The 144,179-nt window shown below is 44.0% G+C and overlaps 3 protein-coding genes and 1 long non-coding RNA gene across 5 annotated transcripts; 1 reads left to right on the top strand and 3 right to left on the bottom strand.

Annotated features, from left to right (window-relative positions):
* Nucleotides 1–7,761: 7,761 nt before the first annotated feature.
* Nucleotides 7,762–29,175, bottom strand: FECH (ferrochelatase). Its single transcript, XM_035100981.3, has 11 exons — nt 28,851–29,175; nt 25,250–25,367; nt 23,438–23,557; nt 21,915–22,063; nt 18,867–19,001; nt 17,655–17,761; nt 16,620–16,718; nt 15,351–15,458; nt 14,614–14,778; nt 12,842–12,901; nt 7,762–11,824 (listed from the first exon to the last, which is right to left on the bottom strand). Exons 1-11 carry the CDS (start codon nt 28,912–28,914, stop codon nt 11,690–11,692), a joined length of 1,260 nt encoding a protein of 419 aa, XP_034956872.2. The 5' UTR covers nt 28,915–29,175; the 3' UTR covers nt 7,762–11,689.
* Nucleotides 29,176–36,079: 6,904 nt separating this feature from the next.
* NARS1 (asparaginyl-tRNA synthetase 1) lies at nt 36,080–59,021 on the bottom strand. Its single transcript, XM_035100980.3, has 15 exons — nt 58,899–59,021; nt 56,172–56,254; nt 55,778–55,843; nt 55,130–55,222; nt 54,816–54,905; nt 54,128–54,206; nt 51,457–51,527; nt 50,314–50,400; nt 47,269–47,490; nt 46,395–46,594; nt 43,598–43,733; nt 42,671–42,784; nt 41,624–41,755; nt 39,247–39,378; nt 36,080–38,066 (listed from the first exon to the last, which is right to left on the bottom strand). The coding sequence occupies exons 1-15, from the start codon at nt 58,939–58,941 to the stop codon at nt 37,935–37,937; spliced, it is 1,680 nt and encodes a 559-aa protein (XP_034956871.2). The 5' UTR covers nt 58,942–59,021; the 3' UTR covers nt 36,080–37,934.
* A 4,716-nt stretch (nt 59,022–63,737) lies between these two features.
* Nucleotides 63,738–139,404, bottom strand: ATP8B1 (ATPase phospholipid transporting 8B1). 2 transcript variants are annotated; one of them, XM_035100983.3, is made up of 28 exons: nt 138,809–139,404; nt 105,874–106,065; nt 102,060–102,157; nt 100,731–100,844; nt 99,701–99,799; nt 98,499–98,560; nt 98,216–98,288; nt 97,984–98,054; nt 96,085–96,167; nt 93,253–93,411; nt 91,897–91,985; nt 88,405–88,595; nt 83,250–83,458; nt 82,359–82,402; nt 81,966–82,122; nt 81,103–81,291; nt 80,423–80,535; nt 79,209–79,373; nt 78,396–78,507; nt 78,134–78,209; nt 76,224–76,356; nt 74,143–74,431; nt 72,658–72,881; nt 71,907–71,990; nt 70,008–70,253; nt 68,088–68,226; nt 66,232–66,362; nt 63,738–66,022 (listed from the first exon to the last, which is right to left on the bottom strand). In XM_035100983.3, exons 2-28 carry the CDS (start codon nt 106,049–106,051, stop codon nt 65,792–65,794), a joined length of 3,759 nt encoding a protein of 1,252 aa, XP_034956874.2. In that variant the 5' UTR covers nt 106,052–106,065; nt 138,809–139,404; the 3' UTR covers nt 63,738–65,791. The 2 variants fall into 2 exon arrangements, with proteins under 2 accessions (XP_034956874.2, XP_034956877.2); XM_035100986.3 differs by lacking the exon at nt 138,809–139,404 and adding an exon at nt 120,643–120,666.
* LOC148684469 (uncharacterized) lies at nt 139,156–142,389 on the top strand. The gene is made up of 3 exons (XR_015946067.1): nt 139,156–139,294; nt 141,620–141,680; nt 142,274–142,389. It is a non-coding gene; the product is annotated as an uncharacterized LOC148684469 (long non-coding RNA).
* Nucleotides 142,390–144,179: the final 1,790 nt, after the last annotated feature.

Raw genomic sequence — 144,179 nt, 5'->3', positions numbered from 1 at the left:
GCGCCCTTGTTAAAATGGGGTGCTTATAAGAATATATGTGGGGTACGAGAGTGACCCCCAAGGCTCAACGCCAGTTCTTAATCACAAGGCAGTTGCGGGTGCCATTTCCCCTGTTATTCCACCCAGTGTGAGCCATGTGGTACAGCCTTAAACTCTTCTCCTTCGAGAACAATGGGGATGACACTCTCGGTGCCTTTGCCTTCTTCACTGGCCTCATGACCTCCTGGCCTTTGTGGTTCATAGGTCACCTCAGGCAGCAGGCAGGCAGTTTTTGATGTAACCTCTGAACTCCAGAGGATAAAAGACTGTGAAGCCCTGAGAGACGATCCATCTCTGCGCGGTCACAATAAAGAATGCCATTCAATCAGGGCACAGCGTACAAATTAAATGACGCTCTCTCTCTCTGGCGTTCGCTCCTGAATCTAAATTCGCCTTGTGTATTGGGGACCGGGAGAGGGAAGTGTGGGGCGAGGTGTTGCGAGGGGAGAGGGAGCTGCAACAGAGCAGGGGAGGACGACTCTCCGAGCCAACTCGGTGAGGTGCAAAAGCAAATTGGTGGCGTGGGACAACGGGGGAAGGCTTTCCAAGCCGTGACTGACAAGCACGATTAATTTGCAAGCCATTCCTCGCTGTGGTTTGATGAGGAAAGATGCTCATCGGTGGAAGGAAACGTTCTCTCCATTGCCTGGGATAAGGAGTAGGTCTTCACCTGGCCCTGGAAGGATGTTAATGTTGGCCTTCCACGAATGAGATTACCCAGGCGTCATTCCTTGTTGTTTTAAGTCATCCCTTTCACCATCCTGTTCCAATAAATAGTACAGAAATACAGTGGTAGCTCGGTTCAAGAACAGTCCTGTTTACGAATGATTCCGTTTATGGACTCTGCAAAACTGGAAGTAGTGTCCTGTTTGAGAACTTTACCTCAGTCTAAGAACAGAAGCCAAACGGTGGAAGGGCACTGGCGGCGGGAGGCCTCATTAGGGAAAGCGTGTCTTAGTTTAAGAACGGTTTTGGCTTAAGAACGGACTTCTGGAACGGATTAAGTTCGTGAACAGAGGTACCACTGTACTTTGCCAGCGGAGAAAGGAGTATTCCAGACGCCGAGCCTCTACCATTAGGCAGGGTGAGGAAGGTGCCATCTCCCCAATGTCTCAACAAATGAAACTGATTTGTAAAAATGTTATGAGAGACATTGCACATAGAATCATAGAAAATCATAGAATCATAGAATCATAGAGTTGGAAGAGACCACAAGGGCCATCCAGTCCAACCCCCTGCCAAGCAGGAAACACCATCAAAGCATTCTTGACATATGCCTGTCAAGCCTCTGGCTAAAGACCTCCAAAGAAGGAGACTCCACCACACTCCTTGGTAGCAAATTCCACTGCCGAACAGCTCTTACTGTCAGGAAGTTCTTCCTAATGTTTAGGTGGAATCTTCTTTCTTGAAGTTTGAATCCATTGCTCCGTGTCCGCTTCTCTGGAGCAGCAGAAAACAATATTTCTCCCTCCTCCATATGACATCCTTTCATATATTTGAACATGGCTATCATATCACCCCTTAACCTTCTCTTCTCCAGGCGAAACATACCCAGTTCCCTAAGCCGTTCCTCATAAGGCATCGTTTCCAGGCCTTTGACCAGGCCTTTATCTTTGTAAACCCCCCAAAAAACTTTAATAAAAAACAAATTGCCCATTTCATATTGTACCACAGTGGAGGGGCACCTTTCAGGTTGGGTTTTTGCAACACAGGTATTGCAGCACCTTGAGATTTCCCTGGATGCAATAAGCCTACGTGCGGTGTTTTCTTAGCAGCGGTCAAGCATTTTCCAATCTGCCTGTGGTGTGATGAGTGGGAAAAACTGACATGATTAGGCCTGTGACAGCCAGAGGGGTCCACTATTCACTCTTCCCTGCAATAAAGGGGGAAGCTGCCAGATTCAGAGCTGTGACAAGCCGAAGCATCTCAGAGCGTTCTCCTTTAAAATATCTCTTGCCTGCTTCCTTCCAGATGAGTCTAGTGGCTTTTGTGAGGCTGGATGGCTAGCTGAAAAACAACACAATGAATGCAAGCCCCACTAAATTCAATAGGGCCAGTGTTCATAGGGTTTGAGGCCTAGATCATTTAAGATTCTTGGAATTTAGTTTCAAGACCAACAGACAACACATATCCTGTTGGCTGTACCTTTAACTAATTAGCCTTGTCCATAATTTACGGCAAGAGTAAAGGAAGCAATTTATGATGAGTGTCAAGAAAATGACTGACCGCTATTATCAACTGTACTTCTCATTTCCATATTGAGTGCCTCAAATCCTATTTTCTACAGACTTCTCACTTGTCACCCTTCTCTGATTCTAATAGAGTTTGAGAACTACTTTATTTCCATATTTTTCCCCCCATATGGGCATGGATGGTGGAAGACGCCCCACTCCATTAGCCGCCACACTGATCTGAATGGATTTAAAAGATTCATAATAAACCCCCATTTTAGGGTCAACAGAAAGCTCAAACCCTGTTTATCTTTAATTAATGCAATTAGCCTTGCCCAGTGATTCTCTGAGCTGCATCACAAACCAAATGTGAATTGTACCTTCCACTTTCCTCTATACGTTGGTTCGGCCCATGGATAGAATGGAAGGATTTACATATCCCGAATTGTCACGTGAGGCTCAGCTGGCCTAGTTGACCAGTAGTACCTATTTCTCCCTTCAGCTGATTTATCTGCTATGCGTTGGTTGGCAAGGGGAAAAAATAGGTAGAAAAGGATCCACCATAGAGTGGTAAACATGCTCTAATCATAGTATTTAGAGTTTCAAAATGTTACGATTTTTCTTCCCTGAACTCTCGCAGGGGGTGGAATATAAATTAAATATACTACCATTCTAGATTTCCTTCCAGAGGGTTGGGAAAGGCATAATTTTCAGCAAACATTTGAGGCTCAGTATTGAATTTTTGTCACTTAATTGGGAGAGTGGCCCAGAAGTGTTAGATTCAAGCAGACACTGGATGTGAAGACAATTTGTTGCAAGGGTGTGTGTGTGCGCGCGCGCGCACGCACGCATGTGTACTTAGTTTTAAAACTGTTTCCTCTTCTAATGCAAAGGGATGTCTTTCTTTGGCATGCCCAGCTCTCTAGTACATAGGCCCACAGAGCCTTTTATAACAGAAGAATTAAATTAGTCAGTAATCTAAATACTCCTCAGGAAGTATTTACATAACCCTTTTTTAAAAAAACAAAACAACACAGAGCCCCAAATGGCACCCCAAAACCTTGTTAAGAACAGATAAACCAAAATTAACTAGTACAGTGTTACCTCGGTTTACAAACGGATTTGGTTTAAGAATGGACTTCAGGAACGGATTAAGTTCGTAAACCGAGGTACTACTGTAAACCTGAAGAAAGGTTTAAGAAGGCTACTATATAAAGAGGTTGACAACCCCAGTGATGACAACCCCAGGGGAGGTGTGGTTCCCTGGGTGATCCTGGTATTTGAGGGGTGGTGGGGGAGGGTTGAGGAAAGGTGAGGGTCCTTGGGTGGTGTTGGTATGGTCTCCGGGGCGTGAGGGATTGTGGGAGTATGTTTATCCATTGTTCATTGAATGTCCACTGGAGGGCGCTATTTTTTTGACCACAAATCCAGGTTTATACCTGTCTTAGGTGTGGCTCTGTGGGTTAAACCACTGAGCCTAGGGCTTGCTGATCAGAAGGTCAGCAGTTCGAATCCCTGTGGCGGGGTGAGCTCCCGTTGCTCGGTCCCAGCTCCTGCCAACCTAGCAGTTCGAAAGCACGTCAAAATGCAAGTAGATAAATAGGAACCGCTACAGCGGGAAGGTAAACAGTGTTTCCGTGTGCTGCTCTGGTTCGCCAGAAGCGGCTTTGTCATGCTGGCCACATGACCTGGAAGCTATACGCCGGCTCCCTCGGCCAATAATGCGAGATGAGCGCGCAACCCCAGAGTCGGTCACGACTGGACCCAATGGTCAGGGGTCCCTTTACCTTTAGGTGTGTCAGCTGGTCAGTGTAGGTGCATGATTACCTGCTCACATGTGACTCTGAGGTTGTGGCCAAATTTCAGGACGATCGGGTAAGTGCTTGTGGGAGAAAAGTGCACATGCACATGCACCTTCACCATTTATATATACCTAGATTTGCTGTGATTGGATGCAGCCATGAATGAGGATCACAGGGTCATGTGCGTGGGCTTCCACACACACACACACACACACACACACACACACACACACACACACACACACGTATACAGCAATACATTCATGTTGGACCTGCATTTAATGGCTAATCAGAGCATCCATACAGCATCTTGAATCTGAGCTCACCCTGGTCTTCCCTTCACCCTCAATGCCTTTTCTCCATAAATAAACACACACACACACATGCCAGAGATCAGTAATGAGAGCTCACTAATGGATTGGCTTAAGTATAGAACAACATCCCATCACTGTTCCAGAAAATAATCAATCAAGCACTTAATTTTAAACGTAAAAACTAAGCTGCCTAGAGACTGTTAATAGATAACCAAATAAATTAACAGTTGTGGGTGGGTTTTTCATTTGAGACAAGGTCAAAATGCCTGCTCTCCCTTCCCCCTCCTCCTCTTGCCACCTCCCCCCCCCCCCTCTTAAAGCTCTTTGTTAACGCTGTCCTTGGGTTTCAGCTGATTTTTGATAAGGGAATGGGAAATTGTGCGAGGCAGTCGTTTCCAAAGGGTGCTCTGCAGGAGCATGTTAGGAGTTTCTCACAGAGTAATGAAGGAGGGCAAGCTTCTGCAAATTATAGCTTGTCCACCTTTTGCTAATCTCCTCCACATAATATTCAGCTTCAGATGGGTGAAGGTAGGTTTTTGAGGCTCACTGTTGTCGTTATTTATTATTATTTATTGACTTTATAAACTGGCCCTATACCCGGAAGTCTCAGGGCAGTTTGCAGAACCCAGGGTGCCTTACAATTTTAAAACACTAAGACAGGCATCCCCAAACTGCGTCCCTCCAGATGTTTTGGCCTACAACTCCCATGATCCCTAGCTAACAGGACCAGTGGTCAGGGATGATGGGAATTGTAGTCCAAAACATCTGGAGGGCCGCAGTTTGGGGATGCCTGCACTAAGATATAAAATGCAGAGTAATCAGAGCCCTCTCAGGCCAACTGGGAGCCAATGGCATGTGTGGCCCTTGGTCTGGGCCAACTTTAATAAAATATGGGTGGGGGAGGCCCTGCATAATCGATCACATGACATGGTGCACACGCACCATTTGAATGACAATGCCCATCAACTGGGGGGTGGCCCCCCCAATATTTTATTGGGGTGGCCAAGGGACCTCAGCCCCTAGGAGCTGACTCCAATGGGTCTTTAGCAGTAGCAGGGAAGGTGGGGGAGCAGCTGCCCCAATTGGGGTCTCGCAGGCCGTTGATGGTTCTGCCAGGAGCCAATGGTTTTATGTCCTTGCATCCTTCAAGGATCTTTCAGCGCATTGCAAAAACACACACCTGTTTTGCCTCTGACGTTTGGAAAACGACATAGTGCCAGGGGTTCAGCATGCTTTTCCTAAGCAGAGACAAGCACTGAAGGCAGCCGACGCGGCTTCGCTATTTGTGCTTTAAGGGTGAAGACACCGCTTGCGTTGAAGCTGCATGTCACGCTGCACATTTTCTATGCGAGCGCGACTGGTTTTTACACCACGTCTATTTCGATGATATTGATGACGATGCACCAGTTTCTAGAAGCCTACATCCAGGGCACAAGTGCCAATAATATTTTCCTGCTTGGGTACCCTAACAGCTGGCAGTCAGTTACTGTCTTTGATACTGGGGGTAAAGAGCCATTGTGATTAATGACCATTGCCAGCTTTATGCTCCACAAATTTGTCCAGTACCCCTTTAAAGGCATCCAAGACAATGACCACTCCTATCTGTACTTTCTGTTCCACTCTACAGCTAGTAGAGCGTCGCTTTCCCACGCAGCCTCAAAACTAATGCGCCTTCAGCCAACTATCAAATAAAAGCTGTGTGTGACATCCTGATATTGCCTTACAATGGAGTAAGTTTAAGAGATTTAGTGATTGGGCTAGGCAATTCGTACAGTGCACTCAAGGATTTGCTTTGCCATCCTTTTCAGATGCAAATGTAAACAATTATAAACTAATGCTACCGAAAAGATGTCAGCCAAATAGATGTGGCAAAAGAAAGCATCTGCGCTAATTATACACTCCCTGCTAATCAAAAGCCACCCGTGTTTCTCTCCCCATCATCATCATCTGCCTGCCAGAAGCTGGGAAATTAACTGTTATCTACATTATGGGCTAACAGCGAAAAGCAAACCAAACAGGTTGGGGGTAATTATCCCACTTGAGGTTAAGGATACATAAAAATTGAATTTTAAATACCTCCTGCTACCGTGGGATAAAACACGATGCCTCATCGTTAATGCCAGCTAATTCTTCCTCCCTTCTTTGGTACGAAGATAAAAAACCCCAATCAATTTTTATAGCCATTATAACATTCCCACGAAACTTAAGACTTCAGTTTTCATGTCTGGGCAGATTCTCAGCCGACAGCCAAGCAATCTGCATGATCGTCCAAGTGCTGTCTGTTGGGGTTTGAGGAAGAGGTAGAAAGAAAGAGTGTGGTCCTTTGGTTTTGTGCATTCTGCATTGCCATCCTCTGTTCTGCACCACACTGGCTTATTAGCAAGCCAAGGTTAAGGTGTAACTATTGTTATACAGTTACAGGTAGGTAGCCGTGTTGGTCTGACAGAGTCAAAAAAATAAAATAAAAAATCCTTCCAGTAGCACCTTAGAGACCAACTAATTACTGGTAGGTAGCTGTGTTGGTCTGAGTCGAAGCAAAATAAAAAAATTCCTTCAGTAGCACCTTAAAGACCAACTAAGTTTGTCATACCTCGGTTTGAGTATTTTCAGTTTAAGTACTCCGCGGACCTATCTGGAATGGATTAATCCACTTTCCATTACTTTCAATGGGAAAGTTCGTTTCAGGTTAAGTATGGACTTCCGGAACCAATTACACTCATACCTCGGGTTAAGTACGCTTCAGGTTGAGTACTCTGCGGAAGCGTCTGGAACAGATGAATCCACTTTCCATTACTTTCAATGGGAAAGTTCGCTTCAGGTTAAGTACAGACTTCCAGAACCAATTGCGTTTGCAAACCGAGGTACCACTGTATATAAAGCCCTTAGTGCCTAGGGACCGGTTTACTTGTGGGATCAACTTATCCCACATGCGTCCATTCAATTATTTACAAATTGTACATAATGCTCATTCTGCAGGTGTAAGAAATCAAGTCTTTTTGGTGTGGCAGTACACTTTGAAACTCCCCACCTATTGACATTAAAGGTAAAGGGACCCCTGACAATTAGGTCCAGTCGTGACCGACTCTGGGGTTGCGCGCTCATCTCGCATTATTGGCCAAGGGAGCCGGCGTATAGCTTCCAGGTCATGTGGCCAGCATGACAAAGCCGCTTCTGGCAAACCAGAGCAGCACACGGAAACGCCGTTTACCTTCCCGCTGGAGCAGTACCTATTTATCTACTTGCACTTTGACGTGCTTTCGAACTGCTAGGTTGGCAGAAGCTGGGACCAAGCAACGGAAGCTCACCCTATCGCAGGGATTCGAACCGCCGACCTTCTGATCGGCAAGCCCTAGGCTCTGTGGTTTAACCCACAGTGCCACCTGCGTTCCTATCCATACTTACCCTTAAAAAAAACACAGAGAGAGATAGAAAAAAGAGAGTCCAACATTTTATTTGACGCAAGGAAATTTATAATCTTCTGCCTGCCAAGAGCCAGCAGTACAAGCTTGCCACCAGCAGTCTCGCGTGTTCACCACCATTTGAAAAAGAAAAAAAACGCTCTAATAGATCATTTGGAGTTTAATTGACAACATGAATTAAATCCAGATCAATTTGCATCCATAGAAATACCACAAAAACCACAGTGGCTTGACAGCTAGAAAGCGATAAGCAGATCTATAATGCAGCTCTGAAGAACGGCCTCATATTCCCGCTTGTTCAAAGAGAAGGAAGCCCTCCGTGAAGACAAGAACGCTGGTTTAAAAGACACAAGGCTTCTCACACAGGAGCAATGGAGGAAAATGGGAAGGGCACTCACTTCTCACAATAGTCTACATTCAACGGGGCAGCTTTCTGGAGTAGAGCAGTTACCACTGGAGTACAAACGGCACCTGCTGTCGGTAAGTGTCAACAGTCTGGTGAATGTTTTACATTTACTGGCAATTCTTAAGAGATCCTGAAGGCATTTCAGACAAAGTTGACATTTCCCAGGAAGCACCAAAACTTTGCTATTAAGCAAGTGCCCAGGTGTCATTCTTCATTCCATAATTTTACCATGCACCTGAAGTAACATATGTCAAGAACAAACAAGTCCTTATGACGCACATCTCTAAAATTCCCCACTGGAAATCCTCCTCACATCTTAAGACCTACCAATAAATGACAACATTCACCAGATCCGACATGTCGATTGTTAACAATCTCCAAGAACTGGAATGATCTAAAGTAAGAGGCTGTTGGAAATAGAGCCTGAATTTATAGGCGGTTCCAGTTCAGAAGCATCAGCCAGGCAATTCGCAAGGGTAAAACATCCATTCCAATCAGAGGCGCACACACACTGCGGTTAACGCAAGTTCAGAAATGTAGGTTTGCAAATGCCAATGGCTGTGCACATATTCAGAGGTGTGCAGAATATGCACAGGTCATCAAAAGTGGATTTTTATTTTACCATCTCCAGATCACATTGGTACCAAGCATAGCAGTCGTGGAGAATACAGTGGTGCCTTGCAAGACGAATTTAATTCGTTCCGCGAGTCAATTCATTTTGCGAAAAATTCGTCTTGCGAATCGCGGTTTACCATGGGAATGCATTGAAATTTCTTTTTTTGCCCATGGGAACACATTAATTAAATTTAAATGCATTCTTATGGGAAACCGCGATTCGCAATACGAATTTTTCGCAAAACGAATTCGTCTTGCGAGTCACCATCAGATCACAAGATGCATTCGTCTCGCGAAAAATTCGTCTTGCAGGGCATTCGTCTTGCGAGGTACCACTGTATGCAAGACGGACAATGATCACCAGGTGACGTTCACATTCTCCCCCTAGAATAATTCCCCCCCCCAAAGTGGCATACAAAATTTGCACACAAGCTATGTGTATTAACCGAGCAATGTAAAAAAAAGACACCTCTGATTGATTCATTCTCTGACATTAGTTGGCCATTACCCATACTGAACAAGCAAAGCACAGCATCTCCCGTTGATGATATCAATTTTGCACCTATTCTGCACCTTTGTGTGTAGAGCTGCACAATCGTCAGTGTTTATGCACGTAAACATGAAAAAATCACCTGCCCAACTTGATCACTGAAGGTCTCCAACTGAAACTAGCCTCAGCTTATAGGAGCTGGGACGAGGGTGGCTAGCCCCCATTTTGGAGGCCTGATCAGGACCCCCCCCCCAAGTAATGTTTTACGCTCCAACCACCACCTATACATTTGATTTGACAGCAGCAAAAACAAATCATAGTACACCTGATGTGGGGGTGATAATCCTCACATCTCAGCTCACCTGCACAGATCAGGGGGCCTGCGTGCCTTACCTGTGTTCCAGGTAGAGTGGTGGGTGGCTGGCCACACTCATAGCTGCAGGCCCCAAAGGATTGGCCAAGGCTGAATGTGGTTCCTGGGCCAGAAAATAGGAGTCACTCCTCAGGTCCAAGCATGGACGCAGCACTTCCCTGAGTCTCATCCAGAAGTTACAGAGAGACATTTGTACTTGTTGAACCACAATACACACACAATCGATGCTGTCTCAACGTAGCTTCCCCCCGCCCCAAGCCAGAGGCTACGGCGATTTCTTTACAGGTTATGCTTTCCAAGGGGAAAAAATAAAAGCTATCCCTTCATACAAAGGCCAAGTTTGACCGTGATGATAAACCGAGAAGCCTGGCTTAATACGCCATATTGTGGACCAGCAGAATGCCGCTGTATACCAGCTTGGTGCGATGTCAGAACTAGGGATCACGGTTGGTTTGTCCCTAACAATCCAAACTTTGTTGCTGGCTTAACGAATCCTGGCTCCTTAGGGAGAAACAAACCATGAATGACAAGCTAAGGTGGTTTGTTTACCTGGCTGGGCCTCAATGGCAGGCCTGAAAGTACAGGAAGGCTTATGAGGCCAAGGACCTGGGCCGTAGATTCTCTGGCCCTCACAATGTTGTTGGACTGCAATTCCCATCACCCCTGACCACTGGGCCATGCTGTCTGGGGCTGATGGAGTGGGAGTCAAGCAAGTTCTGAAGGGGCACAAGTTCTCGATCTCTGGCTTATTGGGCAGGCGCTGCCACCGAGACCGCCGAAATCTCACAAAATCGAACAGTTTCCAAAAGAACATCAGGGGGAGGGGGAACCACACCCGTTCAATTTGGATAACTCTGCTGTCAAAGGAACTGAAAGCTGCTGGGCAGAAATGGCAAAACTGACAGACTTCGGGGAAAAGACAACAGTGACTTTGAAAGAGAATGGGAACCATTTATAGTATATTTGCAGAAGCAAAGGAAGACTACTGACTTGATGACAGAATTTAAATAAACATTCACATCTTTAGTGACAAAATATGTAGAAGATAAAAGAATGAATATAATGTGTTTCTTTTTAGAAACAGCAGTGTGTAATTAGGGGGAAATAAATCAGAAAGGGGAGTTTGAGGGTGGCCAGGAGGGAGAGAAGAGGGATTGTGATATGAATGTTATGGATATGTGATGCATGTATTAATAGAAAAATAAAAATAAAAAATCTTTTAAAGCTGCTGGGCTAGTACAGAATCAATCCTGCCTTCTTTGGGGGTGGAAGGTAGGGGAAGAATGAACCCCACAAAAATAAAAAAATAATAAGCTTCATTTTAAAAAAACAAAATACAAATACATGCTTTTAAAAAAGGTGTCAGTTGAAATGAAACAAACCAGTATTAGCAGCATGGCGGTCGGTGTTGTTAGTTGCAGAGTTCCAAGCGCGGAAAAAAACAAAACAAAACACCCCACATAGAGGGAAAAAAAGTAGTATACTACATGGAAGGATTTTTAAAAATACTATTTTTATGACAAGTACATATTAAGAGATCTATGTTGTAACTCTCAGGTCAAGATCTTTGGAGTAGTTCCTTTAGAAGTAATCAAGCTAACCTGGACAGCAAACAGCCCCTGGAAGCTGAAATTGAGCCAGTCGCTATTATTCAACATCCCCGCTGAATCACGAACTCTACTCCAGTATATACGCAGCTCAGTTTTTCAGTGCCTAGTGCTGAGCTTGATGCTGCGAGGTGCTAAGAGTCCCCTGAATGCCTTTATAGGAAGACAAGTGTGTTCTCAGCAACCCCTGCAGGATGAAGCCCTTTGAAATGTTACTTCCCTTCCAACGCAAGATCCCTCCATAGAAACAAAACAAACAAACAAAAGATTTCAGATTCATCCCTCCTTCAGCCCAGTGCAAACCCCATTTGGGACCCTTCTTAGCACACACAGGAGGCTAATCGTCCTGTGTGAAGCGGCCCTGAGCGGGGCAAAAGAAAGCAGTGTAAACGGGCACACGGGGCAGGATCCGCAGGGTTATACTCTGTCAAGTCAACCCACTGCAGATGCGCATCACAGCTCCTGGCTGGTGAAGAACGATTTTGTCTTTCGGCAAGTGGGATTCACGCAAAGCGGGCAACTGAGGGTTAACTGCTTGGAGCAGATTTCGTTCGACTGGAGATGGGAAGAGACCAAGTCTGCGAGGGCCTGAAAATAAGTAAAATAAAATGTTTTTTTTAAAAAAAACAAAACAAAGGACACAAACCACAAACATTAGGCTTCCAACTAACAAGGTAAGTGCAAGTTGGTGATCTTACAACTTTTGTACATTGTTGTTGTTGTTGTTGTTGTTGTTGTTGTTATTGCAAACTCTATTTTCTCTATTTCCTGGTATCAAGAAACATAAGAAGGGCCTTTACTCTAGCCAGAAGCTCAGCCTTGCCCTCGTCGGTTTTGGAAGGAGCATTTGGAAAAGTCCCTTATGCTCAGAGACTTTGTGCCTGCCCATTAGGGGAAATAGGGAGGCCTCGAACATTTATTTCTTAGATGCCCCTTTTATGACAAGGTACGCAGAGATACCACTGACCCGCAGCTGGTGAGGCTTGCTGACCTTCCGGATAAGTCTAAACTCAATTTTCTCCTCTTAGGCAAAGACCACAAGACGACCTGGACGGTCGCCAGATTCTGCGCGCAGATTGCAGGCTCAGACCACCCCCCAAAACAAATTAGTTCGCCAGGAAAACAGTTGAAGTCGGCCTCCAGGGTGTCAGGGCCAATTTGTAGTCCAAATTTTTAGGTCTTTATGTGTATATGCGCTTATCTTAGATTTTAATCTTTAAGCTGTTGTGGCACACTGCTTTATATGTATATTTTCTTCTTGTGAAAGCTGTCCCATTTGTGCATTTCGAGCATGTCCAGGTAAGACCCAGAATGGCCCAGACGAAACCCTAGAGCACTGCTGCCAGCCAGTGTAGACATTACTGAGCTGTGAGGGACGAATTCCCATTGTCTACAGATACAATAGTTTGCTTTCTGGCTTCAACCTTGTTCCATCTGTGTGCATGCAAAGCAGAAGTTCTGCCACTGAGCTACATCCCTTCCTCTTACTTAACAGGAGCGGTAGGGGGAAAAACCTGAACCCCTGTAAAATCGACAAGGATGGGAAACATGTCCATTCCGCCATCCCTCACTAGGAAACTGGAGACTCAAAAGGGGTGGAATTACCTTGGCAAACAATGGGTTTCCATTAAGGGATTCTGCTCTTCGGATGTTTTCGACTCCGCACTGGAGAAGAGGAGAGAGGGCAAATGCTTTAACACGTGATATCATCTCACTAAGTCCATAGCCCTCAGACGAAGAAGCCCTTGTTTCAAGGATGATGCAGAGAGCAACAGGAATTAATGAGCCAGAATTAAGCCCAGTTCATACGTTATTAGAGCAGCAGTACGGGAGCTTTCCTGCAGTCCAGTTATGGTGAGCTTGTGACAGCCTCCAGGTGATCTGCAACTCCTGGTTCCCATCAAACCCAGCCAGGCTGGCCAACAGTCGGGGATGATGAGAGTTGTAGTTCAGCAACATCTGGATTCCCCACTGCCATATGCCACTCTAGTACCGGTACCTTGGAAAAATCTGCAAACACACTGTCGGATTGCCAAGGGACTGGTGAAGTGGGCCCCCCCCCACACACAAAAAACCCAAACCAACCCACTTACATCAACTCTTTTCTGCTACCCAAACCCCCAGAATTTTATCCAAATATGGTTTTTTACTTGCAAACTGCACTGATATTTAGTGCTTGCGCCCAACCAACAGCACATCAGTGAAAAGGGCTGCTTCTATTGGTGGTCGTTTTAACCATCGCAGCCTACCTGCTATTTCACATCCTGGACCTGCTAAATCCTGGACTGTGTCATTCGCTAACAGAGTGCAGAAGAAAACACCCAACACACACATCCTTTTGTCTTTAATGTCTAGTTCCTTGGTGTTGAGTTTTAATTGTTGTTAAGACATACACTACCAGGCTGTGTTCAAGGTTCTTGTTTATATACACAGAGCACTGAACACTTGGGTGTCCACTTGGTAGTGTTTTAGGCATTAATTGTGTATACCAGCCTGACATTTTATCAGACAGAAATACTTCCATGAATAAGGGCAAAATCTCAGGGGTTAGTCTGGGCTGAAAAGTTGGGCTGTAAGCAGACAATACGTAAAATATAACCAAGTACGGTGGCACCTTAAAGTCTAATAAATGTCTAACAACATGAACTTTCATGGACTACATCAAAAATACTATCTTTAATTACAGGTACATACACTCAAACATGGTTGGGGACGAGGGACTATTATACGCCAACCTTTGCCATCCTGGTGCCTTCAAGTGTTTTGTACTACAAAAGCCAACAGGCCCTGGCAGGGGCACCTGGTTGGCGAAGGGTGCCAACACAGACTCGCGGAACCTACCTACCTGTTTTTAAATCACAATAATACTTCATGCAGGCGGCTGATGAAAGTGGGAGTGTAATCCACAAAAGCTCATGCCATAATGAAATCTGTTAAGTTTTTAAAGGTGCCACAAAGATTCTCTGCTGTTTTTGCTGCCAGCAGATAAACGCAGCTGCCCCCTGGAAACAAAACCTACAGCCCTATTTTAAACATGGTTACACAGAAATAAGCATCATGCTACAAGAAAGGAGATTCGAACTAAACATTGGGGGGGGGACTTTTGACAGTAAGAGCTGTTGGGACAGTTGAACGGTCTCTCTCCAGAGGTTGTGGAACTCTCCTTCCTTGTAGGTTTTTAAGCAGAGGCTGGATGACCATCTGTCATGGATGCTTTAGCTGAGATTTCTGCACTGCAGAGGGCTGGACCTTGGGGTCCCTTCAAACTCTACAATTCTGTAACTCCATGTTTATAATGGGATCTGCTTTCTATTAAGCAGGCTTAAAGCCTTCAGCCTGCAACTGTGCAGAATGACAATGAAAGCAGAACAGTTTACCTCACTGGCTAAGACTTGCGCGTATTCGATGTCCAGTTCGTAGAGCGTTTCTATGTGGTCACTAGTAAATGCTATTGGAACCAGCAAAATATTCTTCTTTCCCCTCTGGCAAAGCCCTTTGATCGTCTCGTCTGTCTGAGGACCCAGCCAAGGCATAGGACCAACCTAGGGTAAAGGGGACACACACACACACACAGGGGGGGGGGACATTACATTATTAAGTTGGGATTCAATATATACACCACACTTTAAAGCAGGCGTGGGGATACTTTTAAGCTTTGTGGGTCAGATCCTTATCAGGATCTTCTCTCACGGGCAAATTCTGACCACTGAACAAGCTTATTGCTAACTGTCCTGCGGGCTTTAACTGGACAGTATGCGAATGGTGTCAATAATGGTCTCCACCCCATCATTCTGCCCGGACACTGAGGTCGAGCTCTGAGGGCCTTCTGGCGGTTCCCTCGTTGCGAGAAGCCAAGTTGTAGGGAACCAGGCAGAGGGCCTTCTTGGTGGTGGCGCCTGTCCTGTGGAACGCCCTCCCATCAGATGTCAAAGAGAAAAACAGCTACCAGATTTTTAGAAGACATCTGAAGGCAGCCCTGTTTAGGGAGGCTTTTAATGTTTAATTGTTTTATTTCATTTTTCTGTTGTAAGCCGCCCAGAGTGGCTGGGGAAACCCAGCCAGATGGGCGGGGTATAAATTATTATTATTATTATTATTTGAAATAAAAATATACCTTGGACTGCCACACAAGCCTATACGGGTTGGAATGGTTGAGTTTCTCCATAACCCTCTGAACGGTTGCTCCCACCTCTTGTGGGTACGGATCGCCACGATTAACTACCTAAGGCACAAAAAGCGCAAGTTAGCTAAAACAGCTCAATCAGGGTTAAAACAAACACTACAAATGTTCCCCCTACGCTATCAAACCACTGCGATTAGTCCACACTTTGCGGCAACACATGCCAGTTAAAGGGTTCCCCTTACACATAAGGAGTCCCATCAGATGCAGCCCCAGCCTAAGCTTAGAACCAATTGTTTCTTATACCCAATAAATTATGGCCCCCGTCTGCACCGTCTGCACTATATACGTTTAAAGCAGTATCACGCCACTTTAAACAGCTATGGCTTCCTGCAAAGAATCCTGAGAAATGGAGTTTTGCCAAGGGTGCTAAGAGTTGCTAGGAGACCCTAGTTACAGGTAGGTAGCCATGTTGGTCTGAGGAGACCCTAATTCTCCTTACAGAGCTACACTTGACAGAGTGGTTCTGCCATCCATCCCACTTTCTATGGAGATAGTTTAATAGATAGTTTAATACAAGGAACAAGGCATTTCAAGCAGATGCAATACGTTATCATATTATTTAAAAAATAATTTTAATTGGGTTGCTCTTCCACTGAAGCGACATTTGTGCCTTCAAACCCCAGACAGCTTAATTCAGAAGTGCAGTACAGTATTGCAAATTATTTTTTGGTGCTAAAGAGAACCACTAGATGGCACCAAATTTCCACAGATCACAAAAATCCCTGGAAAATGATATGAGGAAGAACCCAGTATTTCTGGCGCTCTACACTCAGACATACATAATTTTATTTGTGTGCCGCCTTTTCGGCAGTTCAAACCATGCTCAAGGCGGCTTACAACATGAGAAAAAAACACAACATAACAAAAGTAGTCATGAACAATAAATAAAACATTTTGAAATGCACAACCAAGCTGTACACTTTCCATATAAATCACAAGATCTAAAATAAAGATACAACAACAGCAGCCCTGGCCAGAAGTTGGTTCAGCAGCCTCAGCTTTTGTAGCTGGAGTCAGTCCAGGCTCCACCCTCCCAGGCCAAGTGGAAGAAGGCCTGCAAGGCAGGGAACAGGTCTTGTGCATGGACAGGCAAACTGGTGTATGGATCATTAGATCATACAAACAAGGATTTTTTAATATAAAAAATCACCCCTCTAAGAAAATATTTTGCAGCTTTGGAAATGGATTGCTGTTACTCACAGACATTGGCAGAGAGTGAGCAGAGAACAGGATGACTACATCTTTCCTTTTGTCAGGTGGAAATAAGCCCAGTTCCTTCTGGATATGGTCTGCAAAGCACTGAAAAGTTGGGAGAAAAAAAACAAGTCCGAATACCAGCCTCCCCAATCATGACAGTGATCCTCGAGCACAGTTGAGAATTTGAATGCTAATAATAATAATAATAATAATAATAATAATAATAATAATAATAATAATAATATCATCCTATGTTATACCAAGATTTTCTTCCAACCTTTCTAGGCATGCACCAACTAACAACCATGCATTTTTACATAAGAATAATAAAAAAAACAATTATAAAATATGGTAAAAGGCTCCAAGTAAAAACCCTTACCTATTCAGCTATCTACAGGTGAAAAATCGGAAAATTAGAATATCGTCGAAAAGTGCATTTATTTCAGTAATGCAACTTAAAAGGCGAAACCAATATATGAGATAGATGCATGACATGCAAAGCAAGATATGTCAAGCCTTTATTTGCTGTAACTGTAATTATTTGTCGTTAGACGGGTCAATTATAAATGGAATGTAATTAATGAAATGTAATAGCGATGTTTATTTTTGTTTTTGTATTATTGCAACTATTTGTTTTATTACTGTGGAATTTCCAAAAGAAAGCATTTGTAAAAATTAAAAGAAAAATAAATAATAATAATGTTTCATTACTGAAATAAATGCACTTTTCGACAATATTCTAATTTTCCAAGTTTCACCTGTATTTGTTTCACAAGTACAGCCTCGAGCTCCTTGAGGAACCTACGTTCTGACTGCAAATCGGAGAGATCCTATCAGTGTTTTTCCAACTTGGGAGTCCCCAGCTGTTGTTGGACTACAACTCCCATCATCCTGCTGGCTAGGGATGATGGGAGTTGTAGTCCAACAACAGCTGGAGACCCAAGTTGCAGAAACACTGTCCTGCATCCTGCCCCCACAGACACTTGGCACCTTGGTTTCCACTGCTCCTCGCTTCGATACCCACCAAGAATTCCGTACCTGAATGAGAAGGGGATGCGTTGGCCACCTGTCAATTGTGCTCCACTTCATCTTTGGCTTATCCCCCCTTTTGTTATAGTAGCGATAAATAGCGTTTAAGCTGCTCCCTGAAGGGGACAAAAGCAAGGAGCCCATCAGAAAGGCAAAAAGAGCAGAAAATGCGACTTGTGGTAAGGAAGGAGGGGATACAGAGGCTCTGCAAAGGAAGAGTCCCCTGCTGGATCAGACCCAAGGTCCATTTAGTCCAGCATTCGACCTCTCACAGGGGTCAGGCTGGTGTCGCCAGGAAGATACGCCACTCAAAAAGGACATATTGTTCTTGTTAATTATTAACCGTTACTGAATTTACATACCGCTTCATTGACCAAGTGGCTTCGAAGCCGTTTACAAGTTTAAAGACAGTTACCAGAAAATATAAACGCACGTTAAAATACACAAGGCAATTCCAACAAAACACTGAAACAGACACACACAATTAAAATGAGCGATAAAACAAGACCTTAACATTAGCAAGTTAAGAGAGGAGGTTCGGGGGAGAGCTCATGTAACGAAACATGTCTTCAAGAGGAATTCCACAACTAAAAAGGTCATGTTACCACCAGCTAATAATTTTCGGGCTGTGGCACAGCTAAGCAGGTTCCACATTTCCCCTGCCTATTGTTCTAAACCATTTTTTTAAAATCACGTTTTGAATACCAGTTTTTGCTGCACGTCCACATTTAAGTAAAATCATACCTGCCTGGCTGCTTGCTGACATAACCGCCAGCTGACTTTCACATAAAGCAAGACCAGAAGAAATTGTACAATGGGCCATAGGAGAACCCTGTACAATATTGCTGCTGCTCCTGCCCAAGTAGAGCTCAAGTGGCAGAGTGCTTGCTTGGCATGCAGAAAGTCCAATTCCTAGCAACTCAAGGCAGCGCTGGGGGGGGGGGGACTCCTGGAGAACTCGTGCTGGGGTTCTAGCAAGCCTAGATGCTAGTACCTGACTTGAGCCTGCTCTGTAGTACTAGATGTGCAGAATGGGCTGCGGTTACTCAAAATCAAGAGGAAAACACTCTAGACATGTTTGTAGACTAACTCTTTTGATATTGCCTTCTGTATTCTTGTTGAGGCATAGAATAAGCAGATTTCCAGAGCTGGTCCCCGGATTAGACCAAGCCCTGCCTTTGGAGGCCAGGCAATGATTCTGTCCTCCAGGTACGACCTCACCTGTGGTGGAGCAGCTGTACTGTGGGTACTGTGTGAAAGCGACAGCCCGTTCAATGCCATCCTCCTCCATCTCTTCAATGGCTTCTTCCGTCAGAGGGTGGACGTAGCGGAAACCGATGTAGTACTTGTGCGGCGCTGGAAACAGAAGACAGCTGGTGACCTTATTTTGTGGAGCAACATGATCTAAACATTATGCGAGGCAGCCTTTTGCTACCCTGGCGCCTTCCAGATGTCTTGGATCACACACGTGATCCAATGGGAGTTGTAGTCCAAAATCATGTGGCGGGCACCAGGTTGGCGAAAAGCTGGTGTAAACATTGCCTGTACCTTCCAGTTGCAAGAGCGTCTGCACTGTGGTCTTTTCTACTCTACCTTATTAATATTTTTAAAAACAATAAAGAGGGGCTAGACTAGATGACCCTCGGGGTCCCTTCCAACTCTACGATTCTGAAAGGCTCCCCAAGTGGTGTATTTACAACAGTGTTAGAAACTGGGTTATGAAAGCTAGGAGCTAAACGGCACCTTAAACCAAGGTTATGGGTGCAACAACAGAATGCCTAGGCACACTATTTTTAATAACAAGAATACAAAGCTGAAAATGAACGAACTGCAGCTAAAATATTATGTTCATTTTTCACATGATCTAGTCCTTCCCCTGCCAGCCCCCCCCCCTAATATTCTTAAGTTTGTCTTTTCTCCAGTCTTCAGAGAGTAGCTGGCAGGAAAAGGTCCTCCTTTCCTTCCACTCTGCAGTTTTAATCTGAAATCTTAGATGCAGTACTGCACCCAGAGCTCAGAAACTGCTCGTGCTAATGAAATTCACTGTCACAAAATGCACCTAGAACAATGGGAGTTTTGGACTTACACTAGAGGGTTTGTGTGTGACCTAAATCCTCAAACTGAAAAAAAACCAGCTGGTTTGCACATCTTTTTAATAGAACAGGAGCACTTTGGGCAAACATCATAGCAACTCCCAATGACCCACTAAATCGGTATTTTGCCAAATAGGTAACCCTGACAGCTGGAAAGGAGAAAACAAGACAAAATAACCATTTTAAACAGAACTCCAAGGAAGCAAAGACTTCCATCATGTTGGAGCCGCAGACTTCAGCATGCTTCCAAGAAGCGTTGTTCCCCTTTCCTACCTGCTTTGTACTTATCTAACAAAAAAAAACACTAGCCTGCAGCCATGGTAGAAGCAGAAGAGGCCTGCCCGACATAATAGGAGTGAAAGTTAAGATGCAGAGGATGTACAAATAGATAAAAGACAGGGTGGCTTTCACTGGGGAAACCAGGCTGTAAAATCAGAGGGAGTGATGAGGTCTGACAGGAGCAGATAAGGCTCCCTAAACCATTAACTTAATGCTCCCAATTCCCCAGCCCCTTTAAACACACTAATTTTACTATAAAGCTCCTGACTTGCCTGACAAGGCAAGGGAGTATTGGAGACTAGCCTTCAGACCTTTCGCAGTTTGCTTACTCGTGTCACGAACATTATCTACGGGCGCTAGTTCAATTACCGCAGTTCGCATGTGCAATTGCTCTGCAACGCACATCATTCTGTGACCCACGCTAGCAGGTTCCTTCATAAAGCACTGTGCTTGCGGATACCAAAGTTCCGCCTGGTGGCTTTGATCCAGAATGGCTGATGGACACATCACCAGGTCAAGAGATGGACAGGCAATGCATGGTAACCAAGCACATCTGGGTCTGGGTCTGCTGATGGGGAGGGTTCAGGTGCAGTTGTTACTTGGTTCAACCTGTTCCACCTACCACAGAACTCTGGTTATTTGGGTGCCTGACAAATGGACCGTTTAGAGAGTGGGGGAGGGTGTCTGATAAGGTTCCCATTTTGCCAGACTCCCCCGGTGCCCTCAAGTTGAGCAACTGTCATCGGCCCCACCCAACACTTGCAAGGTTCCTCCCTTGAGTTGAAGCTGGATGATAAGGAGTAACGGTTTCGGCGGGAACGGCGAGCCACACTCGGATCTGCTTGTGTTCAGTCTCAGTGGCCAGGGAGACTTGTTGGAGCTGCTTCAAACATGAACAGGCAGCGTTATGGCCGGGCTACAATCCACCCTTCTCTTTCTTTGAGAAGCATCGCTCACTGTTCCTCACAACATCCGTTTGAGGTCTGCCATGAAACGGGCCGCTAAACGCAGCAACTATACTGCGGAATTTGTTAGCTCTGCGTATTAGGCAGGTGCCTTCTGTGTTTACCGAGCAAAGCACTGCTCCGTCTAGCTCAGTACTGTCAACACGGACTGGCAGCAGCTCTCTGGGGTTTTATGCAGGTGATAGTCCCAGCCCGACCTGGAGATGCTGGGGATTGAACCTGTGACCTTTGGCCTGCAAAGCAGATGCTCTACCACTGAGCTACAGCTCTTCCCTAGAGGGCTTTGCCTCTGGTTATAACTATTATTATTATTATTATTATTTGTACCCTACCCATCTGAGTGGAGCAGCTCCAACACATATAAAAACATAACAAAACATTAAACAACTTCCCTACGCAGTGCTGCGTTCAGATTTCTTCTAAAGGTTGCATAGTTACTTATTTCCTTGACGTCTGATTGGGGGGCATTCCACAGGGAGGGTGCCATTTCTGAGAAGGCCCTCCCGCCTGGTTCCCTGTAACTGCGCTTCTCGCATTTTAGGACACGACAGTCGTACCTCGGAAGCCGAACGGAATCCGTTCCAGAAGTCCGCCCGACTTCCAAAATGTTCCGAAACCGAGGCGCGGTTTCCAATTGGCTGCAGGAAGCTCCTGCAGCCAATCGGAAGCCATGGAACCCACGTCGGAAGTTCGGGTTCCAAAGAACATTTGCAAACCGGAACACTCACTTCCGGGTTTGTGGCGTACCGGGAGCCAAAATGTTTGAGTCGCAAGGCGTTCGACTTCCAAGGTACATGGTACAAGGTACATGGATTTTTTCACATGCACCACTTGGACGAGAATATTTTTCTTGGCTTTGCGCCATACTGATATGTGCATAGTTTTTTTAAAAAAGTATTTATAGGACATGCCTAAAGGCAGGACACACATACCAGAGTGAGGAGACATTTCATCCAACAGCTTCACCATGCCTTCTCCTTGCATAGCAGTCCATTTCTTAATAGGCGACCCTCCACCAATCCGACTATACTGTTCCTGGATTTTGGGCGTACGTCGCTTGGCAATAAAAGGCGCCAGCTTACTGAAATGTCGAGAGACGACCGTTAGCGATAGCAACCTCACTTTACCTCTGTCCCGCTCAGCATCATAAAAAAGGGTTTTTTTGTTTGTTTTTTAAAGCAGCATCTTTAAATTTATAATTTAAATTTATAATTTATACCCCGCCCATCTGGCTGGGTTTCCCCAGCTACTCTGGGCAGAATATTAAAATACAATGATTCATCAAATATTAAAAGCTTCCCTAAACAGGGCTGCCTTCAGATGTCTTCTAAAAGTTATTTCTTTGACATCTGATGGGAGGGTGTTCCACAGGGCAGGCGCCACCACCGAGAAGGCCCTCTGCCTGGTTCCCTGCAACTTGGCTTCTCGCACCGAGGGAACCGCCAGAAGGCCCTCAGTACTGGACCTCAGTGTCCAGGCTGAACGATGGGGGTGGAGACACTCCTTCAGGTATACTGGACCGAGGCCGTTTAGGACTTTAAAGGTCAGCACCAACACTTTGAATTGTGCCCAGAAACGTACTGGGAACCAATGTAGGTCTCTCAGGACCAGTGTTATGTGGTCTCGGTGGCCGCTCCCAGTCACCAGTCTAGCTGCCGCATTCTGGATTACAGTAGTTGTAGCTTCCAGGTCACCTTCAAAGGTAGCCCCACGTAGAGCGCATTGCAGTAGTCCAAGCGGGAGATAACCAGAGCATGCACCACTCTGGCAAGACAATCCGCGGGCAGGTAGGGTCTCAGCCTGCGTACCAGATGGAGCTGGTAGACAACTGCCCTGGACACAGATTTCAGATTGAGCCATCAGCAGCTATGCACATGTTAGCACATCTGGAAACCACTGGCTGGCATGGCATGGCATGGCACTGCAAGCCAGCCGTTTGCAGGAGCTGAAGGCACCGTTTCAATGTTACCAGACATATGCAACACCACACAAGGTGTCAAATACTTTCCACTTACCTGCATCACATTTAAGTCAGTGCTAATGAAAACACCAACCAAGGCAAGGAAGTCAACTATCACCCTTCCTGACCAAAAGCCTGCTCAGATTGATGTGTGTTTTAATCTGCCTTTAGCTTATTGCTAATTATTTTACAAATGTTCTAAGTAGTTGTTTTTAACTGCTTTTGCCGGTCATTTTATTGCTTTGCTCTCTTCATGAATTGCTTTAAGGGTGGGTGTTTTTAAACAACAACAACAATCAAATGGTGTATACATTTTATGAAACAAGAAGGAAAGAAAGCCAGGTGTTTAAAAAAGGAAGAAAGGAAGGAAGGAAGGAAGGAAGGAAGGAAGGAAGGAAGGAAGGAAGGAAGGAAGGAAGGAGAGGTCCTAAGCCTCCTAAATGAACAGTGAGCAACTGAGCACGACTTCTGGCAGACCATTGCACTAAGCCTTACTTTTGGATCGGAAGAGTCATTAGGTCTCTGTCGAGGAAAAGCCTAAGCAGAAAATCATGGACGTCTCCAAGTGTCTCTGGGCCTCCCATGTTTAACATCAAGATCCCCGTTTTAGGTTTCCTATAGGAAAAAAGAGAACAGGAGGATATGTTTAACACATCAATTTGAAATAAAACAAGGGCTGCCGCCTTCCACTTTCCATTTTTTGTTTGTTTCCTATTTGCCCGACTGTGAGATATTTTAACCTTGGGGGGGGGGTTAACCAGCAGCGTGGCTGCCACATAGTGCGAGGACTACAACTCCCAGCATCCCCCAGCTACTCCTGTGTCCCCAGATATTGGCCATGCTGGCTTGGGCTGATGGGAGGTGGAGTCCAACCCACGTTTGGAAGGCATCATAATGGGTACCCGTTTTAAATTACTGTTATTTTATTAAGTTACAGGTAGGTAGCCTTGTTGGTCTGACATAATCAAAACAAAAAATAAAAAAATTCCTTCCAGTAGCACCTTAGAGACCAACTAAGTTTGTCATTGGTATGAGCTTTCGTGTGCATGCACACTTCTTCAGATATCTGAAGAAATGTGCATGCACACGAAAGCTCATACCTATGACAAATTTAGTTGGTCTCTAAGGTGCTACTGGAAGGAATTTTTTTATTTTATTTTTATTGAAACTCTATATTGAAGTTTTACATTTTATTTTACGTCCAAATTGCTTCGAAAAGGCTTTCTCTCCCCCCACTCCATCCTGAAAGGCGGCCTAGAAGACATCTGGAGGCAGCCCTGTTTGGGAAGATTTTAGCGTGTGATGTTTTATTCTATTTTTAATCTGTTGGCAGCCGCCCAGAGTGGCTGGGGAAATCCAGCCGGATGGGGAGGATATATATATATATATATAAATAAATAAATAAATAAATAAATAAAAATAATCGTTAACACTGCAAAATAAGTAATTCCACCAAGGCTTTTTTTTTAGTCAGAACTCACCGGAACTCAGTTCCAGCACCTCCCAGGTGGGCTCCACGGCCATTATAAGAGAACAAGGGAGGCTGTTGACTCCTCAGCAGCCAACAGGTAACACTAGCTTAAAAGGTAAAGGGGCCCCTGACCATCAGGTCCAGTCGTGTCCGACTCTGGGGTTGCGGCGCTCATCTCACTCTATAGGCCGAGGGAGCCAGCGTTTGTCCGCAGACAGCTTCCGGGTCATGTGGCCAGCATGACAAAGCTGCTTCTGGCGAACCAGAGCAGCGCACGGAAACACCGTTTACCTTCCCGCCGGAGCGGTCCCTATTTATCTACTTGCACTTTGAAGTGCTTTCGAACTGCTAGGTGGGCAGGAGCTGGGACCGAGCAACGGGAGCTCACCCCCTTGCAGGGATTCGAACCACCGACCTTCTGATCAGCAAGCCCTAGGCTCAGTGGTTTAACCCACAGCGCCGACACACACCAAAATCCTCGCCATTTTTATTTCTAAGCAAGCCTCACTGTGTTCCAATTGGGCTTACTCCCTGTTAAGTGTATGCACAGCCTGACATTACTCTTAAATTTTTTTCGCAGGGGTGAGAAGCCTGCTGCCCTCCAAATACTGGTGGGCTCCAACACCCCCCCCCCTCGCCCCTGACTGTCAGCTGTGCTAGCCAGGGCTGATGGGAACTGCAGTCCACCAATATCTGCAGAGCTGCAGGGTCCCCCACCCCTGCTCTGAAAAGCATGTACCCGGTAATTTCTCTGCAGTTCTACAGTTTAAACTACACCCATATGTAGGGCTTTATCAGTTCCTGTGCAGATGAACCACCCGCAAACAACTCCCTACCTCTTTTCAGGTTGGGCCTGGGGCTTGGTTTTTTTGGCCTGCACAGCTGCCGTTGCTGTTGACTGACATCTCCCTTGTAACTGGACTCTTGCCCGACTGCAGCCATTGCTTGCTGTGACTAGACAAGAGCAAGGGGAAAAACAGAACAACCCACAATTAGTTTATTACTTGATTTGTTTCTTTACAATGCGGTATTTCGTTCATTCAAAACCCATGAGAAGCTGCCTTAGACGGAGTCAGATTATTCGTCCCCACTAAGCCCAGAACAGTCCATGCTGACCTCCAAGAACTGACCGAGGGACTTTCTCCATGCGTAAAACGGCCTCTGTCACTGAGCTACAGCGTTTCCTCGAAAATGCACACACGGATGCAAATGCAATTAGAAAATAAACACAACAGAAAATCCCCCGGTAAGCAGGTGTCAGGCCTTTAGGAAGAAATTAAGGACTGGTTTATTTCACTCTACAGTTGTTAAATTTAAGCATATTTCTAGGGCCATTTCTAGGACTCTTATTGTGGGGGTTTTCTGTCTCCGCAACGCCGCCTACCCACTTAATGATGCATGCACAATGGGCATGCTTTAGTAATCTTTCATAATATGGTGCCTTGTGAGAAGTCAAAACTTGACCCCCCAAATGTCTATTATGGATCTTTTCCAATTTGCCTATAAAACAACAAGAAGGGCTGCATTTGTGGGCAGTTGACTTTCTCTAGAGCAGGGGTCGGCAAAGTTTTGTGGCTTGGGCCAGTTCACGGTCCCACAGACGCTGCAGTAGGCTGGAGTGCGCGTATGTGCAAACGATATTTCCGGTGCTCCTTCCGGGGTGTGGAGGAGGCGTGCGCAGCTTGCCATTGGGAAGCCGGCCAGCATCACGGAAGGCGGTTCCCGCTCTGCTCCGCGCCAGTTTAGCATGGCGCACGGGAGCCGACCGAGCAGGCGGCGGGGGTCCATGAGCCGGTTAAACGACCCCCATGGGCCGCTTGGGGTCCCCCATGGGTTGCCGACCCCTGGTCTAGAGCTTGGGGCGGGGGGGGGGAAACCAACTTCACAGCTGATAACAGGAGTGCAAGCTGCTCACCTTCACTTGCAAAGTTGGCAATACCTAACCTTCATAGTCTAGGATCACACTTTCAACATTTTGTGTTTTGGTCAGTGTTAGAAACTGAGATATGAAAGCTAAGAGCTAATGGGCACCTTAAACCTAGGTTATGGACGCAAGAATGGAATGATAAAAAGGTAAAGGGACCCCTGACCATTAGGTCCAGTCGTGACCGACTCTTGGGTTGTGCGCTCATCTCACATTACTGGCCGAGGGAGCCGGCGTACAGCTTCCAGGTCATGTGGCCAGCATGACAAAGCCGCTTCTGGCAAACCAGAGCAGCACATGGAAACGCCGTTTACCTTCCCGCTGTAGCGGTTCCTATTTATCTACTTGCATTTTGACGTGCTTTCGAACTGCTAGGTTGGCAGGAGCTGGGACCAAGCAACGGGAGCTCACCCCGTCACAGGGATTCAAACCGCCGACCTTCTGATCAGCAAGCCCTAGGCTCAGTGGATATTATGTTCATTTTTCACATGGTCTCTAGTCCTTCCCCTGCCCACCCCACTAATACTCTTAAGTTTGTCTTTTCTCCAGTCTTCAGAGAGTAGCTGGAAGTGGGGAGGCAGGAAAAGCTCCTCCTTTTCTTCCACACTGCAGTTTTCATCTGAAATCTTAGTCACAGTACTGAGCCCAGAGCTCAGAAACTGCTCACGCTGATGAAATTCCCTTCTGCAAAGAGTGCCTAGAACAATGGGAGTTTCGAACACTGGTTTTGGTAGAAACATTTCATTCTAGCCTTCCAACGGATGTGACAGGTATAATCATACATGCAAGTTCGGTATGAAAGCCTTGAAATGGGCTTCAAATTCAATTACAGGGGTTAGATTGGCTGCTTTGGTTTCCCCTTCACACCTTTTAAATATTTTTTGTTCTGAAAACTTTGAGGCTTCCCAACATGCTGAAACCTCCCGTTTTTGCTACAATTCTTTTGACATTCACCACCTGAGTTTTCCCTTAAAGGAAAAGATTATACCTAGTGGGGGAGGGAGAAGACACAAGCATGCCATATTTAAAAATGAGCCTTGCAACATCTAACTGAGAGGCAGGTCAGCAAAAACTGCAGATATAATAATAATAATAATAATAATAATAATAATAATAATAATAATTTATTATTTATACCCCGCCCATCTGGCTGGGTTTCCCCAGCCACTCTGGGCTGCTTCCAACAGAAAAATGAAATAAAATAATCTATTAAACATTAAAAGCCTCCCTAAACAGGGCTGCCTTCAGATGTCTTCTAAAAATCTGGTAGCTGTTTTTCTCTTTGACATCTGATGGGAGGGTGTTCCACAGGGCAGGCGCCACCACCGAGAAGCCCCTCTGCCTGGTTCCCTGCAACTTGGCTTCTCGCAACGAGGGAACCGCCAGTGTCCGGGCAGAATGATGGGGGTGGAGACGCTCCTTCAGGTATACTGGACCGAGGCCATTTAGGGCTTTAAAGGTCAGCACCAACACTTTGAACTGTGCTCGGAAACATACTGGGATCTCTTTTGTTTCTTAAATGTTGACAATATTCATTCCACAGTATTTATTCCTTCACCCTAAGGTTCCCAGGATGGGTTACAGCACCACAAAATACAGCTATTTTTTAAAACAAAAAAACCCACCAGATTAAAACAGTTGCAACTATTTAATTTAAACTTAAACACACCCCAAGGCGAAACAGTTCCAAGCAGAACAACAATCAAACTCCCTGCAGTTTGCGCTTTCCAAACTCCCCCTCTCCCCTCCCTGATGATGCACGCCGGATGCACAAGCTCTCCAGCGGTAGCGCTAAGCCCTTTACGCAAACTCTCCTCTCCGGCAGCCACGTTGTGTAACAAGATCTCGGCGTCAGCAACACGGATCCCCTTTCCGTTTCTTTTCGCACCCAAATTAACGATCGCTTGCACAAAACTAACCGCGCGTACCTTACTTAGCCTTACCTGGCTGGGACGGATATAGTCCGCGCGCATTCTGCGGGGCTCAGGTGGGCGTGGATTTTTATTTTTCTGAAACTATCTCCCCCTTTTCGCTCGCTCAAGTACTAAACAGGCTTGCCTTGTTTTGCTGATTTATGCAAGGCGTGCTGGAAACCCCCCCACACACACACACACCTGATTCCGGTTAAAAAGTTGCACCGGGTTGCGCAAAAGCCGTTTCAGTGCCGTCACTTTAACAAAATAAAAAAGCAACGTAGAAGTCCTTATGTAAGAGAGACGCCGGGCAGAGAGCCCTCTGCAACATGCTGTTTGCATAACGCCGTTTCTCTCTCTTTCCCACCCACCCACCCACCCCTCCAATGAAGACCCCGGGAGATCGACCTCCGCAGCAAAGGCGCATCTCTCGCCACCCCGGGGGAAAGGAGGGTGCAAGCGCAGAGCACCCCAGCCTCATTTCTCCAAGCAAAACCCACAGTTAAAAGGGACTCTCCCCATCAGCAAGGAAGAGAGGGGGGAAGGAAATAGGCATTGCAACGACCCTTTGGAGAAAGATGCAGCCGGTTGTTCACTTACATGGGTACAAGGCTCGGTTTGCAGCTCTGAAGGCAGCAGCCATGTTTGTGTTAACTAAATGCATTCCGTTACTGTGCAGCAGCCCGACTAGTACAGTTCCTTCTTCAAGTTAACTGAGCTGCTTTGTTGCATGCATGCCTTCCCTGGGAGTCTCGCCTACACTGGTGGTTTGGTTTTTTTTTAATCTCTCCAGAAGAAGCACTTATTGCTCGCCTTGGCTGTGACAAGCCAGCGAGAGGGGCGGGGCGACGAGAGAGAAAAGGCGAAAAGACCTTTGTGCGCAAAAAGGGGCGGAACGCGGCGCCTCCTTCTCCGCCCTTCCCACGGTCTGCAAGGCGAGTCACGTGCAGGGACGGGGACCCGGGGGGGGGGGGGAGCCAGCAGACGCACGAAGGAGGGAGTCGGCGCTTTTAGGCTAGATGGGACTTTAAAAGCCCCCTAACTCTTTTATAAAAGCTTTTTTGGACCATACGAGGAAAAAAACAACAACCCCCAAACCTGACCTTTATCAGGTCAACTGAAATGTCACAAAAAGGCGAAGTTGCTTCCAGATGCCGTTCTTCTTGAGCATGCACAAAATTTGGCCGATTTATTTAGCGTTTGCCGAGAGGTGGGACAATGTTAGGCTACTCGCGGGGTAGCATCATTCTGGTGTGTGCAAAAAAACAGTTTCCAGAGTGGTTCAGCAATGTTGACTTCATATTATTCATTCTGATTCGATTGTGAGGACCACATAGAATCATAAGAGTTGGGAGGGACCCCCACAGTCATCCAGTCCAACCCCCTGCAATGCAGGAATTCTGCCCACAGCTGTCCCTGGGTGGGTTTGAACCACCAACCTGCTGCTTAACAGCCAGACACTTTGACTCATTGTGCCACAGGAAGAAGACAATGTCGGCTCTTTATTTAGCCCTCATTCTGATGTGTTTGTGCAAAGTTTCTGGAGAGAGTTAAGACTTTATATTCTGGAGAGAGTTAAGACTTTCTGGAGAGAGTTATGACTTTTTGTTGCATATTCATTCTGATTTGTTTGTTGGGAGGTTAGATGGCAGTGCGTCAAACAGATGTTATCCCATACTTTCCAGTAATAATAATATAATAATTTATTACTTATACGCTGACCATCTCCTAGCCACTCCGGGGTGGCTTCCAACAGAATATTAAAAACACGATAAAACAACAAACATTTAAAACTTCCCTAAACAGGGCTGCCTTCAGATGTCTTCTAAAAGTCAGATACTAGTTATTTCCTTGACATCTGATGGGAGGGCTTCCACAGGGCAGGCACCACTACCGAGAAGGCCCTCTGCCTGGTTCCCTGTAACCTCACTTCTCGCAGTGAGGGAACCACCAGAAGGCCTTCGGAGCTGGACCTCAGTCTCCGGGCTGAACGATGGGGGTGTCAACACTCCTTCAGGTATACAGTGCATTTTTCATCACTTTCCGTTTTGCCAAAGGTTTTATTTTGGGAGAAGTAGGTTTGACATCTGAAGGCAGCCCTGTTTAGGGAAGCCTTTAATGTTTAATAGATTACTGTATTTTAATATTCTGTTGGAAGCCGCCCAGAGTGGCTGGGGAAACTCAGCCAGATGGATGGGGTATAAATAAATTGTTGTTGTTGTTGCGCAGGAGCTCCCAACCATTTTAATTGCACAACTTAAATTTGCTGGTACGAGATCGAATTCTACCTGAAAGCAGCAACAATCTGGAAGTAACCCTGATAAACTTTTTGAGTCGTCCAGAACTCTTTTGTCTGGTTTTACTGATTTTTTCTGTAAACCACCCTGAGCTCCTGATTCTCAGCCATGAACCTCACTAGATGACCACGGGCCAGCCACTGTCTCTCAGCCTAACCAACTCCCAGGGTTGCTATAAGGGTAAAAAAGGGGAAGAAGAAAAAATGGGGAGATGGATGTATACAAGATTTCTGCCATCTTGAATTTCTTGAAGGAAAGGTGTGATATAAATGTAGCAAATAAACAAGAAACAAACCTTCGCTATTGGGTGGAATGTAATATTGGAAATAAAATGAATAAAAATAATAGCCAGGTACCCTAATTCAGTGCCGCGAGACTGGAGATAAAGCCAGTTTTAAACCGATTCTTTGTTTTGCTGAGGGGCAGTATTCTAGTTGCTCATTTCACACACACACACACACACACCGCCCAGTTTAACATCCCAGCCAGCTGTGTTTTCCCAGATGCTACACAAGCACACATGGGGTGGACATCAGGCTACAGGGTATTTAATCAATCCTGTCATGTCAATTTTGGGTGGGGCGGGAGCTACTGTAGGAGAAGAACATGCCTATATTCCAGGGTATTAAGCAAGGGTAAATGTGGTGATTGTTCTCAGGTCAGTAAGCACACCATCCCCTACAGTTCCATTGTATCCACCAACCCAGAAAACACTTTTAACTACTAACGCATGAGCTGGCATGTCTCTGAAGGACGATGCAATAACCTTTTGTTTCAGGTAGACACGCAGGTAGCCCCACTGGGAGGCAAGGTGGAAAGTGTTTGCCTCGGGTGGCAGGCTTGGGGTGTCATATTTGCATGTGAGGAAGTTCTGCTACATGGGGACTACAAAGGGAACTTAATTTCCTGACCAACTCAATCAGAGGGTATACTAATAAAAAATTCCATTAAAATTGGGAAAAGTTTGGAGAATATATAAAGGGACAGTGCCCCACAATAAAATATTGGGTTTATTTCTAATACCTCGTATTGAGCCAATTTGAGTTTAAATTTAAATGGATAAAATGGTGACTTTTTTTCTTTCTTTTTTTGAGTTTTGATGTTATTTGAATTTAGATATTATTTGAGGATTATAGGATATATTTATATAATTATATAGAATTGAGGGGTAGCAGTATAAGAGAATAGTAATTAAAGAATCTGAGATAGAGATAAGTGGAAGTCTAATATGGGAGGAGGAGATATAGGGGAAGGATTAAAATAAACAAGGTAAATAAGGAATTAGGAATATAGTTGAAGTGTATGCTGATCTCGTGATTTTGGACATGATTGAATAATTGAATGTGTGTTTATTGATTGTATTGTCTTTATTATGTTTATGATTATTATAATTATTATCATTTACATTATATTATTTGTAGAAGCTATACGGTATTATTTTATATGTTTTATTATGGTTATTATTTATATATGATTTTGTATATTATGATTTCTATATTATTGTTTGGATTTTTGTATGTCATTATTTCTATATGGTTTTTTTTCTTTTTTCTTTTTGTGTGTGAATGTATTTTAATTTAAATTCCAATGAAGTTAAATTAAAATAAAATAATAATAATAATAATAATAATAATATCCTCAGCTTCATTTCCATCAGTTTTTTTTTTGTGTTTTTTGCAGAAACTCCTACTGTTGCTCGTGTTGAATTTTAGACAAGATATAGGGGAAGGGCGGGCGATGATGCTCTGTGGTTTGGAGAGCAGTGGTTGGCTTTTCTGCCTCAGGCACCAAAACTAGCCATATGTAGATGGAGGGAATCATAGAGTTGGAAGACACCACAAGGGCCATCCAGTCCAACCCCCTACCAAGCAGGAAACACCATCAAAGCATTCTTGACATATGCCTGTCAAGCTTCTGCTTAAAGACCTCCAAAGGAAGAGACTTCACCGTAAAGGTAAAGGGACCCCTGACCATTAGGTCCAGTTGTGACCGACTCTGGGGTTGCGACACTCATCTCACTTTACTGGCCGAGGGAGCTGGCGCACAGCTTCCAGGTCATGTGGCCAGCATGACTGAGTCGCTTCTGGCGAATCAGAACAGCGCACGGAAACGCCGTTTACCTTCCCGCTGTAGCGGTACTTGCACTTTGACGTGCTTTCGAACTGCTAGGTTGGCAGGAGCTGAGAACGAGCAACGGGAGATCACCCAGTTGCGGGGATTCGAACCGCCAACCTTCTGATCAGCAAGCCCTAGGTTCTGTGGTTTAACCCACAGCGCCACCCGTGTTCCCTAGATGGAGGGAATACCAAGGCCCCAAGTGACCGCATCACATACTAGTATTTATTTATTTTTTTAACCAAACACAACAGGCCTAACTAGATGGTCAGCCAATCTTTATTCTATTGCTAAATAAAGGAAGGTTGGGGAGTTAAGTCTGTAAGGGACCAGGCCCACTTGAAGCTTTTGCATGAACAAGTTGTGCATCGATTCTATGCCTGGAGAAACTGCTATTGAGTCCAAGATGGGCAACCTTGCAGACAAGAGCAATGGTTAATATAATTGTGTAGACCTATCTTAAAAAGCAGAGACATGTGGTCTGAAGCTCAACATCAAAAAACCCAAGATCACGGCCACTGGTCCCATCACCTCCTGGCAAATAGAAGGGGAAGAAATGGAAGCAGTGAGAGATTTTACTTTCTTGGGCTCCTTGATCACTGTAGATGGTGACAGCAGTCACGAAATAAAGAGACGCCTGCTTCTTGGGAGAAAAGCAATGACGAACCTAGACAGCATCTTAAAAAGCAGAGACATCACCTTGCCGACAAAGGTCCGTGTAGTTAAAAGCTATGGTTTTCCCAGTAGTGATGTATGGAAGTGAGAGCTGGACCATGAAGAAGGCTGATTGCCGAAGAATTGATGCTTTTGAATTATGGTGCTGGAGGAGACTCTTGAGAGTCCCATGGACTGCAAGAAGATCAAACCTATCCATTCTGAAGGAAATCAGCCCTGAATGCTCACTGGAAGGACAGATCGTGAAGCTGAGGCTCCAATACTTTGGCCACCTCATGAGATGAGAAGACTCCCTGGAAAAGACCCTGATGTTGGGAAAGATCGAGGGCACAAGGAGAAGGGGACGACAGAGGACGAGATGGTTGGACAGTGTTCTCGAAGCTACCAACGTGAGTCTGACCAAACTGCAGGAGGCAGTGGAAGATAGGAGTGCCTGGCGTGCTCTGGTCCATGGGGGGAGTCGGACACGACTAAACAACAACAACATTTCACAGAACCTGTCCACTCCTACAAGTGGTGCTCTGCAGATGAAAGTCGGTATACAAATTTAATAATAAGCAACAATAATTTTAATTTGATTTTTTACACACCTTCCACCCTAAGGTCCCAGCATGAGCCACAACAGTTTAAAATGTGTCAAACTGTTTTAAACAAATTGCAATTGCAAGAATAGGATGGGTTCTAAAAATACACACCTTAAGTGTCAACAGTCAGGTTAAAAGTAGAGAGGGGCCCTATAGCCCAGAGTTTAATTTCACATAAAACTGGCAGATTGCTGCTGAATGTTTTTTTTTAAAAAAAAAAAACCTAAAGCAGCCTTTCCTAATCCTGGTACTTTCAAGAAATTTTGGACTACAAGTCCCATCACCCCCAGCCATCATGGTCAATGGATGATGGAAGTTGTAGTCCAGCAACATTTGGAACGTATCAGGTTGAGCTAAATAATTCACTACCCAGGATATCTGACATGTTTGTGAATCTGGGATCAGTTTTGGGTTGGCTTTCAGGACTCAGTTTTGGGTTGGCTTTCAGGACTCACTAGGTCAGCCTTATTTCACACTGGCACCAAACATAGTCGCAAAATTGCTTTGTTTACATCCAGATAGTGATTTTTGGATATCAAAGCCAATAATAACAACAATGTGTGCACAACTTTTATATTTCGCTCAGGCATCTTTCTGGCCCTTTTGCTTAGCTTTCTTGTGTAATTTTAGCAAGAGTTATTGCATTCCGAGCAGCTGGTAGCTTCCGCGGGGTTAGACAAGAGCTTTTGAATGCCCAGGGCAAAACAAAGAGCCACTAAACAATAGTGGGTGTCTTGCTTCCAAGAATCCTTGCAGCATAGATAACTCACTGGTTAACCAATCAGATCAAGTCCCTGATGTTTTATCAAGTCAAACTCCACATTCTGTGCTTGGGTGCACTCAAATGTCACACACAACAGGCCACAAAAGGAAGCAAAACAGGAAACTAAAGAGCCCTGTTCCTTCTAAGGCCAGTAGGATAAATGCAGAGATTTGATAAATAAAAGAACCGCATTGTGAATTGGCTGAAGCAGAGGGGAAAGGCTGTGTTCCGTGAAAGGGGTTTGGAAATAATGCAGTACGTTTAGAGCCCAAATGCACCATCAAGCTTCAACTGTGGCCTGCGGCATTTTTTCCATATCAAGGGCAGCAAAGCAGACGCAGCCAATTTGCACGTGCCGAGATCTTGCACATAAGGAGGACTTGCGCACTGTCTCCACTTTGCAAAAATGGACTGGGGAAGCCAAGACGCTTCTACTGGAGCCATGCCCTTGGGGTTTGACAAATTAATGGAGGTCAAGGCTACCCTCCACAAAGCTGCCTAATCCAGCTACCACAGCTCAGTCAGGAGAATGTGAGACTCTTAAACTCAGGGTCGTGGGTCTGAGCCCCACTTTGGGCAAAAAGATTCCTGCATTGCAGGGGGTTGGACTAGATGACCCTTGGTGTCCCGTCCAAATCTTAGGATTCTGTCTTGAACTGGCCTGATCCACCAGGCTGTTCTTACATTCTTAATAACTTGGAGGTGAAGGGGGAGATTTGCCAATTGTGTTATTGAGCTAAATCTGATCATATAGTTTGCATTGTATAATTCTGATTGTATGGCTCAGCCCCCCCCATATTCCATGGATGCTTTCCTTCTTGAAATGCTTTCCTCTTTGCCTCTCTCTGTGTCAGAGTGTAATGAAAACATTCAACAGTGAGACAGCTTGCTATCAAGGCCGAATAAGCTGCCCTTGTCTGGAACACAGAATGAGGGGCAGAGAGAGGCTTATTATCAGCTGATGCACTTCCAGCCTGACGCTGGAAGTTGCTAGCTTGATGCGTAGACTAGCCTTACTGAAGGCTTTGTTGAGTCAGCATGTGCTTACAAGAAGGACCGGACACAGGAAGATCCATATATGTATTTGTAACCTATGACCCTCTTGCGTGTGCACTCTTACAGAGGAGGGGGGGAAGGGGCCCAAGAAGTGTATAAGAATCTTGGCAAATTTGTCTTTCTTTACTCTTGTCGTGAAGCTGATCACCAAGAGTCTCTTAAATTTAAGAAATAAATTCTTTCTCTGGATTCAACCCTCGGAGTCATTATTGACTGTCTCTGTCCTTGCCTGGGCGCAACTTAAGGACCCTTGTTAGCAAATAAGGCTACAGATGCAAAAAGTGGGAGGATAGGATTCTCTTACCATATGTGAAAATGAGCAAAATTAGAGCACAACAGTTGCAGTAGCAGAACCCTCCAGTGCGATGAATTTATTGATTGCGAGATCCAACCAGCTTTGGAAACAAGGCATGCACAATCATCACAAAAATGTAACAGTGTAGAAGAATAAGAGAAATCTGATCAGGCAAGGTCCTACAGCAACAACCCAGAGCATCCCTAGTGTTGTCCCACCCCCACCCCTTGCTCCAGTTAAATTATTCTGATAACTAAAAACCATTTTCACAGCACTTGCTGGAAAGAGGAGCAACAAAGACGTCAGTCAGCTTCATCACTTGACATCTCCTCCAATTTTCAGTTGGCCCCTCTTTCCTAAGAAACCCAAGACATTCAGTGGGTAGGATGAGCAAGAGACCGAGGAGGATCAGCCACCTTCTCAAAACTACAGTTCCCAGGGTTCTTGGAATGCAAGCTGTATCAGCCCATCTTTCTGAACTACGTAACAAGAGGCAGGTTGAAAAGCAACATAACCGAGTGTGAAACACAGGAAGCTTCTGCCAAGAGAACATTTCCTGAAAACATTTTGATGGAACTGGGAGCCTGGACAGCAGCAATCCTTATTTGGCAAGTGAAGCCATCAATTAGTGCCAAGTTCAAAATGCAGATAGAATGAAAATACAGCGGCAGGAAGGGATGAAGCACCTCCTTAGGGGTACAATTGCTTAGGGTTGATTTTTCACTGTTGTCCAAAGCAGGGAATATCCTACCACACAAGAGGTACACAGGATTTTCACATGAAAGGCTTAAAAAAAAACGGCCATCATATTCTCTACCCTAATCTCACCCATTAGGGAATAGTAGGTTACTACAGCTTAGGGCTGTCGTACACTTTAGGGCAGCATTTTGTTAATGCGCCTCTCTGAATAAATTTTCAAGGCAGAGTTAAAGGCCCCCCCCTTCTGCCCAGCCACTTCTAAGAATTCAGGCTGAAAACTTTTAAGGAAGGAGGTAAAAGGTATCTAGAGTTTGGTTCTCCTCTCAGTTGGGTGGTTCTTTACACTGTAATGCTTTTATCATTCTAGTCACCGAAAAAGGAATCTCTCTGCCAAGCTGAGTGTTGTTTTGGGGAGAATAGTATCATCCCTACACTTCAGCTGTTTACCTGAAGAATGGAGGTGGCATGATTTTCTTACAAACTCTGATGTTAGATAGGGAAAAGGTTTAAACTGGATGCTACTGACCACGGCCAAAATAGTTGGGGGGCTTATTTTGTCCCTCAGGGTGGCAATACACTACCCCAGATTATTGTATTATATTGTGTTACATGGTGCACTTACTAATGAATTTTGTTTTGGGGAGAAAACTCAAATATTCCCTTTTCAAAAGCCCTGCTTCTGGCTCCTTTTTACCAAACGACCCAATTATTTTATGGCAGGCATCCCCAAACTGCGGCCCTCCAGATGTTTTGGCCTACAACTCCAATGATCCCTAGCTAACAGGACCAGTGGTCGGGGAAGAGGGGAATTGTAGTCCAAAACATCTGGAGGGCCGAAGTTTGGGGATGCCTGTTTTATGGGCTCTGCACCGCTGCAGAAGTGCAATTCTTAAGTACTGCACACTGCTTGTTTATCCTAGCAATCGATAAGTTAAAATACATCAATAGGATTGATGAGGGGAGAAAATCTGGGCAAGGGAGAGAGGGGGGGGCTTTTCTGAAATCAGTGGACTGCAATTCAAATTTCCAAATTCTCATTCGGAAAAGGCTGGAGGTAGAAAAAGGAAAAGAAGTTGATCTCTTGGATTTCCAGGGTCAGGATGGCTTTATAAGGATGATGAGATGTGCTCTCCGGAACTTGAGGGGAGGAGGAGGGTTTTGCGTAAAGACTGCTGGACTTTTGCCCCCGAGCAACATCGGTTAAGGTTTGCAGCGCTGGACAAAGCGCGGGTACAGACACACATCCCGGATATGGTGCCTGTTCAGGATCCAGGTGAGGAATCTTTCCAAGCCCAGGCCATAGCCACCGTGAGGGCAAGTGCCGTATTTACGCTGCAGAGCCAAACGAGAAAGGAACAAGTCACAGATGGAAAACCTTGGGAGCAGAACACGCCTGTCTCCAGCCATCTCGCAGCCTGGTCCCAAGAGCAGTGTCCCACTGCTGGCATGCCCAGAATTATTTACATTTATATCCCCCGTCCATCCTCAGAAGTGGCGCAGTGGCACCAAAGCAAGCAGTTAGGAGGGCGCCGGCATCTCAAGCTTTTGCCTAGCCCTGGCAATCGCAAACAAAACCTGCCCCCCCCTGCACTCCACCTAAGACCCCCCTGTCAGTCCTGACGTGCTGCCACCTTGGGTAGCCGGCTGGGGTTAAGATCAGCCCGATCGGCCCACGCTCTCTAGACACACGGCGTTTTCAAAACCGGCGTTCAGTTCAGCAAATTATGAAATGAACATGATTAAGGAAAGACAGCACCTCCCCAAGGTTTTGAACGCTACAGTTGAGGCCACACAGCAGAACTCCGTGTCAGGAATGGCAATGGGAAATTGCACGAATCGGAAGGAATGGCTCTTTCGGCAAGCGGGGTGGGGTGGGGTTAGGGGAGCCACCCCCTGCCGCAGAAACCAGCCAACTGCAACGTACAATGTGTCAAGCATGCCCATTTGGGTCACGCAGCAGCAGCAGCTGGAGAAAAAGGAGGTGGGCCCCTAAGCGAGAGAGTTTCAAATTCCTCCTGCCAGATGAGCTCCCAAGTTGCAATTCAGAAGAATCTGAAGCAGCAGCAGTTTGTAAGAGAGGGCAGCAGCCGGCAGGAGGGAGGAGCGGTTCCCCTTTCGGTCCTCCTTACCCAGCATGCTACGGGTTTGTGAATGCGTTGACATGGTTTCGAATGAAGCGGTATGGCCGTATGGGGTGTCCACAGTCCAAAATAGGCAGGACACCCTTCCAGGGAAAACTCCCAGCTCAAAAGATCAGGGGACAGATTTATATCCTCATCACATTTGCTCCAACATCCAAGACCAGGCATCCCCAAACTCGGCCCTCCAGATGTTTTGGGACTACAATTTCCATCATCCCCGACCACGGGTCCTGTTGGCTAGGGATGATGGGAGCTGTAGTCCCAAAACATTTGGAGGGCCGAGTTTGGGGATGCCTGGTCTACGTGTTGCATTTGAGCATGGTGGCTGTGCTGCAACAGTTGGCGAAAGCAACAGGATAATCAACACACACCTGGTCGGTGTACCAATAATAAGGCGTGGGGTCAATGCCTTCTCTCTTGTAGCCTTCCAGCAGCTCATCGCTGTCCCAAATACGCATTGAGCCTCCAACAATCTCGCCAACATTGGGCATCAAGACATCAACCTAAACAGAGGCAAGACAAAGCATGTTGAACAGTTTAAGCAAAAGCCAAATAATTAGCTGCTGGACAAATATGGGGCCCTCCAGGCGTTTCCTCGAACACAGTTTCTGTGGCTCCCAGGTGGGTTGGAGACTTCCTACCAGGCCTGGCTCTAGGGGTAGTCTCAGTGGCGCAGGGCCGGCAGGAGGGCACTGTGCGGCAAAACTGCGCTGCGCCCGCCAGGGCGGGGGCGCCGGAGCGATCTCTGCGCCACAGCACCCAACCGGCTTGAGACGGCCCTGCTTCCTACAACTGGACTGAAAGCATAGCTCCTCTCCCTGCCTCTGCTCCGAGGCTGGTTCAACGCATGCATTTTCATGCCTTGAGGACTGCGGCACCAGCTGCATTCATTCAAGTTCTATGCCACCTCTTATCAGAGGATCACAGTGTGTTTTACAATATAAAAACACAAACGTCCATACCATAGTAACAAACACACACAGTTGAAAAGGCCTGTGGTGGCTCCCTATTTTTTGGAATGCTCTCCCTGAGGAGGCTCGCCTGGTGCCTTCATTACCTATCTTTAGATGCCAAGCGAAAAACATTCCTCTTCTTGTGTCCTGTCCCACCCCCCCAAGACCTCTCATGGAGGAGGCACTTGAAGAATAGCCTCAGATGATGATCACAGGATCCAGGTCAGTTCATACGGGGAGGCGCGGTCCTCGAGGTATTGCGGCCCTGAGCCATTCATGGCTTTATAGGTCAAAACCAGCACTTTGAATTTGGGCTCAGAAACTAATTGGCAGACCAGGATTGACATTCAATGCTGAAACCATCTTGCCCCAGAGAGCAACCTGACCGCTGAATTGTGCACCAGCTGAAGTTTCTTAACAGTTTTTTGAGGCAGGCCCACATATAATGCGCTGCAGTTATCTTAGAGGTTAAAGGTAAAGGTAAAGGGGCCCCTGACCATCAGGTCCAGTCGTGTCCGACTGGGGTTGCGGCGCTCATCTCACTCTATAGGCCGAGGGAGCCGGTGTTTGTCTGCAGACAGCTTCCGGGTCATGTGGCCAGCATGACAAAGCTGCTTCTGGCGAACCAGAGCAGCGCACGGAAACGCCATTTACCTTCCTGCCGGAGCGGTCCCTATTTATCTACTTGCACTTTGACGTGCTTTCGAACTGCTAGGTGGGCAGGAGCTGGGACCGAGCAACAGGAGCTCACCCCATTGCAGGGATTCGAACCGCCGACCTTCTGATCAGCAAGCCCTAGACTCTGTGGTTTAACCCACAGCGCCACCTGGGTTAGAAGTTACCAGAGCATAAATGATAGAAGTTAGGCTATCCCCACTCCAGATAGAAACGCAGCTGGGCCATCATCTGAAGCTGATGGAAGGCACTCCGCACCAAGAAGGCCAGCAGAGATTATATCATAGGATTATATAGAGGAGCCAGCAGAGATTTAGAACCTATGTGTCACTAGAAACATACAATGTTTTTTCTAGAGTAAGAGCTACTCTACACAGAACTGAGTGGCAGAATTCTAAGCTCCACCACTTCAGACTTCAGGTGGAGGTGGCACTAAAGGCAGCCATTTTTGAATGCCTGACCATATTTTAAGAGAGATTCCCTGCATGTAGAAAACGAGCCTATCAGAAAGAAATTTAACACAGCTCTCTCCAATGTGCTAAATTACTACATGCAGGGAACACTCAAAATACATAGCAAGCCTCCTCCCTGCAATTTGACGTGACACTTCTGCTCTGCAGACTGTTCTGACCAGACCTCATTCAGCGAGTGCCAGAAATCAAGGGATTATCATGCATGTGTGATGTAACCCGTAAAAAGCAGGGTTTCCCACACCTGGGTCCCCAGTTGTCTTGGGACTACAATACCCATCATCCCTGAGCACTGGTCCTGCTAGCTAGGGATGATGGGAGTTGTAGTCCAAAAACAGCTAGAGACCCAAGTATGGAAAACCTTGCCTTAAAGTATAGCTCAATGACATTGTGCATCAGCCTCTTAATGTAGTTAAAACCTGAAAACAACACGGCTTGCCTCGAGAGGAGTGTTCTGCTCGAATGATCACACTGGTTGCGAGAACCCTCTAACCAGCTTGACAACCCTTAGGTTCACACCTCTCTTAAAATATATCTATGGAGCCTTTTAACAAAGGGCAAAAACACCCATTAAGAAGATGTCTTAACAGCTCCGTCCCTCTCCCGGCTCAGCAACCTGCATGGGATATGTGCGGGGAATGCAAACTGACCGATTCAGTAAGGCGGGAATCCTCCGGGCAGCGCTGCATGTAGAAGGACTTTATCTCAGCAGGAAATCGACACAGCAAGATTGGCTCATTAATGGCATCCGTCATCTGTCTCTCGGGGGCCTCTGGAATATCCTACGGACAGCGAACAAGACTTATTATTAGCTCATCTACTGCCTAAGAACACCTTTGCCATGTTTCCGTTCATTAAGCCACTTCCCTGCTCAAGGGGCCAAGCTGTTTCTCGAGCCACCCTGGCATTTCGTGTTACTTGCCGCTGCTTATTTATAGGGAGATTGCAAACTCAGCTTGCGATTTGGAATGCCCGTTGTTTGACTAGGCAACCAATAAATCAGGTGTGTGGGGAACCTTTGGCCGTCCCAAGTGTTGCTGAACTGCAACTCCCATCAGCCACAGGAAGCATGGCCAGGGATGATGGGAGTTGTAGTTGGGTCACAGCTGGAGGTTCTTTTACCTGCAACACATGCTTAGATATACATGCCAGGCTGCCTTTTCGAACCACTTATTCCCCGGCAGCTGGGAAGGAAATCAGGGCTGGGGCTGATGTGAGTTCGAATCCAAAATACCTGCATGGCACCAGGTTCTGCAAGGCTGCTATAGGCTAATAGCAAACTCATTCTCCAAATATGCCTCATAGAGCTAAAACAGCTAAAAGAGAGAGGCATCAGCAGGCTTTTCTTGTGGGGAGGCAGAGGAACAGTATACAGGAATACAATACAATACTTGATGGGGAATCCCTTAAAAAGAGCTGGGAGACTTGAAGTGGAAACACAGAACTGTATTTGCTATCTACTCCATCTGGAAATTGACTGGAAGCCAGTGTAGCTGTTGTTAACTTGGGAGTCTCATATTCCATTTAACTGGCCTTCCTAGTCAACTGCTTGGATGCAGAATTCTACCAAGGAATTCTGCAAACAGCCTTCTTCTGCATGGCAGCCCCACATAGAACACTTAACAAGTAATTCAGTAGATTTTTAAGGAACCGAAGTGGGCAAAAAAGCAGGCTGAACAATGAACCAAGAGGCTCACCTCTCCAAATTCGTAGAATGTGCCGTCTTCCTTCTTCACGTTATTTTCCTTCAGCCATACAAGGGCATCTGTGTAATTCATCCGTCTGAAGGGGCGCTTCGGGGGCTCAAAGTTCTGCAAACACAGAGGAAGGAAAAGGTCTGAAGAAGACCACAGTATCCCAAAAGTAACCATTTGTCCTGCCAATCTCCCAAAGTTGTAAAGGCAAGTTATGGTAGCTTGTGGACCAAAGCATACAACATAATAATAATAATACACATTTATTTCATCATTTTTGTACACCCACCATCCTCACGAGATGGGAGCTCTGATCAGCTTACAGTATAAAGTAGGTCTCTTTCGGTTGTAGGCAGTGCTTTTTTCTGGGGGGACGTAGGGATATGCATACCCCTAAACGTTTTGTGAATCTAACAGGAGAAGAAACTAAAAAAAAATTTAGTTTCTTCTCTAGCACGGTGAATCATCAGTTCCGTTGCTGCCCCCAAAGGCGGCCTCATTTCCTTTTCCCGGTGTTTCCTGAGCCTCAGATGGAAGCGAGCGTTTAATGTGTGAAGCAGTGTGGAATGTGGATGTGTGGTGTTCTACTGACGAAAGTTTGGCCTCATCGAGGGGCAGTGTTTCAATATGAGAAGTTAGTGCACACAACCTCATGCCAATGTGGAAGCTACTGTGAGCTGTCAGCTACATAATAGGAGGTAATGCATGTTCTTTGTACTTTTGTCCATTTACTGTATTTATTTCTCCCGATTTGAACTATAAAATGGTGGTGTTTCCCAGAGTCAAAATGAGTACCACCCCTAAACATTTTTTTAGGGGAAAAAGCTCTGGTTGTGTCACTTTGGGTTGCCTTGGGCTCCTGAAGATTTAGAAGCAAAGACGTTGAAGTAAAAAGAGGAGAACTCTCTTGTTTCCCACGCTGCCACTTACTGGGTTGAGGGCATAAAGCAAGTCAGCCGCAGGGGATTTCAAGACTCTGTCCACTACATCACAGACAAGGTCCTCGAGACGGTTCAGCAGGTCTTCAAAGGTCATGAAAGGGCATTCTGCTTCAATGTGTGTGTATCTGCAGGAGAACGTGGATGCCTTCAATATACAAAAACGTTGGGAACTCGCAGACTTATTGCCTGCAAACTGCTCCCCCTCACCTAGCACCAGCGGAGCACCTTTTCTTTAATCACAGCCTTGCAAACGGTGGCTTATTAGACTGAGATCACAACATGGGAACTGCACTAAACCAGACACAACGTGGATCACAATTCTAAAAGATTGGCAGGTGCCTGTCTCTTCGTGGCGCTGCTGCAGAGGTGGAAGGAGCCACCTGCACTGAAATTCTCCCTTCTACGTAGCTATGAAAAGCCTACAATTACTTACAAAGTGCCGTGAAAACTTGCAAACTCCCTAAAATAAAGTGAACTTGCAATATCAGATTTTACTAGCTTCTTACAAATTCTTGACTCGGTTTTTTTTAAATAGGTTCAAGAAGATTCAAGAAAAAGGTAAGTTCAACGTCGTTCCCGGTAGCTGTGAGGTGGTGATGAACCAGCATATGAAGTTATAAAGACAGGGTGCCAGCGTTTCGCCCTAGCAGTCCATGCAGTTTAGAAGCCCCAGTGGGGCCGATGTGTTGGGGCTGGCGGATAGCACACTCCCTGAGCAGAGTTTTCTGGGCTTCTTCAGTAGTCTTGTCTCAAGCCATTGATGCACCTACTAGTGCTAAATATCGTTGAAGATGCAATTTCTTGGCTTAAGCATAAGCCAGGCATCCCCAAACTTCAGCCCTCCAGATGTTTTGGACTACAATTCCCATCATCCCTGACCACTGGTCATGTTAGATAGGGATCATGGGAGTTGTAGGCCAAAACATCTGGAGGGCCGCAGTTTGGGGATGCCTGGCATAAGCTATTCAGTCTTTTCTAAACAGCAGCCTCTAAGCTGCATGGACTGCTAGGGCAAAACGGGGATAGAACGCTGGCACCCTATCTTCTTTATAACTTCATACAGCACCTCACAGCTACTGGGAACAACATTAAACTTACCTTTCTCTTGAATCTTCTTGAACCTATTTTAAAAAACAAGAAAAAACAAAAAACTGAGTCAAGAATTTGTAAGGACCTAGTAGAATCTGATATTGCAAGTTCACTTTATTTTAGGTAGTTGGCAAGTTTTCATGGCACTTTGTAAGTAATTGTCTCTTTCTCACAAATTTGATAAAAGGTGTAAAAACATTTTTCTGAACAACTGTGTGAATATTTGTCGCCAACGTCCTGTATGAGTTGCACTATCTTTATCAAGAGCACAGGTTATATTTTTCTAGCGTGAAAAGCCTACAAGGCTAGGCCCGAAAGCCTCTGCAACTCAGCCTCATGACCTCAGTCAGTCAAATACTTTTTGAAAAAGTAAACAAAGTGCTCAACGATCAGTTGTTACTATAACAAACTGCAGGCCACTTCCTTCCTTGCTCTGAAATAGCACAAAACCATACTCTGCGCAAAATTCTTAGGCGAGCAACATTTCGAAAGAAAAAAGAAGAAAGCAGCAATAATAATAATAATAATAATAATAATAATAATAATAATAATAATAATGGCACGCCCTCTCCCTCACACAGAAAATCTCCCAATGCTCATGTGGGTGGACTGAGGAGCAGATTTTGGAGAAGAAGTCTGGTTTCTAGGACACCCTCTGCATGGGCTTTAGAAAGATAACCGCTCCCGACCAAGCCCCTGTTCCGCTATGGTAGGTTGCCGAATGATTGCCCCCGTCAGTTGCCGGTGCTGAGGATACATGCCTTGCCCTGGGCACTGGCAACCTATGCTACAGCACTGTTCTGCCCCATACATTAGGTGTGAGGAATCTTTGGCCTTCCTGTGACCCTGTTGAACTACAGCAGGCACCCCCAAACTGCGGCCCTCCAGATGTTTTGGCCTACAACTCCCATGATCCCTAGCTAACAGGACCAGTGGTCAGGGAAGATGGGGATTGTAGTCCAAAACATCTGGAGGGCCGAAGTTTGGGGATGCCTATTTTATGGGCTCTGCACCGCTACAGAAGTGCAATTCTTAAGTACTGCACACTGCTTGTTTATCCTAGCAATCAGTAAGTTAAAATACATCAATAGGATTGATGAAGGGAGAAAATCTGGGCAGGGGGGGGGGGCTTTTCTGAAATCAGTGGACTGCAATTCAAAACCCAAACAGCTGGAACCACTAAAACCAGCCTAACACCCAGCTAAGGGACAACCTGGTACAAAAATGGAAGCACCCGATACTCTTAGAAGTAGACTTGTCCTAGCCAAGTAAATATGGCATGGGTTTCTTTGGATTCTGATTTGTAACTTAACCCTCTAGGGCAGGCATGTTTTGGACTACAATTCCCAAAACATCTGGAGGGCCGAAGTTTGGGGATGCCTGAATTACAGCAAGCCCTCAACATACATGGGGGTTACTTAAGTTTCAGATTATCGTGCCTAAAGCCAAAATTGTACATAGTCAATAGGAGGTGGCAAAATCTTTTTTCCTGGATGCTCACCCCCTTTTTAATTTTCTTTTTTGTTCTGCCAAGCGCATAAATCTTAATATGCACAAGTTAAATGTGTGTGCGTGCAAGTTGCAGGCTTACTGTTCAATTCCCACCATCCCTGGCTGAGGATTATGAGGGCAGTAGTTCAGGAATATTTGAAGGGCTATAAAAGGTTCCCCAGCTCTGCAAAAAAAGGGTCTCTTACTCAGCCAGGTGCCTGCGGGTCCGAGACTGCTCAGCTCGGTAGGACTGGGCAATGCAGAAAGTGTCTCCCAGGGCAGGGATGCAAGTTTCCAGGTAGAGCTGGGACGACTGTGTCAAAAAGGCTTCTTCGCCAAAATAGTCCATCTTGAAGAGAGTGGAGCCACCTTCAACCTGAGTTTGGACCAGCGTTGGAGGGGTAACCTAGAAGGGAAGCGGAAACGAGATTATGCATGATTAGTGAGTAACCCCACTTCCTGTCCCCCATGAAGAGCTAACTTAATCCCAAGAGCTAAATGTTGGATTTTTTTGTGTACAGTTCAGAAAGAACAGGACAGAAGTAGTCTGCTGTATCAAAAACAAGAGGGAAATCTAATAAATAGCAAGAACAATAATAACAATTTTTTTAAAAAAAAGTTTTATTAAAACTTTTTAATATCACAGTTAAAAAACAAACTACAGTCGTACCTTGGAAGTCGAACGGAATCCGTCCTGGAAGTCCATTCGACTTCCAAAACATTCGAAAACCAAATCGCAGCTTCCGATTGGCCGCAGGAAGAAGCTCCTGCAGCCAACCAGAAGCCGTGGAAGCAGCTTCGGACGTTCGGGTTCCAAAAGGACGTTTGCAAACCGGAACAATCACTTTTGGGTTTGCGGCGTTCGGGAACCAAAACGTCTTGAGTACCTAGGCGTTCGGGATCCAAGGTACAACTGTAAATCTAAACAGAAAATAAGGTAGTAAAAGAGAAGAGAAGAGAAAAAAAGAGCTAACAATAACTTTATAGAAGGCTGCAGGTGTACTTCTTTGAGTGGGAAGGACGATCCCAGAGACTGGAGAACTTTCCTTTAAGATCCGCAAAAGCAGCAGATCTACTTACTTCGTAATACCCTTGGTCAAAGAAGTGATCCCTGAAGCACTGGACAACCACGGAGCGCACTTTGAAGATCCTGCTCATGTTCTCTCCTCGAATCATCATGTGCCGGTTGTTCAACTGCACGTCCACATCTGACTCTTCATTGACAAGGTTATCAGCCCCACCAGCGGGAGCCAGGCCAATCAGCTCCCAGTAGTCGCAACAGAGCTCATGGCCTCCTGGAGCCTATTGGTTGGGAGTGTGTGCATGGGTTGAAAGAGAGAGGTGGAAGCACAAATATTATGCTCTGTTAAAATCACCAGTAGAAATTGGAGTTCTTGGGAAAGTCCAGAAATAAACGATAAATTTCAAGAACTCAAGCCAAAAGAAGATGGATTACGAATAAGTCTTCACTAGGTTTTATTGATGTGATACAGAGTTTAAATGGGAATCAATCCCAATGTTGCTTATTTGGTACACTTTGACCTGTGAATCTGTGCTGACGAAGAATAGTCGAAACAGGGCCTTGTCCTGATTTTTACTGGAATTTACCTTTATTTGCCTTCAACATTGGGATTGATTCCTATTTAAACTCCGTATCACATCAATAAAACCTAGTGAAGACTTATTCGCAATCCATCTTCTTTTGGCCCGAGTTCTTGCAATTTATCGTTTATTTCTGTTAAAATCACCTGCAACTCACGACCAACAAGGCTGCCCGAGTCAGCGCGAACAAACAGCACCACATCAGGTGGTCCAAAGTCCACATGCAGAGATTAAAATGGGACAGGGACACATCCTGCAAGCCCCTTCTCCTTCAAGGTCCACACAAGCCCTTTCTCTTCTCCTGAACTTCACGCAAAAGACCACAACGGGGGATTTCTAACTGTGTTCAGCTGGAACCTTCCAGCAATCAGGCTTCCCAATCAGTTGAACGCAGTTATAAGACTCTTCCTGCAGGTCTTTAAGTTAAATGTGCAAATGTCAGGAGAGGATTGGGGGGGGGTTGTGGGGAGACTCCCTCCAGAGAGCTAGTTTCCAGCGTGATTTATCAATCAGTCCCTCTTCCCAAGGAAATCTGGGAATTGTAGCTCTGGGAGGGAAATAGCACTCTTAACAAACTACAGCTCCTGGGATTCCTTCTGGGGGGGGGGGAGCCAGTTAAAGTGATATGATACTGCTTTAAATCAACAGTGCAGATGGAGCTGGAGATTCAGAAAACAAGAATGTGGGTGTGGGAGGCGTCCCCTGACAGTATGATTTTGCATTGTTTTATTCTTTATACCTGAGCCAATAGTACAACATGGCTGGTACTAAACATATCCCAAAGGACAAGGCATTATTTCTCAGGCAAATTAAATTCTTTCTCTAGATAAATCCACAAGCTCCCCCTGCTGATTAATATTACAGATTCCATTTCCTGTGAATTTATAAGGAGCGTCTCCACCCCCATTGTTCAGCCCGGACACTGAGGTTCAGCACTGAGGGCCTTCTGGCGGTTCCCTCACTGAAAGAAGTGAGGTTACAGGGAACCAGGAAGAGGGCCTTCTCGGTAGTGGCGCCTGCCCTGTGGAACACCCTCCCATCAGATATCAAGGAAATAAGCAACTATCTGACTTTTAGAAGACATCTGAAGGCAGCCCTGTTTAGGAAAGTTTTTAATGTTTGATGTTTTATTGTGTTTTTAATATTCTGTTGGAAGCTGCCCAGAGTGGCTGGGGAGGCCTGGCCAGATGGGCGGGGTATAATCAATTATATTTATTAATTATTATTATTATTGAAATATATGTATCACAATAGAAAAACCAGACTTGGAGGATAATACCATCAAAATTATTTCCTTCACTGATAATATCCCATTTAACCAGCCTGGCAGTCCTTTGTTCTTGAGATGGCTGGGTGTTGGGGGGAAACTTTCAAGGAATATATTTAGCAGGTAACACGTGTGATGTTGACACAGGGCTACAGCAGCACTTAACCACCATGCATGCTGTGTTTCTGGCTTTGAAACGGAGATATCCCACAGGTTCGTTTACATTCCCATCTCCACATCAGAGCTATATAGTCAACAGAATTATGCAGTCCAGGACTAAATGACTTCCAGCTGCTAGTGGCAGAAACTGCATGTCTTGAGTACTCTTCTCGCTATCAAAACATCCCTACTACCTGCAGAACAGGGAGGCCCTTTCGACTGGCAGTGACTCTCCAGGGGCTCAGATAAGGGGCATTCCCCAGACCCACCAGGAAATGCCAAACAGGAGACCTTTGGAATGCATTTTGGACTCACAGCTGTCCATCGAGGCGCAGGTCAATTCTGTGTCCAGAGCAGCTGTTTATCAGCTCCATCTGGTACGCAGGCTGAGACCCTACCTGCCTGGGGACTGTCTCGCCAGAGTGGTGCATGCTCTAGTTATCTCCTGCTTGGACTACTGCAATGCAATCTATGTGGGGCTACCTTTGAAGGTGACCTAGAATCTACAACTAATCCAGAATGCGGCAGCTAGACTGGTGACTGGGAGCGGCCGCCGAGACCACATAACACCGGTCTTGAAAGACCTACATTGGCTCCCAGTACGTTTCCGAGTACAATTCAGTGTTGGTGCTGACCTTTAAAGCCCTAAACGGCCTTGGTCCAGTATACCTGAAGGAGCGTCTCCGCCCCCATCATTCTGCCCGGACACTGAGGTCCAGCGCCGAGGGCCTTCTGGCGGTTCCCTCGTTGCAAGAAACCAAGCTACAGGGAACCAGGCAGAGGGCCTTCTTGGTAGTGGCCCCCGCCATGTGGAACGCCCTCCCACCAGATGTCAAAGAGAAAAACAACTACCAGACTTTTCTTAAAAGACATCTGAAGGCAGCCCTGTTTAGGGAAGCTTTTAATGTTTAATAGATTATTGTATTTTAATATTTTGCTGAAAGCTGCCCAGAGTGGCTGGGGAAACCCAGTCAGATGGACGGAGTATAAATTATTATTATTATTATTATTATTATGCAAAGCAAACTCTCTACCTTTGAGCTAGAGCCCTTCCCTTGGCAGGAACAAGGAGAAAGCAAGCAGACTCCCTTACTCACCTGTTTGCCTTCCGGAAGAAGGTTGAGTGTTCCATAGATAGCAATTGTGCTCTCGGTTGAGAGGACAACTCCATTGTAACACTGGCACTAGAAGGGAGAGAAACAGAGGAGGAAATTCAGGCTGTGTGGGCTAGGATTTTACCTCTGTTTTCTTTTATTTATTTTTTGAAGAGCAGATGGGAGCACACCACTCCCAAGGAAACACGTAGAATTCTACATCACGAGAGCCAAGAGTTGTCTCTTGCTTAGGGATGGAGGAAGAATCCACAGATTGTGAATTCCAAAGACAACTCATCTGATTTGATCTGGGCAGATTCATGACGCAGATCAGATCCCGAGTCCAGGCAGGTTTGCAGTCGGCAGATTTCAGCACTGCCTCTCCTCCCCACCCCACCCTTTAAATTGTTCTCCAAAATCCCAGATATCACGGAGGAGCCAGCACACCAGGATTCGTACTGCCATTTTCACCCTGAATCAAGTTCCTCCAGGGAGAAAGGGAACTTGACAATGTTCCATTGCTCTCAGAAGGAACTGTATAGGGGGGGAAAACATGGCGGCACCCATAGAATTCCATTCGAGAACAATGGAATGTCATCAGGTCCCATTGCTCCCTTTTGTTTTCTCTTAGTGGTTCCCAAACTTTCTTCTCACCAGACCGCTTGAAGATTGCTGAGGGTCTAAAGAGACCTTGATGGACCACTTAATTACTATTTTTTGCCTGTTTTAGCGATTGTAATGCACTGTGTTGGATGATCGCTGCCATCTCGTCCCACTCAACTTCTAGTGGGCCGCCAGATTCTGAGGACAGAGCACTCCAGAACTGGGACGGGCTGGATCGTAATGGGTCCTCTTCTAATCTTTCCACATCCGAACATTATTAAATTTCCGTTCCAAAATGTGTGTTGTGGCTGCACGGCATTGCTGGACCACAACTCCCATCATCCTTGGCCTATCAAAGGGACCCAAGGATGCCGCGCACCCAGACCTCCTTCTCAGCCTCTCTTTCTCTGTATTTTCTCTTTGTTAACTTGTGGGGGGTTAGGGTTAGGAAGAAGAGTAAAAGCAAGTTGTGTGTGTTGGAGAGATAAGGGTGGGGGAGAGCGTACACACACACACACACACAAACACTTCAAAGCAGCTTACCAGTTCGTCTGACAAGACACATTGAAGGAATCCTGTGCCATCTCTTAATACAATAAACATCAAGTTCCTCCCTAGCAAAGAAGAAGCAGCGTTGTTAGAATTTAAATTTCCTTTTGTTGAAAGGCATCCTTCATCCCCTTTCCATCCCAAACCCTCAAAACTATCTCTACTATTAAAATACAAAACAAAACAGGGAAGATAAATATATCCAAGGGAGGAAAGAAAGAACGAGAGAGAGAGAGAGTCCCATGACACCTTAAATATATGATTTTATTTTGTGGAGAAGCGCTTAGAACTGCATGTGAAAGAAGCATGGAGAGAAAGAGAGAACAGGCTTGTTCACATATTATCCTGAACACATGTACAAGTGCTTGTGTGAAAATGGGTGTATACTTGTTAATTTGTGCAGCTCGCCTGTGTACACAGATTGTACACTTGTCAAATGTAGTGTGTGAAAATCGAAAGCGAGAGAGAGAAAAACTAAGGATGAATCTAGGTAAAAGGTAAAGGGACCCCAAACCATTAGGTCCAGTCGTGACCAACTTTGGGGTTGCGGCGCTCATCTCGCTCTATAGGCCGAGGGAGCCGGTGTTTGTCCGCAGACAGCTTCCGGATCATGTGGCCAGCATGACTAAGCCGCTTCTGGCGAACCAGAGCAGCACATGGAAACACTGTTTACCTTCCCGCCGAAGAGGTACCTATTTATCTACTTGCACTTTGATGTGCTTTCGAACTGCTAGGTTGGCAGGAGCTGGGATCGAACAACGGGAGCTCACCCCATCGCAGGGATTCGAACCGCTGACCTTCTGATCGGCAAGCCCTAGGCTCTGTGGCTTAACCCACAGCGCCACCTGTGTCTACACACAGGGAAAAACCCACTATAAATAAGTCAGAAATTAAATCGTTATAACAAAAGAAAAAAAGTTATGGAAAACTGCAAATAATTATTTTTGCTCTCCAGCTCCATCTGGTGTTGCATGTTTAAAACGCATTCAAAAAGCTGCTATTATTTTTTAACTATTGTAGCTGAGGCCTAACAAGCCAAGGCTTCCAGGGTGTTCTAAGAAACAAGTCAAAGAGCCTGTTATTATCGCTATGTTATCACCAGAAAGCGACAGCCGGACTGGTGACTGGGAGTGGCCGCCGAGACCATATAACACTGGTCCTGAAATAATAATAATAATGATAATAATAATAATAATAATTTATTATTTATACCCCGCCCACCTGGCTGAGTTTCCCCAGGTACCCTGGGCGGGTTCCAACATAAAAATAAAATAAAATAATCGATTAAACATTAAAAGTCTCCCTAAACAGGGCTGCCTTCAGATGTCCTCTAAAAGTCTGGTAGTTGTTTTTCTTTTTGACATCTGGTGGGAGGGCGTTCCACAGGGCGGGGGCCACTACCGAGAAGGCCCTCTGCCTGGTTCCTGCAACTTGGCTTCTCGCAACGAGGGAACCGCCAGAAGGCCCTCGGTGCTGGATCTCAGTGTCCGGGCAGAACAATGGGGGTGGAGACGCTCCTTCAGGTATACTGGACCGAGACCGTTTAGGGCTTTAAAGGTCAGCACCAACACTTTGAATTGTGCTCGGAAACATACTGGGAGCCAATGCAGGTCTTTCAAGACCAGTGTTATGTGGTCTCTGCAGCTGCTCCCAGTCACCAGTCTAGCTGCCGCATTCTGGATTAACTGTAGTTTCCGGGTCACCTTCAAAGGTAGCCCCACATAGAGCGCATTGCAGTAGTCCAAGCGAGAGATAACTAGAGCATGCAGCACTCTGGCGAGACAGTCCGTGGGCAGGTAGGGTCTCAGCCTGCGTACCAGATGAAAGACCTAAGGTAATGGCATCCGCCCTGTGGAACGCCCTCCCATCAGATGTCAAGGAAATAAGCAGCTATCCTATTTTTAAAAGACATCTGGAGGCAGCCCTGCTTAGGGAAGTTTTTAATGTTTCATGTTTTATTGTGTTTTTAATATTCTGTTGAAAGCTGCCCAGAGTGGCTGGGGAAACCCAGCCAGATGGGCAGGAGTATAAGCAATAAATTTATTATTATTATTATCATCATCATCATTATTAATGACTTAATGCCAAAATAGGCTTCCAAGCAGTTTGCATAGTGCAAAAACACAAAAATATAAACATCCACAATTCAAGATGCAATACAACAACCCCATTAAAGTATTACTTAAAATATGCACGATAAAAATAAGCCTACATGCACAGACTCACAAGGAAGTTTAACTAACTGAGGTGCAAAGCTGCAGCTCTGAACTATTGGTTTCAGTTTGCAAACAGCGGAGCTGAAAGTCCCATGAAATAAAAAAATGAGCATCACATTCTATGCAGAGCCCAAATGCATGCAAGGTAAGAACAGAGTCGTTTTCTGAGGGGAAAATGCTCTGAAACGACAGCCCAAATCTTAACAAAAGATAGGCTGCTTTGACAAGATACATACCACGAACTACGTCAGCCTACAAAATTAAACTGGCTTTTCCCAAGGAAGCTTCAGCTTGAAGTTTTGCAATGATGCTGGGAAATTTCTGACTAACTTCCCTAGTTCTCTCACAAAATTTTTAGGCTTTGATCCTTTTGTGGAGCAGTTTACAGATGGTCCTAGAGTTTGTTGTTCCCCCTTTACAGAGCTGGTTCCTTTTAACACGACACTCACCTTGTCTACGCAGCCTGTGGACCCAGCCAAAGACCTTAACTCTCTCTCCTCTGTGGGCCTCTAGGTGACGAATTTTCACCTGTCAGAAAGCAGCCAAATAATTTGTTTTTCTTTGAAAATATTATCAAGGTATAAACACATATTGCTTGCCTAACACCGAATCAAAAATATGGAAGATATTCTCCTTGCGTGTTAGGGTAGATTTGATTTATATCAAATTGATTTAAATCATGATTTAAATCACTAGTCAGTAAGACTTGATTAAAATCACTAGTCAGTAAGACTTGATTAAAATCAATTTTTTATAGAAAGCCTCATTCTTGATGGTTTAATCTTAATATTTACAACCAGAGGAAGGTTTCATTTTTGGAATAATAAATTTTCAGACTAGTTTTTACAGTTATATCAAAAATTACTGATTTGGTTATACTATTAGAAATACATAGACAGATAAGTATGAAATTCTTGTGAGGTCTAAAAAGTTAACTGTTTATATTTAGACATCTTTTTCTGCTGTACTTTGTTGGAAGGAGAAAAATAATCATTTCCCTAATAACAATTTAAACATATTTATTTAACTAAAACAATAACATGTATAGCATTATGTATCCATGTTTGTTAACTGATGTGGTTAAACTGTTTTTAAACTGGCTAAGGATATCTGCACAAGCATTCAAGCTTTACTCACACATTTGGGCTCCGGGAGACTGGGGTCATTCTTAATGATTATCTTCTTTGCTTCCTCCAAGTTCTTTTCACGGCGCAAGAGATCTTCTTCCTGCAGGTTGTTTTAAAGAGTGGTTTAGTCGAGACCCTACTCTGAATGCAAGCGTGTGGGGAGTGATCTGGGAATACTAGAACCAGTGGGAACATTAGCATCAAGGCCCCATTTGAGCTACAGTTCCCAGAATTCCGGGGGGGGGGAGAGGACTGATTGTTACACCCCCACTGGGAGTCTTGGAAGATGCCACAAGAAAAAGGAGCAACGTTTGCAAACCGTACCTCTTTCTTTTCTCTAGCTTCAGCTTTTTGTTGTTCCCTGTGCCACAGCTTTTTGACATTCTTCAGCTGGGTCTTGGAAATCGTTTCCCATCTCTAGGGCGGACAACAAAAATAGAGTTACGCTTTCACTTTCCGATGAGAATGTAAAACCCCAGGGCCCATCTAGTGGCCAGCCAGATGTCTCAAAAGTTCCTTAGAGCTATCATCCCCTTTCCACAATGTTCAGACAGTAAGTGCTGTTATTTACACTGTCAAAATTGCACCATCCAGGGGCAAGAGGAGTTCTCCAGCAAGACTGAGAGAACCCCAAAGTTTTGCAGAAACACAATATATTAGGAAAAGCTGGAGGAGGAAGAGAACATAATGAAGTCTCAGGGAAAGGGTGTGGCTGGCTGACTGGTATAGTGAACAGAGGACTCCACGCTGCAACATTTTGTTGCAGGTCCCTTTTTGTCACTGTTGATTAATCCTCCATCAATTTGCTTAATCTCCCTTTAAAGCTAAGCAAGCGAGTGCCGTCACTACACCTTGCAAATTCTTATGTTTTGGTGTGCAGACTCTGTATTTTGTCTGTCCTGAACCTACTGCCAATCGAAACCAAATCCTTTCACCGTGGAAAAGGCAGAAAAACACCCATTAATACTCAACCTCGTCTTTTTTTTGCGAGTCCACGTAGATCGTGGGAAACGGCTCCTTTCCAGCAGATAGCAAAGCCTTTAAAAAAAGAGGAAAGGATGAGATAAGTTTTATTTTTTTAAAGACAGCTAGTTCTAAAAGCAGGGGCAGCCAGTGCACGGTCAGATTACAACTCCCAAAATGTGCCTGGCAAATTTCGAACGCTGCTTTGAATGCTCTTTGGAACCCCATTGTGCAGACAAATGTTAAGGATGCACGAAGCAGGCAATCACAGACATTACGCAAACTGCTGCAAGCATCGTTGCAGCAAGCACTTCAGGAACCGCCACAGAATAAGCCCCCTGATTGGCCTTGGATGTGAACTCCTGGAGGGAAATGGAGAACCTAAACCGGGCTAGTCAGGTACCTTCAGAGCAGTTTTGAAAGGCTTCTCCTGTGACCCGTCTCCAGTAGCGTCACTTCCCTCTCGATCGGAGACATAGACCTCTCCTGTAAAAGCAGGCATGGAAATTAGGAGTCTTACACATAGCACACAAGAGATCCGTTTACACAAAACTGTTGCTTTGCACTCGCCAACCTCTAAAAACTGGTGGGGAAGCTCTGTTGCTGCTCTGGGGGCCCTAAGACTCTCAGCTCCCTTCACAGCCGACCACTGGGCAGGCTGGATGGGGCTCAAGGGAGATGGCAGTCCAACATCTAAAGATGGAGACTGTCGATGGATCCGACTCGGCTAGGAGCACATGCTGCAGAGAAGAAGGTGCTAATCTCCTCTCTGGAATGGCTACCAATGAGCTCGTTCTCTGAGCGACAACTCTCAAGTAGCCCAAACAGCTCCACTCATACACAACAGAATGGCGTTAGTAGGTGTGGAGGAAGCATATAATAATAATAATAAGGCATCTTATTATTCAAGGACCCTCACCAAGTGAAGTAGACCAGGCAGCTGTGGCCAAAATCAAGCTTTTCTACTGCGGTACCATCCTTCCCAAACAAGCCCAGTATTAAAGACTTTAATGTCTTCTTGGTTCTAAAAAGAAGACTCTGTACAGTTTCTGTTTCATTATCTATAATGATTTGTTTGTTTCTCCCTCCACCTCTATGTCTTTAGCTGTTCCTGTTTTATCTTCTAGATTCAGGTAGGTAGCCCTGTTGGTCTGACACAGTCAAAATAAATAAAAAAATTGTCCAGTAGCACCTTAAGAGACCAACTAAGTTTGTTCTGGATATAAGCTTTCGTGTACATGCATGTATCTGAAGAAGTGTGCATGTACACGAAAGCTTATACCCAGAACAAACTTAGTAGGTCTCTAAGGTGCTACTGGGCAATTTTTTCCCAATTATTCCTATTTGATCTGTAAGCCACCTTGAGTCCCTGTGGGGGGGGGGAGAGAGAAGCAGGGGAGAGTTAATCCCCGCCCCCAAGTGCGCTGCCAGCCTCAAACCTACAGAGCAGGAGAGGAAAGTTAATTATTGGTATATAACATTTCTTCTCATTACCTGTGTCTCACAAGCTTCCTTCAGTTGGTCTGTGGATTTGTGGTTGAAAATGGGAGTCAGCCACCCCAAAGTGGCTAAAAGGCCAGCCACTTCGCTGTGAAAATGACAAGCGAGGGCCTGCCACAAAATGTGGCAGCACGAAGCTCTGCCTTACGCAATTGCAGGGTGGATAAAAATCATGATTTTTAAAAAAATTATTTAAATTGGATTTTTAAAACAAAGTGCTTTGGGAGGAAAAATTTTTTATAAAGATGGTTTTCTGTTTAAGTTACATGATAGTCCATAAGCTATTCATCAGGAAATAAGGATTTGTTTTAAGTTTTTCATGTGTGCTAAAACTGTCTACGTTTTTGTTTTGTTTTGAAAAAAAGTTTAACCACATCAGTTAGCAAACATGGATACATATGCTATGTTATTGCTTTAGTTAAATAAATTGTTTAAATTGTTATTAGGGAAATGATTATTTTTCTCCTTCCAACAAAGTACAGCAGAAAAAGTTGTCCAAATGTAAACAGTTAACTTTTTAAACCTCACAGGAATTTCATAATTATCTATTTATTTCTAATAGTATAACCAAATCAATACTTTTTGATATACATAACTGTAAAAACTACTCTGAAAATTTATTATTCCAAAAATGAAACCTTCCTCTGGTTGTAAATAGTAAGATTATACCAGCAAGAATGAGTCTTTCTTTAAAAAATAAATAATAATTTAAATCAAGTCTTACTGACTAGTGATTTAAATCGTGATTTAAATCAATTTGATATAAATCAAATCTACCCTGACACGCAAGGAGAATATCTTCCATATTCTTGATTCGGTGTTAGGCAAGCTATCTGTGTTTATACCTTGATAATATTTTCAAAGAAAAACAAACTGAGTAATAAAGAAGGAAGGAAGGAGACCCGTTTCCAAGCACCAGAACATGTCTGGCAGGTTGAACCCCGACTTTCCAACCCCAAGGATAACTCTGGTAAGCTGCATTTCTTTTAACTCATTGCTACAAGCCGCTTTTCCCGACAGGGGCTGGCTGGAAGGAGACAGAAGAGCAGCAGGGAAAAAAGGGGACGTGGCTATAGAGCAGGCAAGGGAAATGGGTGACTACAGCAAAAGGTCCCCTGCCCCGAGGCACCAGCAAACCTATCCAGTGGCGTGCAGCGCCTCTTCCCAAGGAAAGAAGAAGAAGGGCGGGTCTATGAGTTGCCATTTAAATCATTTTAACACCAGCCGCTAACTGATCTTTTTTTAAACAGCTGCCAATGGGGAAGGGAAGGTCTAGAGCGCCCGGAGCGCGCAACCAAATGCCTCGTGGCCTTGAAATCTGGTTCCGACGACCGCGGGGTCGCGCGTGGAGATGGCGGGCCCCTCATTCATCCGAGGCCAGGGCTGCAGTTGCTACCATTGCAAGAGAAGGGGGACGCGGTTCTTTTGTTCCTGGGCCCTTTCTGCAGCTGCCCCATCTCACCCAACGTGAATTATTTCTATTATTATTATTACTGCTTATGAATGAGACAGGATCTCCGCCTGCCCTTGCCAGATCCCAGGGCCTGTTCTGAAGACATCCCTCCCGGGCGATCCTTGCCAAAACACACACACACACACACACACACACACACACAGCCCACCAACTCACCCAGGGCCAGCGCGCCCGTCTGCTTGAGGATCTCCAGAGACATTGCTGCTCCTGCGTAAAGCGCCGGGCGCCCCTCAAACAAGGCAGGTGGCGGCCGCCTCTTTCCCTTTCCTTTTCAAGAAGGGGATTGCGCTTCCCGGCAGGGAGATTGCATCAGGCCAGCCCGCCCACAAGCCCGCCCTTGCCGCAAAGCGAGGCCGGCTGCCGCAGCAGCTGCTGCTAATCCGTTTTGCGCTCCGCCCCGGCGTCTCCACCCATTGCGCGCCGCTTGCGCCTTGTTGGGGAGAGCCGGCGGCGTCAGGAGCAGGATGCGGGGACTATTATTATTGTTATTGTTATTTATTATATTGCTTTAGAATTTCAAGGGCATGTGGAGGGAGTCTCATCAGTTAAATCCGGAGTGAAACGTCGCTGGAGAAAGTCAAAGTACTGTATATAGGTGAAACTCGGAAAATTTGAATATCGTCGAAAAGTGCATTTATTTCAGTAATGCAACTTATTTATTTATTTATTTATTTATTTATTTATTTATTTATTTATTTATTACAAATGCTTTCTTTTGGAAATTCCACAGTAATAAAACAAATAGTTACAATAATCCAAAAATAAACATCCCTATTATACATGATAAGCGATCTTCAGCCATCTCAACCCTTGCTTTTTCATGCAAAACCATTTGCAGTCGTTTTCGGTCATCAACAGCTATCAGTCAGTCAATCACCCACTTCCACCACCCTTCTGAGTGATCCCCCCCTCCCCTCCCCATCCCCACCCCCTCCCCACCCCTTCTCTACATAAGTGCCTGGGGACTCCTATTTCACTGTATCTGAAGAAGTGTGCATGCACACGAAAGCTCATACCAAAATAAAAACTTAGTTGGTCTTTAAGGTGCTACTGAAGGAATTTTTTTATTTTACTTCGACCCAGACCAACACGGCTACCTACCTGTAACCATCCCTAATACATTTCATTATTTACATTCCATTTATAATTGACCCGCCTAACGACAAATAATTACAACAAATAAAGGCTTGACATATCTTGCTTTGCATGTCATTGCATCTATCTCATATATTGGTTCCACCTTTTAAGTTGCATTACTGAAATAAATGCACTTTTCGACGATACTCTAATTTTCTGAGTTTCACCTGTACGTTGAAAGCAAATGTAATGAACAGGAAGCAAAAATGTTATATTAAAACAGCGTTTTCCAGGGCCGGATTTAGGTTTGATGAGGCCCTAGGCTACTGAAGGTAATGGGGCCCTTTAAATGTCCAGCTGTCCTTTGTCAACAACAAACTGTCACTGTTTTTTGTGTTGAATACAGTATATATGCTATATGGTAATTTATGGATGTAATTGGTATCTAAAGCAGGCTTCTTCAACCTCGGCCTTCCAGATGTTTTGAGACTACAATTCCCATCACTCCTGACCACTGGTCCTGCTAGCTAGGGATCATGGGAATTGTAGGCCAAAAACATCTGGAGGGCCGAGGTTGAGGAAGTCTGATCTAAAGCCACTTGCACATGTTGCAATGCAGCCAGTCCATGCAGAATGTTGGCACCCTATATATAGAAATGAGCAAACCAGTGATACTTTAGGGAGCAGGCTAGCAAACGGGGCCCATTACTTACATAATAGGAGCCTACACAACACAAAACACCGTTGCTGTATGTAGGTTTTATTTTTTATTTTTTTATCTTATATTTTGGAAATGTACATACAGGGTTTTTTCCCCTTTAACTTTTTTGGGGGCCCCAAAGAGATTGAGGCCCTAAGCTAGGCATGTCAAACTTGCGGCCCTCCAGATGTTTTGGACTACAATTCCCATCTTCCCCAACCACTGGTCCTGCTAGCTAGGGATCATGGGAGTTGTAGGCCAAAACATCTGGAGGGCCGCAAGTTTGAAGCTATAGCTTGTTTAGCTTATACGTAAATCCAGCAGCTAGGGTTTCCCAACCTTGGTTCTCCAGCTGCTTTTGGACTACAATTCCCATCATCCCTGACCACTGGTCTTGCTACCTAAAGATGATGGGAGTTGTAGTCCCAAAACAGCTGGAGACCCAAGGTTGGGAAACACTGTAAAAAGATTTCAAAGTAAAGCATTGCAAAGGAGGTCAGCTGCAGAATGTACATTTAAAGCAGCAAAGTTAAAAAAAAAAGTATAATCTGCCAAAGGCCTGGGTTTTTGTTTGCTGTTTAAAAGATATATATATAATGAAGGTACCCAGCAAACCTTCCTAGGGAGTGTGTTCCACAAACCAGGAGCCATCACAGAAAAGGCATGTTCTCCTCCTGCATTCAGATCTAATGCTTAATTTTTGCTTTGCGCACTGGTAAGCCCAAGCAAGAGCTCTGTGTTACTCTAAACTAAAGATTAAAGATTTTACGTACACACAGAGAGTGGGGCGGGGAGGAGTGGTAGTTGTTAATAATGGAGCCAAATGGCCATAAAATACCTGAAATTTTCCAGCTAGACAGGATGGGGGGTGGGTGGGAAATGAGTGTGACAAAATTCTCATATTTAGATTCATCTTTCATTTTGTGGCATCCATGCCTCCTGATACTATCCTGTCTCCCTCACTGCTCCTACCCAGAGCATTAATTCGGTTTGATAGCTCAGTGGGAAAGAGACAGCAGCCTTGTGCTTTATAAAGCACTGTGTACATTGAAAATGCTATAGTGTTAATAATTAGAGGAGGAGAAATATTGTTGTTGTTTAGTTGTGACCGACTCTTTGTGACCCCATGGACCAGAGCACGCCAGGCACTCCTGTCTTCCACTGCCTCCCGCAGCTTGGTCAAACTCATCTTAATAATAATAAGAGGAAGAGGAATATTACCAACCTATTTTTCTTTGCTCTGTATAAAAGGATTAACATATTTAGGAGGGTTAAAAACCAAGCAAGCAAGCAAACAAACAAACAAAAACAACCCTGATTGACAATCCTATATACTTAACCAGCCCTGAACGTTATGCTGGTTTTGCAAATTGCAGAACATGAGAGTATGCATGGGTTTATGTGCATGTTTGTTTTAAATTTGCATGCTTGAATCATGAGCGTTCATGTTGTAATAAACTCCTGCAAACTCCTTGTAATTTTTTTTTGCTGCTGGCTTAGCTATTCTTATGTAGTTCTTTTTAAAAAAAGCTATCTTAAGGGGGAAAGCACTGTATGTGTACTGTATTAAACACACATTTTTCACTCCTCTGTATCAAGGAAAGCAAGGTGCTTGTGCATCATCTAGCACAGTCGTTCCTAATTAAATACTGCAGCTCCATGTTTTTCATTTTGATATTTCTATGGTAGTTTTTGTTATGTGAATGGTGCCACAGACCCCCCTGGGTAGGTTATGCAGACCCCCTGGGCTCCACAGACCACCACTTGCCTAGTACTGTACAGTACTGTATAGCTATCTAAAGTCAGGTCTGTGGGGAGACCTCTAGTGGTGAAATGTCAGGCTTCACTTTCAGCAGATTTTTGAGCTGGAGCAAAGACTCAAGTGAGACTCTTCAATTATATGTTGCTTAGTCTTAGTCGTGTCCGACTCTTCGTGACCCCATGGACCAGAGCATGCCAGGCACTCCTGTCTTAGACCTGCCTTATAAACATGCAACACCAGATGGCGCTGTAGAGCAGTGGTCCATCGCCAATGGGATTTTCCTTTAAGAACTTTTATAACGTGACGTTTTTTAAAAAAATCTGTATAGATCCAACCCAAGTTCAAAGAATCATATAATTGTGGAATTGGAAGGACCCTGAGTGTCATCTATAGCTCAACCCCCTACGATGCAGGAATCTCAAACATGCAGTTCCCCATCCAGTTTGAAACCATACCATACTCTGCTTAGCTTTGCAAATGCTGTAGCAGTTTTTACTGCTGCACCCTGCAGAGAGTATACAAATTGGAATTGCAAAAGGTGGTGCACAGAAGCGACTGGAAACTCCTGTGCAGCATCTCCTATCTCTAAGCCCTTTGACAGGAGTGAGCAGCAGTAAATCACCTGAGTGAATCAAAGTTAACTCTTTATTAGCAAGAGAGGATCTGTACAGGAGTGTTAGGCCTAATGAGCACAGCAACTCATCTCCGGCAGGTCTTGCCCCCACGATGCAGTTGCCAAGAATAAACATCCCCAACTCCCCACGGTCACCTATGTCTCTGCCTCTCCTGGGTCCCCCCCCCCAACAATCTGAGACTGCGGCTGCATGTCTGCCTTTGCTCCTCCTGATTCATGCCTATCTTGGTTTTGGGAGAACAGCAGGGAGGAGAGCTTGTCACAGCACAAGGGGGAGACACCTGTGCCTCTTCACAAGCCTGACCCATCTCTGCTTCTTGTCCTCCCTTCTCTCCTGCTTCAGCTTCTGATTCTGGACTTCTCTCTGCCACATACTCTCCCAGCTCACTAAGCCCTGTTACCTCTTCAGCTTCCAACACCTCCCTCCCAGTCTTTTCTCCCTTTGACCCCCATCGTTGTCCCACCACTACTCAGGTTCTGAGCCTGCTTCCCTTGGTGGTTCCTCTCTTCATCCAATCAGTGCATGACACTATCTCTGGGGCTCTCTCTTCTACCCCTGCGCCTTCCTGCAACAACTTTTTCCATCTCTTGACTGCCCAGACTCTTCCTCTTTTTCCCTGCCTCACAGAATCCCCTTCTCTTGGTTTGTCCTCCTACCCTCTGCCTCCTTTGGACTCCTGCCTGTCCCTGACAGATGGGGAGAACTGTGTATGCTACCCTTGAGTTACGTGTTGGAAAGTGATAACATAAACATAGCAAATAAAGTACCGTAACAGTCGCACTCTCACGAAAGTCGCTGGACACTATATGAATATACAAATATATATTTGAAGTATAGTTTAATAAAAATATTTCAGACCAGTGAACACTTCTTTCATGTCAGTCAAAAGCGTTAAAAATTAAGGCCTGTTAAATATGTACATTATCTTTAAGCAAATAAAATATTTACAATTTATGGTTTGGATACAAGTGTATGGCATATCTATCTCAACCAGCACGTTAAAATTAATATTGCACCCAGATTAGGAGCTTGAAACATGTGGCTAGCAACTTCCTCATCTTTGGATCGAGAGAAATCATTCTAGGAAACTAAAGTCAATCTTCTCCCACCTACTGAAAATAAAAAGCTGTAAACCTTTGCACATTAAATAACAATAATGATGAAGAAATGTTTGAATTCCATGCTCCTAAATGACGATTTTTAGACACCGAGCTGCATGGTTTGAAAAAAGAAAGTGGAACTATATAGTGAATATTTAACCAGACACATTGGTGTATGCCGAAATTTTTGAAATGTAAACCATTTATATGTCCCAACACAAAAACCCTCTGAAGACCTGTACATTAAAAATCTCAAACATTTTTTTTTACTATTAAAACATAGTGAAAAGGAGTCATCCTTGATGTGATCAATTCTCTTGTTCCAATTTGTGTTTTGAACCATCACCCAGTGAACAAAAAAAACATTTTATTCAGTTTAGTCTGTTTCACCCGCGACTTGTAACATGGGTCTCACTTAAGCGTGCACATCATCATGTACGAAGAACCCATGCACACCTGGTTTTAGCCACATATACATGTGTAGTAAAATAGTCAACGCATGTGCCTTTTAGGTACAATGGTGCCCACATGTTCTACATCAGGTGTGGGGAAGTACAATTCCCATCACACCCAGCAAAAATCAATGGCTAGGGATGATGGGAGTTGTAGTTCAGCAACATCTGGAGGGCCAAAAGTCCCTCACACCTGTTCTACATGGAAATAATTCCCGTAATGTGAGAATCGTTGACGTCTACCTTGCATAAAGGTTAAGCAGGTAGAAAATCAAGGAAGTATGCCAATAATACACCCTTCACTGGTTTCATATCTCTTCCCGGTGTTTTTTTGCAAACAAGATACAAAGAACACAGATACTTTTAAAAAGAGGAAAGGCAGTGCTATAAAACAATACACCAGAAAAGAGATTTGATTCACCAAGTCCTGCTGGTGAACAATTGGTAGTCATTTCAGTAGAGTATCCCCCAAGAAAGCCCTGATTGAGTGCATGTGGCAAACCAGCTATGCCTCCTGGACCAGACCTTGATGTCCCTAGAACAGAGATAGGGAACTTCTTGCCTCCCAGATGTCGCTGAACTACAACTCCCATCACCCCTCACTCTTGGCCATTGTGGCTGCGGCTGATGGGAGTTGGAGTCTCAACAACATGCACACAGCCACAGGCTCCCTATCCCCAATGCCAGATTAAGAGGCTAACCTGATTAAGATGCTTTGCATATACTGAATTTTCCCCGCCCAAATCCCTGAAAATTATTCAAGCCTTGGGCCACAATACCCCGTAGATCGGTGAATAATGGTTCTGAATGCTTGCAAAGTAAAACTGCACACCTCTCTGTCTTAAACAAAAAGAGGACATCTTTGGTTAGCTAAAAATCTTAAGTATAGCTGAATTACTAGAATGAAGTGGCACACAGAACCGTTTTGCTTCTCAGCTAAGTCCATTTTTGGTGTTGAGGCACGGAACATCAGTTGAAACTGTATTTCATGATTGCATTAAAAAAACACACACATGAAGTATCATTTTAAAGGAACAACAACTGTTGCAATTGTTGGTCTTTAAGCCCATAGATTTATATCCTTCAATTTCACATGAAACAAAATATACAAGGATCAAGATCTGAAAACACTGCTCAGTTCTTCAGTTCAGTTATCTCAAACGAAGTAGCTTGAGGAGGAAATCAAGCTGTCTTCATAACCTTTAATGTCCCACCCCCCAAAAAAAGAATCCTGAGTTTTTCATTAAAAAAATAAAAACTTTGTGCAATTGTTTTTCGGGGGGTGGGGGGAGGAATCCACTTCCTTTAGGACACAGAAAATCATCAGCTGGCTTCTTCAGCTTGCCTGACTTCTGCTAAATTGTTGCCAAGGACTGCTGTTAACGAAGCTCTCCTTTTACGAATGATCCGCCCAGAAGCTATGAGGTCAGCGTAACCCCGCTGGTGGGAGAATGCATAAGCAGAACGGCGGCCAGAGATCCCGCGGCGGAAGACGCTTTGCCTTCGCTTCCACTTTTCCTCTTCGGCCTTGAACTTCTTGCGATTCTTCTGGATCTTTTAAAGGAGAAAGTTGCACGAAAGGTTAATGATGAAGCAGGGAAACAGACTTGCTTGCTACAGACAGAACATTCAGTGAAGTCCTGTGGACTCCTGGAATATGCTGGGAACCTAAGATGCTACTTTACATTGAGGCGGACCAGTGGGCGAGCTCAGCACTGCTCGCCCTGTTTTAAGTTAATGCCCTCCACATTTCTCATACGTACCTTCTCACTTTCCGAAGGCCAAATGGTCATGCTCAAGAAGCGGAGAGCAACCACTGGCAGCAAGCAAAGCGCAATGGATAGGATTATTGTCAACCAGAGATATGGTTGCCGGAGAGCGTTTGGAGCAGTACCTGTAGGAGGAAGAAGAAAAAGTAATGTACACATAGCTATGGTTGTGGTGCTCCCCTTCATGCTAATAGTATCACACAGAAAGCAAACATGCTTGCAATGTTATTACTGTAAGAATTACTGGCTTTTTAAAAACGGCTTTGGTGATGGGTTTATGTTTTGAGAAGTAACTTGCAGAGCATTTGTCTTGAGCATGGCGTCTTGGGGCCAAAATACTATGGCTCTTTGCTTCAGGTTTCACCAACCTAGCACCCTCCAGGTGCATTGGACTACAAATCCCATCAGCTCCAGGCAGCACAGGGCTGATGGGAGTTGTAGTCCAAAGCATCAGGAGGGCACCAGGTTGGTGAAGGCTGAAGTTGTGTGTGTGTGTGTGTGTGTGTGTGTGTGTGTGTGTGTGAGAGAGAGAGAGAGAGAGAGAGAGAGAGAATGTGTATATGTGTATATGTGTATATGTGTATATGTGTGTGTGTGTGTGTGTGTGTGTGTGTGTGTGTGTATATATATATATATATATATATATATATATATATATATATATATATATATATAGTATGAAGCTGCTTTGCATCAAGCAAAACCATTGGTCTACCTCAGGTATCCCCAAACTGCGGCCTTCCAGATGTTTTGGCCTACAACTCCCATGATCCCTAGTTAACATGACCAGTGGTCGGGGAAGATGGGAATTGTAGTCCAAGATTTCCCTCAAGATTTCCCTAACTTGGGTCTACAACTCCCATGATCCCTAGTTAGCAGGACCAATGGTCAGGGATGATGGGAATTGTAGTACAAAAGCAGTTGGAGACCCAATTTGGTCTACCTTGTCCAACATTATCTAGTCTGACTTGCAGCAGCACTTCTAAGTCTCCAGCAGGCGTACCTACCAGCCCTGCTATTTGAGATCCTTTGAAATGTCGGAGATTTAACCTGGGGTCTTCTGTAATGTGTGCCCTTCTACTGAGCTCTCGGGTCCCCAGCCCCCGGCTCCATCTCTAAAGCCACTTTGAGGATGACTGCTTTTGTGGAAAGGTGGCAGCGGAAAAGGCAGGGAGGGAGGGGGTTATTGGCTTGTTTTCGTTCTTGCTTTTATTCTGTATTTTGTGTTTTTTATCTTTTATGTTGTGAACCGCCCTGTGATCTACGAGTTAAGGGCAGTATACAAATTTAAACAATAATAAGATGGTGATGTTTTTTATTATGATTTAAATGAATGCAAACCAGATACAGATATATAGATATATGATGTCCCAATGTGAACTCAAATATGCCTGTGATTGTCAGTTTTCTGAACTTCAACAGCTTCAGCAATACATAAAATTAAATTAAATTGAATAAAATGGAGCCCCCTCCTTACCAGGCCCAAACTTTAAACACTTGCTTCTCTTTTAAGATCGCCTTTGCCAAATGCTGTCGAACTTCATCTCCAATCAGCTCCAGCCAGCATGACTGGGGATGATGGGATTTTTAGTCCCAACCACATCATGGAGGGCACACCATGATAGTGTAGACCAGGCATCCCCAAACTTCGGCCCTCCAGATGTTTTGGACTACAATTCCCATCTTCCCCGACCACTGGTTCTGTTAGCTAGGGATCATGGGAGTTGTAGGCCAAAACATCTGGAGGGCCGCAGTTTGGGGATGCCTGGTGTAGACTCTTTGGGGTGCATCACATGGCATTTGTAGTCACTAATGTGGCTACAGATATGGTGAGATAGTTAAGTACTGACCTGTAAACTGAAAAGCAGAAGGGAAAAGGACATGGATCCCAGCACTGTGTAGATCAAACATAATTCCGAAGTAAAGTGCAATACTCCCAAATATTGAGAAAGCATTCACAAATGTCCAGTAAGATGTGTCCAGCCCCATCTAGAAGCAAACAGACAGACATGCGGAAGTTAGAAAGAGGACAAATCACGGTGCAGGTGGGAGGTGTCAATAGATTCTGCAAAACCTTGAAGAAAGTTCTCCAATGGGCAAGGTGAACACAAGGGAGGGGAGGACAAAGGAGAACAGCACCCCCATTTGCTACTTTCCCCCCAGCTATCTCCAAGCTGTTCTTCAGGTTGACTTTCTGAGGAATCGCATGCTCAAGTGGACAGAGCAGGGAGCCATCCCTCAGCCCTCCTGGTCTACCGCAAGAGCAATTTCTCTCTCTCTCTCTCATTTCCTTTCCCTCATACCATTCCCCACAGCCAACATTTTGCCTCTCCTGCTTTAAATATTTTTGGGTTTGCTTCAAAGAGAAGGAAGAGTTGCTTGTGCTCGGAAGACAGCATGGAAGAGTTATCATGAAACTCCCTCCTTGCAAAAATCCGGCTATCGTCCACGCATTGTTTGCACATAGGAGAATCAGCTAAAAACCTCCTCGTTCCTGTAGGCCTTTGGAACACTGTGGAATCGGCTTTGACCTGCATAAACTTACTTATGTTGTGGGCTGTGATTTTACTTTGGGTTTTTAGTGCTGGGTTTTTATGATTGCTGTAAAAGCTGTGTCCTGGGTCTCTCGCGAGAGGAAGGGCAGGATTGTAAGAAAAATAAAGAACAACTGCAAAAGGCCCAGATCGCTCGACACACTTGCACTCTTGCCAGATGCTGCTTCAGGTGATATGGGCCAGGCAGGTTTGCTGCTCCTCTTGCAGGAGTTGCAGTGGTTAAGATGCACAGATGTGAGGGATAGAGGAAGGGCAAAGTTACTACAAGACAGAGCTGTAGCAACACTTTGGGCTCCATCTGCACTATACATTTAGAGCAGCATCATGCTACCTGAAAGAGTTATGGGCTTCTCTCAAAGAACGCTGGGAACTCTAGTTTATTGAGGCTGTTGAGAGTTGTCAGATTCCTATTCCCCTCATAGAGATACAGTTCTCTGAAGAGAGATTGATTGTTAAGTCGCTCTGGAAATTGTAGCTCTCTGAAGGGAATAGAGTTCTCCTAAGAGCTCTCAACTAGGGACCCAGGTGGCACTCTGGGCTAAACCACTGAGCCTAGGGCTTGCTGATCAGAAGGTCGGCGGTTCGAATCCCTGTGACCGGGGTGAGCTCCCGTTGCTTGGTCCCTGCTCCTGCCAACCTAGCAGTTCGAAAGCACGTCAAAATGCAAGTAGATAAATAGGAACTGCTATAGCGGGAAGGTAAACGGCGTTTCCATGTGCTGCTCTGGTTTGCCAGAAGCGGCTTTGTCATTCTGGCCACATGAGCTGGAAGCTATACGCTGGCTCCCTCGGCCAATAATGTGAGATGAGCGCGCAACCCCAGAGTCGGTCATGACTGGACCTAATGGTCAGGGGTCCCTTTACCTTTAAGAGCTCTCAACAAGCTACAGTTCCCAGGATTCTGGGGGGGGGGGGAGCGGGAGATAAGCCAGGACAGTTTAAAGTGGTATAATACTGCTTTAAATTTATAGTGCAGACAGGGTCTCTCTCTCTCAGCCCTCCTCATACCCGCTCTCATATCGTCACACCAGCATAGAGCCTCTCCAGGACTGAGAAATGGTCGTTCAGTTTCTCAATCTCCCACCCGCACACACAATGTCTGGCCATAAATCTCTGGTTCACAGCATCAGAGAGAGTCTGATTGCCAAGCTGCCCATTTCACTGATGTGCTTTGTGCCCAGCAGACGGAGGAGCTATTTGAGATTCATCTACTTGCCTGAAAGTTGACTGCGATTATGAGAGAGGAAGATGCTGTCACAGCGAAGGACTGGTAATCCGAGGGCGCTTCTCCATCTTGCCCCATGGTTTGTAGGTAAGCGCCGTACGGTATGAAGAAAATAATCAGCGATGTTATAACACCGTGCAGGAGGCTTATGAAGAACTTCCTGTAGTTGAAAAGCAAATCTCTCTGTCCCGATACGTACAAGGCAGGAAAACGTATGCTCAGCTTGTCACTCACGTCCTTAAAGAAATAATTACAATTTTATAACCACAGCAGGTTTTTTTTATCTTGATAGGTAACTATAAAATATGCATCCCCCACAACTACTCTGTAATACTCATCAGAAACATTCCATGTAAAACAGAAATATCTCAATTACAGAAACAGTGAGAAAAATTGGTCCCCCATTAAAAAATGGCCCAGTTTGCATGTAACACTATGAACATGTGAGCATGTGAGCTCCCAGAGAGGCAATTGTGGCCTCTTTGCTTCTCCTCTGGTCCTGCTGCACTGCACATGAGCAAAACCATGATCTGGCTTAGCGTTTCATCTCACCCCATGTTTATGATTTGTCTCCTCTGGACAAACCACAAGCTGAAACCCAAGAACAAGCCTTCGTTACAGCTTTGGCTTGTCTGGAACACAACAAACCACCACCCCTGGTTCAGATAACGCACTAAACCATGGGTAGGCAAACTAAGGCCCTGGGTCTGGATCAGGCCCAAACGCCTTCTGCGGACAGTCCGGGAATCAGCGTGTTTTTACATGAGTAGAATGTGTCCTTTTATTTAAAATGCATCTCTAGGTTATTTGTGGGGCATAGGGATTCGTTCATTTCCCCACCAAAATATAGTCCACCCCCCCCCCCACAAGGTCTGAGGGACAGTGGACCGGCCCCCTGCTGAAAAAGCTTGCTGACCCCTGCACTAAACCCAATCATGGCTTGCCCCACAACAGCAGCAGGCCTGGAGCATAGCTGCCAAGTTATCCCTTTTTTAAGGGATTTTCCCTTATGCTGAATAGGCTTCCTCGTGAGAAAAGGGAAAACTTGGCAGCTATGGCCTGGAGGAGGAGCAAAGGAACCACAATCTTATCTTCGAGAACCCGCTAAGCAAACTGGGTCAATATTTGCAGGCATTTCTGCTTTGACCAGTGGAAGGTTACACCCTTATTTCCATACTGCTCAACAAAAGCTCTGCATATACCTGCGCTATGGGACCAGAAAATGCCCAGGTCCTCCCTTATGCTGCTTATGCATATGCTCCCTCACTGCGGACATCCACACCAATGCATGGATGTCTAGGAGGTGGGGCCCAGTGGCATGTTCAGCACTGAGGGTGATGCCAGCAGTATGGTTCTGCTTCTGCAGCCTTGTCAGCATATAATATACTATGGAAGCTCCAAAGTTGCTCAGAAGCAACCTGGTGCCTAATGTAAGACACTAAGATGTTACCGGCACAGGGCTTTTATATAGCTCCCTGATAAGTCTTGAAACACAGGCATTTTGCAGGGTTTTACTTCGCCCCCCAGAGGCACACTCCATTGTCTCTCAAGACTGATGAATGCCAGCAACAACCTCATCCAAAAAGGAAGAGGAATCTGGAGGCTGGTTATACAAAAGTCCATTCACTGAACACCCAACCTCACCTAGAGTCACATGGGTTCTTCCTATAATAGAATCGGCAGGTCTGAAGGTGTGGCCTTGATGTGGGAGGTAGTTACAGGGTTTGTTCTCCTAGTTCTACAGTATACCAATAGAGCCAACCATGGGTAAGTGGTTTTGAGCAGGATGGAGGTCACTAACACAAAGGATTCAGGTCAACTGCTTCCATGGCGTCCAAAAGTCTGCACTGCTTTTTTAAAAAATAAATAAATTCTGACTTGTTGGCATACCTGGTCAAGCAACCCAACGAGGAGAACTGGCAGGCTGGAATATAATACGTTGTAGAGAGTGATAAACCAATCTTCATAAGCTGTCTGCAATAAACAATATAATAATAATTCGGTAAATCATTTTTCTATCTCCCATGCACGTATGTAAAAAGAGAGTCAGTCAAGAGATTGTAACTAGAATTGAAAGAACAGGCATCCCCAAGCAGAATTAACTGCACATCTTATTTTTCTTATTTTTCTCTTGCAGTTCTCAGTTGTTGAAAAGTTACACAGCAGTTCAGTTCCAATTGTAGGCTCTCTTCATAACACAATAAATTAGTTACAGGTAGGTAGCCATGTTGGTCTGCCATAGTCAAAACAAAATAAAAAAATTCCTTCCAGTAGCACCTTAGAGACCAACTAAGTTTGTTATTGGTATGAGCTTTCGTGTGCATGCACACTTCTTCAGATACCTGAAGCATCTGAAGAAGAGTGCAGGCACATGAAAGCTCATACCAATAACAAACCTAGCTGGTCTCTAAGGTGCTACTGGAAGGAATTTTTTTATTTTGTTTCAACAATAAATTAGGTCACCAGGAACTGTTGACTGGAACAGCACTTAAATCTTCAGCACAATTCTAGAAAATTCACTTTGGAGTAAAACTTCATGAATATTATTTGGTACTGATGTTCCTGTCTCTTAGACTATGAGCTAACTTGGGACAATTATGAGCCTCCCCACCCCCCACCCCACCCCGCTTCTCTCTCTTACCTGGGCAGAATAGCCATTGAAGAAGGAGTACCAAAAGTGGACTAACGTAAATGCAAAGTTTTTGTAGAAGAAGTACCGAAGGAACTTGCACATCCTTATGTACGACCATCGGCCGTGAACAAGCAACAACCTTTGGAGGAATCTGAACTGGGCAAAAGAGTAGTCGCTGGACATGACTGCTTGCATCCCTTCTTGTCCACTTATGCCAACACCAATATGGGCCGCTAGAACAATAACAATGAAAACACACAGTTGAGAGTTCCTTCCACGAAAAGCAGTCACCAAGGGAGGGAGGGAGTTGAGGGCCAGGTTTGCACATAATGCTAGCCAATGATTAACATTAACCAAGCTTTATCAACTAACAACAAACCATAGGTTAAGAGTGTGGCTTGTTCATGGTGAATACACCTTTGTTAAGCCCCTGGGTCGGGTCTGGATGATCCAGTTAACCATTTACCTTAGGATTATATGTAAACCAGGTCTAAGCATCATAGAGGCTTCACATTTTGATAAATCAATCATATCTGTATTTTCACCTGCTGTGTACAAAGATTAAAAACAAACATTTTCACTGCACGTGAGGCTATGCCGTCCATTATTTCCTGCTTTCCCAACATTACATTCTGACATGAGTGCACTGTGTCATCAGAATTCTCAAAAATAGCGGAAAGGAAAAAGTAGACCCAGAAAACAAGGAATGTGGGTGGCAGACTGGGTCAAGAAAAAGAATTTGCAGCATTAAAACATTACTCGGTCCTGTATACCTGAAGGAGCATCTCCACGCCCATCGTTCAACCCGGACACTGAGGTCCAGCGCCGAGGGCCTTCTGGCAGTTCCCTAATTGCGAGAAGTGAGGTTACAGGGAACCAGGCAGAGGGCCTTCTCGGTAGTGGCACCCGCCCTATGGAATGGCCTCCCATCAGATGTCAAAGAAATAAACAACTATATGACACTTAGAAGACATCTGAAGGCAGCCCTGTTTAGGGAAGTTTTTAAATGTCTGATGTTTCAATGTATTTTTAACCGTCTGTTGGAAGCCGGCCAGAGTGGCTGGGGAAACCCAGCCAGATGGGCAGGGTAGAAATAATAAATTATTACTATTACTACTACTACTGCCGCAAGAATAAACGATTGTGCAAATGCACCTGGGTGCATTCCCCCCACCCCCAGCAAGTTAAACTGAAAAATAATGGAGGTGAGGCGAGCCTTCTTGTTTTCTGTCTTAAACTGCATCAGTGCAGCCCTGTTCCATATGTTTACTGTGGCCTTTCCAGGCTACTGATGACAGGCATCTGTCGGAAACTGTTAAAGTTACATTTTGTATAGACTGTTAATACCGCTGGCATTCTTTTATTGTTGTTACTGGGTTTTTATTGGATTTTATTGTATCCCGACTCGGTTGTTTTCACAACAGGAGACACATAAACATTTAAATAAACAAATGTGTTTTGGCAAAAAATAATAAAAATGCGTGCACCACTTACTTTTTATCATATTTACATCGTTAGCACCATCCCCGATGGCCAAGGTGATTGCTTTCTTGTACTTCTTCACCAGGTCAACCACCATGGCCTTCTGCTTGGGTGTTACTCTGCAGCAAATCACTGCGCTGCACTCGCAAGCTAAGTCAACAAAGTTCTGCTGCTGCTGCTCCTTGACCAGCTCTGCTCTCCTTTTACTCTCCATCTGCTTTTGCTTTTCTTCTGCTGTTTTCGGAAACTTCAGTTTCAAGAGTTTCTTCTTCTTCTTTTTCTTCTCCAGTAGAATTTCATTCTGAAAGAAGCAATTGTTCTTGGTAAACTTCCACTTGCTATAAAAATTAGGAGTGTAGCGGCTGAATAAAGAGGTAAATACCACGCTGCAAGTCAGATCAGGTCTACCAGAAAGCCACAGAGCCCTCTGCATTCATGCTTTGCTGTGCCAATACAGCTCTACACTCTCCTATATAATACCTTTATGTTTGACTAGGTCTATGTGCTTTGAAATAAGTGAGGCTGTAATAAATGTTACCTCTAGAGCACTGAAGAGTTCTGGATTTTTAGTTTTTTGTTAAAATACAGCAGAGGAGTTTGGTGGTGTTGTTTTTTAAAAAAGGAAAGTTAAAAGCATCATTTAACTTTTTAAAATAAAAATTCTACACTTCTCTTCTTTAGCAACTGCTTCCCTCCTCCCAAACTTCAGAAATCCACATGTAGAATTCTAGACAGCCTCATACTGCAAGATCTGTAAAGGCAGATAAGTTGTTTTTTTTTAATGTCCCAGCAAGAATATATACTTTGCCATCTCTTAATTATTTTGAGCTTCTTCTTTGGCGATCACTCGTAGCCGAGTAAAATTGTCTTCCATAAACACGGTTTAAACAATGGGTCCGTAAGTGACTGTGGAGGCCAATTCTGGACCCACACGTCCTTCCACAGTGGGGACATTGGTTTCCAGGCGGGAGTTGATCACGGTGTGGATTTGCCAAGCGTGCCTTCCTCTTAGCATGTTTCTCCCTTGCGTCCTGAGATTTCTTCAAAGCCCATGACACCTTTGGTAAAGGCTGTTCTCCAACTGGAGGGCTCGCAGGCCAGTGTTTCCCAGTTTTGAGCTAAGAAACCAACCAACCCACATTTTCCCCTCCTCATCCAGTGATATGGAGGAAAGTGAATCCCTTTTACTTCCTCCACAAAATGTCTCCAGAACTATTTGACTGCAATTTGGGAGGCTTGATTTACTTTTGAAGTGGCACTATAAATTTCATCCACTTTGGTTGAAAAGAGTATTGTAAAGCAAGTCAGAAGCCTAAATACAGGCAGCAAATGCACAGAGCAACTCAAAATCTGATCAGAATTCAAAAACACCACCACAACAGAGATAGAAAGTGAATCTGGGGTCCTGTGCGCACCACCCCCTATAAAAATGGCATGTTGAGGTTTTCCCTCTTTTGTTTGCAATGACTTGAGACATCTAAAGTCATACAGCATCAGTAAAAATGCCCTCAGGTTGCTTATGAGTATTTGGCTTAGCCACATTGATTCTGTGTCTGAAAGGGGCTTATAAATATCTCTGTGGATCAATTTGCAAAGACCTTCTGCAATGCCAATTCACCATCAGATACATCTTCTAATAATACACAATCATTAACAACCTTATTCAGTAAATTATCCTTATGGAAAATGCTGCCTGCTGTCAGTGGTATGTGTGTTCGGCCAAAAGGATGATTTATCAGATCCTGTACACCTGCTACACTTATTCAAATGGCCAAATATCTCACTGAGCTGGGCAAACAAGCTAGATAAACAGAAAGCAAATATTCTAACTCCATGATTCCACAGGAAGCAGTCATGAAAGGCAAAAAGCTTTGATCCATTAAAAAAAAAGGAGTAACTTTATGAATATTCTCCAGTTTCCTGAATGTGAAGACAGTTGGTATAGTTTTAGTTCCATATGAGTGTTGGTGGCTTTTCAAGACCATGTGCTTACCTGCCTTGGTTTTCTAAATTCTTAGCATTTTATTTTCTGCTATTGGGGTATGGAAAACTCTCACACCAAAGTAATCAGTGCACCTTTAATCCATACTTACCAGCCATGAGCCAGTGATAATTAGGGCACGGTTTCTACCCGACTCAAAAAAGGGATCGTTGCCTCTTTGGGATGAATTCGTGTTTGATCCAACTACATTCCTCTGGTTTTCCAACCTTGTCTGCAGAAGAGCACTAAATAGGTGTAGAGGCAAAAGCAAAATCTCACAAAATCTTACTATTTAACCACGATGGGTGTAACAATTCAAGATGTCCAAGAAAATGGCACTAGGATTTAGCAGGAAATGCCACTTTGCAATTGAAGGTGTATGAAACCTACAGCATATTCCAAGTTGGTCTTAGTGGCATTTGATCCAAAGTCTTCTATAACCTCGGCATATTACACTGACTACAAGGCTTCTGAAACCTCTTAGTCTTGATTGTGAAATTCTTTAATCTTACCCTAACAAGAAATCCTAGGTATTTCACCAGGAACTAAACCCCTGTAGCAAAGGTGAGTCTACAAACTACAAGCTACAAAGAGTCATTCTTTCTCTTACTCAGTGGCAGGGGAAAGCTGATTTGAAGCAGAGAAGCTGCAGGTGAGAGGGGGTGCTTAACCCTCCCCTCCACAAACTTCTCTCTCTTGGTATCTGACGAAGTGTGCATGCACATGAAAGCCCATACCTATGACAAACTTAGTTGGTCTCTAAGGTGCTACTGGAAGGATTTATTATTATTATTATTATTATTATTTTACTACGTCAGACCAACACGGCTACCTACCTGTAACTACTTCTCTCCACCTGTAATTCACCTAATGTTTTCCCTATAACTGGGGTTCCCAATGTATGTGTCACATTGAGTGGGAGGGTGGGGACAGCAGTTAGAGGAAGGAGGGCAAAAACTGACTCCAAGTTCAGATAACTTATTGTGCACTGTAATATTCTGTACTGGACTTGTAGCACAAGTAACTGGAAAAACAGTTCCGTCACCACTGTTTTATAGATCAATAGCTGTCAAAGGTGCCAGTCCTTAAGAAACCCTTGGAATTACCCTCCTAAGCACAGGTCACTACATCAACCTAAAGTACTATTTCTTTCATTCATCTATTCCCCAAAATTTATGTATTCCACCTTTCCTCCTAAAAGCTAACGGGAGGTGTGCATAAGAGTTGTTGTTGTTGTTGTTAATAATAATAATAATAATAATAATAATAATAATAATAATAATAATTTATTATTTATACCCGGTTCCCCCAGCCACTCTGGGCGGCTTCCAACAAAATATCAAAATCCATCAAACATTAAAAGTTTCCCTAAACAGGTCTGCCTGGAGATGCCATCTAAAGGTCTAATAATTGTTCTCTTTGACCTCTAGTGGGAGGGCATTCCACAGGGTGGGTGCCACTACCGAGAAGGCCCTCTGCCTGGTTCCCTGTAACTTGGCTTCTCATAGCGAGGGAACCGCCAGAAGGCCCTCGGCGCTGGACCTCAGTGTCTGGGCAGAATGATGGGGGTGGAGAATGATGATGTTGTTGTTGTTAGTATTTGTTAAATTTATTAGTTGCTTTATCTTGCCCAGGGCATCCCAAAGCAACTTACAACAAAACAAACAGACAAGACAACTCCCTACCCCATACATACATTAAAACCAAGACGAAAAAGAAATGCATTAAAAAAACATCCCAACTACTTCTAAAAGGCCAGAGATTGTCAAATGCCAAAGGCCCAGTTATAAAGGAACTGGTTTTCGCCTGGTGCCTAAAGTTATATAATGATGGCACCAGGCTTCAGGAAAAAGTGTTATCCTATTTTGTCCTCACCATTGCCTTGTAAGGTAGATTTAGGCCAATGAGGATGATGTGTGCTGAGCTCCATTTGTCCTAATGGACCAGCCTACACGGTGACTCCATTCATTAGAGATCCCTTGCATGCAAAAAGAAAAGCCCGGGGTTTTTCTTCCTGTTTACCTGATGTCCTCTCCATAGTGGATAGTTGTTTCATCTGTTAAGAGTTCACAGGAAAACCCGATGTTTTCTGCAGTTTCTGCAACAGAACAACAAAATGCCGTGTCATGGTGTGTTAAGCTCATCTGACTTTTCACACGCATAAGCCGACACTGCACTCACGACAGCCATTCAGACCACAAGGAAGAAACCCTGGAACAGAGCTATCCGCTTCGCATTCACACCCCTTGGGTAAATAAGAAGCAGCTATTTATATACACGTTACCTTTCTTGTCGCCTGTCAACACCCATATCTTAATATCTGCCTTCGCCAGTTTGGATATTGTTTCTGGAACTCCATCCTGCAACTTGTCTTCAATTGCTGTGGCACCCAAGAGCTGCAGGTTATTTAAAGAACAAGCATTTTTAGTATGATCGTTGTTGGATCTGCAGCGTATGACTCACCCCCCCAAGCATCCTGGGAACTGTAGCTCCACCCCCCTTACTGGGCTACAATTCCCAGCATCCATAAACTACACTTCCCAGGATTCTTTGGGTGAAGTCACATGATGGATGTGTTTTAAATGTATGGTGTGGCTATACTAGAAATGACTAACAGAATCTATCAGGTTACATTCAAAAGCCAGAGGTTTCCCTTCCCGGACATAGGAGGTTGGATAGCTCAGTCGGCAGAGCATGAGACTCTTAATTTCAGGGTGGTAGGTTCCCCCACGTTGGGTGAAAGATTCCTGCATTGCAGGGGGTTGGACTAGATGGTCCTTATGGCCCCTTCCAGCTCTACAATTCCATGATCTTGGCGTGGAAAATATCACCCCAAAGCAACTTACAACTTATGCCAAAGCAGCCTCTACTGCAAAGAAGTTGTTGAGGCGTCTGTTCCCCTCAGGATGCATGTATGTGGGTGCCAATTGAAAATAAATGTGTAACCATCCAAGCAGTGAAGAGAGAGGGCCCCAGAAAAATACATGTGTGCCTGGAGGGCCGAGGTTGAGGAAATCTTTCATAGGAAGTATCGCAAGGTCAAGTGTGGAAGCAGACAGGAAAAGCTCCCTTCCCCAGCCACTCCCAGTAGACTTACAATTAGATTTCTTTCAATTTCTTCATACACTTTGTCCAGAGCTTCGTCACGGTTTCTTGAAGCAACACTAGCAGCCATGAATTTTTTATTCCACGCCTCATACTCCTCTTCGCTAATGTCCTTGTAGCAAAGGCACAACGTTCTAAGGGTTTCATTTGCAAAGATCTACCAGGGGGAAGGAACGAGAATGTCTCAGGTATTAAAGCAGAGGTTGGACGGCCATCTGTCGAGGATGCTTTAGTTGAGAGTCCTGCATTGCATTCCAACCCTGCAATTCTATGATCTGAGAAAGCTCTCTGTGACCAAAACAGATCGACAGGTATCACTCTGCCAAGCAGGGATTGTGAATAAAATGGAAGGCATTTTAGAATAACCGTAAAATATGCCAATAAATCTAAGTAGAAACAAATGCAGCAAACCTGCCCATTGCTTCGGGGTGGGGGTGGGGAGCATTTGTTTCTACCAGATGGTGTTGGACTACAGCTCCCGTCATCCCCGAACATTAGCCATTGTGGCTAGGACTGATAGGGATTGGGGTTCAACAACATCTGGAGGGCCAACCTATAAGTGTAACCTAATCCACACTCCTGGATGATAAGGCTATATTAAAGGTTTCCAGCCACCATGGCTATGCTCTGCCTTGCGTGGTTGGAGGCAGTAATGCTTCTGAATGCCAGTTCCTGCAAACACCGGGAGAGTCCTGCTTGCAGGCTTCCCACATGCATCTGGTTGACCATTACGAGAACAGAATGCTGGATCAGGTGTGCCAGTGGCCTGATCCAACAGAGCTCCTCTCATGCTCTTCTATAATTGCCAACCTATTCATTTACTAAATACAATTGAAAGTCATCACATCAGTGGCTGCAAAAACTAAAGGATTAAGATCGGAATTGTGGAACTTGGACTAATTAAGAGAATTGGTGCAGGACCAAGGAATGACATCAACTCCTGATAGCCAGAACACAGGAAGTCATCCAAAAATGTTTTGGAACTGATTAATTGGCTCTTTTGATTGTATTGTGATTTGACATGATTTGGTATTGTGTTAATGCGGCCCGCATTGGATTGTTATTAATGAAAAATTAATTTAAAAAATTAATTCTATCATTGCCAACCTATTCCTGACTCCAGCAGTGTTTAAACTTTATGGAATACGAAAAGAAAAAGAAAAATGGCAAACAAAGCAAAACAGAAACACATGGAACCCAACTTACATCCAATGCTTCCTGTGTTGCATGCTTCGTAGGGTTCCTTGGATGCAGACGTTCATATATCACTGTATCCGCTCCTTTACAATAAAGCTTGATTGCTCCATCTGGTTCTCTCGCTACAAAAGCAACAGATGGATTAGGAACACAGTGTTATTGGGAAAAAATGCACTCCCCCTTCCTGTGGCCCATGCTGCACCCTTTAAGGAACATAGGGAAGTGCTTTCTAAGGAATCAGATCATACTGTCTAATTGACTGGCAGTCCCTCTGCAGGACTTCAGATGGGGGTTTCTCCTAGCCCTACCTAGAGATGCTGAGGATGCAAAGCAGATGCCCCACAGCTGAGCTATGGCCCTTTCCCAAATTGCCTCCATGCTTAGACTAAAATGACAGCAGCAGGAGGAGGAGGACTGTATTAGAAAAACATGTGGAAGATTCGTTTGAAAACTGGAGTCTGAAGGATATCAGTGCTGTAAAGCTAAGATGATGGGCTGGTCTGCTGTTATGCTGGAATTTACAAATTATTTCTGTAAGGAGGTTTTGTTAATTCTTTCGTTGTTGCTCCTTCAGAAAGGGCGGAGAGTACAGTTGACGTGTTTTTCAACTTCCAACAGAGACCTTCTAGCACACGGTTTTAGGGTTTATGAACTTTGTTTTGTTTTTTTTGTTTTTTTAGCTTACTCACTGATAACAGACATCCGCTTTCTATCGCTGTTGAAGTCCAAAATGGCAAGAACTTCGTAAGTTTTCACAGTTCCCATCTCGCTTATTGTAATAGTATTCTGTGTCCGTGAAATAAAAGCGAAACCAAAGTTTCTGGCTGCAGTTACCAATGCTCCTTCGTCAGGGGAGGCCGCCTGATAGTTGAGCTCACCTAGAATATTAACACAAAAAATTAGAAAACCTTCATAGATGGGAGAATTACATGAGTCGATATACATGCAAGTCTCTTGCCCATGTGTTCTGTTCTCACACCGGCTGCTCCCTTCTTGACATGCTGCAATAACCCTGGAAGTTCTCAATTAATCAGTTTCCCATTACATCTGAACCTGTACACTTTGGTTAGCAAGCACAAAATAAGCCAGACCTGAAACCAATTTTGTGGGGTTGGTATAAGGCTTTTCCCTTAGTCTGGTAACCATCATTTCCCAGTTCAGACAGAACAGCAAACTATGGTTAATTCTAGGCTTCCAGGATTAATTGTTCCAAGAGAGGAGGGAGGAAACAGGATGTGTGCAGGTGCAAGACTCATTCATATGCCAGTTTATTAAGCCGAAATATAAACTGACTAGAGTGCGGAGAGGGGACTGTTATATTAGGGATGATGAAAAGCCTTGAGCACAGATATAGGTAAAGGGGCTTCTTGGCAACATCATTAGTACGTGTATTTGCCAGCATTTTGATATTTCATAGTAACACCTGAAGCACAAAAGTGCAGCTATTGCTATATAGATGTAGAATTCTAAACTAGGCTGTCTTATAAACATTCTATTTCAATGAATATTGGGTCAGCTCAGTGTATATTATCTTTGTGGATGCAGTACTTACCATCAGAGGCATCCACCATCACTGTGTGGCAAATTGCAAGCAGGAAGAAGAACTGTCGGATTTCAGGTTCCTTGCCAGACCGAATTTGTTCGATCAGATACTGATCATGAAAGGTAAGCTTCCCATCTGCATACATATTCCAACTAAAGTCAACTTGCTACACAAGAAGGGAATGTGAATAATCTGTTAGTATTAATTATCAAAACGTGTAGCCAGCCTCACTGACCCTCCAACTACCTCCCAGGTGTTTCACAAGCTACTGCTTCCTTTGATCCTCGTGGCATCTATATCACAGGCTGGCCACCTGGGGTTTAAAAGGAGCCTCAGAGAAGGGTCATATCTCTGCTTCTTTTTTGGGGGGGGGTGTATTGCTTGCTACTGAACGTCACCTACCTCAGGGTGATGAAGCTCTTGGCCTGTTTTATCCCTGCATGCTCCTGCAAGGAAAATAGATATAAATATCAAAATTTGATACAAGATCTGCATGCTGACTAGCCCAGCATCCTATTTTCAGGAGCCTGACAGTACCTTTAAAAAAAACATACAAGCAGCAAATGAAGAGAACAGGTTGTCCCCTGTTGCCTGTTCCCAGGATCTGGTTTTCCACAGTCCTGGAATGTGAATGTTTGATTAGCCACAGTGCTCAATGGTATTGGTCGGCTCAGCTTCTATTCATTTGTTTAATCCTCTCTTGAAGCCATCTAAAAGGTGCTGGCCATCACCATGGTCTGCATCCAACTAAATGCTACTCAGAGCAGATGCAATGAAATTAAAGCACCTCGCAAGGAGCCAATCTTTTCGTGTGACAGCTCCTATGGGACTCTGTGCCCATTGACATCTTCCATGCCTGCTGACAGCTTTTCTGTTTTGGCAAACACACCCAGGCATGTAAAGCTGATGTGCATTTTAACATTTAAAAGTTTACACCGTAAACTCAAATTAAATGGTTATTTAATTTATTCTGATTTTTTAAATAAACTTGTTTTTAACATTGATTCTTATTGAAAATGTTAATGTTTATTCTGCGTTTTTGGCAAACCACTTAAGAGGTTTTATTTACGGTTAAGCAATCAACAAATTGTTAAATAAATACACTTAAGTTAGTAATACCCACTAATTTCAATGTGTCTGGTCCAAGAATGGCAAACATTGGACACAAAACCATCTTGTGCAGTGGTGAATTCTATCATTTTTGTTAGCAAGTGAAGGAGCACTTCCTCCCGCTAATATTTCTGTGGCATCCAACCAATTTCTTTGGGAAACTCCAGTGATGCTTAGACTTACCATAGGTTTGTCCATTTATGCAACACTTTTTGAATGCCATTATGTTCTGCGTCAGTGTGCCTGTCTTATCTGAGAAGATGTAGTGGATCTGTCCAAGCTGTTCATTCAAAGTGGTTGTCCTGGCTCTTGCCGCTGTATCCTTCTCTGGGTAATACATTTGCAAGTCCCAGTTGATGAAGTAGCTTTGGCCCAAACGGATCACTTCAACACTGAGGGAGTAAGATGCAACAGTGATTATTATCCTTTGCTTAAGTCAGAGATCTTCAACGTACAAAAGCAGGGCATTTAACAAAACTATGGAGTTGTGGAATTTTAGCAAACCTTGCAAGATTCTTAACCAGGCATCCCCAAACTTCGGCCCTCCAGATGTTTTGGACTACAATTCCCATCATCCCTGACCACTGGTCCTGTTAGCTAGGGATCATGGGAGTTGTAGGCCAAAACATCTGGAGGGCCGCAGTTTGGGGATGCCTGTTCTTAACTGTTAAATCTAGGGAGGCTGTTCAGATCAATGCAGTTATGTGCATTGTAAAAGTAGCCATAGAACGTGCGCTCGCTCTTCCATGCATGCACCAAACTCACCACACTTTTTTCTTCCCCTATGCAAGTTGGTGCCAAGACAAATGAAGAGGTTCTGTAAATATGTCCCACCTCCCTGCCGGCAAGACCAGAATGAGAAGTGCACCACCAAAGGACTGCTCAGAAAGAACAGGCAAATATATCTCCATCATAGGCTTCTTGTACGCTCACTAATTGATAGCATTGACTTATTTGCAGAGAAGGTATTTATGAAAAGCGGCAGGATTGTCAGGAGGGGGGGAATATCTGAATCATGTTTACACTTACAAGAGAAACAAACAAACAGATATTGTTGCAGCCTTGCACTGCTTCCAAACTGTCACCCTTTTGTGGGTGTGATTCTGTAGTATACCCACAATCTTAGGTTACAGAATTGAAGTAGATCTAGCGCTCTTCTGCTCTTGAATAAAAAATTTAAAATACACTTTGCCCAAAATTGATATTTTTTTTTTTTGTAGTAGGAAAAGTGATGGAGAAATGCATTAGGAATTGTGGAATAATGGTGACATCGGGCAATATTATACAGTGGTACCTTGGTTCTCAAACGCCTTGGTACTCAAACAACTTGGAACTCAAACCCGCCAAACCCGGAAGCAAGTATTCTGGTTGCGAACTTTTTTTGGAAGCCGAACGTACTCCGTTTTGAGTGTTATGCTTCCAATTTGAGTGCCACACTTCCGTTTTGAGTGCTATGCTTCTGTTTTGAGTGTTACACTTCCATTTTGAATGACACACTTCCATTTTGAGTGTTACGCTGAGGTCTGTCTGTTTTTGCTATTTATTTTGTGTTTTTGTTTTTGCAGCTCTTTCTGTTTTGTTTTTGTGACTGTGTAGAACCCAGTTCAGCTACTGATTGATTGATTGATTGATTGTGGGACTGCAGCACATTGTTTATTGCTTTCATTTTATGGAATAATGGTCCCATTAGACAGTAAAATGTTTGTTAAATTCCTGTTTTAGGGGTTGTTTTTAAAAATCTGGAACGGATTAATCCATTTTGCATTACTTTCTATGGGAAAGTGCGCCTTGGTTTTGGAACGCTTTGGTTTTGGAACGGACTTCCGGAACGGATTAGGTTTGAGAACCAAGGTGCCACTGTACAATCTCTATGCAAACTAATTTGAACAAAATCTCAGCAATGACATAATATAATCTCCACACACATGTTGTATAAACAAATCAGGGTGAATGGTCAATAAACGGCCATTTGGAAGAACCCATAGTCCATGGGAGAAACTAGTTACGTAAGAAACTTCTTGGACAGACTCAGATTTCATTGTTGTTGTTGTTTAGTCGTTTAGTCGTGTCCGACTCTTCGTGACCCCATGGACCATAGCACGCCAGGCACTCCTGTCTTGCACTGCCTCCCGCAGTTTGGTCAAACTCATGTTCGTAGCTTCGAGAACACTGTCCAACCATCTTGTCCTCTGTCGTCCCCTTCTCCTAGTGCCCTCAATCTTTCCCAACATCAGGGTCTTTTCCAAGGATTCTTCTCTTCTCATGAGGTGGCCAAAGTATTGGAGCCTCAGCTTCACGATCTGTCCTTCCAGGGAGCACTCAGGGCTGATTTCCTTAAGAATAGATAGGTTTGATCTTCTAGCAGTCCATGGGACTCTCAAGAGTCTCCTCCAGCACCATAATTCAAAAGCATCAATTCTTCGACGATCAGCCTTCTTTATGGTCCAGCTCTCACTTCCATACATCACTACTGGGAAAACCATAGCTTTAACTATACGGACCTTTGTCGGCAAAGTGATGTCTCTGCTTTTTAAGATGCTGTCTAGGTTTGTCATTGCTTTTCTCCCAAGAAGCAGGCGTCTTTTAATTTCGTGACTGCTGTCACCATCTGCAGTGATCAAGGAGCCCAAGAAAGTAAAATCTCTCACTGCCTCCATTTCTTCCCCTTCTATTTGCCAGGAGGTGATGGGACCAGTGGCCATGATCTTGGTTTTTTTGATGTTGAGCTTCAGACCATATTTTGCGCTCTCCTCTTTCACCCTCATTAAAAGGTTCTTTAATTCCTCCTCGCTTTCTGCCATCAAGGTTGTGTCATCTGCATATCTGAGGTTGTTGATATTTCTTCCGGCAATCTTAATTCCGGCTTGGGATTCATCTAGTCCAGCCTTTCGCATGATGAATTCTGCATATAAGTTAAATAAGCAGGGAGACAATATACAACCTTGTCGTACTCCTTTCCCAATTTTGAACCAATCAGTTGTTCCATATCCAGTTCTAACTGTAGCTTCTTGTCCCACATAGAGATTTCTCAGGAGACATATGAGGTGATCAGGCACTCCCATTTCTTTAAGAACTTGCCATAGTTTGCTGTGGTCGACACAGTCAAAGGCTTTTGCATAGTCAATGAAGCAGAAGTAGACGTTTTTCTGGAACTCTCTAGCTTTCTCCATAATCCAGCGCATGTTTGCTATTTGGTCTCTGGTTCCTCTGCCCTTTCGAAATCCAGCTTGCACTTCTGGGAGTTCTCGGTCCACATACTGCCTAAGCCTGCCTTGTAGAATTTTAAGCATAACCTTGCTAGCGTGTGAAATGAGCGCAATTGTGCGGTAGTTGGAGCATTCTTTGGCACTGCCCTTCTTTGGAATTGGGATGTAGACTGATCTTCTCCAATCCTCTGGCCATTGCTGAGTTTTCCAAACTTGCTGGCATATTGGGTGTAGCACCTTAACAGCATCATCTTTTAAAATTTTAAATAGTTCAGCTGGAATATCATCACTTCCACTGGCCTTGTTATTAGCAATGCTTTCTAAGGCCCATTTGACTTCACTCTCCAAGATGTCTGGCTCAAGGTCAGCAACCACACTACCTGGGGTGTATGAGACCTCCATATCTTTCTGGTATAATTCCTCTGTGTATTCTTGCCACCTCTTCTTGATGTCTTCTGCTTCTGTTAGGTCCTTACCACTTTTGTCCTTGATTATGGTAATCTTTGTACGAAATGTTCCTTTCATATCTCCAATTTTCTTGAACAGATCTCTGGTTTTCCCCATTCTATTGTTTTCCTCTATTTCTTTGCATTGCTCATTTAAGAAGACCCTCTTGTCTCTCCTTGCTCTTTTTTGGAAATCTGCATTCAGTTTCCTGTATCTTTCCCTGTCTCCCTTGCATTTTGCTTGCCTCCTCTCCTCCGCTATTTGTAAGGCCTCGTTGGATAGCCATTTTGCTTTCTTGCATTTCCTTTTCCTTGGGATGGTTTTCGTTGCTGCCTCCTGTATAATGTTACGAGCCTCCATCCATAGTTCTTCAGGCACTCTGTCCACCAAATCTAAATCCTTAAACCTGTTCCTCACTTCCACTGTGTATTCATAAGGGATTTGATTCAGATTGTATCTTACTGGCCCAGTGGTTTTTCCTACTTTCTTCAGTTTAAGCTGGAATTTTGCTATAAGAAGCTGATGATCTGAGTTACAGTCAGCTCCAGGTCTTGTTTTTGCTGACTGTATAGAGCTTCTCCATCTTTGGCTGCAGAGAATATAATCAATCTGATTTCGATGCTGCCCATTTGGTGATATCCATGTGTAGAGTCGTCTCTTGTGTTGTTGGAAGAGAGTGTTTGTGATGACCAGCTTGTTCTCTTGACAGAACTCTATTAGCCTTTGCCCTGCTTCATTTTGAACTCCAAGGCCAAACTTGCCAGTTGTTCCTTTTATCTCTTGATTCCCTACTTTAGCATTCCAATCCCCTGTAATGAGAAGAACATCCTTCTTTGGTGTCATTTCTAGAAGTTGTTGTAGGTCTTCATAGAATTGGTCAATTTCACTTTCTTCAGCACTGGTAGTTGGTGCATAAACTTGGATTACTGTGATGTTAAAAGGTCTGCCTTGGATTCGTATCGAGATCATTCTGTCATTTTTGAGATTGCATCCCATTACAGCTTTTGCCACTCTTTTGTTGACTATGAGGGCCACTCCATTTCTGCTACAGGATTCTTGCCCACAGTAGTAGATATGATAGTCACCCGAACTGAATTCGCCCATTCCCTTCCATTTTAGTTCACTGATGCCCAGGATGTCGATATTTATTCTTGTCATCTCATTTTTGACCACATCCAGCTTACCTCCACTCATGGTTCTTACATTCCAGGTTCCTATGCAATATTTTTCTTTACAGCATCGGACTTTCCTTTCGCTTCCAGGCATATCCGCAACTGAGCGTCCTTTCGGCTTTGGCCCAGCCGCTTCATCAGCTCTGAATCTACTTGTACTTGTCCTCCGCTCTTCCTCAGTAGCATGTTGGACGCCTTCCGACCTGAGGGGCTCATCTTCCAGCGTCATAACTTTTATATGCCTGTTGTCTTTGTCCATGGAGTTTTCTTGGCAGGGATACTGGAGTGGCTTGCCAGTTCCTTCTCCAGGTGGATCACGTTTAGTCAAAACTCTCCACTATGACCTGTCCATCTTGGGTGGCCCTGCATGGCATAGCTCATAGCTTCTCTGAGTTATTCAAGCCCCTTCGCCACGACAAGGCATTGATCCATGAAGGGGATCAGATTTCATTAACCTATAACAATTTCAATGCTTGCATACAGAGGTGCAGTGAAGTTACATATATTTGTTACCTCACGTAGAGGGAAATTGGAACCATAGTGTTAAGGACAATGATGTAACCCCAAAAGTTAAAGAAGCCACGGGTAGCAGGGGTCTCGTCCTTCCCATCGTAGAGGTACCAAGAAGAATTACCAATCTGCTGTTCCCAGTAGGTGTGCCCAATAGCCAAGCCGGCTGACACTAAGATGAGCAAAACGAAAATCTGGAGAAAAAAACATTAAGACGACAAAACTTTGTTAAAGATTAGCTGAAGCTCATGCATTTTTAAAAATCCTTTCCTGCTTCCCAGACTAACTACCATGAAGAAGAATTAGCCATCAATTCACTGATACTTGAGAAGAATAGAAACAGGAGTCATTGACAGCTGAAGCAGAATTCTTTTATTTTCTGTTATGTATAGGCTACTAAGGTTGCTACTCTCAAAGTGGCTCTCAACTTGGTTTTTTCCCTTTAAAAAAGCCTCAAAAACCATCCAGCAATTATTTTATTACATTTACACCGCACCCTTACTCCCAAAGGAAACCAGGGCAGCAAACCCATGTGTGATAAAACTGTACCCTTGAGGACTCAGCTACATTAGTAAAAAAAACAAAAAACAATGTTATAAACATGCAGCACCAGATGGCGCCAGAGAGCAAAAAAATCTATGCAATTTTTACATAACATTTTTTTCCTTTTGTTATAATAACTTAATTTCTGACTTATTCATAGCATTTCCCCCCTGTGTGTAGATCCACTCAAAGTAAAGCAAAGCTATTTAAAAAACCTGAAGCATTTTTTTATTTTTTTAAAAACAGCCATTAAAGTATTTAAACAAGTTTAAAAACGGTTGTACCCAAATTCTGGATAGGCCCACTGAAACAAGAAAAGTTTTCAGTAGGCATCCAGAACAGTACAGGGAAAGCACCTCCCTAATGTCAATAGGCAGGGAGTTCCAGTGGACACTAAACGAGCGATCCTGTGCAAATGAGGAACCAAGGCTGTGCGGCACTTGTAAAAGTACAAGGGATCAAATCAAATAAAAAAGGTGTTCTAAAACAGAAAGGTCACATTCAAATGCAATGCTGACCATGAACAACAGTTGGGAAATTAGTGCACAAACTTCTGAGGACTCCTTGCTTTGCTCCTGCATTCCTAGAGTGGGGAAAACAAATCGTGTATCAGCTAGCTTAGCAACAGGGCTTTTTTTCCCCAGTTGGAACTCGCTGGAACTCAGTTCCATCCCCTCTCCAAGTTGATGCCATGGCCATTCTAAGAGAACGAGGGAGGTGTTGGTGGTGAGTTCCAGCACCTCTTTTTCTAGGAAAAATAGCACTGCTTAGCATTGCATGTGGATTAGTGCCCATGGTTTGTTTCTCCCCCCCAAAAATATTATGAGCAGAAAACCAAGGGCAAAACCTTGATTTCTGCTCATGGTTTGTTTGGAGAGAAACTAACAATAACTGCTATTGGCACATAATGCTAAACCAGCCACCCCATAGCTTGCTTCTAACTTCCTTGAAAGTGCACCAGCACGCAACTCAGGCACTGGTTAATTTCTCTAATTGTGATTTGTGTGTCGAGGCTTCCCAGAAAATTACCTTAAATAACTCACAACTGACAACAGAATTATGGTTTGGTTTTTGGCAAATAATTTAGGGCCACAACTTTATTAAATACACAATTTTAATCCGAGTGTTGGCTTAGGCTTTTGGTTATTCACTCGTCCTTCCTAAAGAAGGACTATCCCCATCTGTCCATCCAGGACAGGACTCAATCAGCTGTCCCCTTAGGACAGGACTCACCTCATCTGCCCCACGTGGCAGGACTCACATCAGCTGTCACCATTGGACAGGACTCACCTCATCTGCCCACGTGGCAGGACTCACATCAGCTGTCACCATAGGACAGGACTCACCACTGTCCGCTTGGACAGTTCCTGCTCCGACTTCCGCATGGAAGTCAAGTAAACATACCTGGGAGTGAGGAGGTGGCTGCGCCCAGTCATTCCCTCCTCACCTTCACCAAGAATGTTCCTCAAGGCTCTTGCTCTTAAAATTGGGCCCACCATTCCCGCCAATGGCGGGATGGTAAGGACAAGAGTGTAAGCCCCGAGATTCCTTTAACGGAATACTTCTATATGGAGCAAACGGAGGTGAGGGTAGGCATCCGTGTGCCACCCCCTCTACCAACCGATTAACCAACCAAAAGCCTAACCGCCAACCTAACAAGTTGTGACAATTTGCTAGCGCAGTAGGCGAAAACCAAGAGGCACAGCCAATCAGCCAATTGGAAAAATTCCTACTGACCCCTGAATACAGGCGGCCCCGAAGGCAATAGCAATGTCGTGCTAACCTGCAAGAAAGAAAGGGCGGGTGGGAGGGGTTCAAACGCCAGGCAAAAATGTGACCAGAAAATGGTGGACGCAGCTTTAAGAGGGGCCCCAACAACCAATCAGATCCAAGGAATTTGCATACACACGCCCCCCATTACTCAGCATGAGCTGTGGCCTTACACAAACCAAACCCTAAGCTAAATTTCTTAACAGCCCTACCACAATCCGCTTTATATTATATGATATAAAGCGCTTTATGGCCAGTGTTACAAGTGAATGCAGCCAAGCTAAGAAGCATCACAGCACCTGATAAAAGCAATAGCAACAGCCCAGACTATGACACATATAAAAGCAGACAAAACAGCAGAAAATAGTACCAACATACCAACATAAATACCAATTATAAGCAACTTGGATTGAAACAAAAAGAGTCTTTAAGGCCCCTTTAAGAACAATCAGTGTAAGGAATATGCATCAAACTGCTTAGGTCGTTAAAGGTAACCAGCAGCAGTTGGGCCAAGGAACAAATTGACAATCCAGTGCCTCTGATAGAAAATCAGTTGTGTGTTCTAACGGCCAAGCTACCCAATGCAGCCAAGCAGTGCGTGTTGCACTGACCACCCCAACTTGATGCTTCTAGGTGTTGCTAGTCTACCATTTGCATTGCCTTTTACCATTGGCTATTCTGAATGGGGCTTGATGAGAACCGCAGTCCAACAACATCTGGAGGGCACCAGGTTGGGGAATGCAGCTCCACACCAACCGGAGCTTCCAAACCATCTTTAAAAGCTGCCCTTGCTGCAGAACTATAGTTTGGATATAGCCAGCAGCAAGTATCTGGGCAAAGCCGGTTTCTCCAGGTAAGTTCTTTTTTTCTTTTATGCCAGCCGTGACCCTAACAAAGCACATAAGACAAAGACAAACCTGTGGATCTCTGCGTGACATTGTTCCGTGTTTGCAATTCCTGGCTTCTCTCTACCTGCCTCACTCACAGAAAAGCATCCGCCCACACAAACTTCAGTAAAGAAGCAAGCAGGAAGACTTTGCAGAGCCTGTGCTACGTACACAAATGACTCTGTCACAAAGCAAAAGAAATCTTTAATTTGCACAGAACTGCAAGCTAGCAATCGGTAAAGAGCTACAGCTTCTGTAAGCTCTAAAAGCAAAAAGCAAGCACAAAACTTCTTACCGTATAAACCATGTAATTCATAAGGTAGTCAATTTTAGTCCTTTTAAACCGTGTTTTCCCACTGTTTTTCATTATTTTTGTGTCTGCTCCTAAAATCACATTAAAAACTGCAGTGTAAATGTCACTGAATTTTAAACAAATATGAATACTTTAAAACTGCTTTCTTAACGGCTAAACACAACTATGAACATGAATAATTTTAAATACTATAAGTACATTTGTTTCTCTCTCATAGATTTAGGTGAGAGAGTAGGATCCATTGAACACAATGAGTCTTACTTCTAAGTAGAAATGTATATACTTGGTGTTGTTAATATAGTGGCAACTCTAACAAATGACTTTTTAAGCTGCTTTTTCTGCTTCCAAAAACAGCAAACTGAATATCCCAGGCGCAATACACTTTCACAGGACTATTCCTCTAATGCAAAAGTGTGTATTGTGTGGCTTATGTAGAGGTGCAGGGAGGATCCTAAGACATTTGGGGGTGTCTCTTTGCATGAATATGCAAGTAATTCCTTTTCTAAGGTTTTTTTTTTTAAAAGACCTTACTGATGCTTACATTAGTTTGGCGTCTCACCAGAGCCTATGGCATTCCAGTCTAAAGCAGGAATGGGAAAAGATGCAAGCTTCAACAAGCCTTTTATATTTTATTGTTTTAAAAAACACTACCTTGTGTTAAGGTAAAAAGACCTCCCTTGCCCTAATAATTTCATCCCTGCCTGAATCAATCTGTGGATGTGGCATTACATATCCCACAAGTGTCCCAGAAAAACCAGGACATCCCATTCCCCCCCCCCACAAGATCTCAGCAGCCATTTTGGGTGCCGTTATCTCACATGACTTCTTGTCAAGATCTCGCCCTCCCCCCCCCCAAAAAACCCCACTATTTTGGAGCAACGATCTCACACAGTGCCCCAAAACACATTTTTTGGGCTCCATGATCCCACACAAGTCACATGACTTGTGTGGGAGCCATAGCTGCCAAGTTCTCTCTTTTTTTAAGGGAAATTCCCTTATGCTGAATAGGCTTCCTTGCGAGAAAAGGGAAAACTTGGCAGCTATGGTGGGAGCACATACGGGCATGTCTCAGTTTTGGGAATCAACATGTTGGAGGGTATGGCATTAAGTGAAGGGTGGTACTTTGTCTACAGAAGGGCTCAGGCTCGGGTTCCAACAACTCCAGGCTGGGCTAAGAAAGACCCCTACATTTAGCCCTGAAGAGCCACTGCCAAGCAATGTCAACAATTACACCCCAACCACATGAAATAAAAGGAAAAAGGGAAAAAAGTTGGGGTTATTGCTTTGGTCCAGTTCTAATATAAACAGGCAACAACATTCCATTCCCAACACAGATACCTGCAAATATAACAAGCCCATGAGAAACGTCCGTGTTCCGGATTTTGCAGCCACGCAACAAGATTTTATCAGCATCCAAAGCATAGCTTTTTCCTTTCCACTTCAAAGTCCCTGTGAATTTATCTAGTCGGTTGTTGGGCTCTTCGCATTCTATAAAACCTGGTGTGATAGTTTAAAAAAAAGAACAAGGAGGAGAGGGGGGGGGGAAGCACCACGTCAAAAGAATGTATTAAAACATTTTCACGGTAAGCCATTCTCTTTAAATATTAAACAATGAATTCTGCGGAAGTGCAATATTTAAAAGGAGATGTTTGAAGGAACAACCACCCCTAAGCTTCCTACCGCATCAACTGTGGCAGAAATGCACTGCAATTTTTACATAAAGTTATGCACCACTTTTAGAGTCAGTCTCTGTGGCAGAAATGTTTCAAAACACTGGGGGGGGGGTCATTTATAGGGTTGCCAGACTTAATAGAGGACAGGACTTCTGTGCCTTTAATTGCCCTGCTCTCTTTTGAGTCTGGAAACCTTAAAGAGAAACCAGCAGACCCTTTGTTTAATTTCCAAGCAAAGGGTCTGCTGGTTTCTCTTTAAGGTTTCCAGACTCAAAAGAGAGCAGGGCAATTAAAGGCACAGAAGTCCTGTCCTCTATTGAGTCTGACAACCCTAGTCATTTAACCAAATCCTTTTCTGCCTCCCCCTCAAAAAACAACAACCCCAACCCCGAATGACTACCCTTGTGTGAAAACTACTACAGATATAGCTCTGAAATTTGTCAGGATTTGTGCCTTCAGAAGGGGCAACCTTGCCTGAAAATTTCATCCAACTATTTTCAATAATAATAATAGTAATAAACCCACAGACAGTTCCTGTTTGGGAGGAAAAACAACACATTTTAGGAGTGTCCAGAACAAAGTCCTCTTCCCCTATTTGCCTGGAATTTAGCAGGCTGCATCAATTGAGAAGAGAACTATGTCTGCAGATGTCATCTCCTTCTGTCAAAAAGGGGGAAATGTTATTGCAATTGTTTAGTTTCCCAACAAACTATCGACATCCTGGGCATCAGTGAACTAAAATGGAAGGGAATGGGTGAATTCAGTTCGGGTGACTATCATATCTACTACTGTGGGCAAGAATCCTGTAGAAGAAATGGAGTGGCCCTCATAGTCAACAAAAGAGTGGCAAAAGCTGTAATGGGATGCAATCTCAAAAATGACAGAATGATCTCGATACGAATCCAAGGCAGACCTTTTAACATCACAGTAATCCAAGTTTATGCACCAACTACCGGTGCTGAAGAAAGTGAAATTGACCAATTCTATGAAGACCTACAACACCTTCTAGAAATGACACCAAAGAAGGATGTTCTTCTCATTACAGGGGATTGGAATGCTAAAGTAGGGAATCAAGAGATAAAAGGAACAACTGGCAAGTTTGGCCTGGGAGTTCAAAATGAAGCAGGGCAAAGGCTAATAGAGTTCTGTCAAGAGAACAAGCTGGTCATCACAAACACTCTCTTCCAACAACACAAGAGACGACTCTACACATGGATATCACCAAATGGGCAGCATCGAAATCAGATTGATTATATTCTCTGCAGCCAAAGATGGAGAAGCTCTATACAGTCAGCAAAAACAAGACCTGGAGCTGACTGTAACTCAGAGAAGAATCCTTGGAAAAGACCCTGATGTTGGGAAAGATTGAGGGCACTAGGTGAAGGGGACGACAGAGGACAAGATGGTTGGACAGTGTTCTCGAAGCTACGAACATGAGTTTGACCAAACTGCGGGAGGCAGTGCAAGACAGGAGTGCCTGGCGTGCTATGGTCCATGGGGTCACGAAGAGTCGGACACGACTAAACGACTAAACAACAACAACAACAAGTTTCCCAACAATGAATGGGGTGGAAATTAGCCAGACTCAGATGGACCGCACGCCAAATTGGGCAGCCTATGTGGTAACTCAGACTGAGATCAGTTGTTTTCCAAAGTGCTGACTTGGGTCCCAAACCAACTTGTACAGTCTTGTGCACATCCTGTTGCTTATTTATAGGTCACCTTTCAGGGCTACCTGCTTCAAAGTGGCTTGCAACGTATTAAAACACAAAACAGTCCAAGCCATAAAAACCATAGTATAAACACAAAATGTCTAAAAATATAACAGCAACAGCAATTGAAAACAATGTCAGTGGAATAAAAACAGACCCAAACTTTTTCAAAAGCTGACTAGATGTTTTCCCCCTCCCCCTCAAGGCTTTTGTGTTCGTTTGAAAACCAGTAGAAAGGGTGCAAGCATATATCCTTGGGAAGAGACTTCTAAAGTGATGGCCCCACTGCAGTCAGGCCCCATGAAGACATGACTCCGGCATCAGCTTAAGACTGTTCATCTATCTAGCCTAGTGCTGCTGACTATGACGAAAGGGAGATTGCATTTGGGGCAGCAGGTGGCAAAGCCCCTTTGCTGAAACCGTCATCTCCCAGGATAGGCGCACAGCACAGGTGAACAAGGAGGAAGAGGTGACACAACCTTGCTTCCCCTACTGCTCATAAGAGAGCAATCAGGAAAGAGTATTGTGCAAACCAGGCTTTTGTTTTTGAAAGAGACTGGCTTTTCCCTCTTTTTGTAATTACAATGGCATTAGGTACTTGCAGCTATAGCTCATTTGTAAAGCATGGGATAATTCTCATCTGAAATCACTAGCTGGGAAAGTCTCCATTCGCAAACCTGGAGACCTGCTGCTGGACTATCCTGCATTAGTTAGTCCAGTGGCTTGACTTGGCATAAGGCAGCATATTTATATGTAATTAAGAAGAAATGCACGTTTGTACAAACCATCAAATGCTGCCAAGGCGCTCTCTTGGTGAAGGTATCTGTCCGTCACCTCCAGAGACATCTTGAACTTCAAGTTGGTTTCACTGAAGCACAGGAGGAAAATGCAAAGTTGTAATGTTGCAAATTCTATAGGGACAATGAACCATTAGAAATAGTACTTAAAAGAAACCTTTGCTTAGCTGTGCTTCTGCAAAAGTATTTTCTGTTCTGTGGCTTTCAAATGAAACAGCAGCTGAACACACAAAGCAAACAAAAATGGCAAAACCCCTGGGCTGCAAAAAGAGAAGAGAGCTAAAAAGCTGGGTATGAGCAACACGATGTGCTTTGTCACACAGTGTTCTTTGCTACTGAAGTATGAGAATACACAGTAGTGCATGTCCATTTTGGTCAATCAGATGATGATCAATCCCAACAGGGCAGAACATGTTTTCCTAACACATTTCATAGAATCATAGAGTTGGAAGAGACCACAAGGGCCATCCAGTCCAACACCATCAAAGCATTATTGACATATGCCTGTCAAGCCTCTGCTTAAAGACCTCCAAAGAAGGAGACTCCACCACACTCCTTGGTAGCAAATTCCACTGCTGAACAGCTCTTACTGTCAGGAAGTTCTTCCTAATGTTTAGGTGGAATCTTCTTTCTTGTAGTTTGAATCCAACCTTTCTCCCACCTCTATATGGCATCCTTTAATATATTTGAACATGGCTATCATATCACCCCTTAACCTTCTCTTCTCCAGGCTAAACATACCCAGCTCCCTAAGCCGTTCCTCATAAGGCATCGTTTCCAGGCCTTTGACCATTTTGGTTGCCCTCTTCTGGACACGTACCAACTTGTCAGTATCCTTCTTGAACAGTGATGCCCAGAACTGGACACACATTGTTGCACATTGATTTTATTAAGCACCGCTTGGGGAAGCTACCTGGAGCCTGCTTAGACATGCAAGCAGGCATTTTCTTCATTTCGTTGATCACAAAGGTAGAATATGCACCATGATTACAGAAACAGATGATCAGGAAAAAATGGCTGTATGAAGCCAGGACCACAGAAATGGCTGCACCTGTCCCTGTGTAAGCCCCTTATCATTCAGGCTAATTTCTCTAAATATAGTCAAGTATTCCGGCAAATGCTGAAGGTCAGTTGGCCATCTGCATTGCAGGGGATTGGACTAGAAGACCCTTAGGGGTCTCTTCCAACTCTGTAATTCTATGATTCAAAACAACAGAACCAATTATAGTGTTTATCTTTCAGCGGAAATTATCAGTCGCAGCCCTGGCCATGGTGAGCCATCCCCTACAAAAAGCACAATTTATACAATGGCTCGATGGATAACACTATATTTGGCTAGGTCTGAGTGTCATGTCACTCAGCTAGATCCAAAACCTACAACCTCCCAGGATGTAATGGTAAAGAATAGCCCCACCTCTGCTCTTGCTATTCCCAGAAATCAATACTTATATACATTGGTACCTTGGTTCTCGAAAAGCTTGGGTCCTGAACGCCGCAAACCCGGAAGTAAGTGTTCCAGTTTGCGAACGTTTTTCAGAAGTCGAACGTCCAATGTGGCTTCTGCTTGAGTGCAGCCAATTGGAAGCCACCCCTTGGTTTTTGAATGGTTTGGGAGTCAAACGGGCTCCCATAATGGATTAAGATCGAGAACCAAGGTACCATTGTACAACCTAATTATGTTTAAGAGCAGTATTTCCTTATCCCATGCATGTTGGGTCAAAATGTGTTTTTCTGAATCCATGCAACCTTAAAATGGACAGAGCAAGTTTTAAAACACAGTACACAAAAAAATTGACTGGGAATTTAGCATGGCTAAGGCTGAGACTACAAACAAGAATAACTTTTTAATATTATAGGGAGGTAAACGTTAGGAGAAAGAACCCTTACCCGTCTAGTTCAGCTGTCTCTACATAGCAAAGGCTATTAGGTTCTGAAGTGGATAGCAGCAGGATATCAGCCTGATTAAATAAAGAATAAAGCAAATTAAATGCACGTGAATGATACTGCTGTCACACTGCAAAAAAAATCCCCCCCCCCTCTCTCTCTCTCTCTCTCTCTCTCTCTCTCTCTCTCTCACACACACACACACACACACACACACACACAGCATTTCACTTACAGGAATAAATGCATTTTTCCTAAGACGGATGATATCACCAACTTTGATGTCCTTCCATTTTGTATTTTCGAACCTGAAGTAGTGAGAAATAATATATATTTTAAAAGTGAGCTGGGTAACATTTAGGAAAAAGGCTGAATGCTCTCAAAGAATATATGCCATTTCTACTAGGTAATATTAACGCTAACTTTCCACAGAAAACCTTTTTGAAACATGTATGATTAGTGCAGAGTGATGGCTATTCGCTCAGACAATTGTTAAGGTGACACCTATAGAACCATACCTGCCCTCCTTGATTACATCACACGTGCGGTTGTTAATTTCATTGTCCATCCGATGCCGAGCCTAAAAAGAAAGAAGGAAGGGAAAGAGGTTAAAAGAACCTATATCATTGTTGCTGTTGTCTTAGACTCCTCTTAGGCTCTCAGACTCCTTCAACACAACCCCTTAAGCCCAAAAGAATGAATGAAGTTGGAATGAAGGAGTGTGTGTTTAGAACTCCAATACCTTACAGAACATCATCTTCTAAGTGGGCATTCCCATGTCCCAGCACCAGAGGCCTTCTCTATTTCCCACACCCCCTAGAAACTATCTAGGGGATGGCAACAAGGGAATGGGCTTGTGTCCTCCCCCCTCGTCTACAGAATTCTCTCCCCCAGAGAGCCTCGCCTGGCACCAACACTGACATCTTTTCAGTACCAGCCAAAAAAGTTTATCTTCTCCCAGGAAACTGAGTGGTATTTGTTTTTGCTTTGCTATCTGTGGTGGACAGGGAATGGGTTGTTCATATGGTTTGATCTCCTCCTGCTTTGCTTTCAATTAATGCATATGTGACTATTATTTGTAAGACCTTTTTTTGAGATGTTTGTTTAAAGTGGCTACTAAACTTAAGAAACAGTCATAGTAATAATCTTCCTTTCTATTTTGAATGAACAAAATTAAACTTTGCACATTTCTTGATGGGTCAGAAGGCAAAGAATATGAAGTCCCAATTGCGGTGAATAATCATGCTAGGGACGAAGGTTTCGCAGATTCATTCTTTGGGGCGGCATAAACACAATTCTCTCTTCTATTTATTTGTTGTAGGTCACCAAGTGACCTGTTATTAAAATTATAATTGGTCATTCACCCTTTTTGTTCTTTGGTTCAGGAAGGTTTCTTCTGACAGTTCTTTTAACTACAGTGGTACCTCAGGTTACAGGTGCTTCAGGTTACAGGCGCTTCAGGTTACAGACTCCGCTAACCCAGAAATAGTACCTCGGGTTAAGAACTTTGCTTCAGGATGAGAACAGAAATTGTGTGGCGGTGGCACAGCAGCAGCGGGGGGCCCCATTAGCTAAAGTGATACCTCAGGTTAAGAACAGACTTCCAGAACGAATTAAGTTCTTAACCTGAGGTAGCACTGTACCCCAATAAAAAAAAATTTTGGGGGGGGTACCCTGAAATGTAAAAAGAGGAAGAATAAATAAATAAAACGATGCTTACAATATCATCCACTAGGTCTTTTATCGCAGTAATGCCGAGAACCAAGAGTAAAGGTATCAGAGTTGTATACCATTGGAGGGTGGTTATTTGAGGAATGCACTGCAAGAAAAAGCAAATAGGAATGAATATTTATTTATTTGGTTATTATTTTTGAATTTTTTAAAAAAAACCTACTACCCTGAATTTATGTCTAAGGTGTTTTACACACCTGGAGACGGCCATATCTCAGTAGTAGACCACATGGCTTTGCATATACACATTTTCCACACAGTAAATATCTTTGAACTGTTAACTCTCCTTGCCTGGCAATATGGGGAGTCCCGTCCCCCCACAACCTCCACTAAGGTACGTTTTGAAAAGCAGCAATGGTCAGAAGAAGAGCCGTGCCAGCAAGTAAACAGGCAGGTGTAATGGGAGAGCAGAGCATCCTGTTAAGCGAGACAAACGTGCATCTACACGTTAAGCTCAGAACCAGTTTGAGCACCGCAGCTGATCCTCCAGGAATGAATGGAATTGCAGTTACGCAGGGGGAAGGACTTTAAAAGGTCAATATGACAAAGCTGGAGAGCCACTGTTCTCTCAAGTCAGGGTAGAGTGATTCTCTGAGCCCTAACACCTACATGCTCCATCTTTCATGCACTAAAATATTAAATACAAAAAAATCAATCAACCCAGATATTTTACCATTTCCTACTGATAATGGTACCTGACTTTCCCAACCCTTCAGCTTTGATAGGCTCAGTTGCAGGAGCAAAGGCAGATTTAGGGGAGCACAACCAGTTCAGTCCAGTATGGAGCCTTGGGGGGGCCAGCTGGGGGCACCGTAACTACGCTTTAGAATGAAGTGTGATAGGTGGAGGGGTGCTGAATTTTGGCATCACACAGGGTGCCGCTGGAATTTGAGACCCCCCCCCGAGATCCGCCACCTATGAAGAATTGTACTTCATTGCACACCTGCTTTAAATGGGGCAAAAAGGGGTGGGGGGTGGGGAATCCAATCTCCACAATGAATTATACAGTCATGTTTTACCTGTAAAATAAGTAGAACCAAGAAATAGAAGTTGGCAACCCTTTTAAACTGTTCAAATAAATTCAGTGGCAAGAAGGTAATGGGATTATACTTGTAGGTTTTGATTGCATTCCCCTGTGGAAGAAGACAAAGAAGCAAATTACAGAAAAAGCATTAAATATACTAGTAAGGTACCATTTCATGCGAAACGTTATCATTTAGTGAAATCATCCTTCATTTAGGCAAGTGAATTATAGTTTTCCCATTAGTAACAACCTTGAGCAAGTCATATGAAACGGATATGGGTGTGTTCATGTTCGGTGTAACCCATGGGTAGGCAAACTAAGGCCCGGGGGCTGGATCCGGCCCAATCGCCTTCTGAATCCGGCCCACGGATGGTCCAGGAATCAGCATGTTTTTACATGAGTAGAATGAGTCCTTTTATTTAAAATGCATTTCTGGATTAATTGTGGGGCACAGGAATTGGTTCATTCCCCCCCCCAAAAAAAAATAGTCCGGCCCCCCACAAGGTCTGAGGGACAGTGGACCGGCCCCCTGCTGAAAAAGTTTGCTGACCCCTGGACTGTAACCCATTTCACGTTATCGAAGAGTTTGGTTCTGTCATTATTTAAAGAGGGCTAAAACGAGGCATTTAAAAAAAAAAACCTGCAGGAATTTTGCATAGCTGCCAAGTTATCCCTTTTTTAAAGGGATTTTCCCTTATGCTGAATAGGCTTCCTCGCGAGAAAAGGGAAAACTTGGCAGCTATGGAATTTTGTCCTCCAGGTCAGGTGTTCAATTGGAATGGATGAAGGATAAGGAACTTGTGGTTCTCATGCGGGTGGCGCTGTGGGTTAAACCACAGAGCCTAGGGCTTGCCGATCAGAAGGTTGGCGGTTTGAATCCCCGCGACGGGGTGAGCTCCCATTGTTCAGTCCCAGCTCCTGCCAACCTGGCAGTTGGAAAGCACGTCAAAGTGCAAGTAGATAAATAGGTACCGCTACAGCGGGAAGGTAAACGGCATTTCTGTGTGCTGCTCTGGTTCGCCAGAAGCGGCTTTGTCATGCTGGTCACATGACCTGGAAGCTGTACGGCGGCTCCCTCGGCCAATAATGTTAGATGAACGCCGCAACCCCAGAGTCGGTCACAACTGGACCTAATGGTCAGGGGTCCCTTTATCTTTACCTTTAGATACTATTAGACTCCAACTCCCATCAGTCCTACCTAGGGCCAATGCTCAGGGATGATGGGGTTTGTGTACTCCAGTAATGACAACCAAGAATCCACGACTAGTTGATCCCTGGACTAGGTGAAGGTCCCCTTCAACACCATGATTTTAAATCCACTTACTGCATATTTACTTTTCTTAAGGCACAGATAAGTCGTTTGCATAAATTGGGGCTGTTCATAGAAGGCACGATCATTTGCTTTAACATGCCAGCCGCATTCTGAAAAACAAAACAAAAAAAAGGAAAACCAGAAAGTGTGATAATCATGAACTTAATAATCAAGTGACTGAAAGCAGGAAATTTATTAACTCCCCCCGGCATACGAAGGCTAGAATGGTTAGGACCCCCATCCCGCTCCCCAGTTAGCAGTCTTAGCATACCCAAGATCAAAAAGGAACTACAAACGCAACGAAGATGAGCAGTGGGACAAATGGCGAGTGTACTGCTTTTAAACATTTACTTCTTGTTCAAAGAATTAACAGAACAAGGGAACCCTAAGGAATTCCAAACAACTTCCCTTGATTTGCATAATTTCAAAACTACCTACAAGCTGCTTACTTTTGCTTCCGCTAAGGCAGAAGTGGGAGAACAAGTTAGCCGTGGGAGAGAGAAATAAGCTTTACTACCGGAATGACCTCGGGGAGAACATCCCAGGTAAATACGATGCAATTTGCGGTGATGTCAACCATTTGTCTTTTAGAAAATTAGTAAAGAACAGACTGGAAATTTCGCTTAAAGGTTATCCTTATGACTCATCTACTGGTGGGTCCAGTGGAGAGAAAAGTTAATTTACTGCCACAACTGTTTTTCTTCATCTCAGACCTACTTTTCATATCAGCATGTAGAGCAGGCTTCCTCAACCTCGGCCCTCCAGATGTTTTGAGACTACAATTCCCATCATCCCCGACCTCTGGTCCTGCTAGCAAGGGATCATGGGAGTTGTAGGCCAAAAACATTGAGAGGGCAGAGTTTGAGGGAGCCTGATGTAGAGCCATTGGCAGGGTGGATAAAAATAAATGATTTAAAAAAATAAAAAAATGGATATTTTAAAAAATTTAAATTGGATTTTTAAAAAATAAAATGCTTTCAGAGGAATAATCTTTCTAAAGATAGTTTTCTATTTAACTTACATTATAATCCATCAGGAAATAAGGATTTGCTTTTAAATATGTTGCATGAGGCTTTATATGCAATGTTTTGGTAAATGAATTCCATTAATCCATTCACAATGTCATGCTCTTCCAGAGGTTTCTATAAGATTATTTGGGACAGTTTTTCTAACAAGAAGATATTATCACAGATGCTTGTTTTTGCGGTTTTAAAAAGTGTGAATTTGTGCCTGCAGGGATAACATGCCTTTTCTTCACAGGAAAAATGTTATAAATTAAACATACACAGGGGGGGGGGGGGACCTTAATCCCATTGTTCCATTGCAAATTTATATACGTACACAGAACCAGCCCCATAGCTCTTAAATGCTAAGTTCCAAGAGGTTCAATGAACAGATTGTTTCGAGTGGAATAGATCTGCACAAGTAGCTAAGTGTGAAGCAGTAAAAATGAAAGTGCAACCTTGTGAGCAGCATAGCTGCCAAGTTTTCCCTTTTCTCGCGAGGAAGCCTATTCAGCATAATAGAAAATCCCTTAAAATAAGGGATAACTTGGCAGCTATGGTGAGCAGAATACTCCACAAGTCTTGGGATCTTTGTGTAATAATTGTGCAAGTTAGTTGCATGTCTGTGCAACTCAGACTTGAGCATACCCTCCAACTCCCAGTAAGAAAAATCCGGGATCAGCAGCGGCGCAGCTCCGGAAGTTGCTTCTGGACATGCGTAGAAGCAACTTCCGGTGCCGGCGGTGCCCGATTTCCGGTGCCCAGACATGGGCAGAGAGGCACCGGAAGTCGCTTCTACGCATGTCCAGACATGTGCAGAAGGAGCCTCCCTGGCAGGTAGGAAATCTGGGGATTTACGGGATTTTTCTCTATTCGGGATAACACGGGAAACGGTTTTAAATACGGGGGTTTCCCGCAAAAAACGGGAGACTTGGCAGCTATGGACTTGAATCAAGTGCTGAAGGCACTTCAGGGCTGGCAACCTCTTCCCAATCCCAGTGGGTTCCAACAACTGCACTAACACTTAACTATACAGGATAGGCACCTGAATGTGTAAGCAAATCCAAAGAGGTGGTGATGGAGGAAATAGTAACTGGGATCTGTTAAGTCCTTGGTGAGACCTTGAAGTGCTTGCCAGTCAACTAATAAGAGTTCACTGGTTCCAGGCCTTTCTTCCCATTTGTAAATATTAAGATTATGCCAGCAAGAATGAGTCTCTCTCTAAAATAATGATTTAAATCAAGTCTTACTGACTAGTGATTTAAATCGTGATTCAAATCGATTTGATTTAAATCAAATCCACCCTGCCAAATTTCAGAACTGTTATCTTTGTTGAAAATTGGGCTAGTCAAGCTAAGCAGATTTTTTTTAATGTACTTTTGGAAGTACATTACATATTCTAGGAGGATTTTTCTGGAGTGCCAGAAAAACTAAGTTAATAAAAGTAGAGAAAGTATGCTTTAAAATGTGGTGGTTTATGAGAGTTAAAAGAAGGGGGAAGTGATAATTTTTACAATATTGCTTTGCATCAACTTGAAAATCCAAGCTCGTGAAAAAGAGAGTTGGAAATAGTTGGGACAAGGATTGTTTATATGCTAGTGTAAAATACTGTATATAGGAAGTTAAATATTGCAACCTATTTATCCACATCCCTATATCATATTTTCATGCATAGAAGCTGGCTGTTGGAAGATTTAGGGCAGACAAAAGAAAGTACTTCATACAGGGCAGTGATGGCCAGGGCTGGCGCAATACATTTTGCCACCCGAAGCAAGCCACAAAATGGAACTCACCACCACCACACCAGGGAAGAAGGGGTGAGTGAAGATCTCCATCAGAAACAAGTTGGGAAACTCAAATCACCCTTACTCAATGGTCAAGTGGAAATCAAAGGCCATTGCAGTGAGGAAAATGGGCCCGCTCTGAATCTTGTTAGGTGGGTGCACAGCCCAGGAGACCCCAGAGGCAGCCCCCACCATTCATAGCTGCCAAGTCTCCCGTTTTCTCCAGGAAACCCCCGTTTTTCCAGCTGTCCCCAGCCGAAAAAACTGATTTTTCTTGTTTTCCCCCGGTTTATTCTGGCGCGGCGGCCATTTTGGAACTGGGCGGAGCATGCTCAGAAGCGACTTTTGATGCTGCTCTGCCCAGTTCCAAAATGGCTGCAGTGTGACTTCTGGTGTGGCAGCCATTTTGGAACTGGGCACAGCAGCATCAAAAGTCACTTCTGAGCATGCTCCGCCCAGTTCCAAAATGGCCGCTGCGCTACTTCTGGTATGCTAATTTCAGTCCGGTCCCTTATTTTTCAGAGAGGAACTTGGCAGGTATGCCACCATTTCCTCCCTAGGGGTGGGAGTAGACCAGCCGCATCTCCTATTCTCCAAGAGGGCACTGTGGGGGCAGCACTGGAGGGGGCGTCAGCCAAGGAGGTGGCAGATTCCACTTCCAAGGAGTGGGCCCGGCTATCGCTGCCACAGTGGAAGCAACAGCAGCAGACCAAGACTTCCTTGGTGCTGCTGCTCCTGTGGTTCACCTTGCCTCTTGTGTGGGTCGGCCCCGGTGATGGCCACCAACTTGGATGGCTTTAAGAGAGGATTAGACAAATTCATGGAGAATAAGGCTATCAATGGCTGCTAGCTATGTTCTATCTGCTAGCTATACAAGTTACTGGGGGTGTCACAAGTGGGGAGAGTGCTGCCACGCTCAGGCCCTGCTTCCCAGCAACATTTGGTTGGCCACTCCACGCAGAACTGGATGGGCCTTTGACCTGATCCAGCACGGCTCACCTTACATTCCCCTTCCAGAATCATTCACGTCCGACTCACCTTTTCTAAGCGTATCTCGAGTAGCTTCCACCTCTCTGTTGATGCGGTTTTGCTCCGGCTCGACAGGAGGCGGAACGTCCAATTCATCCTCTGTCTCATCATCACTATATGGCACCTCTTCATCGTTGGGCTGGGAGTCCTCGTCAAAGGTAGTTTCCGAATCTCTTTCAGAATTCATCCTCCTAGCCGTTCCTAAAGCCCGAAATGAAAGCAAACCCAAGTTCAGCCTAGCAGGATAGCCACAGGACACAGACCCACCCCATCCCCCACCCCCAGTCCCTGCTGTTCCTTAGTGAGAGACTTTGCAAGCTGGAACAAAGTTCCCTTAGCACCACTTAAAAATAATAATAAAAGGTATTAATTTTTCTGAATCTCAGCCATGCATCTGTTTTCAGTTGCCTGTCTCCTGAAGTGGCTGAAGTCTAAGACATAGTCCCTGGTAACAGATTAAACTGCCAAGAGAGGTTGGGCTGAGAGTTCTGTAGTCTTGTGCAAATACACCTGGCAGTTTACAGGCAGTAAAATGTAACGGTGGCAGTGGGGAAATTTTAAAGGATCGTTTTCTAAGTGCATAGGTACAGCTAATTTCTTCGTGTATTCCAGCCTCGATTGTTCTTGGCTCACGTTGCTAGCAGACAATCAAGCTCAAGGTGGACTACTGAGGGGAGGGCGTATACTTTACATCCAAAGGGAAGTCAATTCACCCATCAAATTCCTCTCAAAGAGCCAGAGGGTTTTAGCTGTTTCCATATACGTGAGCAACACACATGCTTTCCAGGTATTAGATCATGGGTGGTGAAGATCTTGTGCCCCTACAGAGGATGTTGGACTCCAACTCACATCAGCTCCCAGCCATGATGGCTCATAGTCAGGGATGATGGGAACTGAAACCCAGAAACATCTGAAGGGCCACAGATTCTTTATCCCTGCAACAGGACTTCCATTCGAACTATCAGAGAAAAAAGGGAAATCAGCATGGATGTGCCACAGTGTCAACAGTTGCCCAAACTTGATAATGATTTCAAGGATTCAAAATGTTCCACATGAAGTTGTTGTAAACAAAGTTGTTGTCTTATTATCTCCCGTATTAAAGATGCGAAGGACTGAGGCTGAGAGAGAGAGAGAGAGAGAGCGAGAGAGAGAGAGCAGTGTGCCTAGTGAGTTCACAGCAGATGTTAAAATTTGGACTTTCTGATTCATTGCTCTGGTTCTTTACCCACCCCCTACACTGGGATTTCTGCACTCATCCCTTTTTAGCCACCACCACCACCATCATTAAGGCAAATTTAAACACTTCCTGATCAGAAAAAAATCTCAAAGTGGTGTACAGATAAAATGCAGCTAAAATCCATAAAAGCAATGAAAAACAACATCAACATTGGGGGCAAAGATAAAACCAACACAACATTTTTAAAAAATGAAGGCAACTGAAAGATGTGCCTGGATAGACTTCAAAAACAAAAAAAACTCTCAGATTGCATAAAGCTTCAGCAAACTTCCAGTTAAGCCATTTTAACCATGTTGAAAGGTCAGATTTATCCGCATCTCCAACCTTATATAGACAGTGTTATAAATGCAGTATTTGTTTCCCCAACACACAGGCAAAGACAATCCTAGATTTCTTCTCGATATCTGCATCCTGAAAATATACCTTATTCTCTCATTCACTTGGAGACGCAAATTTAGTTAATCGATGTAATAAAACTAAAATGTTTAGCAAACCTTTTTTTCAACAAGTGGCAGGATCTAATAAAATGACCACATGCTTCTATCCTGCATGTGTACAGAGGCTGGACAGCTATCCGTCAGAGACGCTGGAGCTGCAGTCAGCATTACAGATCCTGCATTGCAAGGGGGCTCAGCTGGATGACCTCTGAGTACACATTTTCATCTCTATGATTAAGGATCTTTTGCCTAAGGCACAACCTTGGCATTGCCACCTGCCTTCTGTCCCCAAAAAACTCCTTAGAATGAGATGTGCAATTATGCAGCCATCCCTTATCAGTACAGCAACTGAATACTAAAAAGCAGGCCTTTGAAGAATACGTTATTAAATAAAATTTCTGTGTGTTTGTGTGTGGAAATGAATAAAAGGGAGAAAGCTCACATAGGTGCTTCAGAGATGACAATAAAGACACTTTTCCAATAAAACACAACAGCACAAAGAAGTGCCCCTCTATCTTATAGACCGTTTTGTTTCTTCTTAACGAAGCCTAACAGAACAGAATATGTTGTATTGCGAAGTATGACTACAGTCCTTCTCTCTCAGGGGAACTGAACAATGGTTTTGCAGCAGAAAGTTGTAATTTAAAGAAGACACAAAGCTTTACCCTCTGCCAATACCAAGCATTACACTCCACCCCACCCCACAAACTGATTGACTGATGATTTGATTTGTATACTGTATAAGCTGTATGCAGAAAACTGAAAGAACAACATTGCAAAGTTACAAAACATATGAAAATCAACATCAATTCATTTTCCCTCTGGCACACCCGCTTCCTCTCAGCATCTGGGTTCTCCCCTAGGGCCCAAACAAACTCTCAGCTCACCCACAAAAGTCTCAAAATAAGAGTTCCTGGAAATAGTCACCCTAGCCTTTCACTCCAAACTTGCATTTTACGGGCTGGCCCAAGGTGGATGGTGCCGTACTTCCTCAGGCTGCACACAGTTGTGCTCCATTCGGTTGCCCTCTCCACACCCAGTTCCAGGTGCAGCACAGTTTGAGTTTCCCAGGGGGTCTAGAGGATGGGTTGAGGAACCTATGCTCCTCTGAAAAATTGCTGGATGACAACTTTCACCATCCCTGACCATTGGACCCTGCAGGCTGGGGCTGGGGCATGGCAGGGAGGTTGGAGTCCAACAACATCTGGACAGCCACAGGTTGCCCATCCCTGCAATAAAGCTTGTTAAAAACTACTAAAAATGGGAAAGAAGCATATGCAATGGGAATCCAAAGCTCAAGGGAAATTCATTTGAAAGTGGAACGAACTTAAATAGTGTTGAAATTGAACACGAATGTCACTACGCTTTAGGGTGCTTAACAGACAAATTAGTTGGATTAGATCATTACATTTAAATTTGAATTTTATCAAATATAAAAGCTGCCTTTCTGGGATGTATTAAGGAGGTAAGCTTACAATTTCACAAGCAGTTACCATTTCCTAGAGGGAAGGGCCGTTGTCGTTGCTTCACTTCCCATTACTGTACATTGACTGCAGCCGCCAAAACAGACTGAAGAAATAAAAAAGTGTTTTCTAAATTCAGAGCCCCGACGATTAAGATTTGGGTTTAAAAGGAACTTGAATAGGAGAATGGAGCTCCACACCTCCGGGCAAGAATCACGGCCTGCAGAGAGACAGTAGGCATAGCAGCACAATTCCAGTCCTCAGTCCTCCATGCCACAAGGACTTTAAACCATGATTTTCCATTTGAATTCTAGTAAGGCTACACAAATGTGCTTCCACGCCTGCATATTATAGGAACACTGTTTTTGCTGATACAGTCTAGGCTAGGGAGTGGCCCTGTTAATGCCTAACAGGGTAGTAAAAAAACACACAAACCAAAGCCTTTTAGCCGCTCCCCTAGCCAACTGTTCAACAAACTCTTTGTGCTGGATACCGAATACTTATAAAGAAAAGAGTATTATGACCCTGAGCAGTTCCTTTACAAAAAATAATGATGAGAGATAATTGTGACAAATCAGTTATGCTAACTACCCACACAACAGATCCCCATTTTATATGAAAGAGGTATACTGATGTATGTAAGACGCATGGCAGAATGCTCATAAGACATGTACAATTGCTTTCATTTTTTTCAAAAATAAAATAAAATTGCAGACTGTCGAGTAAGTTGAGCAACACACTCCAAACAAGTTGAAAGAAAGAAAGAAAGCCTTCTGGCATCGATTTGGTTTCTGACGTCCTAAATGCAACTTGGGTGATCTCATTCTGACTCAGCAATATTTTTCTCCATCTCAGAACACAACAAGCCTAGCTTGCTAATAAAGACAATAACAACAAACTCAAAAGAATTGTGTATTATGCCACTTAAATCAACAGTCAAGAAGAACTGAAGCAACATGCCAGTTTCAAGGATACAACCTCTCTCCCTAACTAGCTTTCAGATTCCATGGCTGCATATGTTTACTTGTGAATGAGCCGCTTTTCTGCATCAAATGATTGCCAATCTCATAGATTTTTTGATAGGATATGGAGCAGAGGGTTTTGTTGATTCTAACTAAGCAGAACTTAAGTAATTCATATTAACAATCATTTTAAGAAGTACAATTAGGAATGCAGCACTTTCTTTGAAAATGCAAGAGTTTTGCAAACTCCAGCAAGGCAGCAACCCCACTTTCCTGGGAACCATTTCTAAGGACCACAACAGTGTCTTTGCTTCTCCACTTTCAGCAATCCCTTTTGATTCAATGGTTCCCATCAGATTCAAAAGAAGAATCCTTCTAAAAACTTGAACTCGTGAAACTTTTGTCTGCCAATCGTCCAGACAGAGAAGGTTGCTGCTCGAAAGCAAACCTTGATCAGTAGCGATCAAGAGTTTAATCATCCACGTAATATAACACAGACCAAATATTCGCAGCGGACAAGATGGTATCATGTTCTTCCAAATCTTCATAGGGAAAATTCTTTTCTATCCATGGGTTTCTTCATTTTTGTATTTAATAGTGCCCCAGAAGACACACTCTGCAATTAATTATGCTCCTGAAATAAGCACTTTTTAAAGATAACCCCACATCAAGCACAGTACAGAGCTAATAAGAGTTTAAGGCATCTAATTCTTTTCTGCCACTCAAGTCAATGGCTTTGCTCAACGCAACAGTCTAGTCTGGGGGGGGGGGGAAACCCCACACTTTATCTCTTTGATTACATTGTATAGTCTTGCTCATGAACTATGCAACTTCACTAACTTCAACAAAATACAGTATTTTATGTAAGGTCATCCAGGAACCCTACCCCTTGTACAGGTGACAAGGTGAACTCCTATGTCCCTCCTCAGTACCCAAAAGCTCATCATCATCCTGCCCTCGGTAGCACATGGCAGTACACAGAGGGTAGCCTTCAACCCACTGAGGCGAGGAGTTTCACTGGCACAGGGCAAGCAAGCTTCTGCCATTTGCTTCTTCCTGGTCTGGAAACCGGTTTGCTAGCCTAGGTCAGCTGAGCCCAGCTATGCTGAAGACTCAAATTTGAACAGGTTGCAGACTTGTTGCGAGCTCGAAGGAAGTGTGGCCTTTTACAAATCCCTTTTACCCTCTTTCCAAACAATCATTTTGGGCATTGAAGGGGGAGGGACTATTCAGGCTCAGCCTACCGTTGCCTCTGAAATAACTGCAGGTGAAGGAAGAAAGATCTCAGTGGCGCTATACCTTTCTCTTAGTCCATTCTCCCCACCCTAGCCTGGCTGATAAGGTGGGAGGGAAGGAGCAGACAAAAAAGCCAGTCGTTTTCATTTCCTCTGCAATTACACTTGAGTATGCATACAGATAACATGGACTGGCCTAGAGATGGATTAAACAAGTTTCAATTCTGGTCTCCAGGCATTAACACATCAGGTGAATAGGTAGGGCAGCCACAGTGACTTCATGACGCCACAATCTATACAGCAACAGTGCTTGCTGAAGGTATACCAAAAGCTTGCTGGAGCTCCCTACTGTACAGTACTTCCAAACATAAAAGGCAATCGTCCATCCTCAAGTGGCTGTGTACATGCCTCAGGGAACATGCAGTTCACTCAGGACTTCCCAGCACATGAATAGAGCTGTTTAAGGAGACATCTGAAAGATTATACATTTTTTGCTGCAGCATGCAGGAAGGCACTGGTGTCCAGACTGTCATTCCAGCAAGATAACAGGAATCAGTGTTTTACTGAGCCAGTAGTCATTGACATCACAGCAGCAGTACAGCATCCATTTTTTAAGAAGTTATATACAATCATACCTTGGTTTTCAAACAGCTTAGTTCTCGAACGTTTTGGATCCTGAATGCCACTAACCCAGAAGTGAGTGTTCCGGTTTGCAAATTATTTTTGGAAGCTGAACGTCTGATGGGGCTTCCGCGGCTTCTGATTGGTTGCAGGAGCTTCCTGTAGCCAATCAGAAGCTGCACTTTGGTTTCCAAACCTTTTGGAAGTTGAACGAACTTATTGAACAGATTCTGTTCGACCTCCAAGGTACGACTGTACTGTGTTTAAGCCCTTTGCCTTTATTTCTGAACCCTTAAGTTACATGCACTGAAAACTAAGCAGTTTGCAGGAAAATGAAGTTATGTAGCAAATGATCCAAAACAGGGTCCCTGAAAGAACTCATGCTCATTATTTCAATTACTCTGGCATTTTGCTATTTCTTTATTGCTATTTTTTTAATGCCAGCTTTCTGCAAACTAAGATAGTGTACGAAAAAAATCAAAGCAACAGCAGCATTATAAATACCATTTAAAAGTATAAAACTGTCCCCAGAGAAAAACCCACGCTTGGAACACGGATCAGGAAAGCACAGACTTGTGCTGGGGCAAAAGGTAAGTGTAGATGAGCCCCTACTCCAACGGGTAGCTTACAAAAAGCACAAGACAACTAAAATGTAAACACACACACACACAAGCTAAAAACCTCAGAGTTATGAAAGCCACATATGAAAACGCAGTCTGCAGGATTAAAACTGCATTGGAAAAAGCTGGGGGGGGGCGGGGTGTATGCAGTAGGGGAAAAGAAAAGTCCTTGCAGGGCCAAAAGGACAATAAAGTGCCAATTTAAATTGTGTTCTATTGTTGCACACCATCCTGGTACTGCAATATATATATAAACAGCAGAACTGCTGTATATAAAATAAATTAAAAATAGGTCCCAGGGACAGCTCTGCCTCCAAAAAAAGGAGAGGCTGCCCCACAGTTACAGCACCACTGGAGCAAAAGTCCTCTTTGGTTTTCCATCCATCTCACCTGACAATGATAGGAGGCTCTCCATGTTACCTCAATGTCTGTGCATGCCCATATGGCCAGAGGAAGTTCTGATCCAAAGCCATTAAATGTCGTACGTACAGAGCACAGGCTGCCAATGTGTACGCTATGGAGGCTCATTTGGGACTGTTGGCAAGAGAATGTAGGACAACTGTGTTTTCCTTACATATTCTTAATTCAAAAAAGTGAACAAATCTTAGCTTAATTGTTCTTTCATTGAGATTACAGATACAGTCATACCTCGACATCTAAACGAATCAACTTCCGAAGGTTTCGACTTCCAAAGTTGACAACCCCGGAAGTCTTTTCCCCGCGCGCGCAGTCCACACATGCACAGAAGTGCAAAGTCATGCTTTGCACATGTGCAGAACGGGCGCTTCAACTTCTGAAGACTTTGACTTACGAAGACAGCCGCGGAACGGATCGTCTTCGTAAGTCGAGGTACCACTGTATAGTGTAAAGGAGTTAGAGAAGAGCTTTCAGCAATATGCTGGGACAGGTGGGAGGTTTGATTTGCCTCGAAAAGTGAACTTGCCAATTCACACTTTCTAAAACAATAGGTGCACCGATGTACAGCCAACCATCAAAATTCACACTACTCCGTATTTTGCAAGGCTGTTCCCCAGCCAAGCGAATGTGTACAAAATTGTATATTCCAACGTATGCATATAAATGCATATATTTGTGAAAATCACATTTTATCAGGGGAAATTGCCTCGCGAAAATTTGTATACGAGGCAAAACTGCACACATCACATGAATAGAGCAGGAGAAATTTGCACACAAATGCTGAAGTATTTTCAGGGGGGGGGAGGATTCGCAAACCGAAGTGAAAATGTGGACGACTGGACTGAACAAAGAATGGGTTTTTTTAAAAAAAGTTACTTGAAAGAACACTGTAACAACTGAAAGCATTAGCAGGATTTTGAAAACACTTGCAATGAAGAGAGAACTATGATAAAAAATAGAGTTTTAAGAAAATATGGAGAATACGATACAATGCAGTTTGAAAATAATATCTGGGGAAACCATGGAGGGGTGGGGGGAGGTTCAGGGATTCTGAGAATCCTGTTTGTAAAATAATTATGATTTACCGGTATGTATGATTATAAATGTTAAAAGTGAAAATGAATTTTAAAATGTGTAAATAAATAAATAAAAAAGAAGACTGGGAGAACGAGCAGCTGATACTGGCAGATCCCTAGCAATATGGAATGAGAGGGAGAGGAAGCTCAGTTAGCCTTGGTAGGAGAAGTGGGTAGTATAATAATAATAAATAATAATAATAATAATAATAATTTATTTGTACCCCGTCCATCTGGCTAGGTTTTTCCAGCTACTCCGGGCGGCTTCCAACAAAAATTTAAAATACATTAAAATGTCACACATTAAAAACTTCCCTGAACAGGGCTGCCTTCAGATGTCTTCTAAATATCAGATAGTTATTTATCTCTTTGACATCTGATGGGAGGGCATTCCACAGGGTGGGTGCCACTACCGAGAAGGCCCTCTGCTTGGTTCCCTGTAGCTTTGCTTCTCGCAGTGAAGGAACCGCCAGAAGGCCCTCGGTGCCGGACCTCAGTGTCCGGGCAGAATGATGGGGGTGGAGACGCTCCTTCAGGTATACTGGACCAAGGCTGTTTAGGGCTTTAAAGGTCAGCACCAATACTTTGAATTGTGCTCAGAAACGTACTTTGAATTGTGCTCGGAAAAGTGTCCCTATTTTCTAATGTGAAAGATTGAGCAGTATGTACTCTTACCAACTTTTCCTTCACACCCGCTTGCTGGCACAAATGCCATGCCACTCAGCATGCACAGAGAGCCTTTTCCTGTACTTTGGACTGCTTCAGATAACCCACCCACCCCCATCCCCTGTGTACATGTATGGATCTGCACTTTGGGGACAAAGGGCTTTTCGATAAGATGACATGCTCAAGCCTACCAGCAGGGCCGTCTTAAGCGCCCCTGGCGCGACGGATCCCTCCGGTGCCCCCCGCCCCGTTTCCCAGCACGGTGGGCGGGCGGGCGCAGAGCGGTTGCCGTGGGCGCAGGTGCGCGGCGGACCAGCGGGCGGGCACAGCTTGTGGTGCCCCCCCGGCCGGCCGGTGCCGTGGTGCCCTGCACCACCCAGCCTGGCCGTAGGGCCGGCCCTGCCTACCAGGCATATACAAAAATCGAGCAATGAAACTATACAAGACAGGCTACAGCTCATATATGTACAGCTGAGTGTACCAACACAAGACTATGCAGACAGGTGACATTCACATTTATGAGTATATTCCACATGCGACTGGAATTCTAAGAACCATGCACAATGCTTGCTGAAGAACAAATATTGCAATAATGGAGCAGGGTGTGGAAAAGTAAACACCAGATCTTTTGAAGTTTCGGAGCCTAAAAGGAACAGACATTTTCTCCCCTGCCTCCACACTTCTCCTGAACGTCTTTCCAATTCCAAACTTGCTCTAATCATCCTTTTCTCCCTGCCATTCTTTCTTCTGTTGAGTGACAACAGTGGTCTCTGGGCACAGGGTGAGGATGCCAGAGGGAACCATAAGCAGAATGCTACCAATGCCCAAACTGGGTCACATTTGCCACCGATCTGAAAGGCAATTGAGGAAATGCCAATTGGCGAAGACTCCCACGGGAAAAGAAGCTCTTCTCTACAGTACTGATTTACTTCTACCTCCTCCATGATCCTGATTTACCACTTAACTACCCCCGCCCTGGTGCAACTACCCCCAAGAAAACTTTCCCCACAAAGTACAGCAGCTGTCGCAAGAGTTGCAGCTGGAATCTGTTTCCGCCCTGTGGAACGCCCTCCCACCAGATGTCAAAGAGAAAAACAACTTCCAGACTTTTAGGAGACATCTGAAGGCAGCCCTGTTTAGGGAAGCTTTTAATGTTTAATAGATTATTGTATTTTAATATTCTGTGACGTGGGGTTCATGATTTCAGCTCTCTTGACATAATATGCTGGAGACAGTTCTCTAGTAGCACTTCTTTATTAAAGCAAACAAGACTGAGCTCTGAGGAGAGGAAAGCTACATTTATAGGGACGGGGGACTAGCTAGAAAGGCATACTGTACATTTTGGAGGGAACAATATCAGGCAATCACAGTGCTGCCTTTTGGAGGAAGCCAATAAGACAGAGAATCCAAATACAGCAGCTTAAATGAACCAATAGTAGCTGTACCTTCTGGAACCAAAAGGCAGTTACTTTACCCTAATGCAAATACAGACAATAGTAATGCATATATACAATCCTTTGACTCAATACACAATATTATTATTATTAGTTTACAACAACTTAGTGCCAGCAGCATGACCTAGGGTGCTGTGATCACAGATTCACACATCCCCAAGAACCGCAAAAGTAGTTATACACAGCCAAGTAGGTCGGGAGAGCTTTGGGCTCGTTGCTCTCGAAACAAAAAGTGCTTTTTCGAACCAATGAGGTTTTCAAATGTAGTTCAGGATAAGGTATCTGGTCTCTTGACCAAAGGCAGTGCTTAGGGAGGCAAAAGTTATTGGCCACACCTAAGGTAACTATTTGAATCCCGGCCTCTTATCATTTACTAATAAGATTCTCAATCAGCGATGGAGATGAGGCGGGCGCTGCAGAAAGAGGTCAAATATATTACAGATATTGTGCTGCTGGAGATGTGCGATTCCAGAATCAGTAGCAGAAGCAGCACGGTTGTCTCTCATTCACTAGAGCAGGGGTAGTCAACCTTTTTATACCTACCGCCCACTAATGCATCTTTCTTGATGGTAAGATTTCCTTACCATCCACCAGTGCTCAATGGAAGGAAGATTCAGCTTGTGCCATAGAACTCCCTACCGCCCACCTAGAATCCTGAAACGCCCACTAGTCGGTGGTGGGAACCAGGTTGACAACCCCTGCACTAGGGTCAAGACACACAGGAAATTTATATGCTCACTTAATATACAAGGGCAGAGGAGTGTCTGTTCAGGTGGAATAAAGTTCAGATGGAATCTTGGAGAACCAGGTGGCAGTAGGAGTAGACATGATAAAGTGCAGTAGCTGAAGAAAAGATGCATTAAGGACTACAAATGCACTCAAATGTCAGCCAGTGAAAAATGCAGCCACGCAGGTAATGGCTGGTACTAGGAAGTTGATTTGCTACACTTCATGTGTATTGTACCAGTTGCACTGTGTGACAGTGTGTTCCCAGGCCCAACACAAAGTGCTGGTGGTGACATTCAAAGCCCTAAGAAGTTTGGGAGTGGGTTACTTGAAGGACCGCTTTCACTCTCACCACCCTGCCCTTATCATGCCATCCACATTACAGGCCCCATTCATGTACCCACCTACAGGCCCGGCTCTAGGGGTAGGCTGGGTGGTGCGGGGCGCCAGGGTGCCAGCCCGGCAGGGGGGCATCGCGTGGCAGAGCCGCGCGGAAGCCGTGCTGCGCCCTGTGCCCGCCCACCAGCCACGACAAGAAACGGGGCGGAGTGGGGGCGCTGGAGCGATCTCCGCACCAGGGCGCCCGACATGGTTGAGACGGCCCTGCCCACCTATGAGAGCAAGCAGAACGGCAGGCACACAGGACAGGGCCTTTTCAGCAATGGCCCCACTTCCTGTGAGATTGGGCTTGCCTTATCCCTACAAAACCTCAAGCAGGGTCTAAAGATATCTCTGACATTTTTATAGAACAGTTTTAAGTGATCTGGGGATATGGCAGGCTGTTTTATTCTATTCACATTGTGTCATTTACACCTGTGATGGGCAGGCTCTTATTTTAATGTGCTAATTTTAAAACTAAAAGTAGATTTAGTTTTCAGCTGTGTTTTGCTGCCTTAAACCACATTTGTCACATTTTCCGGCATTAAAATATGTTAAATAAAAAATTGATATTGAGAAAGAAAAGGAAGACACGAAAGAAAGCAGCTCTGGGCACAGACAGCAATTAGTTCCAGAAAGAATGAGTGGAGGTAATGTTAAGAAGCAGATAAAGGAGGCCAAAAGTAAAATATAAAGACAGCAACACAAGATCTCTAAGAGTTTACATCAATCACAATATCAAGCAGCTGAATACATACTTCTACAGTTCCCTCTTGTCCATTTAATTCTTCACAAAAGGATCCGTCAGATATGCACAACATATTGAAGATAAGCAATTGCTCTTGTCATTTTGAGCAATCCCTAACCAAACAGCCTCATGGAATATTATCCTTCATTAAAGTTGTATTAGTTGCCTTTAATTGCTTAAAGATGTATTAATTGCTCCTGTAACAGGAGATTCTGCCAGAAAAAAAGAGTCCAATTTGCACAACCAGATATGCTTCGAAAATATTAACAAGAGTTCAAACCAGGTCAAGCATGACATTAACATGTGTCAAGCTGAAGATGAGTGTTCAGAGATCTTCCCGCTTTATCACTTGGATCAAAATAAAGGCGATAGAATACCCAAATCCCAGAGCAGAACAGGACCTCCTTCGCGTATTACAGTCAATCTTGGCACTGAACTGGGAGATTCACAGGCTAGGCTTCTTCTACCTCCTTTTTTGAAAGCTGGAATCTCACTTCTGAAATAGCATGAGCGACTCTATGGATTCTAATTTCACAAAACACCACGGTAACACCTTCTGTTAGCCCTAACTAGTATAAAATAGCACAGAAATACAAAGCATAGGCTTCTGAACTTAAAAAGGATTTTGGAAGTAGATACGTTAAATTGTATGATGAATTACACAGATAATTTCTTCCACCAGGGTATTTCTAGCTGTAGTGCTGGCTGGTGCCTAAAACAAGGTGGCATTCAAAAGCCCAGTATCTTCCAACTCACCAACCCACGGCCAAACCCATCAAAGTTGACAGTGCCCTGTTTCCCACACCCCTCTTATTTCTATCCTTAGCTACCAATCCTATTGCACATCTACTTAAAGTGTGTGTGTGTGTGTGTGCGCAACACACACACACACACACACACATTCTCTTGTCAAATTGCTCAAGACTGTTCTCAGAAGTTTCAAGCTTTTTTAAAAAAAAGTACTTGAACAACATTTCTCTAAACGTTTCCCCTAAGAGGAAAGGAACCAGATTTGCAAAGCTTCAGGCATAGATTGTGCATAAAACCCAAATGCGAACCAGGAAAACTTCAGAAGAAAGTCGGTTAATTTCTGCACCTCATAAACCATGAGCTAGGATTATGCCCACACGCCCTTCCGATCTCAATCTATTTGCTCTTAAAATACCACTAAGATATAGATTTGTGCATCTGTAGGCAGGTGCGGAACCAAGTTTGAAAGAAAGCATGTCTCCCCAAGGCCATCTGATTATATATAAGCAAAGACCAGAAACCATATTTCTAAAAGGCTATCACCAAATCTCACGCATAAAGCAGTTGAAAGGAAAAAAAATGGGGAAAACAAACAGTGAAACTTATGAAACACCTGCAATTGTTCTTCCTGGAGCCAATATATATTCCCCCGACCCAACTGTCGTTCTAAGATAAAAGAAAGTGTTGGGACAGAATTTATGGTGGGGGTTGCCTTAGTTGGGGTGGCCGAGGGGCTGACATTGTAGGATAAGGTTCTGACATGCAGGGGGTCACAGCCACACCATATATCCAAAGCACTATTATACCACTCTAGCACCAGCAAGAGAAGAACCTAATCAAGGTGGTCTTACCCTTAAAGAACTCAAGTTGAACAAAACTGAAAGTGGCGCCATAAAGTCCACTCCAAAGCTGCCCCAAAACACCACTAGTACCCTATTTGGACTCTGTTCAGCTCAACTTCATTATTATTGTTGTTATTTTGTTTGTGTGCAAAAAAAGCATTTCCCTCCAGTTTTCTCCCTCCCTACCTCTGGACACTTCAGCCAAAAACCACCACATTCTAGCTAGCACTTGATGTGCGTTGGGGAGCAGGGAGGGAAGAGAGAGCTGGAATCACATGCTCTGCATTGCAGAAAGAAGCTTGAAAATCTAGTTTGGAGCTATCCAAAAGGCGTCTAAACAAAACAAAACAAAAAACCCTATTTTCCTCCAAGTGGTTTACAGTTGCCAACTTTTTTGCAACACTGTCTGGAAGAGCCGTTAGACTGGATTAAACTTGACTTACCTGATGAGAAACTTGTCCAGAATTAGAGATACTAACGAAGCCACTCTTGACTGTTAAAAATGTGGAAAATGCATCACTTACCAGAAGGTATGTGCGATTGTGCTACCTAACATCCTTAGTTAGAGATCTGTGTGCCTATAAAACAAATTACAATTCTATAAGCACACAGCAACATGCAAAAAAATCAGGTAAGTGCAAGCATGCCAATATTCACTCAGCATAGAATCAAGGCACACCTAAGGCAGCTCAGGAAAACACACATCCTGTTATTTAATTTTATAACTATTTATTCAGGCTTTCCAACAGAAGCCTGGTGCCTTTTTACTATATTTGGCAGCATGAATTGTTGATCTTAAGCCTGTTCTAGCAAACCAGGAAACTAAAAAAAACCCTAAACAACAGCAACACTGACAGAACTGAGCTAAAGCTACCAGTCTAAGCCTGTCCACATTTTTTACGATTTGTACAAAATAAGATGGTTACAATTTCCAGAATTTTCTTTTCTTTTTCACCTTACGTCTCTCCACATTATGTTGTTCACAGGCGTTTACAGAACAGGAGCTTAGGTTAAATCACTGTAAGACGATAAACAGTCTTAGCCCCACAAAAACAAAGCAGCATTAAAACCCTTAAGAGCAGAATTAGCCAAAACACTCAATCTCACTGAAGCAGCAACTCCGGAAAAGAATATACAGTACAGTACTCTTCGTTTAGCGTCCAAATGATAGAAGTGTAGCCATCAAGAACCCTGGGAGGGGTGTTCCCGAACAACTGCTTAGCTGCAGACTAGCACATCTGATGGCACTGCCAGCTAACAAAAGCTTCTCTCTTTTTCTTATGGCTCCCACGTGCTGAGGTAGTAATGAGAAAAAACTTCAGGCTCGCATGCTAGAGACAGACAAGATCATGAGCTGTTGTTTTTAGACCAACTGGGCATTTTAAGAGCATGAGAGGAGCAAAGAATCATGGGAAATGGCAGCAGAAATTTGTCTGTTTGCAAATAGTGGTGACAGGCGTCAATCAAAAGTGTGAGTACCCCTGCAATCCAAATCAGTGATTCAGATGATTCAGATTTAAAATTAACCAACAAAAGCAGACCATTCCTGTTAAATGCTACATAAATGAATTGAAGCTGATCTGCTTTGGAGGCCCTGTTCCAGGTACCTGTATTGTTTTGAGGGGCATATGGCAAATGGGAGGGACGTGGGTGGCGCTGTGGGTTAAACCACAGAGCCTAGGGCTTGCCAATCAGAAGGTCGGTGGTTCGAATCCCCACAACGGGGTGAGCTCCTGTTGTTTGGTCCCATCTCCTGCCAACCTAGCAGTTCAAAAGCACAAAGTCCAAGTAGATAAACAGGTACTGCTCCGGCGGGAAGGTAAACGGCATTTCCGTGTGCTGCTCTGGTTTGCCAGAAGCGTCTTAGTCATGCTAGCCACATGACCCGGAAGCTATCTGCCAGCTCGCTCGGCCAGTAAAGCGAGGTGAGCGCCGCAACCCCAGAGTCGTCCGCGACTGGACCTAATAGTCAGGGGTCCCTTTACCTTCACGGCAAATGGTTAGGACCTCTGCCATATTGGCACCAATGTATCCCTTCCAGTGGCAAATGAATATTACTTTGTCTTAAAGGACAATTGGAGACTTTTCTCAGGGTGGTGGGGGGCATGTGTGCTGTGTCCCATTGATGTAGTGGTGGTAACACCCCCCTTCTTCTGATAGGAAAGGAGGGGGCAAAAATGGGGGGGTCAATGAGCATCAGTTGTGGGGGAGTGAGAAATGTCCCTATTTTCATCTGAGGAATGTTGGATGATATGAAAGTCTGAGACCAGAGAAGGCAATGAAGAATGGGAGGCGTGGTCTACTTTACATTGTGTGTGTGCGCGCGCATGTCTTTAATAAATAAAGTTGCAGGGAATCTGGAGCTGCAGAAAGCGAGTTCTCACAAAATCAACCCCAGCACATACATGCAAGCACTGACCAGAGTGAGCTCTGCCCAAAGAGCATGCTGGAGCCAAACTACTTTGCCAGAAATTAAAATGCTTGGGTGCGACCACCAGCACCTGTAAACCTGCCTCTCATAAACAAGCAAGCAGAAGGTGATGTTCCAGATGTTTCTCTTCTGAGTAACATTTGGCCACGCAGTGCATCTGCAGACCCATACTGTTCAGTGCACGCGGATTCCACAAGCAGTTAGGCACATTTCAACAGAACGCACGTTCCGCTATTATATAATTAACAACAGTCACATCTTGGCTCAGCGTAGCCAATTCACATAGACACCAGGGAGGAGGTTAACTAAAGCGTAGTGTGAAGTTTTGTCACTTGGAATGTGTCATGGAAAGTGTGCCCACAAAGCGTGAATGCAGTTCACTAACCAGCAAGGCATCTGCCTAAAGAATGGAAGTGAGGGGAAGAAAAGAAGATCTGAGCAATTGGTACTGTTGTTTAGCATCACATGGGAATAGATGTGCTCCTTTAAAAGGAAGCTAGCCTCATGTTTAAAGGGAGTGGCCTGGACCCAGGCAACAGGTAGACCTGCTTGTGCTTCCATGCATGTGTAGCCCCTTTTATGTTGCACATCAGGATGTGTGGGAGCAGAGGAGGAAAGCAGGCGTTCCAAGTCAGAGCATGCCCTTTTGAAAACGGTATAGTCTGAAGGTGGGATGATGCAACTTCAGAAATTAAGGTGCAGCAAAATACCAGGAAGAGAAAACATTTATTTCCACAAACAGGGGTGTTGAACAAAAAAAGAATTTATTTTTTTAAAAATAATAATACAATGCAGTTCAATATTCAGTCTTTTCAGACCCACTTTTAATTTAACACTACCTACAACATGGGACCCACTTTTAATATTTGTATCATGCATGCCTAATGTTGCCCTTTGTTTCCAAGGTGAACAGATGCAAATGAGGGCACGGATATTGTACCTGTAACAGCTTAGCAGAGGAAGGAGTTTGGGCAGCTACAGGTTCTCTCAAACCCAGCTTAGTAAGTCACACCTGCCGAAATTCTCCTTCATAAATCTTAAAAGATACTCATTTGCTTCTGGTCATTCTGTCTGTCTCTCCTTGGCCTCCTCTCCCCCACTCTATTTTTTTTCTTATTTAAATGTTGTGTCAGTTGTACCATGGTTGTTTGTTACTACAGTAATTTTAATAATAATAATAAATTATTATTTGTACCCCGCCCATCTGAGAGCTTGAAACCAAGTGAAGATGTCTGAGTGCCACCATGGCACCTGAGATCTTCACCAACTGGAGGCGCGCGCTTGGGGATCCTTGGATTGTAATTTTTTCCCCACACTTATACCACAACCTGTAGAATACTGCCTGAGTTCTAGGGGCCTACGGTGGTATGCAAATTTAATTAATTAATTAATTGACAATATATCTCAACTCGCTTTTATATATGCTCTATACAGCTGACTGTGCCCCCAAATACCCCAGCAAGAAGATCATAAAGTTTGCAGATGATACAACACAGGTTGGTTTAATCACAGCTGAAGAGGGGGAAGTGGCCTATAGGAAAGAAAGTTGAGCAGTTGGGGGAGTGGTGATGCAGGAAAAACAACTTACTCCTTAACTTACAAGAAAACAAAATAGATTATTGTGGACTTTAGGAAATTTAAATTGAATATTCAGCCACTTATATTATTGAGGGGGAATGTGTCGGAACAGGTCTCTGTGTTCTGATTTCTGGGAATGGAGAATGGGGAGAAAACAGCAAAGACCTGATGAAGAGAGCACAACAGAGGTTATACCTTTTGCGAATTCTCCGCAAAATAATCTCTCAAAGGACTTGTTGATGGCATTTTACCATTGTACTGTTGAGAGTGTATTAACTTATGGTCTGTGTGTATGGTTCGGGAGCTGCACGGCCAGGGAAAAAACAATGCTGCCCAGGGTTGTAAAGACTGCGGAGAGAATAATTGGGTGCACTCTTCCCACCTTGCATCAAATCTATGCTTCCAGGTGCCATAAGAAAGCTGCAGAGAAAGCACAGGATAGTGCGCACCCCGGAAATGATCTCTTTCAGCTTCTGCCTTCTGGAAGAAGGTACAGGGTTATGAAGACTAGAACTAGCCGCCTGAGAAAAAGTTTCTATCCAAATGCGATTTTGGTTTTAAATGCAGTGTAAGGTAGTCTTTATGGGGGTATATTGTATTTAATTATGGAGTATCAGAGTCTGTGGGGGGCTAATCAGGATGGGATAGCAGGCTTGTTGGTTTTGAATGTCTGATGAAGAGGGGTTTTTTTCCATTTCGTTGTTCTGTATGGGACAATGACAATAAAGATTATCTATCTAACTCCTCCACGTTCAGGAATGCTAAACAGTTGATCCAATTGTTCAGCAGCACACAGGGTTCCTGCAACAATATTAAAGAGCCATTACATGCAATCTAGCTGTCTTGTGCTTCCTAAAACGAACCAGGAACTGAGAAGCACCTGCTTTAAACTTTTAGCGAAAAGGAACTGAAAGTTGTGTGGGAAAGCAAAGATGTTGTGATCCAACACGATCTGTCCCAACGGATCTGTAGTAATGTACCACTGGAGGACTGATTAAATCAGGGCAAAAACAAGGAGGAGTCACGTCGAAGACTAATAGATTTACTGCAGAATAAGCTTCTGGGCTACAGCTCACACCATGAGACACATGAAGGGAATCATTCTGCCCATCCCAATGTGGCAGAATTAAAATAGGCATTAAACCATTTAGGTAACTAAAAGGAGACGAAAAAAGCAAGACGAAAAAAATTCAATAATGATATATAGATAAATAAGCAGAGACGCTGTATGTTGATTTAGTGGGCTACCACTAGAGAAACAGTCTGTACGTATTTTGTGGAAGTGGGTTATATTATGGAACTGAAAAAACCAACTGCAGCCATCTGCTGAAAAAGAATAGGGATGTGGGTTCTTTTCTTAACATCATGAAGTATCTGATGGTATTGTTCACTGTATACAGTTTAAGATATTTCTAAAAAAGCATATCCAGAATTTAATTTTTTGCAAACTTTGTCTTACTATATATTTAAAAACACACCCTTATTTACATTACATTGCTTCAACATACACTGCGGAATATATGGAAGACTTTCCATTATTTTGGTTTTCAAATCCACAGGTGCATTTTGACTGTGCCTTGTAATCAAGTCTAAAGATGTGTTTATCATGCATTTTAACAAAGAAGTAACAACAGCACAGTCCTAATTGTGTCTATTCAGCAGGAAGTTCCTACTGAATTCAATGGGGCTTATTCCTGGGTAAATGGGGTTACAATTAGTACAGTCCCATTTTCCAATCTAATCCTAGATCTATAGCAGCACGGTGGCTTTCTTCCTGCTATAAACCATTTAGATTTCTTATAGACGCAATTTAATTGTTGACTTTTTTGCCCAGCAGAACAGAATGCTTATTATATAAAGAGCAGGGAAGAAAGAGATATAGTAAACAGGGAATTACTTCCCTTGGGCCAGAATGAAATGGGGCTAATTAAAAGTCTCTTCCAGCACTAATGAGAATTGCTTGCAGCATTCAAGTCAGTTCTGCACCTATACAAACTTTCCAGGGCTAAAAAGAAGTTGCAAGACTGCTGTCTAATGATTTCTTACTTGCAAATTTCTGTAGACATCAGGAAGTACAGAAGTACCCTGTTTCCCCTATTTTAAGACGTACAGTAGTCATAAAATAAGCCATAGCAGGATTTTTAAGCATTCAAGGAATATAACCCTGAAAATAAGACATAGTGATAGGCGCAGCAGCAATGCCGGCCGCAGCAGGAGGAGGGAAAAAATAAGACACCCCCTGAAAATAAGCCATAGTGTGTTTGTTTGTTTGTTTGTTTGTTCGTTCGTTTTTTGAGGAAAAATAAATATAAGACAGCGTCTTATTTTCGGAGAAACATGACATATAAGCATTGAAACTTCATGTAGAAAGGATCAGAAGTCTGATGCAGCATTGCACAGGATGCTTTAAAGCAGGGGTGGGGAGCTCTCCAGATGTTGTTCTCCAGATGTTGAACCCCCACATCAGCCCCAGCCACCTTAGCCAATGTTCAATGGGACCAAGAACATCTGGGGGGGCACAGGTTCCTTATCCTTGTTTTAAAAGTGCACTTACTGACAGCTCTGGAAGAGAGTTTGAGACTGTTCCTACAGAACACTATCATGCTACAAATGGTTCAAAGCCTAATTAGCACAAATTTCTACCACCATGCCTGGAGACAGGCAATTAAGTTTTGTATCCACAGCAGTGACCAGAGGAGGAATGACCGCTGGGAGGAGTGGAAAGAAGAAACGCCATGGTGCATCTGCAGCAGCACAACTGGATGACTTCATCTGCCCCAGCTGCAACAAAATATGTCTCTACAGCCACAGCAGGTGCTGTAACCTTACAACAATTCGACTTCACCCACAAAAGCATACTTCTCCATTGTCTCCAGAAATGGGCAGATACCAACAAGCCACCAGCAATCATTCCTGGTCACCAAAATTGTGTCACCAAGTAATTTCTGCCCCCTTCATAGTCTATGTTTCTGCCAGCAGTGATCAGTTGCTATGGCAGTGTTTTGTGGTAACCATAAGCTAAAATACATTTTTATTTGGCCAAACTTTTGGGTCATAAGTGACTTTGTCTTTTACTGAGTCCCACCAGAGAATATATGTTGCTGGTGATGATTTAACTGTGATTTTACCCATTATTTTATTATTGTATGTTTTACTAAGTTTATTGTAAAAAAAAGAAGAAGTACACAGTCTCACCTGGTGTGACAAAGTTCTTTCACCAAACATTTCCCACCATGACCTTTATAGAAAGTTGACATTAAGTAATACAACGGACAATATGCTTTGTAGCAGAATGAATGTTTGGCTTAGCATGTCATCTGCAACCCCTGATTGTGGTTCAGCTCTGTCCTCACAACCATGAACTGTAGCCAAGGTTTCTTCTAGACCAGGGGTGGCCAACTCCCAAGAGACTGTGATCTACTCACACAGTTAAAAACTGGCAGTGATCTACCCCCTTTTGGGGGGGGTTCAGGTCAAAGTTGTTGAGCTTTTCTTAGGAAAGAGGTAAAATGTTGAGCTTTTTTTAAGGGGAGCCACAGTTGTCCAGCTTCTTTGGGGGGAGCCAATGATCTACCAGTGATCTACCGCAGACATCCAGTGATCTACCAGTAGATCACAATCTACCTACCTGTTGGACATGCCTGTTCTAGACTACTGCTTCTGATAAGCGAGGAGAGCACTTAACCACAAGCCCAGATTCAGACAACATGCTAAGCCAAACCTTGACATAGCTCAAGGAAGCTCAGGAACAAAAAGGCCCACAGAGGAGCAAAGTGGCAGTAAAGCCAGTGTTTGTTTTATCAAGTCATGGAACCAATTCCAGCAAGTTATCAAACCAGATCCCCCTTCCCTGCATGCTGTAGTCCTAATGAAAATGGCAAAAGAACCCAGACGAGGTTGCTAACCACACAATTAGGGTAACATGTAGCTTTTGCCTGAAAAGGACTCGTGAAAGTCAATTAATCATTCATACAGAGTTTTCCCTGATCAACTTGGCATGCACCAGCAAGATTGAGCAGATAGCAAGATATCACATAAAGGTGAGATAAGATATATTGGGGACCATTCAAGTACTGGACAAACTGAAAACGCCTACCGTATGACGCATGGTAGTCTGTGCACTTTAATAGCCCTTTTCCAACGGTGTTCCCTTGTACAGGAAACTTCTCTACTGCAAAGAGGCAAAATGTTTGAACTTTACACTTGTAAAGTTCAACAGAAAGCAAACCAGTTCTGAAGACATTCGTGTAAAGCCAAAGGCAGCTGCATCTCTCAAGAATGATTTCTTAATACTGTATCAGAGGAACTGAGGGTGATGAAGCAACAGGACCAACCTCTCGAGTACAGGGATCACAAGACTCACAATGAATGTGACCTAACACAGGTAAAAAACACATCTGCAGTCATACTCTGTGCTTGTGATGTTGTTGAAGGAAACTTACTGCACCACCAACATCACATCTACACAATGTCATTCGGTATAGCTGTTTCATGTGGCGAGAGGTTTCCTGGATGTGAACTCAAGGAAACAGAACCTGGAATCCATGAAGGTCTGTTGTGAAGTGTTGTATCCATTTGCATATAAAAGCACATCCAACCAGGATGCCATAATTAACAAAGTAAATAAGAGCATAGGGAGAGCCCCACTGTATCAGCCCAAAGGCCCATCTAGTCCAGCATGCTGTTCTCACAGTGGCCAATGAGATGGCTATTACAAGCAGGACATGAGCATGTGGTCCCCAGTACAGTATTACTGACGGAAACAACCTGCTATACACACAGAAGTAAAGCACCGAGGCCTTTAAAAAATTAGAGGAATGGGTAGGATTGGGGCTATATGTGCATGCAGAGGCCGTTGACTTTTTGTGCAGCCTAGTGCACAAAGGTAAGCATCACGTCTGTTGCTCAGCCCACTTTTGCCTATGGCGCTGCTAGTGTTAGATATGAAAGCTAGGAGCTAAATGGCACCTTAAACCTAGGTTATGGGCAGAACAATGGAATGTCTAGGCGTGCTTTTTAATAACAAGAATACAAAGCTGAAAATAAATGAACTACAGCTAAAATATTATGTTCTTTTTTCACATGGTCTAGTCCTTCCCCTGCCCACCCCCCTAATATTCTTTTTTTTTAGTTTTTATTAATAATTTAAACAAATACAACAATGAAAAAAACAAAAACATAACAAAACAAAACAATTCAGCACATTATCAAATACAAAAAATCCCCCACCCCCACCCTGGGTCCTACCCCCACCCCTATCCCTGATCCTTCACAACCTAACTTAGACTTATCTATACTATACTTGTTTCCGGTCACACACGTTGTTACACGGTAAGTGCTTAATTTTTATAACTACTAAATTCACAAAAAAATTATGATTATTACAATGTCAATAACATTCATATAGCTAATTTACTGTCTTTTTATTTCTAGAGTCCTGCTACATCAGAGAGGAGAGACGATTTATCTATATAAGTGCTCAGATAAGCGGTAAGTGACTCCCATTTCCCTACGTTGTCCTCCAGATTTGTTTCTTTCAATATTTCGTGTTTTCTTGCCAAGTTATAATATAAAATTAATTTTTCTAACCATTCCTCCTTTCTTGGGATTTCTTGTGATTTCCATGCTCTTGCGACTAGTACCGGTAGTCTTGCTGAAGCAGTCGCATAGCTCACTACACATCTATCTTTAGGTTTTATATCCTCTCCCAACATTCCTAATAGGAAGATTTCTGGTTGTTTTTTGAAAGAATATTTCAGAATTTTTTTCAACTCATTATAAACTAATTCCCAAAATTCCTTGATACGATCACAATTCCACCAAACATGAATATATGTGCCTATTTCTTTGCAACATCTCCAGCAGATATTATTGGCACTAGGATACATTTTAGCTAGTTTGGCCGGCGTTAAATGCCATTGATTTTGCATTTTAAATAAATTCTCTAACAAATCGTAATTTGGAGTAAATTTCGAATCTCTTTTCCATAATTGTTCCCATTTCTGTAGATTAATTATTTTACCCAAATCCTGGCTCCATTTGATCATATAATTTTTTGTTAGCTCCTCCTCCGTTTCCCATTTTAACAATAATTGATACAAATTCTTAAGAGGGTCTCTTCTCCAGTCTTCAGAGAGTAGCTGGAAGTGGGGAAGCAAGGAAAAGGTCTTCCGTTCCTTCCACTCTGCAGTTTTAATCTGAAATCTTAGGTGCCTACCGTGCCCAGAGCTCAGAAACTGCTGGCCCTAATGAAATTTTCTGTCGCAAAATGCACCTAGAACAATGGGAGTTTCGAACACTGAGCCCTCTCACCACAGGCAAATGGCCCCTGGAAGTTTGCCTATGAGGGAATGTGGCCCTTCTGCTGAAGAAGATTCTGCACCCCTGTTCTATAGCTTTTTTAAAAATTGCAGAGTGTGTCTATTGAGATCAGATATTTATCAAGGGAAGGAGACAATAGTTTCGTCGTAATTTCACTGTGTTTAAAAACAGCAGTAAAAACTCATTTAACTCGGAATGGTGTCATCGAAAAGGACGGAGCCAAGAACAGTTGAATGAGGTTTTGTACTCTTTTTTAAAAAAAAAAACACACACACACACAGCTGCTTCACAATCAAATCTGTCATCTCAGTAAAGAGCTCTCAGGCTACAGCAGAAACTGCAAAATTAACGAGGAGGCCAAGACATTTGGCAGGCAAGTAGCTCACCTAAGTCTCCATTGTAACCTGCAAGCCTGGGGACTAGAATATTGGTAGATTGCCCAAGGGGAAAACAAGAAAAGAAAACAAGTTATAAAGATTGAATAAAGTTAAGGTTGCAAGGTTGAGCAGCAATTAGGAAGCAAACTTCCGAACAAGACACTAAAGGTGCAATCCTATAGCAGGCATTTAGGAACATAGGAAGCTCCCTTATGCTGAGCGATTGTACTGTGGCAAATCACAGTATTGTCTACGCCAGTGTTGGCGAACCTATGACACGCGTGTCAGACGTGACACGCAGAGCCCTCACTGCTGGCACGCTCCCCATCGGCCCATTTGCGCTGTCCCTCCCCCATTTGTTCTCCCACTCCTCCTCACGCTACAGCTTGTCTCCGCTGTTAAAACACGGATCCCTTTTTTTTGTTGTTGTTGTTGTTGCTGGTAGCCAGAAATTGTTTTTTCAACCCGTTCTGTGCTGGGTTTTTGGCGCTTTGGTAGACTTATGTTGGTGCTGCGTGTTAGTTCCAGTGAAGGTATTATTTATTTCTGTTCTCTTCCCCCCCCCCAAAAAAAGCACAGCAGCTTTGGGGCATCCCCCCCAAAAAACAAAGCAACTTTTGCACACACCCCCAAAAAAACCTCCAAAACCAAAATTATGGGTTTTTTCTTGAAGTGACACACCACCCAAGTTATGCTCGGTTTTTTTGGTGAATTTTGACACACCAAGCTCAAAAGGTTGCCCATCACTGGTCTACGCTGACAAGCAGTAGTTCTTCGGGATTCTGGTGGTGGTTTTCCCCAGTCCTACTTAGAGATGCCAGGAATCTGGAGTGTTCTGCATGCTCAGCAGATGCTCTTCTGCGAAAGCAGAGCCCTTCACTCAACAGAGCATCTGTAAGAAGGATATAAGCGCTGTTCTGCTGGTAGTGAGAGAGGCCTGGTGCAAGGATGGAAAGCTCTTCCACCAGCAGCGCTTCGACGAGAGTTTAAGCAGGGCTTACTGAGGCATATAAGAATCTGCAGGATCCTAAACCCTGTTTGTTCCCTGATATGCCCTGCAAAGGAGCCCTCAACCATGCCAGCCGTAAACCTTGCAATGCTAATTTCCTTGCACTACCCACAGGAGGAGGATAATGTGGAGAGAGAAAGGAAGGGTAAGTGAAAGTCGCACACATCCTCCCTGCCCCAGCTGCAACAAGACAGCAGGACCCACAGACACTGGCACCCGAAACTTTTAATAATAAGATGGAGGACACCTAGGCGGCCAGCAGTACATGTGAAAAGGATCTAGGGATCTTAGTAGACCACAAGCTTGACGCAAGTCAGCAGTGTGATTTGTTGTTGTTTAGTCATGTCCGACTCTTCGTGACCCCATGAACCAGAGCACACCAGGCACTCCTGTCTTGCACTGCCTCCCGCAGTTTGGTCAAACTCATGTTGTTAGCTTCGAGAACACTGTCCAACCATCTCATCCTCTGTCATCCCCCTTCTCCTTGTGCCCTCAATCTTTCCCAGCATCAGGGTCTTTTCCAGGGAGTCTTCTCTTCTCATGAGGTGGCCAAAGTATTGGAGCCTCAGCTTCAGAATCTGTCCTTCCAGTGAGCACTCAGGGCTGATTTCCTTAAGAATGGATAGATTTGATCTTCTTGCAGTCCATGGGACTCTCAAGAGTCTCCTCCAGCACCATAATTCAAAAGCATCAATTCTTTGGTGATCAGCCTTCTTTAGGGTCCAGCTCTCACTTCCATACATCACTACTGGGAAAACCATAGCTTTAACTATATGGACCTTTGTCGGCAAGGTGATGTCTCTGCTTGTTAAGATGCTGTCTAGGTTTGTCATTGCTTTTCTCCCAAGAAGCAGGAGTCTTTTAATTTCGTGACTGCTGTCACCATCAGCAGTGATCATGGAACCCAAGAAAGTAGAATCCCTTACTGCCTCCATTTCTTCCCCTTCTATTTGCCAGGAGCTGATGGGACCAGTGGCCATGATCTTGATTTTTTTAATATTGAGCTTCAGACCATATTTTTTGCTCTCCTCTTTCACCCTCTTTAAAAGGTTCTTTAATTCCTCCTCACTGTGATGCAGCAACAGAAAAAGGCTAACACTATTCCAGGCTGCATCAACAGAAGTCTAGTGTCCAGATCAAGAAAAGTAATAATGTTGCTTTATTCTTCCTTAGCCAGACCACACCTGGAATAGTGTGTTCTGTTCTGGGCACCACAATTCAAGAAGAATATTGACAAGGCAGGACATGTACAGGGTGACCAAGATGATCAAGGGTCTAGAAACCAAGCCTTATCAGAATGGATGGGGGAGTTGGGGATGTTTAGCCTGGAAAAGAGGAGGCTGAGATATGATAGCCATCTTCAAATATCTAAAGGGCTGTCACATGGGAGATGGAGCAAGCTTGTTTTTTCCTGCTCTGGAGAGTATGGCCTGAACCAATAGATTCAAGTTGCAAGAAAGGAGATTCCGACTAAACACCAGGAAGAACTTCCAGGTGGTAAAAGCTGTTCAACAGTGGAACCGACTCCCATGAGAGGTGGACTCTCCTCCTTTTGAGCTTTTTAAGCAGAGGTTGAATGGCCATCTGTCAGGGATGCTTTAGCTGAGATCCCTGCATTGCAGAGGATTGGACTAGATGACTCTTGGGGTCCCTTCCAACTCCACAATTCTGTGATTCTATGATTTAACATGTGTCATTTGGCTTTGCATACTGATTTTATACTATAAACAGACTAGATCTGGGCAATCAGCAACCAACCTTTCTTCCCAAGGTAATACTGCTTTGAGGTATCATGAGATCTACTCAGACTGGATTGAAACAAAGCATGAATCACTCATACCTTGTTTGCTTTGGTTCTACTATTTTTAAGTCAGATGTTTTGGCGCGTGAGAAATATCAAATATTGTCTCATAAACGTGCTCTAAAGAATTATACAAGGCTTGTGTGAACTGTGACTAATTCCTAATTACTGGTCTTATGTGAGAATTTTTCCATTCCAAATCCAGTGCATTTTACAACAATGGAATCTGATGGCAGCTTGAGGGAATGATCACATTTCATATGCCTGGCCACTGTCTCATCATTTTTATCTATCTCCTCTCCTTTTTGGAGTTTGGTACCACAGGATGTGATGATGGCCACTAGCTTAACTGGTTATATATATATAGACCATAAGTCCTTCCATGGCTATAAGTTATAGCAGGTCTATGGAAGTGCTACATATCGTTTCCAGTGCAGTATCACACCAGCCTACATAGATTAACCCTTGGGGTTCTTAACATTCAAACACTAGTTTTCCAGTGCGGATTAAGACAGGATTAAGCAACCGGAACGGACAACAGAAATGCTGCATATATGTCTGCTTATGATTGTATTCTGAAGGGGGAAATATTCTGGGACCAAGGAAGCTCAAGGAGTTGTTCCATCATGATATGTTGCAAGCCTGGTTAGCGGTGCGGCAATGTGGCAGGTTCTGAGAGGAGAGAGAGAGATACGAGACCACATAACACTGGTCCTAAGAGACCTACATTGGCGCCCAGTACATTTCCGAGCACAATTCAAAGTGTTGGTGCTGACCTTTAAAGCCCTAAATGGCCTCGGTCCTATATACCTGAAGGAGCGTCTCCACCCCCATCGTTCTGCCCGGACACTGAGGTCCAGCACCGAGGGCCTTCTGGCGGTTCCCTCGTTGCGAGAAGCAAAGCTACAGGGAACCAGGCAGAGGGCCTTCTCGGTAGTGGCGCCCACCCTGTGGAACGCCCTTCCATCGGAGGTCAAGGAGATAAACAACTACCTAACATTTAGAAAACACTTAAAGGCAGCCCTGTTTAGGGAAGTTTTTAATCTGTGATATTTTAATGTATTTTGGTATTTGTTGGAAGCCACCCAGAGTGGTGGGGGAAACCCAGCCAGATGGGCGGGGTATAAATAAATAAATAAATAAATAATAATAATAATAATAACAATTGAGAATTCAATAGGTGAAGGTGGAATTGGATGAATTTGGACAAATTGGTCTGGGTGAAAGGAGACTCTGATTGGCCAGAGGTTCTAGTTGCTTGAGAGTTAACTGCCAGTTGAGGGAGAGGTAGTTGAGATTTTGCCAGCTAAGGAGTTTGGGTGAGAATGGATTTGATGAGGGTAATGTGAAAAATAAACCAGAGATGAGCTGAGGAGAAATGTTGAGGCCTGAACTGAATACCCAGTTTCTTATTAATACATATTTTTTTTGGTGAAAACTAGGAGAAGGGAGCCAGTGACTGAGTTGGTCCAAACAGCTGTCCTGTGTACCAGAGAAAAGTGATACCCGCAGGTTTTTAAAATCTCCCTAAACTGTCCAAACAGTCAGGAATACAGATGGAGGAGTTTTGGGGTACAGTCACAGATTGTCCCCAGTAGCTGGACAGGGCTGTGGGAGTGTTTGGTCAGGGCAGAGGTGTAAGGGCCTGAGGTAAAAACCACTTGAAGGCTGGTATCAGCAACAGTGTCTCCCAAGTCTTCAGAAACTGTCAACAAGCACCTTTATGATCCCAATATAAGTATCAGTATTCCCTTATGTACCTAATATTCTTTTAATAAACCAACCATCTTAGTGTAAAGTTTATCCTGTCTCTAGCATTGGTGTCAATCTTACACCTAAGCTACCAGGTGGTTCGGATATCTCTACTTTTGTTTACTCACAAGTGAGGCCGGGGGAACTGAGTATCCCCGACAATAATAAACAAGGGTTTCTTTTTAAAATCCCAATACAGGACTTATAATGTGTTCAGAGCTGACGTGGACTGTCTTCCAATCATCGTGCCTCAGCTTATTAAGTCAATATATGCACAAGTCTTTTAGTTTTATCATTTTCGATTTCGACTCCCTTCCCCCTCTTTCTGCGGTTCCTTACATTTATTTTCGTCCTTTCCTGCGTACTCCAAATTGCCTTATATATAGAATACTGCAGACGATTAAAAGAATATCTTATATAAACTGCAGGATTTTTACAATAATCCTGTCAATGTCTTGATCTGTTTACAGTTTGTAAATACTCAAAAAAACACTTCCATTCCTTTCCAAAAAATTGTTGCCTTGATTCCCCCCCCCCAGTAAGTTTTGTCATTTCTGCATATTCCATTAGCTTCTGCATCCAATCGTTGGGACGATATGTATGCACAAGTCTTTTCCCACACATGTAGCCTGTTCACTATAACCTGAAGCTGAACAGGAAAGTCTCATTAACCACAGTTTAGTGTTGCTCCAAACTGGGAAACTATGGTCACCAGCTTCAAAACAAACCAGGCTCTGAAACCATGGTTTAAAGTTGATGAAAGATCCTGGCTCCTTCTGTAGCTGGTGACTATAGTTTACCACAGGAGTGTGAAACTATGGCTAATTAGAGGCTTCCTAGTTTAATCACAGCTCATGCCAACGGGAGGAGTGAAGCGGTTCTGCATGGAAGCAAAGGGCTCGTGCATACCTTGGCTTACTAAGACAAAGTGGCTTCTGATAGAGCTAACAGCTGGTCTATTTTCCTACCCCACATACAAACTCAAAAAACAGTAACATTAATTGGGCATGGAGAAGTGTTTCAATTGGCTTAAACAAAGCAAGTTAATAAAACAAAACAAAAATCCCTGAACAGCCACAAACCATTATTCCTTATCCTCTCCGTTTCAGGTGCAATATGAACTGTGCCAGCCCAAATTATTCTAAAGGAATCTGAAAGAAGCAGCCACATCGAGTCATTTTACAAGCAAATACCCCAGAGACAAGCAAGTAGCCTGTAGCCACATAAACCAGAGGCAGTAAGAAGTAAATTTCTTTCAAAACTACACTGATGTTGTTTGATGGAAAATAACCTGATTTCGCTTCGGAATAGCACTTTGTGTTTACATGCCATGTCTACCATGGAAAGTTCTAAATCTCTGGGCAAACAGTGCACATATTTTAAGAAGGATGCTCTGAATTCTGGAGTAAAGGGTGGAATCTCCAGACTGACCACACTCTGCAGTCTGGTTGTGACCTGCTTGAATTCCTGCTCTAGTGAATCACTTATAGATATTCAGTGTTGTTCTGGCCCATGCAATATCCAGCCAGGAAGGGGTCATTTTTATCTGCCACACCTAGAACACGTATTTCAATCACAGAATAAAGGTTAAGGCACATAACAAGCATAGCAGAAGTGCTAATGCCCAAGGCAGGCAGCCTGCTTACTCACACTTTCTTGGAAATAGACGACATTAAGCACAGGGAGACTTATTTCCAAGCAAACACTCTCTAAGGAGGGACAAGTTATTAGCCAATTCCTGCATCACAAGGGGTTGAGCTAGATGACCCTCAGGGTCCTTTCCAGCTCTACAATTCTATGATTCTATCTGCACCATGTACCTCAACACCTGATTCAAGGAAGGTACATGCCGGTAGTAGTATATTGAACTAACAATATATTCTGTTTTTTAGTTGCAGCCTCCCAAATAGTGAAATCCCTCCCTAGAGAGATTTGGCTAGTTATTAGAAGCTGCTTTTGGGGTCGAATGCAGATATAGGAGCTCTTAAATCAACCTATTTCTGTACAGGCGACTCTCAGCTTACATGGGGGTTACGTTCTGGGGATTGTACATAAAGTCCAAATTGTGTATACGGTAGTCAAAACACATTTGGTTCAATGGCTGGTCGGATACCCAAAGCCTTTCCCCTCCAAATGCCCATGCCCTTTCCGTCCTCTTTATTTTACCCAGCACATAAAGCCAAAGACAAGCTCCTACCACAGAAAATATTCTTTCCCTAAAGGCCACCACCCTAATCTTTCAAGGCAGTGAGGCTGCAGGTGACTGTCTAAGGCAGGTGTATAGCCTGCGGCTGCCCACCTCTTGGACTCCCAACTTCCTTCAGCCCCAGCCAGTGTGACCAGTGGTTGGCGATGATGCGAGCTGCAGTCCATCAACATCTGGAGGGCCACAGGTCCCCCATCCTTGGCTCGCTGGGCCTGATTAAAGCTGGTGTACCAAACATCAAGAGCACACCAGGCTGGAAAACGACTGCTTTCGGTATTGTGCATACCCGAAAGGATAGAGGTAGGAAATGGTGGGTTCTACTGTTAGAAACTGAATAGTAAGTCCTTTCTCATTTGTCCATGGAGCATAAACAAAAAATCTGCTTTGATCCAAATTGAGAACAACAACCACCTAGCTATGATTTATGTCGGTGAGATGTACACAACCCCCTCTGTTTCATATATTAATTTACCTGCTGAATACAGGGGTAAATCAAGAAACTAAACAGCATATCCGGGGCTGTGTACACCTCACTGACGTAAAACATAGCTAGGTGGTTCTTCTTCTCAATTTGGATCAAAGCAGGGTTTTGGGGGGGTGGGGTGGAAAGAAACGCATCAAAACTTTGAGCTTTGAGGTTCTTACAATCAAGCTGTATATAAACTTTTTAAAAAAATAAATAAACAGAGCACAGCATTTAATAAGAAACAACAGGACAGATCTAGTCAGATATTTTAATAATAATAATAATAATAATAATAATAATAATAATAATAATAATAAATAGGCTGAAGGCAGTAGATCAGTGCCACCCTGTGTCACGCATTCCCAGGAAAAAACTCTGAGCCGCAGATCCTCCTCCTGCAACTAAGACACAACTCTCTCTCTCTCTCTCTGCCTTTGTGTCTTCAAACTAGAGTTCCTGCTTTCTCTGCCTCTACTTATAACTGGATAGGTGCACGTGTCACGCTGTCTTCTAACTCTGGCGGGTACCTCATTCACAAACAGAAATTCACAGCTATCAGAAGACTGTCCCCCAACAATTCCCTCCATCAGTGTAACACCAGCACCGATCTATCTCAGATCATTAACTAAGAATCCGCCAAACAGAATTTAACGGGCAGCCAGCCATCCCTAAACATCATCCGGATCTGAATTAAGGAAAATCCATTTGAGAAGTTGTGAACGGGAAATGAAAAGGGAGGAATCTCCGAAGGTGTGGACTGCAGACATTGTTTATGTCTCCAAATATACGGTACTTGGAGTAACAGTTAGATTAGTGGGCAGGAAAACAAGTTGATTGCAATATGGTCCAGGGCATGTGTGCTTTCCTGAATTCATCTGTCCACGTTCCGATTACACAGCTGAGAGATGCAAATCAAAAAACCAACCCCCAGACATTATATGCCACATAAACAACCTTGCATAGATTGAAAACGGGGGGGGGGGTAGTGGTGGGGGGGACAAACACACAACAGGAAGTGAAAAGGCAAGAATAAGACCCCGTTCAAAAACAAGGTCGGTCTTTTCGGGGGGAGAAGGAACACAGGAAACGAAAATGAAGTTGAAGGCTTAGGTCAGAGGTACAGTCCGTCCGACCTCCGCCCAGCATCTGATACAACTTCGTGCTGGAGAGATACGGAAAAGACTGGAAGAGGGGGGGGGGAGTTGTGGCGCTATCATGCCACGGGCAGGTGAGAAGAACAAAGCCCAGGACTCTGCCCCAAGTTGTCCCCCTACCTTTGTGCTGCAATACACCTGGAGCCCCTTCCCCTCCCTCCGCTTCCCAACATCCCTCTTGTCTCGCTCCCAAACAATAGCCACCCCTTTCACTTACCCTCTTCTCCGTGTCCAGGCAGAATCCCAAGCAGGCGCGGGGCGGGGGGTGTTTTGCTCAGCTCGCTTTCATGCTTTTCTCGGCCAGTGTCTCCCTCTCTCTCCTTCCTTCTTTTCCCCCTCTCCCCACACCGTTCCCCTTTTAAAACGAGCTCGCTCGCGGAGAGTCAGCCCGGGGAGTGGACAAACAAGTTTCTCAAGTTTGCGCGCTCTCTCTCCCTTCCTCGCTTCCTTCTCACGGCAGCGCGCAAACACACACAGAAAGAGAGGCGCGCACCAGTTGTCTTCCTCCGCGCGGGGAGTGGAAGCGAGAGAAAAAGTCGAGTGCAACGTGGAGAGGCTGAGGGAAGAAGAGTCTAATTGGGATACTCCTGAGAGAAAGGGAAGCCAAATTAAAAAAGGAGGCGGGGGGAGAGAGAAAGACACACACACACCTCTCTGACAAGAAGCCCCGCCCCTTGCCGGAAGGCGAACACGTGACTCGCAGGTAAGGGCGCGAGCGGCTGGGGGACGCCGCCCCCTGCCTACCAGCGCCGCTAAGAAAGGGCGCGGCTTGGGAGAGCAGCCGCTTCTCCGCCTTCGACAGCTGCTGCGTTCACAGGCGCGCGCGCGCGGGCGCGCCGTCTTGGCGCGAGAAGGCTGGGTTGGAAACAGCGCACCTGGCGAGCAAGTTTGCTGGAGCAGCGCGCGCGCGCGCCCTTCCTGAGGCAAACTACATTCGGTTTCCGGTCCTGTTAATTACAGTACAGTATCTGAATTACCTTCCTGCGCTATGTAAGTGGTAGATAGGTGCATCACACGCGTCACTGTCGCCTGTTCCCAAAGAGTTAAAAAAAAAACCTAACTGGTATTGCAGGTGCTTTGCAAAGAATAGGGAAGTTGTAAATCTATAGGATGTAATCAGTATAATTGCCTGGAAATTACCTGAAAGGAAACGAAACCCCTCTCTATTTTGTCTTCATAAGAAAAGCTTGCCCATCTAGTTCAGCGTCCTGTTCTCATAGTGGCCAACTTTGGGAGGCCAGTAACCAGGACCTGAGGGCAACAGTGTGGTGCAGTGGTTTGGGCTAGCCATGGAGATGAAAGTAACGTGTGAAGTGGGGCTTAGTTGACACTTATTTCTCTATGACTGCTTCATAGCTGCCAAGTTTTCCCTTTTCTCGTGAGGAAGCCTATTCAGCATAAGGGAATTTCCCTTTAAAAAAGGGAGAACTTGGCAGCTATGGACTGCTTCCATGCGCCCACTAGGAGTTCTAACTTGCCCTTGTCTCAAACTCCACCACTCCAGCTATATCAAACTACTGTACATTGAATCTAGTGCATAGCTGTCAAGTTTTCCCTTTTCCTGCGAGGAAGCCTATTCAGAATAAGGGAATTTCCCTTAAAAAGGGGGAGAACTTGACAGCAATGATCTAGTGGCACAGCAGTTTTTTAAAAACTGCTAGCGCATTTTCAAAGCTAAGCAGGGTCTGGTATGGTTGCAAATTGGAGGGGGAGGTGTCGCATGTTGAGATTTCTGCATTGGAGGTTGGACTTAGATGACCCTTGTGGGTCCGTTCCAAGTCTATGATTATGTCAAACTCAGGGTAAGATCCTAACACTACATAGCAGGGAAGAAACCCCACTGAATTCATTAGACTTGTTTCTGAGATGCAGCCTGTTTCTGGTATCGTATGGGTTGGGCATCTTTTCTGAAGTGAAAGCAAGTCAACCTTCCTAACAGGATCCATTCAAGCCTTGGGTGTGCCCAGCTTTTCTCTTTGGGTTTTGTTTGTGCAGCTGCACAAACATCAAAGAATGAAGTCATATTGGCTTTTAATAACACAAAATATTGCAATAAAAGTGAGCGGACACTGGTTTTGGGTCTGGTGATCTCGTTTATCAGTTCCTGCAACTTTGTGCTATTTGGCTTTCCATTTCCATACCTTAGGCCTGTGTCCTTTATCCAGAACCTTACTGCCAAATCATTCACCTCAAAGTTCAGACCATGTGGTACCCCTCTTTAAACCCATACCCCGGTTCTCTATATAATAGCACTGCATGCAGCCTAACAAACAAACAATGTCCTTTCTTCAACACCCTCCATACTTTGCTCCCCTTATAGCTCTTCCCTCATAGCTCAGTTGGCAAGAGTGTGGTGCTGAAACACCAAGGTTGCAGGTTCAATCCCCGTATGGGAGAGCTCCATATTCCTGCATTGCAGGGGGTTGGACTAGATGATCCTCAGGGTCCCAACTCTATGATTCTATAATATCTCAGTATATTAAATGGTTTAGAAATGATTTCAAATAAAATAGACAAATGACCACTGTCTGCTACCCTCACTCTTGCTGCTCCTTTGGTTGTTTGGAACATCCTCCCAGAACACGTCTTCCTTCTCATTCCTCCTCAAAACCTATGCCTTCCAGGAAGCCTTTGTCTTAACCTACTGTGCCTCATCCTTCGAGGCAAACTGTGCTTAAGTAAAGGCGGTTGCATTTGCACATTCTCTTCTATTTTTTAATGCTTCAGTCTCCTCCCTCTAATTTTGATAGTCTTTCCCACTATCAAAATGTAAATTGCAAAAAAATTCTCGGTGAATAAACCTGTATTTTTGCTTATGTTATTCCATAAAGTACTTTTATACCGGTGATGCTCTGTTAATAACTAGCAGCCTTATACCCAGCATTGCTAGGAATTCAAAGAAACCAAAAGATCAATACAGTTTTGAAATCAGTGGTTAAAATCAGTACAGTTTTGAATTGAATGACCTCAAATAAGCTCAGTAAGTACAGCATATGAGCGGTTTTTGTTTCTTGTTTTACTGTTTCAGAAATTTCTGCAAAAACCTTCCAAAATTCTTGAACTTCTTGGCATCCCCACCACATGTGCAGGTAGGTGCCTATCAATGAAAAAAGATTGCTATCCTTGGAGGCAATACTTTGGGGGCTAGAGATGGGTGGGTCCACCCCTTTTATCTTCTGCCACCATCTTTCCTGCCTCTCTTTCTGCCACTTCTTCTTTTTAACTCTCTCAATTTCCCCCACACACCATTTTTTAATCATTGCCACCTGCATGAATTAGGAAGGGCTCCATGAAATGAGATCCAGGGGAAGTACTAAGCAGGCTGACAGAGGAGTGTTGTGCTCCTGTGACACCAGACATCCCTAGTGAGATACTTCCCCTGTTTCCTATGCCTCCACCTGCCAGTATTTTACATCCCTCTACGTACAAAGCTTTGTCTGTCTCCCATTTTCTTTCCTTCTCTTTCTGAGTTCTTTTTCTCTCTCACCTGTTAAACTGTACAAAAGGAATTGTGTGCCTAAATGCAGACAATTCCGAGAAAAGACGTAGCAGTGTTGCTACATCTAATCCATGTAAGGATTCCCCACACTTTAAATGAATGTAAATTGGACAAATTGGACAAGGTGAATTTGTGCTGTTTTTCCTCACACAAATATCTGAAAGACCTCCTCTTTCCCTACAGACCCTTGGGTGCTTAGATCAGCAGAGGGGCCCTCAGAGGCTCTGAGTGTGTGGGTGTGCAGCATTTGACAGGGCATTCTCTGTGGTGGCCCCTAAGCTGTGAAACTCCTTCCCCACAGAGTTGTGTCTGGCACCTTCGTTGTACAGTTTCTGGAGAATGCTGAAGGCACACTTCTTTGCTCTGGCTTTTGACACATGAGGTGTATATTTTTAGGACTCACATTATCTTGTATGGTTGTAGGTCATTTTAAACCTGTTTTTAATCTTGTGTTTTAATGTCGTAGCCTGCCCTGGGACCATAGAGTGAAGGGCAGGCAATAAATAAATAACACAGAAATCCTGTTTTCATAAGTAGTTTACTCACTTATCTATAGCCTTGCAATGAGCGTGAGTTGTCCATGTTACTGTTTTTGATCACATGACTATCTTTTCGAACACCATGATGTGGCCGATTCACCTTTTTCTTTATAGGTTCCTCCCTTGTTTCCAAGCTATTTATAGCACCTTCCAAATGTGTCAGCACAGCATTCCCTCACCACCACCTCCAGGTGACTGGTAAATTTAGCAATGGGTTACTTAAGAGTTATTATAGACCAGCAGTGAGGAATGTTGTGACTCTTCAAAAGGCGAATGCATGTCAGGACTAACAATGGGGGAGAGAATTCAATTCACTTCGTAAACATCTCTCATTCGCATTTCCCAAAACAATACGGGAAATGAGATACAGCTATCTTACAAATTTCATAGCTCTCCGAATATTGCAATGTCATTCTCCAGACAAGTAACACACACACACACACACACACACACACACACACACACACACACGATATGCACCTATTGGACCAAAGTGTCTACAAAAAATGCACTGGCTTATGGAAAATTGCTTTACAAAAAAATGTATATTAGGCAAAATTTGTATATTAGACAAATATTCGGAGAAATGTGCGCTAAGATGTTGATGGATTTTCATGAGGACTTTTCTGTTTAAAAAGTTGCAAACAGATGTGGAAATGTGAAGAACTGAATTCAAGACTGAAAATGGAGAAACTAAGAGTAAGCAAAATTGACAGGTCCCTTGTTGAGACTCCTTGAAATTAAAATTACAGTCTTGTGAATTTATATGTGTCCACTCCCTTCCAGATATTCTGTCCTTTAAAAAAAATATAAAAAATAATTTTTATTAATTTTCCATTTAAGCATGTATAATCACATCATTATTATCCACTTTACTTCTTTGGCTCTTTAGAGCCTGTCAACTTCCTTCCCTCTCACCTCTTGGCTTTCAAAAGTAACCTTTATATCACAGCATTTTATATATTTTCCAGTTTTAATATAACTCATTACAAAATACCTCAAAGTTAAAATAAATGCAGAAAGGTAAAAAAAATTCCCATTACAAGTATTCAGATAACCCTGCTAGTGTTGTTAATTGCTTACAACGGTCTTTCAAATATTGTATAAATTTACTCCAGTCTTTTTGGAATACTTGATTGTGCTGGTTTCGGATTTTTCCTGTCAGCTTCTCCAGTTCTGCAAAGTCCATTATTTTCATCTGCCACTCTTCATTCATTGGTACTTCTTGTTGTTTCCATTTTGGGGCTAAAAGGATTCTTGCCACTGTTGTTGCATACATGAACAGTATTTTATCCTCTTTTGGTATCTCTTCGCCTACTATACTCAGTAAAAAGGCTTCTGGTTTTTTAACAAAAGTGTTTTAAAACATTTTCTTTAACTCATTATATATCATTTCCCAGAAAGCCTTTACTTCTTTACAAGTCCATCCAGATAGTCTGTCCTAACTGGAGGAATTCTGTCTGGTGTTGGAGGGTCTAACCACAGGGGAAGACAAAGTGAGGGACACACCAATCTCAGATCCTAGAAGACAATCTAAGGCAGGGCTAGCT

Source organism: Zootoca vivipara, chromosome 10, assembly GCF_965207765.1.
Source record: "Zootoca vivipara chromosome 10, rZooViv2.hap1.1, whole genome shotgun sequence".
In the NCBI taxonomy this organism is placed as follows: domain Eukaryota; kingdom Metazoa; phylum Chordata; class Lepidosauria; order Squamata; family Lacertidae; genus Zootoca; species Zootoca vivipara.
This window is presented reverse-complemented; position numbering and strand designations above follow the sequence as displayed.

Excerpts from the sequence above, each read along its gene's own strand:
- FECH (XM_035100981.3), bottom strand. The coding sequence starts at position 28,914 with ATGCATTTAGTTAACACAAACATGGCTGCTGCCTTCAGAGCTGCAAAC. Across the intron at positions 23,558-25,249 it reads CAGGCCCAACCTGAAAAGAG|GAAACCTAAAACGGGGATCT; the intron begins GTAGGGAGTTGT and ends TTTTTCCTATAG. Across the intron at positions 15,459-16,619 it reads CTCACTCTCTGCCAATGTCT|GTAGTTAATCGTGGCGATCC; the intron begins GTGAGTAACAGC and ends TTTGTGCCTTAG.
- NARS1 (XM_035100980.3), bottom strand. The coding sequence starts at position 58,941 with ATGTCTCTGGAGATCCTCAAGCAGACGGGCGCGCTGGCCCTGG. Across the intron at positions 55,844-56,171 it reads CTTTCAAAACTGCTCTGAAG|GCTTTGCTATCTGCTGGAAA; the intron begins GTACCTGACTAG and ends CTTTTTTTAAAG. Across the intron at positions 47,491-50,313 it reads TTCTTCCGGAAGGCAAACAG|GCTCCAGGAGGCCATGAGCT; the intron begins GTGAGTAAGGGA and ends CCCAACCAATAG.
- ATP8B1 (XM_035100983.3), bottom strand. The coding sequence starts at position 106,051 with ATGAATTCTGAAAGAGATTCGGAAACTACCTTTGACGAGGACTCCCAG. Across the intron at positions 102,158-105,873 it reads TCGAGATACGCTTAGAAAAG|AATGCGGCTGGCATGTTAAA; the intron begins GTGAGTCGGACG and ends TTTGTTTTTCAG. Across the intron at positions 98,561-99,700 it reads AAGACCTAGTGGATGATATT|GCTCGGCATCGGATGGACAA; the intron begins GTAAGCATCGTT and ends CTTTCTTTTTAG.